Source organism: Manduca sexta, chromosome 14, assembly GCF_014839805.1.
Source record: "Manduca sexta isolate Smith_Timp_Sample1 chromosome 14, JHU_Msex_v1.0, whole genome shotgun sequence".
NCBI lineage: Eukaryota > Metazoa > Arthropoda > Insecta > Lepidoptera > Sphingidae > Manduca > Manduca sexta.
The window spans coordinates 13,911,065-14,019,117 of record NC_051128.1 but is presented as its reverse complement, the minus strand read 5'-3'; the positions used below and the strand labels follow the sequence as shown (position 1 = coordinate 14,019,117).

General features: G+C 34.5%; 2 protein-coding genes across 5 annotated transcripts; both read right to left on the bottom strand.

Moving 5' to 3' along the window:
- Positions 1 to 6,825: 6,825 nt before the first annotated feature.
- LOC119189348 (G-protein coupled receptor Mth2-like) lies at positions 6,826 to 66,029 on the bottom strand (the record flags this gene model as incomplete). 4 transcript variants are annotated; one of them, XM_037438644.1, is given in 3 exon segments in its annotated part: positions 6,826 to 7,017; positions 10,896 to 11,079; positions 65,613 to 66,029. In XM_037438644.1, coding segments are annotated over 3 exon segments (718 nt in total), but the record flags the coding sequence as incomplete, so codon positions are not given.
- Positions 66,030 to 67,767: 1,738 nt separating this feature from the next.
- Positions 67,768 to 82,615, bottom strand: LOC115439868 (hemicentin-2). The gene is made up of 14 exons (XM_037438489.1): positions 82,610 to 82,615; positions 79,902 to 80,051; positions 78,222 to 78,405; positions 77,688 to 77,882; positions 76,830 to 77,024; positions 76,494 to 76,565; positions 76,112 to 76,232; positions 75,335 to 75,481; positions 74,409 to 74,599; positions 73,646 to 73,801; positions 72,760 to 72,876; positions 72,492 to 72,525; positions 72,011 to 72,264; positions 67,768 to 69,182 (listed from the first exon to the last, which is right to left on the bottom strand). Exons 1-13 carry the CDS (start codon positions 82,613 to 82,615, stop codon positions 72,030 to 72,032), a joined length of 1,803 nt encoding a protein of 600 aa, XP_037294386.1. The 3' UTR covers positions 67,768 to 69,182; positions 72,011 to 72,029.
- Positions 82,616 to 108,053: the final 25,438 nt, after the last annotated feature.

The window sequence follows — 108,053 nt, the reverse complement described above, 5'->3', positions numbered from 1 at the left end:
AAGGGTCAGTAGACCTGAGTATTTGATATAAATTTTAGCTTAAAACCACACGCGTTCCTGAGAAAATGGGTCTTGACAGACGGACGAACAACAAAATGATCTTATAAAGGTTCCGTTTTTTCGTTTTACGGTACGGAATCCTAAAAAGACTAGCGTGGTTGAACTAGGCCTAAACCCTCTCAGTAGTAGAGTAAGCCCGCGCCCTGCAGTCGGACTGTATAAAATATAGATCTGATATTAATTATTACGTACCTAAAATTTTTGTATAATAATTACCTAATGTCTGGTCGTTACGGCTATCTACGCTTGCCGTAAGATACCACTAATTAAACTATGATATCTTTACAACGTAATTTGAACTTTATCACGGTGTACTAAAAAGACATTTTACTTATGTATTATTTTTCTCGATTATGCTTTGATCTTAATAGCTGGAAAAACCCTGATCACGTAGAATCATTTACTTTATTTCGATTATTAATTGGAATTATCGATAGGTTATAACAATTGTTTTAAAATCACTGTGAGTTAATTACTGAGAATTATGATATTGACATTTGAGCCTCAGGGTAATAAGCGTAGCATTTACTGATGGTTGGTCTCTTATATGTAAGAGTCCGCCTGGGTAGGTATCACCGCAATGTCAATTTCTGCTGCCAAACAGCAGTGTGTAGTCACTGTTGTGTTCCGGTTTGAAAAACATTGTAGCCAGTGTAACCACTGGACTATAATAAGACTTAACATCTCATGTCTCAGGATGGCAAGCGCACTGGAATACCAAACAATACTTTGTAATTCAAGGTGTTGGATGGTATTTCTACTGTTTATGGGCAGTCGTATTGATTACCATCAGGCGAACGGCAAGCTCGTCTCGTTATTCAAAGCAAGAAAAAGAAATAAATCCTCCTTTCGTTTGGAATGCAAAGGTCTAAACGACCCTGGGTCGTGGTCTGGTAGAAATAGGAACGATGCAACATTTTGAGGCTTGATATCTATCTGTTTAACTTTAAATACAAAAAATGGACATGGTTTATTTCAGGCACTGTCTCTGTTGCGTAGATTGCGGTACGACACCAATGCTAAGGTCGCGGGTTCGTCCCCGGGTTGGGCAAAGTAAAATTGTGTTTATCTACTCAGTATCATATCCGATATGGTGATAGGCTCGTTCCCTATCACGTTATAAGGTGGAATACACCAGGCAGAAATTGGGTGCACCGATTGCACCTTTGACCGAGTCTTAGAGAACAAAAGGCGTGAGTTTGTGTGTTTATTTCAGACTTATTGCTTCAGGAAATACAACATTAATGTAGATCGTAGGTATTAAAAAGACTCGCGCATTGTCCTCATTCTATTTCTTGTGTACCTACATTACACGTTACTGATGATTTAATTCTAGCCAGAGTAATGGCATGCTATGATGGGCGTTTTGACACATTATAATACTGAGTTAAAATCTAAATACAATATCGAAAAAATATAACCAGTAGATTGAAAAGTTTTATTAACCAAAAATAAAAATGTTTACTTAATAAACTGCAATGAAAACGAATATTATATTTGCACAAAAAACAAATTTATACAAAGAGAGGGAAAAAAGGTGCTACAAAAGGCCATTTCCGTCGTCCATACCTACTGCTATTTCTATTAATTAAATTTTACCGCACGTCACTATTGACAATAATGTATAACAATTAGCTTCTTCAACGTATTTATGAATTAATACGAAACTTGATGAGCGGACAAACGTCAAAACGACTATCATAGCGTACCGGATATGTAAGTGTCATTATGTAGTATTAAACACGTGAACAGGAAATGAATAGAAGAAATACATCCAGAGATGCTTCAAGGGTCACGTAGCTATTATTTAAGTTGAAAAACGATTCATGATGCGGGGATTTATTTTTATTACATGTTCTAGTCACCGTTGGGCGGTCAAGTGAAAGAAAAAATAAACTTTTATTGGCTACAGATTGGGTGTTAAACATAATTAAAAATTCTTATGAGTTAAGGAAAATAAAAATAATTAAAAAAAAAACAAAAAGGAAAATAAAAATTATATCAAATACTCAGAGTGTGCGAGCACACCTGCCAGTATATGTGTCGAAAAAAAACCATAAAAGAAAATTATATTGTAACACATGAGAAGACTGTATGTATGCCCACAATTCATTGCCTATCCAAGAAAAAAAAAATTACGCTCGCTACTCTGAACTTGCCACGTAACGAAGTTTCATGTCTACTTTCACCTTTTCCCCTGGCCTTCGATTTTATCCAGTTCCATCAGAATTTGAGTCATAGAGTGGTATTACCACATTACAGAGAGGGATTAACATAAATATCATTGATTTAGTTTATCCACGTGGCTACACCGATAACTAACTTTTTTCGTGGTTTTGAATATCGAGGTATTGTTCTAAAACGTTTGTTTTTCTATTTTAAATTTTTGAAATTAAAATGTCAAATTTTTCTTCTTTATCATGAATACTTTCAAATATTTCTCTCTGTGTTTGGTTGGGCTTTTATCAGCCAAATACATATCTTGCGCAACATTACAATGTCACTAATGCCCCAGAACCTGAAGTATTAAGAGTCTTCCTTGAAGTGCGCCGCTGGACCTAATATATCACCTTCAATCCCATTAATTTAAAACGCAGTGATTCATTAATAAAAACAATGAATGCAAGTTCGTTTGCTCATCCACAAATATGTAGGGATTTCCAATATAAAGTGATATATGCGTCATGTCAAACAACCGGTAATGGACATTTTATTAGAAATACGATCATCCACGCTCTCCCATTGTTGTACAATATTCATTCATCGTCATAATTAGCCTTTAGAAGTCTACTGGAGAACATAGGTCTCCTCCACAAATTATTCAATATTTATTCAAATGCCTATAATAAAAATATTGCCACAAAAAATTGTTTATAGTTTCATAGCAATCAATCATTTTCGACAATATGATTTGGAAGTTCAAATATTAAGTAATGGATTATTATTGTGGCAATGGAATTTTTGGTTATGCTTCGCGTCAATTTTTTTAGGCAATTAGCTAATATTTTATGCTCTGTGGATTTTACATAAGTTATTCATTCAGGAAAGATTATTATGTTGAATAAAAAATATGTAGAAACTTTAAAAATCCTTAAAAACAATTCTTTCGTTACATTTGTTTATGAGTAATACAGCATTGTTGCTGGCACGTGACAAGATATAATATTTTCGATATAAGGTTAGGGGGCCCTATCCGTCTACGGAGGCAAATCCGTCTTTTTGCAATTACGGGCGTTCTAATTGTAGGACAGCTTTGATAGTCGAAGATAAAAGTGCCGAAAATCTCCTATTTACGTAAACCACCTATGAAAGTTGTTCATAGGTGGTTTATATGTTTTGCCTTATAGACCGCATAGGGCCCCCTATTATTACCTTATATATTACTTTACTTTTTATTTTATACTAACAGTCTACTCGTAGTTTAAAACTGTCACTTTAATATAAAAGTTAACCACAAAAAATACTAGATCTGACCAAAAAGTATGTTGGTAACTTAACTGTAATATAATGATTCCTTATTTTAAAAAATATATTACGACTAAAATGAAAGGAAAAGGTTTGTTACACGACTTCTTTAATTAAAAAGATCCTTTGATTCAGCTTCTATAGGTTGTTGCCGAGGTTAGCTTAAAATAAACCTCTTTCGATTAATAACTATCAATCAACGAATAAAAAACATACTTTTATTTTGCGGTTATTTTTAAATTGCGGTATTATTGTCCATTATGGTTATTTACGGTCCATATTGATGTATTTTTAGTTCACAAGATCCTTGACTTTGGTCCAATAACAAGGAAAAAACCAGCAATTCTAATGAGAACCACCTCGAATAAAAATGTAAATTATATTTTACCTGATCATAGTGATAGTTATCCAGGGTTTTACCCATATATTACCTTGATGGTGATTTGCCGTTGAGAATGGTACCTACTATTATTTTTATTTATTATATTTTTGTAAAAGGAGTAACGAATGCTGTAAAGTAACTTATGTTTTCTTAATGTATTATATAATATTTTTTATATATTAATTTGGTGTGCACAAGCTTCCGCTTCCACTGAGAGGTTTCGGTTTTTTCTGGGAATCTTGCCAGACTCCACATACCTTTGAAATTCTTACAAAACATTTTTTATGAGGCATGTTGCTATGCTATGTTTTCCACCGTTAAAATGAGCGATACTTGCATAATTAATATACATAGACGTAAATGATCAGAACAAAAATTTCTCCTTGAAAAAAGAATTCGTCTAATTTAGATCCCAATAATGCCAACAATATTTCTACCCGTTTATTTACAATCTCAACAGACTGAGCGTGCGGTAAACAATCCATCTCAAATCCTCTAATATACTCAATTTAACGCACAGCAAACTCATCGTATATCGAGAATATTTTAGCGCCATTGGAATTTACGACTATTATTGGAGTCATAAAATATTTTACATAACGTTATAACCGTGACTAGAAGCAACACATTGCGAGTGCTAGTACGTAATTATTTTGTATGACGAGACTTGAAGTCATTACGGCCTCTAGTTTATAACAGTCGTTCATGGGAACACCAATGGCCTCCTATTTCGTAAATACCGTTAGAAATCTCTGAATTTGCGAGATTTATCGATAAGTATGTCATATAACGGACCTCTTGTCAGTGGACGTCTCAGAGTTTTATTGGCGACTAGCTTTTGCTCGCGGCTCCGCCCGCGTTATAAAGTTTTTCAGGCTAAAGTTTTCCATTATAAAAGTAGTAGTTTCCCGGGAGCCTATGTTCTTCCCAGGGTTTCAAACTGTCTCCATACCAAATTTTATCTTAATACGTTGGGTACTTTTTGAGTTTAAGACGTTCAGGCAAACGGATGCAGCGGGGGACTTTTGTTTTATAATATATTTTTTTAGAACTTTTTAAGAGGAATAATCCCGACATACATCATTGTTGCATAACTTTAACCGTTTACGCAGCGCACGCAACGGAAGCTCTCAAAACTAATAAATTGTCCCCGTATTTGTAACATGTTTCATTACTGCTCCGCTCCTATTGGTCATAGCGTGATGATATACAGCCTATAGCACCCCACAAATAAAGGGCTATCCAACACAAAACGAATTTTTCAGTTCAAACTGGTAGTTCCTAAGATTAGCCATTACTGCTCCGCTCCTATTGGTCATAGCGTGATGATATATAACTTAGAGCACTCCACGAACAAAGGGCTATCTAACGCAAAAAGAATTTTTCAGTTTGGACCGGTAGTTCCAGAGATTAGCCATTGCTGCTCCGCTCCTATTGGGTATAGCGTGATGATATATAGCCTATAGCAATCCACAAATAAAGGGCTATCCAACGCAAAAAGAATTTTTCAGTTTGGATAGTTCCTAAGATTAGTAAACAAATATAATGAGAAAGCTTCGAACTGCTAAGCTATCGGGAGTTACACGTGTCATTGTGAGTCAACCATAAAAGATAGACATATGCTGTCGTGGGATATTTGTTACATAATTTTAAGGAGAACATTTCCGTCATACATGATTTCTATGTAGCTTTAACCATTAAGGTTGCACACGCGACGGAAGCTTAAAAATGGAGTAACTTCTCCCGTTTTCCCAACATTTCCCTTCACTGCTCTGCTCCTATTAATTGTAGCGTGATGAAAAGTATACTATAACCAGCACAGGAGTATGACAAATAATTGTACCAAGTTTCGTTAAAATCCGTCGAGTAGTTTTTGTTTCTATAACGGTTATACAGACAGACAGACAGACAGACAGACAGACAGACAGACAGACAGACAAAAATTTTACTAATTGCATTTTTGGCATCAGTATCGATCCCTAATCACCCCCTGATAGTTATTTTGGAAATATATTTCATGTACAGAATTGACCTCTCTACAGATTTATTATAAGTATAGATTGTCAAAATTGACTCTTTTCGCTGTAAACCGAGCATTAAAATTGATTTGCAATTTACATTCAATATAGTAAAATATATATTTACACCTTATATTTAGTCGGTAATGTTTTGACACAAAAATATTCCACGAATTAATTTCTTAATTTAATTGATTCGCGTTAGATCGAAACTTAATTTAAATTAGTTATTCATCTATAACTAATCAATTTCATTAAGTCCAAGTCGGTTGTTGAACTGTGCTCAACAGAAAGCAAAATAAACGACGACTGTACGTGCTAAAATATCTGCCATAGTGGCTCGATCATTGATTAGACGAACTGAGTTACCAAATCAACCAGTGAGCATAATATTATGTGGACATTATTAAAGTTTAAAAAATATGATGATAATTTAGAACTGCCTATTACTGACTGCCTCGGTGGCGTAGTTTTATTGCATGCGTGGTACGGCAGTAGTCTGAGGTTCTGGGTTCGAATCCCGGGTAGTGATATTTAGGTTTTTCTGATCAATAGCCCGGAGAATGGAATTTATGATCGATATGGTGATAGGCTCGCCCCCTATCACATTATGGGACGGAAATCATCATAATAGGCGAAAAGTGGGTGCCCTGGTTGCGCCTCTGCATAGCCCTCGTGTATAAATGTGTGATGTGATGATTTAGATACACTTACGTTGGTCGCCATGACATTTACACCCCAACATCTGATATTAGGCACAACGATTAAAGAAACATTGAAAAAAGAACAGAAGATAGAAGATTCAGGTTGTCTGGAAGAAATCTAGGAATGCGATATGACCGCCAATTGTAATACAATCACGTGTAATAAAAAAATAAAAGAAGATAGAAAGGTACTTACTCAAAACAGCACACGCATTGCTAGAAATGTTATCAATTGTCAACATAATCTGCATGGTTGCCATGAAAGCGAAGGCCACGAACAGACACAGGAGGTACGCCATCAGCACCCTGCCGTGAAGATTCCGCAGCTCTGGAAGCCACGCGTAAACAGCACATGTTGCTAGGATAAACACGCAGGATATAATCATACCTGGGAACGAGGAAAATATAGCTTTATTAGAAACCAGTATAATTATATATTATATTATTATTATTATTAGAAACCAGTAAAATTAATAGAGGTATATTAAGAGGTATATAATTATTGGTCTTGTTGCCCGTTTGTCTGTCTGTCGCGACCCTTTTTCTCAGAAAAGCGTAGAGGTATCAAGTTGAAATTAATTTCAAACACTTGGGTTCGAGGTTTCTTTCAGCTTCCAAAAAATTAACGATTTCTTACGTTTATGCGAATGTTGGATATTGAAATCAAACTATTGTACAGATTTTTCCCGGTTTTTTATATTATTATATTCTCCGACATTTCGAAGATTTTGTAGATTTCATGGTCACGGGGCGGACTAAGGTGTTTGTTGGTCGTCCGAAAAAACATACATAAGTACTTAGATACCCCACAAGTTTGCACGGAACTCACGGTGAACGAGTCCAACTCGCTCTTGCCAGTTTTTAGAATTGATACCACGTGAATTGTTAAGATGTCGTTTGATAATTGCCAAATGACATCACGTTTTTATTCTATTTGAATAAGTATTGTACCAATTTTAGAAACTTTATTAAACGTGATGAACACAATGTAAAATATAACTACTGTTCGAAACTATTATTGTTAAGTACAATTTACAGAATAGCTAAGACCTAAGACTACCAGGAAAAAATTTGAAGTACTTTTTAGAGTCCCGTACCATTAAAACAACCCTTTTTAGGATATATGGGATAATACGGGAAATAATAAACGACGGAAGAGAATCACCGGAGATTAGAATAGAATATGTAGTTTGAACAGGCCGGTCAAATTGTGTAGACTGCCGAAGGGTAGCCATCTCTCATCAGTCGACATTCTAATGGACTCCTTACTATCAGGGGCAGAGGGGTCACTTTGCCTTGTACGTAAAAAAGAGAAGGAAGATATTTAGTAACCTACCCTTCGTCACTGCTCCTTTCAAGATTTCATTCAAATTGGTTGAGTGGATTAACCATAAAATGGTAGTGGACAGACATACAAAACTACTTTTGCATTTATAATATTAGTATGGATTTCGTTCTCACTAGTTGAGATTGTAACCATATAATTACTATGTCGTTAATTTTTTGCAAATCTCGGTACTGGCTGGTTGAGTAATCGTGATGCGGACCTACTGCCGTTTCAGATGGTACAATATATTCACGGTCTTCATTGGTTACTTAAAATTACATAAAGATAATAACGCTACGTTTTAATTGACTATGAAACCTGGTTCGAATTTGGTACTTTGTTTTTTTTTTATGTTTACGCGAATGTTAGACAATAAAATTAAATTAAAATATTAAAACCGCGATAAAATCCGAAAAGTAGTTTAATTTTAATTTTGTTTTTTTTTTATTGCAAAGGAAGTCCCATTTCAAAATAATACTTCCATGCAGTGACAACTCCATATAAAAGTGTAATAAAATGCATTCATTTATAATTTGATGTATTACTACATTTATTTCCAGGTGTACCGTCATCATTTCGTCGCGTTATAGTTCATCGGTACGAAATATAAAGTAAGAAAAAAGAAACAATTATAAAAAAATAATTATTCTAAAAAAGAAAGAAAACAATTATGATTTGCGAACGAAATATAAAATAATAAACCTAATAATTTCCTTTTGGAATATATAATAAAAATGCGTATAAAACACTTATAGGTCAAATAAAGTAAAGAAAATAAAATGATGACATATACAAAACGAAAGACCCAGCCACACCACTAAGAGCGCGATAACTCAATGATAAAGAGAACAGGTTGCAATTAAATTTGGCATGGAGATAGTTTGTCCAGGACGGACATGGCTACTTTTTATATCGGAAAAGTATAAAGCGGGATTATTATTCGAAAAACTTATTCACCAATCGAAGCTGCGGGTAAAAGCTAGTTTAATTTCATTTAAAAATTATTATCAGTATTTATTCACAAAATGACTACATTAACCTAATAAAAGGTTTCCAGAATTATGCCGCACTTCTTACTGTATGTATTCTAGTTGACCTCAGAACATGATTCATTGGAACGACAAATTATGGCGGGATTTCCACCATCTGTTTCAAATTGGACTGCACTTGGTGTTTGTTCATATGATTGATCTTAATAAATTCTAATTTGGTCCTCACACGTGATTCAAAAATGTGCATTTAATGGGGTTGATACGTCTTCTCGTTCCAATAAAAAGTGAAAAATATATTTTATGTAATAACTAATATTTATTATTTTAATGATGAAAGAGAAGAGGGAAATTTATGCACTTTTGAAAATATCTCTCGCCATGCGTGACGCAGCAGGCGACTGTCATTTCATATTAGTTCACTACTGCAAATCCGGGCTATTGATATATTTATTGACAAGTTCGTGAAACTACCCTCAAACCAAACAATTTAGATAACAAGCGAATGTCAAGACTATATTACTTATTTAACCTTATTTGGATACCTAATAAAATGACGGAAAATGTCGATCTGATTTTATAGTCTCTATTTGTTTTTGTGTATTATAACTCGACATTCACAATACCACCGATAAATTTACGGTGGCAGCCATAATATTATAAAGGAAGAACCCAATTTTGAGTTTAATCATGTCAATAAAATGTAGACACGTTTTATTATTGCATCTCATATTCTGATCAAACAGTCAAGAGCCAAGAATCTCATAACCAATTAAAATACAATTAGTATGATGATTTAAATGACTTTAATATTGAACAAAACATACGTAATCTAGTCACGGAAATTTTGTATTGTACACGTCTTTATAATATTAGTAATAGCATTTTTATCAGTGATTGGTGTGATAAAATTAATCGTTGTTTGGTCTCTTTTCGGTAGCATTTATTATGACAGTAGCCCAAACACAAACGCATCACGCTTTTATCCTCAAAGGTTTAGGCAGAGGTGCAACCCAGGCACTCACTTGTATGTTCTATCACATGATATGATAGGGAAACAGGCCTATCACCATATCGGGCACAAATTCCAGACTCCGGACTAAACGCTGATTCTTCTTTAACTTTTCTTTATATTACCCTTTCAATATGAGATCAACGCAATACATATATTTTTCCAAACCCAGGTTTTCCCTGTCCTAGACCAAGTATCTTAAAATATTCAGGTCAGGCAATCGATATTACAATTTGCGCCCCATGTATAGAGATACGCTGCCCCTTTAGGCGAAAATAATGTGATGATATTTGATGAGCCGTTAAGGCCTCTTATTACACTTCTGAACCCAGAAGACCGGCTACTAGTTCTCAAGATAGTGTAATTTCATTATGCGTAGATTAGTGGGTATTAACTTTTTGAAAAAAAATTATAATTGTAAAATGTAGGTAGATATATTGACTTTACCGGCGTCCGTCCCCGTACCTCAGTGTGTCCCGTGATCATGCAGACTGCGAAGTCTTCGAAACTTCGAGAGAATATTAAAATATGTAAAACCACGATTAAATCCGAAAAAAAAAATATATTTCGATGTCTAACATTCGCGTAAACTTAAGAAATCATTATTGCACTTTCGCATACTTTTTGAACCACCGGGATGCAGAAGAACATAAATTGGAAAGAAATTGTGACTCCCATGGCTTCCATTTGTTACAGTATCCCTGTCCCTCTAGGTAGTTACAGTATAAAATGAACTTCAGTTATTAGCTTCATCAATTTATCAATTGTATCAATGCAAATAAAAAATATATTACTTCAATTTAAAATGACGTCATTATGAAATAGTCTCTATTAACGATTCACTGAAATCACAAAAATCATAAAGAATTATCAAAAGTTCATTAGTCTACTTACCTACTCTACCATTAGACCCAGGATGTATAGAAAAACATACTTACATGTGAAACTCAACACATAGTGGTTTTCTTCTTGTTTCTCAGCGAAGCATATAAGGGCGTCCAGTTGAGTGGTTCTCTCTCCCGAGGAGTCTTCGTGCACGAAGGTATCTATGCAGTAGTTCTCTGGTCCTAAGATGAGCCATGGTGGTATGTTACCAGAAATCATGATGAAAAGTTTGCCATCCTGCGAAAGAAGACTTAATCAGTGGAAAGACAAAAGTTTCATATAAATGTTACTGCAACATAATAAAATAAAATAAAAAAAATTGCGCCGACTCCAAATTTGGTTAGGGTAGATGGTAGAAGAGAAGACAAAATACTGATTACTCTTTCTGTTGCTAGATGTTACTGAAAATCACACATTGACTTTACGAAGAGATATGGTTGACTTCAGCCTTATAGAGCATCGTTTTCGTGAATCATACCTGTGTAATTTTTTATCGCCGACTTGCTAACCTTAAACTCAACACGTAATATTGTCATAGGCTCGTCCCCTATCACATCATGTGACGGATTCCGGTGAAAAGTGGGAAAATGATTTGTCTCTCTGACTACCCATTTGGAATCAAGGGCGTGAGTGCGTGATAAATACTTTAATGGAAACATGCCTAGCCTTGAAGTGCTATACATATAATTTTAACGCCATGGTTCTTTCTGTGTGTGGCACCAAATGTCATGGACGCCGCTGGTCTTGCGACATACTACGCACCAAAACCATTAAATGATGACCCATACTTTACTATCATTTTGCATAAACAATTAACGTTAAGAACTTTATCAAATCGAAATGACCACTTGAGAATGTGTTTAGTGTATGATTTTCCTTTTGATCTGTATCATCAAGTACATATATTGAATTGCAAGGTTTCAGAGTCATAGTAGTTTATATTATGTAAAAGATAGTCAACAAAGGATTCATTGACTATTTTTTACTTTATCGACTATTTTTCATGATTTTAAAATGGACAAGTTGGTAATAGTAAGTCATATTTTTATTAATTCTATGCAATATTGTGCCGTAAGGTATTGTCCTAATCCAACAAATTACAATTAGTCACTATCTTTCTTACGTCAAATGAAAATACACTAAAAAGTGATGACAGATCAGTTGGGAGTGAAACGGACGAACGGTGAAGGAAAACATCGTGAGAAAACCAGCATACCTGATAAGTTCATGATCTCTCCTTACTCGTAATAGGTCAGCGTATTGAAGGTCTAACCGCTCTCAGTAGTAGAAGAGGCCCGTGCCAAGCAATGCGACAGTAGTATAATACAGGGCTGATAGTAATATTATTATGTAAAATATGCACGCCGCTACGACAACGCCCTAAGGTCCGATGTTAGAATCCTGGGTCGGGCGAAGAGATATTGTGTTTTTCTACTCACAGCCCGGAGTCTGAATTTTGTGCCCGATATGGAAATAGGTTTGCCCCCTATCAAATCATGGGACGGAGACACAGGCGAAATATGTGTGTCCTTGTTACACCTCAGCTTATCATTTTAGTAAACAATGTGTGATGTATGTTTGTTTTGTTTAAATATACTAGTGGTAGGTCTCCCATATGTGAGAGTCCGCCTAGGTAGGTAACACCGCAATGTCTATTTCTACCGCCAAGCAGCAATGTATAATCAATGTTATGTTCCGGTTTGAAGGACATTGTATCCAGTGTAACTACTGAACATAATGAGACTTAACATCTCATGTCTCAGGATGGCGAGCGCAGTAGAATACTAAACAATACTTTGTAATTCAAGGTGTTGGATGGTGTTTCTACTGTTTATGGGCGGCGTATCGCTTACCATCAGGCGAACGGCAAGCTCGTCTCGTCATTCAAAGCAATAAAAAAATATACAAATTTTCACAAGGTCAGTGTATTTATTATGACATTAAAATAACGTTTTCATGTTTATAAAAAATATTGGAGTTGTCTAAAAATAACTTCTTACAGCACGAATATGGCCATTATGCTCGAATCATTTATAAATTAAAGAATCCTATCCGTCAGACAAAATAAACTGGACATCTGTAGAACGTTCGCGGAAATTCCACAAAAAAAAAATGAAATAAAACAATCATTATGGTTATTGTGATTTTTTAGAAAAGTAGTTATGAATATTTCAGCATCAGTGTAATAGCATTTTTTGTTATTACGAGCTTCATTGTTGAATGATCTTTAGTTTATAAATAAGCCAAAATTAAAATGAGGTAACCCGTATATTTCGTTTATCTAACTGCTGGCACTCAGCGCGTTGCAGCCGCAGAAGAAATAATTGTGGAATTATCGCTTATAACAACATGCGCGCGCGCCACCTACTTTAACAGCGCACGTGTAAGCAATAAGTCGAGAAAGTGGTATCGCGATCGGATAAACGGTATGGCAACACATCAAATACAAACAAACGAAAACATTCATTATTATATTAGATAATAATCAATTTTCTTGCGCCAATGTACCTACGCGTTGAAATCTCGCCGAATGATTCAAATTCTAATTTGAAGTGATTCTCAGTACATCTTCACAGGCACTGCGCAACTTTTCCAATTAAAAATAATAATATTAATAAACTCATCGATTAATTGGAACGTAAAAGAGGGATATACTAACGAATAATATTATGTAGAAATGTTTTGGCATATGCACTGTGATTTTATACTAGTTTTGGAAACGAAAATTTTAAATTCGGTAACAATAATAGAGTTTAAAAAAATACCAATGTAATGATATAAAAATATTTTTTATAAACATCGAAATTATTATTTACGGATAATAAATGAGAACTCGTAGTTACGCAACTAAATCTCACGTACTTCTATGATCACTACGATCGGAGCCATTCATAACAATGAATTGTCGCGACGTTACTATCATTATCAAACTCGAACGAGTGAAAAATATCGAAAACTATTTTTTTTTTTATTATATACAGTACAATTAATTCACTATTTTGGTCCTACAAATTGTTTTAAGTAACCAAATGTTGGTTCCAAAACGACCATACAATCACGATGTATATTCCTAAAATAGTATTGGTATTATATTTAAATACGTATTAATTATGATTTATTTTATACTTATTGCTCTCACTTTTAATTAAGGGGTCTTCTAAGCTTATAAGTTTTAAAAAAAATGGTTCGCATAAACTACTGCATTTGAGGAATTAAATCTGGAATTCGATATCAGTATGCCTCAAAAAATTTACTTGTTCGGTTATCGTATTTTGTTACAATGAATTCGTCAGCACTTTAATTCATCTTGTTTTTAAAAAAAACTAAGTACCTTGTATATGAGATATCATCTGAGGTATCTATGTCCGATCATTGACGATTTGGAGAACTTTGTAGTCAGAATATTTGCTAGATATTATGAAATATATTTCCAAATAAAGACTGGCGAGCGCAAACCAGGTTTTGCATTTCAATGTGGTATAAGGTGTTACTACTCTCCGGTTAGTTACTGTTACTTGTACGGGAGTTTTGATGGTTATCATCACGCGAGCGACTCATCGATCCTAAGAGGGTTCCTTTCCTTCCCCCATACTTTCACCCCCAGATGTTCTTTCCCAATTTTCCTACAAGCCCTGTAAGAGATTAGCTATCGATTAAAAAATAATGTCATGTGTCCTATCCCTACACGGCCCCCTCCCTAGTGAGGTTGCTCACGCATGTAACATGACTACAATAAGATAATTGTAATGTGTATTAATCACAATAAACTAATGCTAATCAATAAGCTTATCATTATTTTATAAGCCCCTATAGTTGCTAAGCCGGGGGATTCTAGTATCTCCTTCATAGGTTTCTCAAGGTTTAGACTGCAGAGGCACTTAAGAAAGCCGACGGTCATGAAATTTTTCACGTACTTTGTCAGGAGTACAGAAGTAAATATGGTTTGTGTTATCCAAAAAAAGTTCGGTTCCCGAGGGATAAAAATTGATTTATAAAATCTTCACTAATGCCATTTCCTTTATAATATGTTGTCATGCCTCCAGAGGATTGTGCGTCCCCCACTTTGGAAAGCAAGTTTACATGAAAAACCTTATTTACCAGAATCGGTCAAGGTTATTATATGTAGTACGTCATTTGTGGTTTAGTGTCCTTCGTTTTTAAAAAACATATTGTTATTTACCTAGACGGGAATTTATATTTTATTTATATTGCCACAAGGTTACTTACTCGTCACGGGGCGAGATTGTGCCCAGCATTTCGTGCTATTTTTTTTTTCGGGGCATGCCAAAGTGACCCCACAGCACCTGATGGTAAGTGGAGTGTGGTCCAATAGAATGTCGCCTGACGAGAGATAACCCCTTGACAGTCGACACAATTATGCCGGCCTGTTGGAACTGGATATACACAGATTGATCCCGGAATGCGACCTACGTGGGCTACTATGGCGGGTTTTAACACCTTGTGTACGGTGGTCGCTATTCGAGCGGATATCAAATACTTATATCCTACCATCAGTAAAATCATGTCTACTCATACACAATACATGCATAAGCATATTTAAATTGAAGCTTTTTTGCGCCTTATTATGCAATTAGTGTGAACATTTTTAGTACCTACAAATTAAATGTCGGTAAAACTGTTCGAATCGTACTCGCGGCATAAACAACGAAATCTAGACCGAATTTATTGTATATTACCTGTAATCTAAATTCTCATTTTCGTTATGAAGTTTACAGAAAATTGTTTTATTTAGTCATCATAATTTTAGGATGAAAGTAAAAATGAAAAATAATCGCGAAACAATACTTACGTAAAACTGTTTTATTTCAACACTAGCTTTTGCTCGCGGCTCCGCTCTCGTGAATAAGTATTTCGGGGATAAAAATCTCGCTTTATATTTTTCTAGGAAAAAGTAGCCTATAAAACTTAGGAGTAATGAATAGCTTACTACAAGTGAAAATAATTCGTAATCTGTTTAGTAGTTCCTGAGCTTAGCGCGTTCAAAAAAACTAACTAACTCTTCAGCTTTATAGTATATTAGTATAGTTTAATTAATAATTTCGATCTAAATTTCGCTTATTTTCGCCACCTGAACCCTATTCACCCCGTGTAAGTACTTTATAAATTAAATGGATTTCGTGTATAATAACACATTAGGTAACTGCAAATAAAATATGTTTTGTGATAATTTGAAACTACGGTGTCCCATGGGTCGTAGTCAACTTGATGTTTGACTTTTCTATGTTGCAAATCATTTTACTGTACTTTTACTTTTAAATTAATTTAAGGTTAATTAGTGAGAGTTTTCGACAAACATTTAAGTGATTAAAATTCGCTGCATTAGTCTAATGGCTTAGGGCTTGACCTTTGAAGTTTTGAGTTCGACTAGTCATAAAAAAAAATTGGATTTTTTTAATTCAAAGACCGCTGAGGTTATGAACCGTGAGATGACGAAGCATTCCGTTTTATCACATTCAGAAAAAGAACATACATCAAAAACAGCATAGGTATCCTAAATCCTTATGTATAGAAAAATCTGTCGAGACGAATGTCCGCAGGTTTAAAATCCAAGGCACACATCTGTAACTTTTCAAAGTTACGTGTGTAATGTTTATTAGTTTTTGTACTCTTTAACGGTGACAAAGAAGATTGTGAAGAAACTAACATATCTAAGAATTCTCTAAAAGAAGATATGTGAAGTCTGCCAACCAGCGCGAGGCCTGCGTGGTGGACTAGGGCCTAATCCTTCTCAGTAGTAGAGGAGGCCTGTTCCCAGCAGTGAGATAGTATATAATAATACAAGGCTGATATTATTTTTATATATCATAGGTCATCCGGTATGCCATTGAAGAAAGGCATTATAAAAATAACTTGTTTTTTGTGGTAGGCAATAAATCCCGCAAGATATTCCATTATCGACACAAACCCCAAAATAAATGAATCTAATATAAATTTGGACATATCCAATATAAATTATAATGTTTATTGACAAACCCACGTTTAATAGTTGACATCTATTTGGAGTGCATTCCACGTATAAGTGCATTTTGCCGTGCAAAAAGGAAAATAGATCGGGATGACGAGGCAGATCGCTATGTCTTCCTCATAATCTTAAGGCTAAGTGTTTATAATGAACAGCAGGTAAAGGTTACGCCCCGTATGTAATGGCCAATACTTTGCAAAACATATTTGTTGATTGAGAAATTTTGTAGGACTTCATGGCAGCCAAATGGGATATGACCAATAACTTATTTGAATGAATATTGTGAAAATTAATTTAAAGTAATTACATGTTTTATTTATACTTATATGAACATTATGGTACGTTAAGTGGGATCCATATAGAATGTCGACTGATTGACACAATTACGCCGGTTTATTTGGATCGGACATACACATACTGATCCTGAAGCGACACATATGGTCCATTATGGCGGATTTTAACACCTAGTATACAGTGGTCGCTATCCAGGCGGATACAAAATATATCCTACCACAAGCACAAGATTATTGTAACTTGAAATAAATCTTACCATTCTAAGGTGATATAGATCAGCCGCGGGACTTATAGGGATCCTCCTAGTCTTTGGTGCTGTGCAGTTCATTTTTCCAGGAATAAAATGAAACAGTGAGGTAGCGTTAACATCTTCAAGTACTCTGTACGAAATAATATCCCACACTGGGGGCTTAAAAGCCTCTCTAACATTATCACAGCTCTTCTTCTTTATATTATAACCAAAGCCGAACGGACAGCATTTTCTTATGCAAGTAATTTTTGAACATATACAACCTCTTTCTTTCCCGTTTTCATCGATGTAGTATTCGTCTCTGCTATAGTAATAATCCTTGTAATATATATCGCCATTTTTCATAGGAATTCCTGTAGAAATGTCCACGCTGCTGTGTTCATCACAAACTTGAATTCTCTTCGAATTACTTCCATACACACCGAATACACACAACAAAACTATAAACAATCCGCAATTCATTGTTGTCTAGTTTATAATATATCGTAAGTTGTTTGGGTTAAAGACACGTGTGTCCGCTAACGCGGCCGGTCTACTACTAAACTATTAACAATTCTCGAGATGACTCCTCAATGAGGGATTTCCGTTACATACGCACAGGTTAGCGATTTATTGCGTAAGTACAATTATAATGGTAACTTCTAACTTTGTTCGAAATTTTTCAATTGAGACTTTTGTGTTATAAAGGAAATATTTGGAATATTCTGTCCTTTTCGCACGATTAATATTGTAAAACCGGTTTAAGCTTCAACGTTCCTCCATAAAGCGATGAACAGTCTTTGTTATTATTTTGTATTGATAACTTCGTTTAAAAATTAATTAAAATGTCATTAACATGTATCAATATTGCACAATAATTGACGATTTAATTTTTGATAAGTAAGTAGATTGTTTAAATCTTTCACTAAATTCACAGTCACGAATGTCACGCAAAATCACATGCATCGTATTAAACGAAGTTGCGGAAGTGCACAACATTCGATGATTTTAACTTCAAAGTCTTAAGACACGAGTGTTGAGCGCGGTATCTCAATGAAGACTGAACTGGTTAACACATTTTGACCATAATAAAACTGGTTACGTTTACATCTGATTGACGATTTCCGAACACGTCACGGAGTAAACGACCCAATAGACGTAATAACAGTGACGTTGTTGTTGACTTTTAATTATCATTTTTTTATTAATATAATAAATATAAAGCTGAGAGAGTAAATTCGTTTGAACTACTAAACCAATGTTGATTTTATTTTCACTATTATTAAGCTACATTACTAATGAGTGCTACAGGCTAGTTTTTATGCCGGAAAAACATTTCCACGCGGGCAGAGCCGAAGGCAAAACCTAGTTAAAGTATAAAAATAAAGTTGACCTTACAAACAAAATTGAAAATTAAATAGTTACAACAAACTGAGATGTTAAGGAGTATGAGGCGGTTTTGAAACGATATGCCGTGGGTTTGATCCCTGTACCATTCGTGTATGATGTCCGCGTTTGTGTCTGGTATTGCTTGACGCCGTTTTAAGGCACATAATGCGTCATTATTATCTTTAAATTATGGTGGTACTCATAGTTATTACGAAAAATAACTCATTCTGACTGCACAGCAATAGTCTTAACCATTAATAATATAGTATAATCGACGTGTCACGTATTTTATAAAGTAAAGCATCTTTGCTGAAGTTGCAGCAACTGTTAGTTCTATAGTAATGTAGTGTTTTTCGGCAAATTGACGGCGTCTGCGTATCGCCTTATAGCTGTTGTCCTTTTAACAATATACTGATATCAACGGAGAGATATATGGTATAGTCGACACATTTTATGAGAAAAGATATAAGTACTATTTTAGCGTAGTCTTTGATCCTTCACCCTTGAGCATGGGTTAATTTGTAATGCGTAAGAAAATTGAAAGGCGGAAGTGACATTTCGTAGGACCTTTCAACCGGAATTTCTTTCGTAAAAGTCATTCGTATCACGTTAATTTAGAAGCCGCAATGATGTCATTCTTGAATGAGTTTTGTGAATTCGTTTAGTTTACAAAAAGGGAGTATACTTATATTTTTTTTTAGATTAGTCAGTTATTAAAATATGATTAGTTGTTAGATAAAAAACAAAACAATTGCTACGATATTCCGAAAAATCTATACTTACCTTAGTTACGTATTAACCAACGACTCGTATTCATATATATGAAGTCGTGTATCACTGTAGTCATATTTTTTATAGATTTTTAGAAACTAGAGACAATTTGACCATCGACATAATTGATAAGGGATTATAGAATTGAAACTTGAATGGAATTTGGAACCGTGAAATATTCATACGAATTCCTATATTTTCTTCGTTGCAGTTATCAAGCTGTAAGTTGCCAGTATTCCAGTGGGGTCCTACGTAATACAGCACGGTTCCACCCAAATCAGGCGTTCAGTATTGATTCAGGCCAGTCGGGGATCCAGCTCTAAAAGATTGCGGTCACCCGAAATTACATAGACGCGGATGGGAAATGAACTCGCACATAAACGATATAGTGCATTCCTACAAATATATTTACAAAATATATAACGCTCTGACGAAAAAAAATGTATAAACACTTGGGCCAAGCCGAGAGGCGAACTCTATTAAACTAATAAACTAGTATAATATTAGTTTGTTCGTTGAGGTAAATTTCAATTTTAATTTTTGATCTGATAATATCACATTTAGACTAAACTACTAAAACGATTTAAAAACAAATTACAACTTCAAATGATATCAAGCTTGAACTTGCTGCTCATTCTACTAAACTAAAAAACTAGTACTTATAATATTAGTTTCTTTCCTTACGAATATTTCAAAAGTAAACTTTAGTTATGACGTCACAATATCATATTAAGACTACACTACTAAAGCGATTTTGAAAAAAAAACATCTTCGAAGGTATCAAGCTTGAATCAGTCGCTTAATCAACTATCGATCTTAAGACGTTATTCTCAGAGACGCCAATAATGATTATACATTTATTTCTAGTCAATTAATTCATCTAACCGCACGATCTTGCCCATGCGTCTCCACTTAGCTAGACTTATTAACATAAGACGTCTTATTGACAATTATAGATACTTGAATTTCAAGTTTGATTGGAATAGTTATGTTAATTTATTTATTAGTTATAAGGTACATCAATAGCACTACATATTATATCATTCAAAACAATGAGGTACAGCATCTGATATGTGTTATGTTTTATTATTAACTTGCCAGCCCGATTTCGGTCGGAGTTTAATAAATACAAGTATCTAGGAAATTTTACATTTCATATCGACGGTTTAAAGGCTAATTGACATAATCGTCATTTTTTTGGAAATTTTTTAACTAAGTTAACAAAACATAGAAAAACGAGCGGATTTTAAATATGTATGAAATTTAGTATCACAAAACACGCTTGTATGAATATAAAAATCTATTTTTGTTTATTTTCCTGTAGACGATACGCAAACTGACACCAGAAACCTATCTATTATTATCATTTATCTGACTTCACGAAACCACAAGTGGTTATGGACCACAATAGATAGGAGATAAATATTATCGCATTTAAAACCACAATAGTTCTACTTCAGAAATTACGACTTGACTTATTTTTTTAGTGGCAGAGACGGCCTTTGGGGGAGCCTTTAGGGCCTCGAATTAGGAAACCAACTGGGGCCTCGCGCGGTGCCTTGGAGAACCTTTTTTTAGATCTTACTGTCGATATGGTTAAGACTGGGGAACTTTTTTGGTCCGCCCCGGGCCTCGCATCGTTCCTTTTTTACTTTCTCGTAGGACCTCGCGTCGGTTAGGATCGCTACTGTTTAGTGGTTATTAATACTATGTACGATTACTGGTGGTAGGCCTGTCGAGAACGAAGGGTCGAGCGGGTAGGTGGTACCTATACCACCGTAATGTTTATTTCTACCGCTTAACTGTATTGCGCATGCTAGTGCCGAAAGTCAACATTTACTGAAAAGGAACCTGACCCAGCATATACTTAGTTAGTAATATGTATTAATGCGGTCTGTAAATCGTTCTAATCATCATTATATTTTACATTAATTTACGAAAAACGAAGCTGGCTTGAATCGGGTAATATGTATAATTCAGCAATGGTTCATGCTGTTATGTTCCGATTTGAAAGACATTGTAGCCAGCGTAATAACTGAATTATTTGACTTAATATATTGTCTCAGGATCACAAGCGCAGTGGAGTGCTACGTAGTACTTTGTAATTCGAAGTTCTGTGTTTATGGATGGTCGTCTCGTTTACCATCAGTCGAGTAGCATGCCCGTCTCGTTATTAAGTTGAAAAAGAAATGTGGCTAATGATGAAAAGATGGGGTATTGTAGGATCTTCATTAAATGATAATCGACCTATGTTAGGTCCCATGAGAAGGAGGGACCCATTGCAAACCCTGCCGATGCTGATTGACAAATCCCAATATCAATTTAGTCAACTTGAAGATCGAACCAGGAACCTCAGTCATAGCCTTCGTATACAAAATCCCAATACACAAACCACCGACGCAGACAACTATGCCATTTAAAATATACGCGTACATCATTATCATATTCTTATCTTGTTTGTAATCATTGTTTTCTTTTCATAATTCTTGTGCATAATTCGCAAAACTGTTATGATGTATTATTTCTTAAAATATGATAAACGGTATGTAGTGTTTATGTAAGAGCTAAATATAACTCGGTACGTGTTGCATAAAGGAGGCTAAAGAACGATTCTCGTTCGAGATTGCATGAAAAAATTAACACACGTGATTTAAATGGCAGTCTAAATTGTTCTTGGAGGTTTTGACGAAAAAAATTTGATATGTTATAACATTTTAACTGACGTACAAAAAATGTTTTTTTGTGTTCTTTACCCTAGAGTACTGAGTCATTTATTAACAGATTTGGAAAATTAGTTTTTTCTTTGAAAGAATATACTTCGACATTGGTCAAACAGATATTATTCCAAATTGGTTCAGTAATTTAGACTCCGAAATTGATAGCCATTGAAATGTTGAATTATTTTTTGGTTTTAAGTGATTTTTGAAATCGATTTAATTTTTTGTTAAAAAGTTTTTATTGAAACAGTGCTACCCAGCCAGTCTCGCCTATCTATGTTGAATTCAAATATATCCGGAGCGGGCCCAATCATTTTGAATTTATAATTCAAAAATGTTTACCTACGTTACTTCTTATTTATTAGCATCGATGGTTGCCAAAACGGCCATGTCTTACTATATTGATTCTATAAAAGAATAAACTTCGAAAAATACGTTGAATTGACTCCTGCTTTCTTTGAAGTCGGTTAATAAACAAATCACGATTCTTAGGAAAGGACCATTGCAGGTTTTGCGTCCTATATAAGGTGTACAGCTAGGTACAAAATATATCTGGTACCTTCTCACAATGTCATAAGTCTCTGGTGTTGATGTTACAAATACTTTTAACAACATGCATCAAAATCTGTTCACGCACATTGGTATTAAGGGCTGGTGTAAGACCTTTCCAACTATCCATATTTGTCCAACATCCATGATTGTAAACAATAAGAATCAAGAATTTAATAATATGTATATTAGTTATAGCATCGTATTAGTGTTTACTTTAATTGATGTTATAATTTTGTTTAATAAATAAATTATAAAAAATCATTTTTTTTTAATAGTTAAGCGAAAATTAGCAAAGTAATTTCTGACAGGAAATATGGCTCTGCTAAAACAACAAAAAGGTATGTGACTTAAACACAGTGATGAGTATTTGAATTAGCCACATTACAACTACAAATAAATAGTGTTATGTATTGCCTTATAGATTACGCCGTTGTATCTGACACCTTGTTTTATAGATTGTCAAGGTTTATAACTATTTTAACCGCAAACATAATATGTGAAATAATATTATACCTACTACTATCCTTTGCTCGCGGCTTCGCCCGCATGATGAACTTCTTTCAGGATAAATATTTTCCCAGAATGAAAAGTAACGTAAGAAGTTAGCGCGTTCAAACAAACAAACTTTAGCTTTATATATTAGTAAAGATTGTAAGCATTGTGCTATTACCAATCCGTGCTAAGCGCAAAAGCGTAATGTCATGGAAACCTTATTTCGAGATAATCGAAGTTTTGTAAATATAGTTTTATAGTTTTGTATGTAAAACTGAGATACAGAAACTATTTGAAGGTTTTTTTTATCAAGTTCTAAACAAGATACCGTTATTTAGGTAAGTCCATTGGATGGTTAAATTCTTTAAGCTATCGGACGACATAAAAATCAAGATTTTGTTTTTTTTTTTTAGATGCAGCTTTTGAGCTTAGCACGGTAGTGTACACATGTAGGTAGGCGACCATGGTCTCCATCAAATCAGAACTAATAACGGCTTAGCGACATCTAGGAAAAGTATTTTACAATACCTGCCGAGACGTACTCACATATACAAGAAGTTGTAATCGAAATAACAGATAACTCCATGAAGTGCGATAAAAAAGATGAAATAGAAGTACAAAAACCAAACGAGTTACAAATGTCAATTCAAACTGCAAAAAAATTAATAACGTACTTAGGAATTCCAGATCTAGATCTTTCTTATGCTTAACAGGTTAATATTATTAGTCTCGTAAAATAGCCCCTATTTTATTTTTCCTTGTATTCAACTGACTAATAATGTCGAAAGAAATAGGTTATTCATTGTTATCTTCAGTTGGTTAGTAATACAAAACAAAGGACATAGGCCGGCGCAGGCGGAGGTGCAAAATGACGGCAAAGAATTTACTATATCGACTTCATACAATTAGTAATAGACTACATTTGTTCCAATTACTTTACAAAATTTATTAATAGTGCATCAGGTGATAGTTGCTTCAACTAAATTATTAATTTTGGCAATAAAAGCAACTGACAACGTGATATTGCAAGAAACATTCGAACAGTCAAAAATATCAATGATGATTTTTTACTTTCTGCTAATATTATTACGTTTTTTTTTAAATAAAATATAATGTACAGTGACGGAAAATCTTTGATTTTATTATGTATACATATTGGAATCTTACAGTTTTTATTTCTAAATATAATCTACAAACAGGGAAAATTGCGTTTTTATTAAAATATGTAAGTAGGTACCTTTTTATAGATGGTAAATATTTCGCAGGACCACACGCGAGGCTACGCATACCAATGTGTTTTGTTTGCTGATACCGTACCTTGCATACTTCTGTTGCTAAGTAAGCACAAGAGTACGTATTATACTATCCTTATTCCGGTTTGAAGTCCATAGAAGAAGCGTGACTGGACACTGTGAGTTAACTGCAGATATCTCATTACTCATAGTAAAATAGTATTGAACCATGGGTGCCGGAAAGAGGGTGTAAGTAGGTGCAAGTGCACCCCCTGCCCGAAATAAATGACCAAAAATATGTCACTGAATAAATCTGCAACAACGGGGACTATCGACCAGAGAGGTTTTTTATGATGAAATCACGCGATTTAAAAGTGAAAAAAAAATTAATGGTAAGTATTATTTTGTATGTGCGTCAATCCAGATGCACCTCCCTAAAACTAATCTTGGCGGCGCCCATGTATTGAACTTAATTCAACGCTTGAAAGACAATCATATCTAAGACAAACGTAACGAAAATGAATTATTTAAATATTTAGAGTCGCCATATTTTTCGTCATTTGGTCTAGGTTTTGTAGGTCTAGAATAATTTTAATAGCTTTAGATTATATCTTTAGAAAATTCATATCAATTAAAACGTTAAATTTAACTTTAATTTAAAATCATGACTTTAAACCATCTACTCAAAAAATTACTGATTGTCGCTTAGATATAAATTGCTTTTGAAGTGTCGATGTAAATTTCAATTCAAAGTTCTGTGTAGCATTGCTATTGAATATGGTCAGGCGCTTAATATGCACAAGAAGCATCTCTGCATTGCAGAGATTTAAACTTTATTCCTCATACATTTGTAGAAAAATATAATTACGCACGACAATCAGATAATATGTAAATTTATTAAAAATGCAAAACACAATTAACAATTTAAAAGTTACGCAAAGGTGTGATTGCTGTGACGAAATTGTAGGCGTTGTGGATATTCAATCCTTTATGTTTCCCACATTTATTTAATTGTTTTTTATCATAGCACGAAAATTTTACTGCTTTAGACCTGATAGTAAAGTGATGCCGCCCTGATAGTGTATCGAATGATAACAGAGGGCTATCTCATGCCAATCGACACAATCATGCCGACTCACTGAGATGCTTCTTCAAGGAGGGACACGCGTAATTTATTCCAAAAAAGAGTTGGCGAACTTATGAATTCAGGTCGTGATGGTTTTAACCATCCATCAGCTGTGGCTTAACATGCCAGCACGCTGGTTCTACTGAGGATGGTGAAACATAGAATTTTGCGTATTGGTTAAGGTTTTAAACCAGAATAATTATCTAAGTATAATAAATATTGTTTACTATTGTTAAGCAAACGAGCAAACAGTCTGCTAAAGGCAAGCGGTATCCGTCGTCAATGGACTACCAATGTCAGAATCACATGCAAGCCGTTGCCTATCGGGAGCACAGTACTCACAGCAAACGCAAACCATCAAGTGAGCAACTTGAATTTGCGAAATCTTAATATTAGGTATTTTATGTTTTGATATTTGTATTCAGTGTATTTACTGATATACTTTGTAAAATTAATAAATGCACTTTTATTTATCAAATTTATAAACATATAATTAAATAGGGATATAATCGCAAATTACTTAAACGTGACTTGCAGAGTGACTTGGTAAAAGTATTAAAAAAAATTCAATAAAGACCCAAATAATATATTGCAAGCAGGTGTAGCATGTATTTTGAGTTTATATAGTGCTCCATCTAAAACCCATGATTTAAATACATTAAGGTTCAATTCTTTCATAAAAGCAACAGCCAAAAATACGAGTGTTCTTTTGTCATCACTGCCTACAACAACTGATGCAGCGTTTGAGCACCTTAAAAGAGTGTACCTACAAAATTTAGATATGGCTAGGAAATGAGGTAGTTATTGAAAATTGGGGATGGAAGTATTCCAATAACATGTACATCCCAATAACAATGAATCAATTACCTGCTCCGGATAATTTATTGCTAGTGTTATTTTGTAATTGCAAAAAGGGATGTGGAGCTGCGTGTGGATGCAGAAAAGTGGTTTATACTGCAGTGTAGCATGTTTACAGTGCAGCGGAAATAGTTGTTCCAATACTTCACCTATTATACAGATAGATGAAGTAGAAGAAAATATTTGATGTAGACAACAATGTAATATATTTAAATAAACAGATTTTGTACTAATTTTTTTTTTCTTTTCATTAGTCGTAATTAATTACCTTATTTTTTTAAATGTATACAATAGAGTACGTTGCATTTATAATTAAACTGGCCGAGAAATTCCATTGTACATAGCAGCTATCGCTTCGCTCTCCTCTCCACGTTTTTCTACCTGTTCGAGATCCCTACTGCTATTTTTATACACAGGTATCTTTGAAAAATGTTCCTATATATCTACTCAGATAAGATTTAACATACAAATAAAAAAAATACTGTTTAAAGTGAAAATATATGGTCAAACATTATTTTTTTCATAATAATTTGTTTAAACAATGAAAAAATGGAGTGCACAAAAAATTTTTGGGTAAACATTGCAATTTATAGGTTAAAAAACAATATCCCACATCGATCATATTAATTCATTCACTATAACTCTAATCCGAGGTTTTACGGTTTTGAATGCTCCAGGCACTCCACTAAAATGAAATTTCAAATGCTTATTGCCACAACGAATACTGATGGCGTAGTTGTCATGCGTACACGATACGAGTAGGACCTGAGGTTCGAATTTCGGGTTGGGCCAAAATTAAATGTGACCGGGATTTTCATCTCAAAAATGAACAAATTAAATTAATTAAAATAATATATCATATAATATATATATATATATATATATATATATATATATATATATATATATATATATATATCAATATTAACATCCTCTCAAATGATATTTTAAGTCACAATATGTGGCGAAATTTGACAGCGAATTTTTGATTTTTACCAACGCCGACTCTGCTTATAGAAGCAGCTCTTAAATAACAACTTAAGCTTTGTTTATAAAATATTTCAATACATATACAGTCTTACTTATAAAATTGTTGTAGCGTTAAGATGTGCTTAAGAATTGCTTAAGTATCTGTGAAAAAAATCACCGGTTTCCTAGTTTAAACCTTATTAAGAGGCAAGATAGCGGGTTTTGACTTACAGCTGATCGAGTAAATTTGTGTTTTAACTAAGCATAGCTTTGCGATTTTTTTATAAGTAAGACTCTAAATGTCAACATGAGAGCTTCTCAAAAGTGTTTTATTTTCAATATTGCCATTATTAGGCAAATACTATTTATACTTCACTGTATATCATCATCATATCAGTCAGTCCACCAAATAGTTGTTTTTATTCACTGACGATAACCTATTTGGACTTGGAAGATAAATGCACTGTCTATTGTAATCAAGGTATTTTGCATTTAAATAATTTTCGCTCTTTATTTAAACTGGCGCTCTTGTAAAAATAATTAACCTGTACATATTAGTGTTTTAAAGCTCAAAGTATTATATGAAGATTACATACGTATTTCAAATCAACAGAATGTGTAAGGTCAGGGGGGCTTTTCCGTCTATAGACGCGAATCCGTCTTTTTGTAATTACGGGCGTTCTATTCGAAGGATAGCTTCGATAGCGGTATAGGTAAGAGAGTCAAGTAATCCCCTTATACCTATACAGCTATCAAAGTTGTCCTTCGATGAGAAAGCCCGTGATTGCAAAAAGATGGATATACCCTCATGGACGGAATACGACACCTGACTAGGGCTGCCACCACCTAAATTGCCGATGCCGGATAAACACGGCAAAAATCTCGGACATTTGGGCGAAATTCGGGTTTTTCCCCGGATATCTGGAAAAATATATTTTGCAACAAAAATAAGAAATCGTTATTATTTTTATTCATTTATAAGTACAGCTTGTTATTAGTGTTCCGTACCTCAAAAGGAAAAAACGGAACCCTTATAAGATCATTTTGTTGTTCGTCCGTCCGTCTGTCAAGACCCTTTTTCTCAGGAACGCGTAGAGGTATTTAGCTGAAATTTACATCAAATACTACTACTAATAATAATAAAGGACATAAAGGACCGGCCTTTATGCCGTGATTTCCCGCAGGAAAGATACAACATAATAATAATACTAATAATAATCAGGTCTACTGTCCCTTGCAGGTGTGAAAAAATCGAACTTCTAAGCCAACGCAATCAAAAGAAACAGCCGTTTATGTCGCAAATTTTCGAAACTCGCAAGGGAATCAAAACCTAAAGGATACTTCCAGTCGATCTATAATCTTGAAATTTGGCATGAATCAATGTTTTATAGCACATATAGAGGAAAAATTCCGAAAACCTAATTTTTTTAGACCTTTTGTCTTTAATTTATGTTCCTCCAGCTTTCCATATTGTAATGTTATGGATTTCTTTTTCAATAAAAATACCATAACTACGACTAGATTGTCGTGATGGGTGACTTTTACTTATAAATATACGTTTGTACGGAACCCTCGGAGTTCGACTCGCACTTGGCCGGTTTAATTTTTTTTTACTAAAATTATTGGATATCCCCTAACAACAAAAGTGTCCGGGTTACGCCCGGTTGCATTTTTAAAAGCCCTGACGCTCTTCAATTAGGACAAATCCGGGTCATTCCGTACGGATAGCAGCCTTACCAGTGACCTTATTTCTGTCATCTCCCCCGGGAACGGAACCGTAATCTGCACCGGGACAAGTAACCACTACACTTATAATGCTATGAATCATATCCCTTTAATAAACACGACAGTAAGGAAAATAATAAAAACAATTACAATCATTTTAGAATGTAGGTTACGGTCACTATAGCGAGGAAGAGATACGTTCGCCAGACGCTTCGGAATCTGGCGCTTGTTTATAAATATGTCGGCACCAGCCTCATTCATAACAGAACATTCACTCTTTTTTTTTAGGATTGTAATCTGCTCTCAATATGTAACGCAATTGTTTTTTTTTGCACAATATTCGGAAACAACGAAACAAGATACTGGCTGGATTTTGTTAAGTTTAATTCGACATAATCTCAATTTTAATTACTTGGGCAGTTGAGGGTGATAAAGAAGGAATGTTGATTACTGAGAGACTTCCTCTGGCTAGTCTACACCATAATACGGGCCTCCTTGAACCAAATATACACAGACTGATCCCGGAAAGCGAAATGCGGACTTTTGGATAACGTAAATAGTACAATTGAAAACTTTATTATATGTGATATAAGCATCATATTACGCCGCTGCAAAAAATACAGCTCAATTATTGAACAATTATCTCAAATGTTCATAGTTACCTCCTGGATTATTCTTGCTATTTTTGCTATTGTTTCGGTTGCCATGCATGCGTTGATATTATTGATTGATAATAATAATATTACATAAGTTCAATGTGGTACTTGGTTCAAACATAAGGCGTCACGCAGACGTTGTTTACTTTTGAAACTGATTGTTGTTGAAATTGTTAATACAATTTTGTGATACTTGGTTCAAACATAAGGCGTCATGTAGACGTTATTTTCAAATATACAAAGAATACACACATAATTATTTAAAAAAAATCATAGGTGTATGCCCTTAAGATTTGAACCTATGAACTCGTCTCGGCAGTCCGTTCCACACCCAACTAGGCTATCGCCGCTAAATAAAAAGTTAAAACGATATTTAAAAATATTTATAACGCTACGTTACACGCTTAGCGTACATTATCCACTCCGAGGATGCTGGCGTGAATTTAAGTTTATATTGTTGAACCAGGTGATAGACAAGTAGTTAGCATGTTCATTCTGTTGCTAAGCAGCCATACCAGCGCACTTTTATACCGATTTTAAGGACTCTGTTACTAGTGTATTTGTTGCATATTTTGGGACACTGCATGTAATGACTGCTTCGGTGGCATTGTTGTATTACGACAGGACTCAAATACTGAGGTTTTGGGTTCGATCTCCAGGTTGCGCAAAGTAAAGTTTTTCCAACTCAGTATCAGTCCGGAGTCTGGAATTGTGCCCGATATAGTAAAAGTCTCGTCCCCTATGATATCATTGATTGACATACAGTGGAAAGTGGGAGCATTACTTGCGTATCTGCCTACGCCTTCGTGGATAATAATAAATAATAATAATATCAGCCCTGTATTATATACTTGCCCACTGCTGAGCACGGGCCTCCTCTACTACTCAGAGAGATTCGGCCTTAGTCCAACACGCTGGCCTAGTGCGGATTGGTAGACTTCACACACCTTCGAAATTCCTTCGGGGATATAAAGCGTAAATAGCATGTAATGGCTCAGAATAACAGACAGTCGTGCTGTGCATGTTAAATGATGAAAAAACATCAAGCGGACGTTCTGGTCGTCTCCCATAAAACAAGATGAACCGAAGTCAGCGAACTCAATTGAGACAGAATCATAAATAATATAAACCTTAATGTTATTGTAAAAGAGCTTAATTTAAAATGAATTGCCAATTAAAAGCGCACAGTTTTTCTTAGACGTTTTTTCCGTTAGTGACTCAGTATTGTTATTATGAATGATATTTCATATTTCTTTGAACTCGGTAAAAATACAATATGGAACAAATTAATATAAGACAAGACACTAATCAGTTTTGCTTTTGAAGTTTATAAAAATGAAAGACATCTGTTAACAAACAGCTCATAGCGTCATAGCCTGCGAAAGTAGACATTTCATGTTTTTTTTGGCTTTTTTTATACGTGAACGGCGTAGTGAGCCCACAGCACCTGATGGTAAGTGGAGTGGCGTCCAATAGAATGTCGACTGGCGAGAGATGATTACCCCTCGACTGTCGACACAATTATGCCGGCCTGTTGGAATGGAATCTACACAGGCTAATCCCGGAACGCGACACACTTACGTGGGTCACTATGGCGGATTTTAACACCTTGCGTACGATGGTCGTAATCTGGGCGGATATAAAATATATCCATCTACCAGCACCTAAAGTATCCTAAGATCTCAATATAATTGAGTTTCGTGATCATTGAACTATCTTAAAAATAAAGAGTCCACAAAAGAATTAAAGTAATGGACAGAGAGTATCATAAAATTTTATTTTATGAACTGCCAAATAAATAAATTGTACTTATAGTTCAGTGATTGAAACCCATAAAATTATTTATCTTCTTTATTAGATGCGTCATTTTTTTGCTATGGAGAAGTGAACCATACCTGCTATGTAATAAATGTGAAAATTTGCACTGTTTATATTAATAGAATTAGGTAAACTTAAGGTATAGATCATGTTTATTATTAGTACAAAAGTATGCTATTAATTAGCAATTGCCAATTAACATGTGTGTATGTACTGTGTTAGAAATAAGCATATAAGTGCGTTTAAAGAGGTTTATTTAAGCAAGATGTCTCGCTGGAGAAACGAAAAACAATATGTTTTCTCTTCTGCTTTTTAATTACGGATCCAATAATATTAACCCCCATATTATAAACTGAATATTTCTTTACATAAAAGATTCTAATCGAGAGTATTTTTATTAAAATTGTTGTAGTAGCATGATAACAAAATTAAGTTTGATTAATTTCGTACACGCACAGCCGCAGTGTGGCTGGATCAGTAGGGCGATATAGAAAAGATTTTCCTTCCATTCCACTTTTCTTTAAGGCTAGCAGCACTTTCCTGATTTTTTAGCGGCAATGAGCACTCGAAATTACTTTTTTATGTTATAAGAGGCAAACGAGCAAACGCTTCACCTCTTGGTACTTGGTAAGTGATCATCGCCCATGAACATCTACAATACCAGGAACCATAGAGACGCGTTGCCGACTTTTTAGGTTACTTATTAGGTAACCCACTTGTTAACCATATTTTTAAATATGTTATTCAGGAAAAAGCAACCCCACCATACTTGATGGTAAACGGAGTAGGGTACAGAATATAGGCATATAGAGAATAAGGATAAATGCTGTACAAAAATAATTAAGTGGTTTTAAAACGTAATACCCAAAAACAATACTGACGCATTTCTGAATCCATTGTCTTAACATTTATTCTACCGCTGTTCCGTCGGTGGAATACTAATAATTGATATACGCGTGAGACAAATGTTTATCAATCTTTTCGTGATCCAAATAAACGTTTTTTTTATAATTTTCGGTATAAAATAAACACTACTCAGTTATTTTATTCTTATATGATGGCCAGCTAAGTTTAATTATATCTGATTCCCAAATCTTTTATAGATACTTAATGTCCTGTTCTATTGACGTGCACCTACTATGTTTTATCTCTGCATTCAGGTTGACTGGTAGAAAATGACTCTGTCATTAAGTCCGCCTTTACATGATTTGTATGAAGTGTAATAAAATAAAAAATATTAATTACTGGATATAGTCCTTTACTGAGAGGTTACGCCTTATGTAAATAACGTTTTCCTAAACCAAGTTGTTAGTTTTATCGCGGTTTATTATATCATAATATCCTCCCAAGATTCGAAGAATTTGCAGCCTTCATAGTCGTGAGGGAATTGAGAAAACCGCGATAAAAACCCTAAAAAAATATTTTAATGTTTGACATTCGCGTAAACATAAGAAAACATAACGGAAGTTATGTTTAACTTGTCTTGGAAATATTAATTAAGAGTGTTGGTAGTAGGTCTCTCATATATGAGAGTCCGCCTAGGTAAGTACTACCGTAATGTCTATTTCTGCCGTCAAGCAGTAGTGTGTAATCACTGTTGTATTCCGATTTGAAGGACATAGTAGCCAGTGTAACTACTGGACAAAATAAAACTTAATATCTCATGTCTCAGGATGGCGAGCGCCGTGGAATACCAAATAATACTTTGTATTTCAAGTAGTTGGTGTTTCTACTGTTTATGGGCGGTCGTATCGCTTACCAACAGGCGAATGGCAAACTCATCTCGTCATTCGAAGCAATAAAAAAAAAGATGGCGCGTCCCAGAAATGCAGGATTACTTTAATAACGATTGTAACAAACACTAGAGCGGGCGCGAGGGAGCTGCACTTGCTAACTCTTTGTCGACAATCCGTTTCAATAAATAGAACTCATGTTGTCTGCTTCCGATGACCTACCGTTTGAGAGAATTGAAAAATTAACACAATAAATTACATGGCAAAATGATTGAACACAGAAGCTGAGAGTTGAGTGATCCCTTGCAGCTGAAATAACGTACAACCCGTAAATTGTGGCAGACTTTCGACACTTCATGTTTTAAAACTCTTTTTTATGATATTTCACATGATTAAAAAAGTCCCAATAAGAAGCGTAAGCCGAAGTGTTATACGTGTTATTTAATGACAGGAACAGACTATAACGCGGATGGAGGTCAATAGTGTTAATAATAGAAAATTTTAATAATAATGACGTAACAGGTGCATATAATAATGTGTATACTTACGATTCCTATCACGATATTTAGTGTGCCTTTTACTCGCGGCTTCGCCCACGTAAATGAAATGTTTCTGTAGGAGTAAATTTCATAATTTTTCCCCGTTTTGCAGATTTTTCATTGAAGTTCGGCTCTTATTGGTCATAGCGTGTTGTTATCTATACTTATAATAAATCTGTAGAGAGGTCAATTCTGTACATGAAATATATTTCCAAAATAACTATCAGGGGGTGATTAGGGATCGATACTGATGCCAAAAATGCAATTAGTAAAATTTTTGTCTGTCTGTCTGTCTGTCTATCTGTCTGTCTGTCTGTCTGTCTGTCTGTCTGTATAACCGTTATAGAAACAAAAAGTACTCGACGGCTTTTAACGAAACTTGGTACAATTATTTGTCATACTCTTGTGCTGGTTATAGTATACTTTTCATCACGCTACAATTAATAGGAGCAGAGCAGTGAAGGGAAATGTTGGGAAAACGGGAGAAGTTACTCCATTTTTTTAAGCTTCCGTCGCGTGTGCAACCTTAATGGTTAAAGCTACACAGAAATCATGTATGACGGAAATGTTCTCCTTAAAATTATGCAATAAATATCCCACGACAGCATATGTCTATCTTTTATGGTTGACTCACAATAACACTTGTAACTCCCGATAGCTTAGCAGTTCGAAGCTTTCTTATTATATTTGTCTACTATTACGTTTATAACACTCTCAGTCATCCCTAATTAAAAAGTTAACATTATTAAATATTCCATAAAAAGAATCATAGAAATCGGTATAGAAACACCAAAGTTATACATGATATGCTAATAATAAGCCATCACGCATGAATACTGAATCCCATCATCAGACCCTGACCGGACAATCGGACCACCTGCATACCACCATACATTAAAAAAACATCCCGACAAATTGAGCACCTCCTCCATTTTTGAAGTCCGAAATCCACGCGGGCGAAGCTGCGAGCGGAAGCTAGTATATAATATAGCCTATAGTCTTTCTTGATAACTGGGCTATGCAATACTAAAATAATTTATCAATTCGAATTGTAATTCCTGAGATAATTTTTTTCAACAGACAAACAAATAAAGTCTTCAACTTTATATAATAATATTGATTTAACCGCATAGGAAACCCGGTTTTGCTATACTCAGAAAGTTCTTTTAACTTGTAATACATGTATGCAGATTATGAAGTAATCGGAAATTACTTGCTGACTCATATCGTAAGAATTGATTTTCCTTAGGCGATTAAAATAATAATTTATATTTTTAGGTGCTGTTTTAAGAATAGCAATCTGTAAATTAACTGCGGACCCATGAAGGTGGTCTTATCTATATGAGAATAAGGTAAAACATTTTCAAAAACAATTGTATCAGTTTACATGATTTCTAACAAAATATCTAGACCTTCGCTCACTGCTCAGAATACAGAAAAAAATACAATCTAACACTGAGTTTAACGTGCCCACGAAAGGAAAAACAATGTAAAAAATAAATTTTGTTCGTGTATTTTATTTACAAGGAGTGCCATAGAGAAAAGATTAGATATTTGTAAATTTCTATTTGTGCATCCGATATGGTGATAGGCTCGCCACCTATTGTATAATGGTACGTCTGCCTACCTCTTTAAGGATAAAAGGCGTGTGTGTGTATGTACTTTTCATTTCTTGAGTTAATGTATAAGAACATTGTAAATTTCATTTCAAAAGCAATACACACTGATGATGAATATTCGTCAAGATTCATTAGAGAATTCCAAGTTTTTTCCTAGCGTCAATATTTGGGGTCATCGTGCCTCTTACGACCGCTATCAAATCTGCCTACAATGATAGGTGACTTCAACTTTTAAGTACTTTATTATCAAACCAGGTAAATTTTCGTGGACCGCTTACAAATTGTGGACTCTCATTTTTGGCGACGCCAACATAGAACCCCGTCAAGTCTCCCGTGGACGCCTGGGTCCACCTGGGCCACTTTGCGAATCAATGATTTAGTACAATGAGGTCACCTTGCAGTGTCCGTATGAATTAAAAACATAATCAAACAAGTTATCAAAAACTACATTGAATTTAGGAGCGGTTACGGTAGACGTACTATAATCCTGTTATTATTTTAACCACATCCGCCCACACGCTGTAGGGATATCCTGTTTGCCAATACTGGTTGTCGTATCACTGTTCGCAATTCTATATATGTTTCAATGACAAAAGGTTTCCGTTTAGATAATTATGTTTTAATTAACAATTTTTTTATTTCATTACGTTAACGCATCAATCCTTAGTGAAGTTAGGGCTACTTCACAAGTCTCAAGTAATTTTTTTTGATAGTTATCGTATTAATAGATAGTACCTAATTACATTACGATTTATTTGGAAGCATAGATTAGGGCGTGACTTTTGTATTTGGTTGGCTTATACATTTCTGACGAGCATTCTTAGAAGTTGTGAAACAGGCAATTCGTATTTTATTTGGAGAAGGATATTAATGTAACCAAATACAGTTACAAAAATACCAGCTTAATGCTGTGTGTTGGCCTCATCTATTAAGATTGACAATAGTGAATGAAGTGAAATACTTCTGGCCGGCCACAGCGGCCAATATCTGCGGAGATCAACCAGGTTTGTAGGAGATATTATAGTACATAAATAGGTGCGCAATACACCAGTGTACTCTCTGTTCCTTCACTCTCATAGTCCGGTGAGACGGCAATCCGACATGACCGCAGAGTGAACAGGCGCAGGACCAACGGCTTTACGTGCTTACTGAGGCACGGTATCACACCGCCAACTTCCCGATTCCGGGCTGCGATTGTGTAATTTTCACAACACACGATAACACTAACAGCAGTACTTGTAATATTTTGTAGTTATACATTTTACGTAATAACATTGACTTGTTGACTGGAGGCCTCACGCTATGAATCTTGTGTGGCATTCTCTTGGTATTGTATTCTTTCTGTTGTGCATAAGTGATTGGTATATATGTTCCGAGTTATTTATAAAATTAAGTAAAAAGATGTGTTATTGACATGAGTGTTTATTTCAGAGTAACTAAGCAACCAACAACATTCAAATCTTATAAAAATAGAACACATAAAAAATAATACTACAACAAAGGTTACATTCTACAACACATTTTATTCCACAACATGCGAATGAATGCAAACATTTCACTCATTAAATTTCAATTCAAAATTTGACTCTGTACCGAAATCGAATACACGACCTCAACATAATATAAAAGGTCGAATTGAATTGTTGCATAGAGCTCAGACTCTATCGCCATAGTTGATAAAGCCACGCTACGCTGTAGATATTATATTTTTCTATGCGCATGCACCACTTATCAGATGACCAGCTGTCTGTCTGTATCAGTCTAGCACAAAAACCTCCGCAACATATTTCAATAGCAACAAAACAATTTTAAGAACACTGACTGATGAAGGTCTCTTAGTTTTTGAATAAGATGTCAATGTACAAATAACTCTATATGGGAAGGTGGTTAAGAGCTAAATATAGAAATTGTTTACTTCTTTCGGTATTAAACCAGGACATAAAATAAATAACATCAAAATTGGGGACGCTCATAGCTGGAAAACCCTTAAGTAAGTGTTAAGGCACTCCTCCGAACAAACGACCTTGAACATTCTTTCCATACATTTATAGCCTACAATTATGGGCGCGAATATGTAAAAATGTATATATTTGCTTTATAAATAAATGGTCGGTCTTTTTGAAAACTTAAACTAACGTATTGTTCCTTAATAAATTGTCTACCTAATAGTTTTGGATGCTAATTAATGTGATGTGTGTACTTTAAATGGAGATGCACAGAATCAACAATTCTAATAACATTTTCACTATGGTATTAATGAAAAAATATGCACATTATAAAAAAATCCATCAAAGTGAAGATAATAATATATAGAAATATGTTTATTTTTGTTATATATATATATAACAATTTTCGCATAAAAATACTTTTAGGGCGCTGTTTTGCTAGTAACACCGGCTTAACCATCTTACTTTCAAAATGTGTGTTTTGTGTAGGAAACTATGAAATGGTAGAGTGCATTTAATAAATCGAGAAATGAATATCCAGGAAAAATGTTTTGTGTAGGAAATTATGCACACTACGTGCATTTAATAAATTAAGAAATTAATCTCCAGGGAAAAAAAATATTGCATTCATACGATCAATAATTTTGACAACGATTTAAACTGCCGCGGTCTTAGTCATAAGCAAATACATTAAACAATATCGTTAGTTATAGCCGGATATTAGAACCAAATTTGTGCTTCAAAAGTTATTACCAATTGGCAATAAGACGTTATCTTATTTGAAATGACATGTCATAGCGTCCTTAGATATTGATACAAATATAATATATCTACAGAAAATTTGCGCATTAAAACCGTGCAAACACGATTTGAAAAAAAAATGAAATAATTGTTTTGCTAATTCTAGGTATGTATATTGAGTAACCATCGCATGAGCGCAACATTTTTGTATAACAATCTTCCCAATGTCCGCTCTATATAATCTTAGAAACCTTCGCTCATAGTCATTATTTGCCCCTATAGACTTTGTAGTCGTTTTATAAGAATCTATTGTAAATATAAAATTATTAATTTTAGCCCTATTACCAAACTTTATTTAATAATAATAGATTAAAGTACATAATTGCGATTTGTGCTCGAGACAGACTCGTCATGTTTTATAAAAATATCTCAGCATAATGCAGGTTCAAAATAAAGTTCTGTCTAACATATTGATGTGAAGGTGTGAGCTTCAAACAAATTACTAATGGAAATATCGGACGCCTTATAAAAGTCTAAACTATTTTTGGAAAAAAAATATTATAAAGAAATAGCATATTTAAATTACATATATACTTATGTAATAATATTATCAGCCCTGAATTATATACTGTCCCACTATTGGGCACAGGCCTCCTCTACTACTGAGAGGGATTAGGCCTTAGTCCACCACGCTGGCCTAGTGCGGATTGGTAGACTTCATACACGCTCGAAATTCCTATAGAGAACTTCTCAGGCATGCAGGTTTCCTCACGATGTTTTCTTTCACCGTTTGAATAACATGCATTAAATAAGTAGGTATAATTTAATATCTAGTATATATTTAGGGTGATGCACCCAGTGTACGCATTGCGTGACGCTGCCCACGCATTGCATTGCAATTTTTAAAAATTCGGGCAAATAAAAATACACATTTATTAGTCAATTAATTAAAAGCGTTATTTACTTGGCAAATAAGTAACTAGTTACCACGTCCCGCAATTTAATTGTATATATACCTACACTGCAAACAGAACCGTATTTTTACGTATTAATACTTGTTCTTAATAATATTGCTTTGAACCTTCGCATTAATGAGTAAGTCACTATAATTGGCACTGTATTTTGCCACATGTTTTTGCCAATCTACTATATTATCGTATTTAGAGTTCATTCACTTTATTTCAATAATTTTTTTACATCTTACGTTTTTTGAAGCCGGAAATAAATCATAGAAAAATGTAATACAGTTCAACACTGTTAGTTTAGTGTATTTTTAAATGAGATCTGGTGCCGTTTTTTATTCCAGGTAGGTGTACGTAATGTGGGAAATCCCCAATCAAATTGGCCGATTCACTCACTATGACTGGTGGTCAGATTATGTCCCTTTACCCACTTCAAAACTTTTTTGACTTGGTTTAAAAATAAAAATTGTTTCCCACTATTTTAAATTTAAACTTCGAACTTGTGTCAAAAGCGCATGCTCTCTAGAATTATGATTAGCTTTTGAAAGAGACGATGATTTGGAAAGTAGAATAACCGGTTATACATTTCCTAGATTTGATTCGATGTTGGCAAGCAGTCGCCGAATTACACGATTTTTTTTTAAAAGATCATAATTTCCAAGCATCTCTTATTTCAAAGAAGTTTTTATAACTAACAGTATACTAGAAATCGTAACTGTAAATAAGGACTTTGGCAGAATATTTCTGAATGAGAAATATGTAGACACAAAAAATAGATTGGATGGCGATGTGTGGGTGAATACATCATTGTCATCCAAGGCAGTCAGATAAAAATATTTATTTGCTTATATTATAACAAATACTTATTAAAACACAAATAATGTACCTTTATTATATTAATATTGAACCTTATTTTCCTGTTTGCTTAATATATGAGGTCTTAAAATAAATTTGTAACAATATTAGATTTGTATGCAAATAAACATGTCAAAGACACAACCGGTAAATAAATTTAGAATTTTTACGAAGCTTTTTTATTCAAAGAATTGACGATCATCCAATTAATCCTCTTGATGTTTGAGTAAACAATTTTAATGTTTTGCACTTACCTTGAAACCATTGTTAAAAATGTTTAAGCTTGTGAACTGAATCGATTAATTAATAGAGACCAAAATCGACAGAATTTTTTAACTAATAGAGACCAAAATCAACAGAATTTTTATAAAACAGTTCGTTGCATAAATTCTAAAGTATGATTTATTGATGCAGAAACTATTTTCATTATTTCTAAGTAATGAAATAATCTTTATAATAAATCAGTTATTTATCCTTAAGTATTATAATTAAATAAACTATTTATCAAAAGATAATAAACATACCTCTTGCAGAAACCACTTTGCATCGTCTTCTACATATACATTTGGGCATGGTCTCCCGTGCAGGAGACCGAAACCAGATTCAAACAACAACACGTTCTTCTTAAAACTTTGGTAATAAGACAAGTTCAAACCATAGTTCGTGATTATATCATTTTCTAGCATTTCGGAGCATCCTTTTTTAGTTTCGTTTATAAACATGACAGATCCTGGAGCGCAACATTTCCTAATGCAGTGTTTAAGTTTACAAACACATCCAAAAGTCCGCACTTCTCCACTAACATTTTGACTAATCACATATTCTGGTGGATAAGTTATTCCCTTGTGAACTATTGAACCATCTCGAAACACTGTACCGTTAGATATATCAACACTATTCTTCAGTTCGCACTTTTCGCTAGCTTCGCTGAACGCAAATAGAACTAAGAATAAATAAAAGAACATTTTTGATCATGCGTAAATCGGAATAAAAATCAAAGCGCGCGGCACGCACTCGAGCGCTCGCTGCTACGCCGGCTTTGCGCACTGTTTGGAATTCGCTCATCAGTTTTAATTTATACGAACGGTAAGGGTTTGGTCTCATAGGGTATGGACTTAATTTGCCTAAAACTGGCAGAGTTGTATTATTTTGAAAGATTGGAGCCTTATTCTGATTGGATTTTATGTAGGCCCTTTCGTTGTTATGACATTTGTTCGAGCGATCGTGATAGAATTATCTTGTCTCGGAATCAAAACCGGTTTCACCGCTTATATTTTTTTGCTTTTTTGTAACAGTAATTTATATTGTATATGAACTGGCAGGAAGTAGACATACCTATTAATATTTGTGTCCTCTATGTTTAACAATTGGTCCGGTATCCTTCAACTTTCTAGTAGGAATTCCGTATTTACTTTTAGTTATTTTTGACGCGTAAGTGAGGCATACATGGCGTACATGGAACTCTTTAAAATAATAAATAAAATACTTTATTTAATACGTAGGCGAACAAATTTGCACCATGTAATGATACAAATAAAAAATTATATGTATAAGTATTATTATTTTAAAAAAACAATTAAAATTATTTATAAGTACGGACATTTTAATCTTTCGGCTTATTTTCTCTACCTGTCACTGTTTCATTTGGTCGTATTTCTTAATATTAATTTCGAAGAAATACAGTATAGCAATTAACATTACTGTTAGTACATAATATCTTGGAGTTAACTATAAAATAAATATTTTGACCCTGATATAACCTCATAACTATCTGCAGCGAAGGCCAACGCTGAAACATTTGATAACAAATACGAAGTAAAAAATTAGCAGAATAATTTATACACCATTTATTAACAAAATAGATCTTATATTTCTCTATCGAAAATCAGCCTTATGTTAGTAGTCGAATTCTCTGGGGGTTTAAGTTTTTGGGCCCGAGCGTTTATGCCCACTTATTAAATTCGGAAATTAGTATCCCTTGAGGCATACGTCATCCGAACTTAACCCGACTAACGAAACTATTAGACGAAAAAAATATTTTAAAGTGGAAAATGTATATTTTACTCTGAATTGAAGTCTTTTATGTTTTTTGGTAGCCATTGGGATTGTTTATTGAAAATGGCGATTAATAGTTTCTTTTTGACCGATTTACTAAACAAAGATTTAATTTTTAAATTAATATAAAGGTTGTTTTAGTTCTAGGTATTGATTTTGTGATTTTAATGATAAATTGCATTTTGTTAACTTTCGAAACTGATATATACGTTATTTCTAATCAAAATTAAGTATTTCGTAAATAGAAGTGGAATTTTAATAATACTTAATTCAAATCTCAAAGGACCAATACCAAGAAGTTGCTAACTTTATATATAAATACCTATATGTTTTCATTTCACTCGTTAATATTTAAAATACTCCCTTATTTTAATAATTAAAATATTCAGCAATACAATGAAATTTTACTTTCCTTTAACATAATTATATCTAAGATGATATAGGGAAAAGAATAAAACTAAAATAAAAAGTGACTTAATTCATAGTTTTGTATTTCTTACTTAATAAGTTATTATTTTACGATACAAAAGACGGTATTAAAAAAAAATTGTGAACCTATATTATGTTAATTTAAGAGTAGGTGGACATGTGGTCTGTCATTTAATACATTTTATAATATTGGTTTATCATTCGGATTAGTTACATATAAATGCAGTTGTGTAAGATGAGTCGGGATTACACCCACAATTCGTACGCATTTCCATGCATTGATGATAAGAGATGTATCTCTCGTTATATCGAACACAGGTCACGTTTTATTTATAACAATAAACAAACACAATTCACGTGTTTATCCCCGAAGGGGTATGCAGAAGCGCAACCAGGACACCAACTTTTCGCCAAGTGTTTTCCGTCCCATTATGTGATATGGGGCGAGCCTAACGCCATATCGGGCACAAATTCCAGACTCCAGGTACTCCAGGTAGATACTGAACAGAAAAACCGTGATATCACTTTGCCCGAATCGGGATTCGAATCCAGGACCTCAGAGCGCTGCTGTACCGCGCATGCGGTACAACTACGCCACCGAGGCAGTATTTTTTTTACAGTCATAATACGAAGCTAGCACCATGACCTTAATTTGATGTACGTAGAAAGATAGATTTAAAATATTTCATAATTTTTTGGCTAAGCAAGTAACTGGGATAAAAAGCATATGTGTTAATACGGGATATGGTATATCTATGTGCTAAATTTCATCTAATTCAGTTCAGCTTGCTGCGTTTACTTCTAACATTTTCACAAGCTCTTACATTTATAAATTTACAAGCGACACGAGTTCACACGAGTAGCAGAACATAATATATGCCAACATTGTTTTTTTTTTATGTACAAAAAATATATAATTTATACACATACACGTTCGACTTGAATCACTCCGTACAATATAAACCGCATGGAAATCTATTCGGTAGTTTTTGAGTTTATCGCGTCCAGACAGACAGACAGACGCGGCGTGGGACTTTGTTTTATAATATGTAAGGATTAGTATTTAGTATAAGTAAGATATTTATGTCCTAGATTTGAAAAAAAATAACCATCTAGATTTACTAATTAAAAAGAATAAATAAATTTTCCAGGAAAATAAAACAATTTTAGATTTTTATTAATTACGTGTCCTCATCAATTACAATTTTTTTTCATAGCTTTCACTACCATATTTATTTTTTAGTGACAGTAATAAAATAACCATATTCATTCGTACAGCGACAAAAGGGTTAAATTCGTAATTTGACATAATTATAATTTACCTTGGGGAGCTACGTATAAAGAGCATAAGTACGGAAATTTAATTCATTAATATTAAATTTCATGGAGTGACGTCATAAGCTGTGTTTTTATTATGCATGTCTAGGAATCGTAACCTATAAAAATGTCACTATACGTACTCACACCTTTTATCCCCTAAGGGGCAGAGGCAGAAGCGTATTCGCTTTTCTCCATTTTTTTCGATAATTATATAAAACTAGCTGACCCGACGGACGTTGTCCCGTCTTAGCTATGAATTTGCAGCGCGCATTCTGTCGATCGCTGACATTTATTTCAAACAATCGACAGTTATATAAAATTAATATTTTCGTTGATTTTTCTTATATTTTCCAATTTTCCGCGTAATTTTTTGAATTTTTTCTTTCATAAGAACCTTCTCCTGAAAATAGTGAAATCGGTCCAGCCGTTCCCGCGTGATTGCGTGACCAAGGGACAATAGGGATTAATTTTTATATATATAGATTATTTTAATAATTTAGATTGTCTAGATGGAGTAATTTATTTACTGTACCATCAGTTCGGAAAGCAGTTTCCACCAGAGAAGAACGGGCAAGAAACTATCGTTGCTCTTTCAAATTTGGTTCAAAGGTATAAATAGTTACCAAATTAAAAACCAAAAAAAAGTTACATTATGTTTTCTATTCTGTTTCGGGAAGCTCATTTAGTTGCAAAATTATAAAAAAACAAAAATAAAGAATGAAAGAAAGTTCCAAACGAGTGCACAACCCTCTCGGCTCTCAGCAATCACGAAATTATTTAATTATATATTTTTTTCAGTATGCAATTAAAATTATTAATACATAGTACCTTAGCTACATTGTCACACAAGCCCACACAAGCAGCCTGCAGTACCCGTTCCACTTCTCACCACGTTCCAGGAGAGTACGAGTACATATATTGTTAAGCGAGAGTAAATTCGTTCTTTTAATACATAGAGAGAAAATAAAGTGCTGTATGTAATAATGTATGTATTAGTTCACATTGCATATTACAATGCTACTTTAAAAGTTATAAGTTTATAATATCTAAACAAACTTTTCTTCAGTGATTAAATTTGTTCTAAATCGTTATTTTTCATGATTTTTTTTATATGTAATAACTTGCATAATTACAATACGAATTGATACGAATTAATTAATGATTCATTGGTAAGGAAATAACTCTTCGTTGTAAGCTTCAAGGTGCCCTATTTCCAAGCTCGACTTATCCCGAGCAATATAAGCATTATCAATATAATATCCATATGCAATACTTGTCTATTGTTCGTTAGTAGTTGAAAATAGATAAATAGTCTTACAACCAAAAATGTTATACTAGTGTATGGTCTATCATATGTGAGAGTCGACCTGGGTAGGTACTACCGCAATGTCTATTTCTGCCGTTACGCAGCAGTGTGTAGTCACTGTTGTGTTCCAGTTAGAAGAACATTGTAGCCCACTGGCTACAATGTTCTTCTAGCTACACTTAGCTACTGGACATAATAACACTTAACATCACATGTCTCAGGATGGCGAGCGCAGTGCAATACCAAACAATGATTTGTAATTCATGGTGTTGGATGGTGTTTCTACTATTTATGGGCACTCATATAGCGATGGTAAGTGTACCATCAGGCGATCGGCAAGCTCGTCTAGTCATTCAAAGCAATGAAAAAAAATGCAACACACCTCTACCATCCAAGTATAATCCGTAGCCACAAGTAGGTAGTGGTAGTTTATGTACTACAGTTATCATAACAAAATGCAATTATAGTTTAACCATTTTGCATTTTTTTTTGCCTAGGGGGGAATATGTAATTTTTCATGATTTTCCAACAATGTTTAGAATAAATCAGAATAAGCCTGTTACATTTTAATTTTATGTGACCCATTAGGGCGTGTACACCTCATTCGTTGATTTAAACGTCTCTACATAATTAATTCAAAGGCTTTTGCTGTTATTCCACGCGCCTGTCTGCCTGTCAATGTGACTTTGTAAGTAAATAAAACACACTTGTTCACACCAATACCAATAATTAAAAAAGTCCCGTGGGATGGGAATCAATAATGGTAAACAATATATTATGTAGAGCTGTCGTTTTTTCTATGAATTTATACTTGGGTGTTAGAAGAGTGTCGCATAATTTCTTTTTTAAAATAAATTGACGCAACGAAATATTATTACGATATTTTCTGTCCCAATTGTTTTTTTGTCTTAATACATTCTATACATTGATTGATAGAACGAATGTACAAACAAAAAAAACTAGACGAGGCAGACAATTTCGTAACATTAGATAAAACTATTTCGTTGCGTTCATTGCTAGCCTAGTGCGGGTTGGCAGATCTCACATACCCTCAAAAAAATTATAGGGAACTTCTCAGGTATGTACAAATGTTCTCCTTCGATTAAAACATGCGATAATTCACAAAATAAAACTTTAGTAAAGTCATAATTGCCTTTAGGTCTTGTATCTGGGGACATCTAATAAGATACTTTGACCTGATGGTAAGTGGGGTGGGGTCCAAAGGGATGTCGACTGACGAGAGATGATTACTCCTCGGCAATCGTCAAATAAGCTGGCTTGTTCGAACCGCATATATACAGGCTGATCCCGAAACGCGACACACTTACGTGGGACACTATGGTGGGTTTTAAATTTAACACCTTGTATACAGTTATCCGAGCGGATATAAAATATATCCTACCATCAGCAACGAAATAACCACAATATTTGTACAAAAGAATCGTAACTTTCGCGGTATAATTTGTATTAAATTTTTAATTATATTTAATTGTAAGAGTCAGTGGTCAGTTAAGGCGCATTATTACGTAAATAGTGAGGACATTTATGACGTCACAACACGTCTATACAATGGAGACGCAGTGTCATTGTGGTTTTTATTTAGTTCCGTATATTTTGATAGTACAATAATGTTATTTTACGTGACGAGGCTTAATATCATTTTTATTCATAATACAATTAGTCACCCTTAACATTTGTTTGATACTTATAATTAATCACGCAAATATTGGCTTCCATTTTTTTTGTATTATATTTTACTAGCTTTTGCCTGTGGCTCAACCTGCTTGAAAAAGTTTTTCGGGATAAAAAGTATATGTGGCTTCGTATTAGTAAAAGAATTTTCAAAATCGGTTCAGTAGTTCCAGAGATTAGTCTCTACAAACCTACAAACTCACAAACTTATCTTCTTTATAGTTAGTATAGGTGAGTAACGCGGTTTTTCATACGGGCACCACAATGACACCCTGCTGCATCTGATGGTAAGTAGAGTGGAGTCCAATAGAAAGCCGACAGACGAGAAATAACCTCTCGACCGTTGACATTATATGACGGGCCTGTTAGAACTGCATAACAGGCTGATCCCGGAACGCGACACACATGGGACATTATGGCGGGTTTTAACACCTTGTGTACGGTAGTTGCTACACGGGCGGATATAAAACATATCTTACCACCAGGGCCCTTATTCTGTATGATAGTGTGAACGCGTAACGCGGCCGTGTCATGTTATCTTCGAGAAATGTGCGTGGATTGGTATTCTGTAAGCCAAATTTCTATAGTCATAAACGTGATGCGTTGTGTTACGTGCTTGTTACACACTGTCAAAATAACGTGCGGGATAGAGAATAAGGCCCCAGCAACAACATTAACAATAAGTACTCGTAAATTTAGCTCTACACTTACTGGCCACACGTGGCGCTAATGTTAAGTGACACAATAAAATAGGTTTTATCACAAAGTATATGTGTGTTTATTTACTTAATGGCTATTAATTACGGACGCCCATAAACACTCCATACTTTTAAAGGAATATCAATGACCTTACTTAGTTGCTAAGGTTAGCGTAAGGATAATGTTACGTAGGTAAGTCCTTAGAGCATATAATAAAAGGACGCGCCTTCTGATAATTATTCCTTTATGCCAAAGTATAAGAGCAAATTCTCTCGCATATTTAAAAAAAAATGTTTTAGAGACAATATTAATATCCACTTTATAAAAACTATTGTAATGTGCGTGAAACAAACATCATTATCATAGTGTTTAAGATTTATCGTTTTGAATGTCGAGACGAGCTTGTTGTTTGGTATTCCACTGCGCTCGCCATCCTGGGATATGAGATGGTAAGTCTTATTATGTCCGGTAGTTACATTGGCTACAATGTTATTCAAACCGGAAAACAACAGCGACTACAATCTACACCGCTGCTCTGCGGCAGAGATAGACATTGTGGTGGTACCAACCATTTATTTATATGAGCGTTCATAAGGGCACAAAATATAGTTAAATTGAAAGTGACAGATTTTTATGTTCGTGGCGAACAGTATAATATGGGACGAGCTTTGTTAACAGTCTGAGGAGGACATATATCTCATTAGTTTTCTTTAATGTTGCATTCACACAAAGATTAATATGAAGCCTCAGTATCGCAATAAACATGCGTAAAACACTGAGATAAATCATAATCATCCTCAAAATCTTCTGTGGCTTTTAGTAATTACTATCCATTTCTGCCACCAAACAGCGCTGTGTACACTATTGTGGTTTGAAAGATATTGCTGTGTACTGTGTTTCATGAGAAATATATGTCTTAAATCTACTGAACGAAATTTTGTTCGGTTTTTACTAAAAGATAGTGCAATTCTTTAGGAAGGTTTAGGTTTATAGCATCACGATTTTATGTAAATTGACGGAAATATATCGATTACTATTGAAGAGGTCGCGTGGTTGTAAGAATCTCGTGGGTCGGGATTTACGCGGGAAAAACTTTGACACACTGATTTCCACGCGGGCGAAGCCGCGCGCACCACTAGTATTACTAAAGAAAGAAAAGAACTGAAGTAAAACTTTCCCGTCTTCACACCACTACAATTCCAGTAGCCATTATCAGTAGTGGCATGCATTTTACGACACCGAGCGGTGAAGCTCGGCGAGTCTCTGGGAACACTAATTTGTCTATCACTTTGTACTACTAGCTTTTAAATGTAATAGAAAACATCATTGTAACAGGGTTCAAGCTAGTCTCCACCAACAATCTTAGTGAAACATGGAATGGATCCGATATGACCTTCACAAACCATGATTCTAATAATTGTCATCTCAAACTTTCTTTGGTTTATTTTTGTAAAGTGATTTGCGTAAAGTTGGCCTCGTTCCAATGATAATAAAATTTAATCTGGTTATCCTACAAAATAACATATTTAATGATACGTCTTGTTAAACATGTATTAAAATACCATTAACATTATTTTTGAGTTCCGTAGCAAGAAGATACCAAAGGAACTCTTAAAATAAATACCAGTTTAATTGTGTTTTCGCTAAAAATTAAACGAGCTCTGTTTAATATTGTAATAAGATGATGAAATAAAATTTGGAAATTGTTATTCATAGTAATGTAACTAGTTTTTAAAATCAAGATAAAAAAACTGTTAGGATTCGCCGTTCGGAACGCCCACAGTGTCCAATACACACTTTACCAGATTTTCGGACATACAAATCCTTCGTACAATTTCTGTTTTTATTTTATGATTAATATGAAACGTTGTGTAGATTTTTAGCGTTTTTTTAATGCGTTTCCATATATGCCGAGTCACGGGCAAAACTTGATATTAAAACCCGATTGTATAACATCCAAAAAATACTAGAGTTACAGAACCCTTCGTATGGACAATCTACACTCACTTGGCTAATTTTTATCACATCCGATGCATTTACCACCGGTTTATATTGCATAATACGATTACGCATTCATTGTGTAATCTAGATGTAGCCTAATAAAATGCGGTTATTTTGAGCTCTGAATTTTTGTAATAAGGAAGCTATCGATTTTAGGTATAAATTATAACGATAGATACATTTTTCATAGTACTCATACGCCGTTTATTTCCGCTGGGGCAGGCAGAATCTCAACTAGTGCAACAAGTCTTCGACGTGTGTATTAGTGACTAGCTTTTGCCTGCCGCTCCGCCAGCATGTTAAAGATTTTCCGGGATAGAAAATAGCTAGCACTGAGGAGTAATGTAGCTATAATTAAAAAAAAAATAGATTTAGTAATTTGAGAGATTAGCGCGTCGAAACAAACAAACCCTTCTGCTTTATATATTAGTATAGAGTAAAAATGTGATGGGAACGAATCTATCGCCATATTAGGCACAAATGTACTCCGGGCTGGTATTGAGGAGAAAATTATTTATGGTATACTTCGATAACAAGCAAGTGGACCACCTAATGTTAGCTCTCTAGTGCTTATAAAAGTCAGAAATACCAGAAGAATTATTGATTCAGTGCCAGCTTTAAAAATCCTTTGGAGCGAAGGATAGGGATTAGAGGGAAGGATGGGGATTATATCGCGGTTTTTTGTATTATAATACTCTTTCGACGTTTCGAAGACTGTAGCCTCATGGTCACGGAGAGGACTTATTTCAATAATAATCGCGTAGACATAAGAAATCATTAAACATTTTGATATAAGTTGCAGAACCTGTCATACAACCCGATACCTACCGGCTTCCTTTTAAGATTTATTTACGTTTGTCTTAGTTTTTTGTTAAAATAGCCGCGATATGTTAACTAAGGTATTTTCTTTGCATCTGGTTACCTTTTGGAAAATTTCACCCTTCGCCACTGACGTGTATTAAGTACCAATGATAAATAAAATTTGCATAATATATGCATTAAATACATCGATCTACATAACCTATTCGTAGGTTGTTCTAAGAAATTGACATAATAAATTGGCATAGAAACTAATGAATAAACTATAACGTTATGAATAACGAGTCAAGAGTGAAATTGTTTTTATGATTGATAACCTCCAGTCTACAAGAATTGCTTTTTTAATCTTGTGACAATGTTTATGCTGCGGATTGGAGGGTCGTAGGTTCGATTGCCAGGTCGGGAAACATTTTTTGTGGGTTTTCATAACACGATTCTTCGGATTACATTCCGCAAAAGAAAATGATTACTAGTTTTGTGATATGACTACAGTTAGATGTTGTTTACCAACCCGCACAAGCCAGCATAGTTGAGTAGGCTTTACGCTATCAGCTGTACTCATCATCAGGGACTAAGTATACCTAAATATGTGTATAATACAGGTTTGGTATTTTTTAAAGTAAGTCCTCGAGGTTCGCTAATATAATTTTCTTTTAAATTAAACTATTTTCAGATTTTATCGGTTTTAATATTTTACATTTCTCTTGACGTTTCAAAGACTTTGCAGTCTTCGTGGTCACGGGGGAGAACGGGAATCCAATAGTTTAATTTTAATGTCTAACATTCGCATAAACATAAGAAATCATTATAATTTTCTTTCCCAAAACTTTTATATGAAGCTACATGATTTTGAATGACGTCATTCCTGATCTACGAACTGTCTGCTAAGATTGAGGAAACCATCAATTATGAAGCTAATTTGTTCGTCTTACTACCGTATTCAGACGTCACTTACTTTAATAATCATCATTTATTAAATGTTCCTCGTTGTTCATGTTAAAATATTAATTATAATCATATAAGTACTTACTTAAGCCTTTTGGTGTACACTCACTGTAATCTAGTATTTGATTTTAAACATAATATGTTTAATATTATTAGTCATTTCTTATAATTTCATTAATTTTAACAATAAGCCTGTCTGTTATTGAATACGGATATATAATTAAACAAAATTGTTTTTTTATAATATAGCAAATATAGCTTTTATTCTAAGAATCTTAGAGTATATAATAATGTTTAATTAATTAGCTCGGCATATCCACAACGAGTCATGTTAAATGTAAATACGCAATGAATATGTAAGGATTCGAAGAATGGCCAAAGTGTTGTCATAGCGTTAGGTCACGCGATAATTTATCTTTCTTGATGGTTCAATTTCAATTCAAGAAAATTAAGTAGATAGTTTTAACATCTACGAGAGTCTGGTTAAGTCGCTTTTATGGCAATGTTGATTGCCTTTTTTTTGCGTGCACGGCATAGTGGAGTCTCAGTGTACCTAATGTGACTGGATTGGGATCCCATAGAGTGTTGACTGACGAAAGATGATTACCCCTCGACAGTCGACACAATTATGCTGGCCTGTTGGAATAGATACACACAGGCTGATCCCGGAACATGACACACTTACGTGGGCCACTATGGCGGGTTTTAACACCTTGTGTGGCTGCGAGCAGTATGTTGAAGGTACAGTTGTTCAGTATGGTGAATAATTTTAAGGGTATGTGAAGTCTGCCAAAATCAATTACAATAATTATCATTGTTCTTAAAACTTTTTTTTATCAAATACCAAACTAGCAACATCTATGCAGACATTACTGAAACATTGCGAATTTAGTCCCGCTAAATTTAGAACGTTGGGAATATAGTATTTCAATTTAGTATTAACACGCACCGATAGATGGCGTTAAATAGTTATTGGTAATAACTTCTACGAGATCCCATTCCTTTCATAAAATATATAACACTAGCTTTTGCTCGCGGCTCCGCCCGCGTTATAAAGTTTTTCAGGCTAAAGTTTTCCGTTATAAAAATAGTAGTTTCCCGGGAGCCTATGTTCTTCCCAGGGTCTCAAACTGTCTCCATACCAAATTTCATCTTAATACGTTAGGTAGTTTTTGAGTTTAACACGTTAAGGCAGACAGATGCAGCGGGGGACTTTTGTTATATTATTTAGAACTTTTAAGTGAAACAATCCCGTCATACATCATTGTTGCATAACTTTAACCGTTTACGCAGCGCAGGCAACGGAAGCTCTCAAAACTCATAATTTTACCCGTTTTTGCAACATGTTTCATTACTGCTCCGCTCCTATTGGTTATAGCATGATGATATATAGCCTATAGCACTCCAGGAACAAAGGGCTATCCAACACAAAAAGATTTTTCAGTTCAAACCGGTAGTTCCTGAGATTAGCCATTACTGCCCCGCTCCTATTGGGTATAGCGTGATGATATATAGCCTATAGCACTCCACGAATAAAGGGCTATCCAACGCAAAAAGAATTTTTCAGTTTGGACCGGTAGTTCCTGAGATTAGCCATTACTGCCCCGCTCCTATTGGGTATAGCGTGATGATATATAGCCTATAGCACTCCACGAACAAAGGGCTATCCAACGCAAAAAGAATTTTTCAGTTTGGACCGGTAGTTCCTGAGATTAGCGCGTTCAAACAAACAAACAAACAAACAAACAAACTCTTCAGCTTTATATAATAGTATATAAATACGTTCTCATGAGCAAAAACAACAAGGAATAAATTCAAAAATCAACCACATGTGACATGGATAACTTTTTTATGTATTACTGTAATAATGTTTGTCAATACACAGCTCCTTACAAAGTTGAACTGTTTACTATTTTTGTACGCACTAATCTTAGGAAATACTCCATAAGGTCCGAAATTAATTTTACTAACAAAAAGCTACCTTATCTTTGCTTACCTTTTTATTCCAGAAGAGTCCTTTTACCTGGGAAAAGCCAGTTATCCCGGAAAACTCTTTTATCCCGGGAAAATTATTTATTCCGGAAATAATTTTTAACACGGGCGAAATAGTGAGTAGTATCTATACTATTATATAAAGCTGAAGAGTTTGATTGTTTGTTTGTTTGTTTGTTTGAACGGGCTAATCTCAGGAACTACCGGTCCAAACTGAAAAATTCTTTTTGCGTTGGATAGCCCTTTGTTCGTGGATTGCTATAGGCTATATATCATCACGCTATACCCAATAGGAGCGGAGCAGTAATGGCTGATCTCAGGAACTACCGGTCCAAACTGAAAAATTATTTTTGCGTTGGATAGCCCTTTGTTCGTGGAGTGCTATAGGCTATATATCATCACGCTATACCCAATAGGAGCGGAGCAGTAATGGCTAATCTCAGGAACTACCGATTCGAACTGAAAAAATATTTTTGCGTTGGATAGCCCTTTGTTCGTGGATTGCTATAGGCTATATATCATCACGCTATACCCAATAGGAGCGGAGTAGTAATGGCTCATCTCAGGAACTACCGATTTAAACTGAAAAATTCATTTTGTGTTAGATAGCCCTTTATTTGTGGAGCGCTATAGGCTATATATCATCACGCTATGACCAATAGGAGCGCAGCAGTAATGGCTAATCTCAGGAACTACCGGCTTGAAATGAAAAAATCTTTTTGTGTTGGATAGCCCTTTATTCCTGGAGTGCTATAGGCTATATATCATCACGCCATGACCAATAGGAGCGGAGCAGTAATGAAACATGTTGCAAAAACGGGGAAAATTTATTCGTTTTGAGAGCTTCCATTGTGTGCACTGCGTAAACGGTTAAAGTTATGCAACAATGATGTATGACGGGATTGTTCCTCTTAAAAAGTTCTAAAAATATATTATAAAACAAAGTCCCCCACTGCATCCGTCTGCCCGAACGTGTTAAACTCAAAAACTACCTAACGTATTAAGATGAAATTTGGTATGGAGACAGTTTTAGACCCTGGGAAGAACATCGGGCTCCCGGGAAACTACTACTTTTATAACGGAAAACTTTAGCCTGAAAAACTTTAAAACGCGGGCGGAGCCGCGGGCAAAACCTAGTCTAGTAATAATATGTAAATGGGAAAAGATCGTTTGCCTCAAGCTAAGCTCCACGCCCACTCGTAAACATTATCAATGCTACACTTAATGCATTTCGCTGCGTTTGACAATTAGTCCATTGAAATGTTACATTTTTTAGGCCTTACCTTGCGTTTTTTAGAGGACGCAATTTTATTTTTTAGAAGTGTAGGGGGGGTCAGTGTTAAGCTAAAACCAAGTTTGTGGGGTCGCCACCCTTGTCCCACGGCCGCCATCTTGGTTTGAAATGGTTTTTACGATGTATCTCTTAAACTATTTATCTGACAAAAAAAAATTATAAACATTTTTTGTTGCAAATTAAATTCTCTACAACTTTGGTCTAGTAACTTTTGTCGTAGAACTATAAATAAAAAAGTTATAAGCGAAATACACATTACTTTTTTAGAATGGTCATAGAGGTCAGAGGCGAGGGTGATCCCTGAACGCGACACACTTCCGTAGACTACCACAACAGGGGGAAATCGGTGAGTAAATTCCTCTTTCTTAATTTCTGATCCTATTTTAAAGCCAGTAGAGTTGATTCTTCTGCTATTATGTACGTTTATCTGCATACAACATAAGATGAGCTTTGTTAATTTGTCGGCCCATGTTATAACAACAAAATCCAACAAGCACGTATGATAGTTTACCTTACAGCTACTTTGTTTTCATTGAAATGATAGTAAATCCATAAACAGAGCTTATCCGATAAGCTAAAACAAGGAGCTTCTATACAATGTTATCAATTATCTTAATTGACATATCAATTTGTACGTCCATAAAAATACGACGAGAATACATCGCGGGCGTTTCGGAGAAGATTAACACACGTATCAAGTACATACTGATTTTATACGCAAATATTTTCGTATTGATAATGACACACTAAATAAAATATATCTGATGAATTTAGTTAAACGCTTATTAAGAAAAATAACGATCAATTGAATGCAAACATCCAAAATATAATTGAAATTAGAATAGTAAACTTTGAGACAGGTTGAACTATTAAATAGGCTGGAAGTATAAGATAACGGCTTTTAGTGTAAAAAAGAATGATTCAAGTACAAATTGTAAGCTATTTTATACCTTATTAGAAGAATCTGGTCATCGACATCTAAACATGTGCAACGTCTAAAAGATTTACCTAATATAGGTTATGACTCGACCTCAACATTATGAACAGATTTTGCAGCAATTTATACCATAATTCTGTCAACATAGCCGCAATAAATGAAGAACATTTTGTAAAGTTTACGTAAACAAAGGTTTTGTAAGTTTGGTTTACAATATTACTAAGTTTAGGGATGCCTGTCCTAAAATATATGGAATTATAAACTGTGGGAAACGATTTCTTTTGATTTTCATATTACTTTCATTTTGAATTAATTCTAGACACATCTTTTATGAATAAGCACTGAAATCTTAATACATATTTTGACAATTCATAAAAAATAGCGAAATTTTCGAATAGTTGTTGCTCGCAGCTTCGCCTGCGTGAATGCCCTGTACAAAAGTCCCTAAAATACTGCACGGCGCTTGTGACATCTAATAAAGAAATACATTATTTCCTATAGAAGCATACCGGGATAAAAAGTAGCCTATATCGTGCTATATGTCCGCGATAATTCTACGATAATTAGTAAATACAATGTAACAGAACCGTGCGAACTCAAGATCTCAAGAAGCGAATTCAAGCTTATCGATGTTATGAAAACTAGCATTTTGGGCAACATTTGGTCCGCAAATGCTTCATCTGTCATTATTATTGTAAGCGGGTCGTGTATTCAAGATTGGTTCGGGTTTTAATTGGATTACATTGATTTCTAATTGCCCCAGATTTATTCCCATTCTGACAGTAATGAACGAAAAATCCATTAGCGGCAACGTGTTTGCATAGAAACCCCACACAACAAATCGGTCAAGTTAATTGTTCTTAATTTGCTAACGTATTTTGTCTATTTGAGTTTTAATGTTACAAACATATAACAACATTAATGATATCTACCTTCTAACCGAAATCAAAGTGATACTATTTTTGTACTACACTTTGTATATGAGCAATCTAGGGTTAAGATATCTGTTTTTTAAACAATAAGAGCGAAATAAAATGTTTTATTAAGGGAGAGGAAATATAAGATCAGGCAATGAAGGTCAGTGGGGGCCTATGGGCGCATTATGACGGAATCGGGAAGGGGAAGGGTGGCAATAAGGATGGTTTGGCATCTTATTCTCGTTTATCTAGACAAAGAGGCGCCATCAAGGGAGGGAAGAGGTTAGAACCAGGAAGGCAGAATCTTAAAGATTCGATGCATGAAATCAGAAAAACATCCAAATATGAATGTGAAAACTTTGAAAGGTTTTTGTATGTTCAATATAAGTTAGCTCGTTAATCAGGTAATGGATTTGGTTGAAATATATGATAAGGATAGACCAAAAGGTAACCTTTATACTAGAAAGATAAGTATAGCAAGACTTTTATTACAGGAAAGTACAATATCAGCAAAGACTAGTAGTACATAATATACGGAGGGATTTGGATATAAGGACGTTATTTATCTCATTGCCCTGTGGGAGACGAGAATCCTGCTTTACTTGTGTTATACGAATGTTTTGGCAGTTGCCGATAACCGGATAGACGGCACGGCGGCGTAGTTAGTGTCAGAGTTCTGACTATGGAACCCTAAAGACCGATCACAATCTCCACTTGAGTCATCAAAGGGTAATTCATGTAGAGGATCAGAGATCATGCAGAAATAAAACTAGCTACTGTCTATAAAATCCGAACACGGATATGATCTAGACATACGTCATTGCTATAACATATATGCTATATTATTATGTTACGTTCATACCACAAAGTGTTATGTGTATACCACGGTACTATGGTACCATTTGAAAAACATACGGTAATTTGATTGACTCGTGTTTTATCATTATAGTGTAATTTCCTATGTTTAATTTTCTATATTTTCTATATTAAACCAGAAAATGATACGAAAAATTAATTCTTCTTGTATAAATTATAATAATTGATTGAAAAATTAAGTATTTATATTTGATATACTGTTGTGGGTAGAGGTATGGTGGAGTTATCTGGCCATCTCTCTCTCACGCATGGGGAGTTATGGTCAGTGACATTCACTGACGTCACAGTTTGCAATTAGTTACTCGTATTTGATAGCTACCCTTTCCAATAAATTTCAAAACTTTATAACTCATTTATTTTCGCGCAGATTTTGAAAATTGTTTTCCCATTGGATTTTAAGTGTTATAATTTTTTATATGTATTTAAAAAAATGTCAACTACCCTATTTAAGATAAGGATTATTATGCAAAAGAAATAATGGCAATGTCTGGTTTTGGTTTTGAAGTCTTTCTCCAAGTTCATAATGTTGCACATCAATACGACCTAAGCGCGTTATCATTTTGTCTGTCTTTTTATCCGTACCTTTCGATTAATTCCCAAAACAGTGACGCCGAGCTTTTTAGAGATTTATTAGTAGTGAGCCTAAGCCGCAAAATAAACCTATGTAATTCTGTAATATAATAAATTGTACCCAAATATAATTAAAAAATCGTGAATATTATCTAATCAATTAAGCTATGGTCTAGCGAAGCGTAAAATATATTAGTTTACCTTATAATCTATTCTGTCCTTGGTAACCAACTAGAATGAACATTGTCAGGTGCGCAAGAATGTTAAATCAATTAGATTCATATCATGTAAAATACATGTTAATGACGAACGTTGCATTACAATGTTTATATTTAAACAGGATATATAGTTATTTGTAAGGGATTTTATCTTCATAGGAAAACACTACGAAGTAATTGGAATTTAAAGATTATTAGGATCCTGATTCTATTGTTACTTACCACAATTTTCAATAAACGATCCCAATCGCTTTATTCGATCTACAAAAATGGACCAATCAGAACAAAGTTTTTGTGACATAATAACAAATGAGTCATTTTGATTGGTTTATTTTTTGAATTGGAATGAAGTTAGAAGATTGAAACGTCTGTTAGTGGACCAGCAGGGTAGTTATTATCCGCCGGTGCGTATTCTGTTCATATCTGAACGAATTTCGCTTAACATCAAACGTAAATTAAAATAATGCTAGGGTCCTTGCTCTGTCCCCAAAGTGTCTATTCTTTGTGAATTATCGCTTGCGTTAACAGTGAAGAAAAACAACGTGAGAAAACCTTCATACCTAAGTTCTGCATAATTATTTCGAAGGTTTAAAGTCTGCCAACCCGCACTTAGTCAGCATGGTGAACTAAGCCCTACACCCTCTCAATAATAGAGTAAGCCCGTGCCCAGCAGTGGGACAGTATTAATACAGGGCTGATATTATATTTTGGTCACGGCCCAAGGAAGCGAATCCATACATTTTGTGTAGTAATTGATTGTTTTCTGCTCTGTTAGATCCTCTGTAGATAGAATCCACCCTTATTATTCCCCTAGCGTGGTTTAATGGGATGACATTCTTGTTTTTGTTATTTTTCACATGGCGCCGCGCTGGCGGCCCAAAACTTTGTAAGTGTTCCTCAATATTTTTTTCTTTTAGTTATTTTACCGAATATAGGTATAAATTTATGTTTGACGACTTCTGTTCTGCATAAAATATCGTAAATGTATAAGAAAATTACTGTAAACTATAATATATTATAAAATTAAAAAAAAAACCTATGTAAAAGTAGCACTATGTGCTATAGTAATATTGCACAATGATGTACCTATGCCGGTAGAGTGTATTGGAACATTTTTATATTTAAAAACCAACATGTTTTTATGATATTATTATACAATATACATATTTAAAATCAACACATTTCTTAATTTTTCGAACACAGTGTAAATATTCGAAAAAAAATCACGTAATTCAATAACTCTGCCAACCGTCGTTTTATATTCCTGTAACTATCATGATTAACACATTTATGTAATTAAAGTCACGCGAGAATTAAAAATGCTCTATCCAGGTTCATAAGCGCGAAAACGAGACGTATTGCAACGTACGGAGTAGTCATTACGCGCACTCACGTAATCAGTTTATGATTGATGATGCTTTGAAGTACCATTGACTACCTGGTATCACTGTAATTATAGATATAAAACCATAAATATTATAAGTATATAATAAATTATTGCTTATGAGATGTGGAGTAAAAAGTATTGTTACAACTCTACGTGGAAGAGCAATATAAAAAGATATATTTGTTCACTGCTGCGTCAATAAATGGTTTTTTCTTTCTTCTTTTCTATTTGTAGAAGCTATGCATTAAATTAAACAATTTTTTGGATTTTATCGCGGTTTAATATTTTACTTTTTCTGCAGACGTTTCGAATACTTTGCAGCCTTCATGGTCACGGGAGGAACTGATTTTACAATTATACAACTATTTAATTATAATATTTTTATTTTTTAGCTGTTGGTGGTCCGATTTACGCAGAATGAGCTCACAGTGTCTTGAAGCTATGCATTGTATGCTGTAGCTGACCGTACACTCAAAAAGATTTGTTGTGCTATAATAACAGTGGGGTTCAGCTGAAAATCAGTGCTGTTTTGCAGCGTATACTGAGCTGGTATCCCTTCTACCACACATAGTGCAAGCAATCAGTTTTGTGCCTGGTATTGTTAACTGTGTGTGTGTGTTTGTTTTTTTTTTCTTTTATACTTTTTTGTTGTATTTATGTGTGTGTAGAGAAATAAATGGTTTAAATGGTTTAAATGGTTTAAAATTATTAAGTATTATATGACTATAAAGCCGTTCTAATTATATTGTTCTTATTCAGAGCCATTTTGATGTTACGTTAATGAATGTAACCACATGCTCATCTTTACCTCTGTTAACTTTTTGCCAAAAGTCATTTATAAACAACGAATGTTTTCATCAAAATTCGTAGTCTTACTTTTCTGATTTTTTCGTCAATCTTTAAGTGCGAATATGCCGTGTGCGTGGGTGTATTTTTAACAGAATGTGTGATATTTCCACTTCGACGAATTCGCATAAAGTAATAGTCAATAATATTATTGTTAGGTAGTATTAGTGTTAAAGCGCTTTTTTAAAATACTTTTTAATCATTTTTATTTTGTTCGAAACTTACAATTTTTTATTTAACATCTTCAGTTCGAGGAACTTTACAGTAAACTATAGTTTTCAAGATGACACGTGATTTCGTTTAGTTACGTAATGTCAAATTTACCCTGTATATAAAAATCTTCTGTTTACCACTTTATCTATTCATATTGGCGAAATCAGTGTCCAAGCATTATTGTCTCTTTCCAATTATATCACTACATAGTATAAAACAAAGTCGCTTTCTCTGTCCCTATGTGTTCTTAAATCTTTAAAACTACGCAACGGATTTTGTTGCGGTTTTTTTTTAATAGATAGAGTGATTCAAGGGGAAGGTTTATATGTATAATAATAACATCCATTAAATAGTCAGCATTGCACCCGTGCGAAGCCGGGGCGGGTCGCTAGTTATATATATGTCAGAGGCAATCGCATGACCGCATGAGCGTAACAACAGAAAAAAGAAATGGTAGATTTGCCTTTAGGCTAATATTGTTTTATAGCCTTTATGTGTTGTTACGAGAGATCACAGCTCGGAATTGGACCGATTTGATTAATCCCGCAACACGCACTAGGCGTGTTTGCTGCGTAAATGCGTGTTTGATTAGGGTTGTCACAGCGTTATAAATCTTTTTCGATGATAAATTTTAGACTGAAATAAATTGTGAAAAAGCTCAAACATTCATAGCCATAGCGTTGTCAAGTAAATAATAAAATAATAATAAGTCAAGTTGTCAAGTAATAATTAAATTATTGTGGCATTTATGAGAATAAAATATTTTTTCAAATCGTATAATTCGTTGCTTTTTTTATAATATACAGATTGATGGTCAACAAGGACATGAATTATTACAATAATATAAAATAATGAAGCAAAATATACTAAAACGAATAATATTATGAACTAGGTGGCACCCCTAGTTTCTAATGGTGACGATTAATTGACCAACGAGTGTACGACAGATATAAAGTGTCAAACATACCCACAAACCATTTTGCCGATTTACAATATAAATACAGTTAACAACTTTCCAGAAATCTCAATGCTATTTATTTGGCACATTGAAAAACGTATAGATCAAGGCTTATTATGGATTAGCTTTTGCTCGCGGCTCCGCCTGCGTGAAAGTTTTTCCGAGACAAACTTTTTCTGGGACAAAAGTCCTGCTATATATTTTCCCGGGGGAGAAATAAGCCTATATCCTTCCCAGGGTCTCAAACTATCTCCATACCAATAGCATATAGCCTATGTCCATTCTTGATAAATGGGCTACCAACAAAAAATATTTTTTTATTCGAATGAGTAGTTCATGAGATTACCGCGTTGAAACAAACAAATTCTTCACCTTTATATAATAGTATAGGGACATGGTCCAAATAAGATAATTATTCATAAATCCATTACTGCAAAAATAACCGTCACTAGTAATGTCGTCAGATCTATTCTTAACCCAGAAATATTTTTATTGAGGGCCATGGAGAATTTATACTACATTGCATTTAAATATTTTTTTCCAAGAAACACAAAATGCTTTAAAACTAGCGTTACTTGCAGTTCGGGACGTGTCCGCCTTTACTGGTATAATAATATCATCCCTGTATTATATACTGTCCCACTGCCGGGCACGGGCCTCCACTACTACTGAGAGGGATTAGGCCTTAGTCCACCACGCTGGCCTAGTGCGGATTGGGTAGACTTCACACTCCTTCGAAAATCCTACAGAGAACTTCTCATGTGTGCACGTTTCCTCACGATGTTTTCCTTACTGTTAAAGCAAGCGATAATTCGCAAAAAATACTCACATAATCTTATAAAAGTTAGAGGTGTGTGCCCTTTTTGGTTTTTGAACCTGCGGACATTCGTCTCGGCAGTCCGTTCCACACCCAACTAGGCTATCACTGCTTCTTTATTTATTGGTATAAACATATAAAATTCCCACAAGTTCCGGGACAAAAAGTAGGCTATACGGGTGCGGTCTGTGGTTACAGTGTTTATTTCTAACAGCCAAACATCTCCACAAAAATTCATATTTAATATTAATAAAACTCCTTCATCCGAAAATATAGAAAATCACGATCAATTTTTTGTATTATCTGACATAATATCTGGAAAGTTGTAAAATCGACATTGTTGTAAGTCAACAAATCCTATGTAAATAACGAGCACTGATTTACTGGTGGATTTATTTCACATTGATATGACGTGTTCTGACAAGAGCGTTCATAAACTTTCCTGAGAACTCTATTCGCGAGTTTTCTTCTGAGATTTTACAGCGTTTTTAAGCGGACGATGCATTCGCTTTACTTCTTGAAGAAAACATTTGATACCTTAAAACTTATTATTACGTTGAAATTAATTACTGGTATTTATTTATCATAAATAAATTATTTGTCTACATAATCATAAATCAATAAAAAAATCTCGGTAAAAAATTTGAATATAATATCAAGTTAAATAAGTGATTTAAGTAAGATTTACCTCTTGCATATAGTAGGGGCGGGTGTTAAAATATTTTCTTTTACACACAACTCCAAACACCAATTCAAAATCCTTTGAAAAAGTTACTTGTCCCGTCACATTTATTTTGTTGTGAACGAAATTTTTATTCTCAAACACAACTACGTCCTCTTCCTGTGGGAACACACACACAATCTTCCCTCTCCTCTCCATAACCATCCCTAGCGGACAGCACTTACTCACACAATTACCACTATTGCACATATTTTTCGGTCTAATAGTCATATTTTGAGCGAAGCCCGAACGCACATTACTCGCACTGCACAATTCGATGATATATAAAAATAATAGAATTTCGGCGAACATTTTTGTAACGACTAAAGTTGATCGATGGTGTACGTTTGTCGTCTGTGAGGATGTGTTGTTGAATGACCGGCTTGCCAACGCTTTGTGTCCTATACAATATAATATGGCACGTCTTATGCACTTTTGTATATAAGTGTCAAATTTGCATAGCATTGTTTATCATATTAATGAGTCTTGGGAGTTATTGCATGGCGAAAAATTCATAAAATATTAACAATCGAGCTATATTTATGGTTTTGTTCAGGTCTCCGGAGAATGTAAACATTAGTGGATAGAAGAAAGAAAAACAGGTGTGGAGTATTTTTTTTAATAACTGTAAGCAGTGAAAGAAATTTAATTAAATTCAATTCCATCGACGTATTGTATTACTTAGATCTGTATATAGTTATGTTTGCCTTCATGATATAAAGAGGTAATTAAGATGGTAAATAACATTATTAATAATTTCCATATTATTATGTTCTGCGCAAGTTTCGTTTACCAATAAAATTCTTAATTATCATGGTTGTGGTCAGAGCTTGTTGAATGGTGGTTAATATCTCAAAAACTAAAACCAAATAATACCAAGCATATACATACCTATAGATAACATATTTTATCATATGTGAACTGAACAAGATAAGTCTAGACCAATTTGAAGTCTAGAGCTGGTTCTTAGTACAAATTTCATAATGTATGAACGTTCCTAGGTCTTACTGGTTATATAGAGGGGAACAAGAGTCTTGAGTCCGCAACCCAATTTGAGCAAATCTTGTGTTAAAAATTCTACAACGATTTGCCAATATCCAGGTGGCTGCAACGATCAATTAGGACAAATCCTTTCTGTAACATTGGAGTGGGATTAGAAAATGGCAGAAAGAGTGTTAGGTGTTAATATCTTATGTGATAGAGTATAGATAATGTTTTAGTAGATCTTTACCAGTAGATTGTAGCCAGTGTAACTACTGGACATAATGGGACTTAACATCTCATGTCTCAGGATGGCGAGCGCAGTGGAATACCAAACAATACTTTGTAATTCAAGGTGTTGGATATTGTTTCTACTGTTTATGGACGGTCATATAACTTACTATCAAGCGAACGGCAAGCTCTTGTTGTCATTCAAAGCAATATAAAAAGACCTACTTCTTCCTGTCATTAATTGTTATATACTAATCCACTAATACAACCATCAGCCCCTTAAACCAATATTTCTCCGCTAAAAGGAAAGTCAAACCAGTTAGTGGTAAATTCATTAAGTTGACAACACCTGGCCCCGTACAAACAATAGGACTACGTGTAAGAATTGATGATGTAAATATACAGGAAAAATAAAATTTGCATTTATACAAGATAAAATGAAGACAATGAGTTGAATCATAAAATATTTCATGTCAGTTATTGTTGCAAATAAACGACTGATTAGAATAATACGTTCTAGCTATAGGTATTTGTACTCAACAGTACCTATATATATACGACTAGATTTAATTACCAAAAATAAAAAATACGTTATTTGCTGTCTTTACTTACTAGATATTTTACAAAAACACGAAAGTACGATGTCATAAAATATTCCCTAAAAAAGATAATTTTAAGTCAAAATTTACATTGAATAATAATGCTAGTTTTCTAACGTCCCTACTCCCTTAATCAATTCCTCCATAACTTTATGCAATTGAGTTTCTAGCTTACAAATTTAATATTACTAGACGTATTGGATTTAGCCGTGCGTTATCCATAAGTCAATGTTAATAATTTTATTTATCACTGTTGGGTACTGGATTCCTCTACTATTAAGAGGGTTAAGGGCTTAGACCACTATACTGGCATGGTAGAGGGGAGGGGGGTCACATTTTATCGTATGTTAACATTTTTTAATATGCTTTTTTATTCTAAGAAGTTACTACTTTGCAGAAAAATGGTCATTCACTGTTATTTATACCTTGTCTACTAATCTTATACAATGAATACAGATTTATTACTCATTGCTATGGTGACGTGTTTTCTAACAAATATATTCATATATTTTCCTGAATACTTTTCTCTCAGAATATGTGAGAATTTTCCTCACAGTCATCACACGGTTGACTATTTTTGAGAAGACTGTTCTATATATTTTTTGATCTTGTAAATAACAAATAAATGTAATTCAAATAAATAAATTAAAAATTAATTTTGATCTCAAGTCAATAAAATTTTCACTTCCTATCGAAATTGAGGTATATTATCAAGTTCATTTACTGCATTAAAACACTTACCTCCTGAATGTGAAATGAGTCAAGAAGCTTCTCCTTCTTTTGACACACAATTCCAAACACTAATTCGAAATGCTTAGACAGAATCACTTCTCTCGTACCATTTGCCTCATAAACTAAATTCTTATCCTCAAACACAACTATGTCTTCTTCCTTGGGGAAGACACACACTAGTTTCCCTCTTCTCTCGATAATCATATCGAGGGGACAACACTTACTGACACAAACACCACTTTTGCACATATTTTTCGGTCTAATCGTCACATTTTGAGCAAAACCTGAACGATGATTATTTGCGCTACAAAATTCGACTATAAATAAAATTAATAGAATTTTGCCGAACATTTTTGTTATGTTAATCGATATCTTAATTGCGTAAGCGTTTATTATCAATGAGAGTGTGTTGTTGAATGATCCGAATTTCTGGCTGGCTCTTGTACGAATCATAAAAATAAACGATTAGTTGAAACTAATTTGCACAGCGTTTTTATGAGTATAATATATTATTATTACAGTTAATATACGGTCAGTTGATTTTATATATTCATTGTATTGTAATTCATATATTATTTGGTTTTTAACTGCGCATACATATATGAGGTTCATTGTACAATGTACATATATGAGCATAACAGACTAAGCATATTGCAGTCAATGCGTACTTATACCAAAATGTATGAAAGAGAAATAATTCAGTATTTATAAGTATGCATAACGTGGAAAGAAGTATGTAAATGTGTACGTAGTTTATTTTTAAACAGCCAGTGGGAGTAATCCGACGGATGATTTTAAAAAATTCTTAAATTAAATAACTAAAGTCTTGGTATATTTACAGTAAAAACAAAACAAATCAATTCTAAATAAAACCATTATGATATGTTTCATGGATGCTAATGGTGATATGTTTATTAAAAGATGTATGCAAGCTAATTGAGAAATAGTCTTTGCACGCATTATGATCCTTTTGTATTTCATGTGTTTATGGGCAGAGACTTTCTCGCCCTCACACCCACAACAATTCTTGTAAGCCAGGATCAGCAGTAGCACACATTTTATGACACCGAGCGGTAAAGCTCGGCGAGTCTCAGGGAATACAAATTTGTCATTATCCCGCAATGAAATTATTCAAATAGAAAGATATGGAGGAGATAGTACTAATTTTCCACTTACCTTCATAGCAAAGCGGGAGACAAAATAGTGAACTAAGGAGACATTTAACGTCAAGTACAAGCACGTTTACAACTAGATAAGTCAGTTGTAAAGCATGCATAAATAAAAATTTAATGAAATGGTCCTATCATATAAGCTGTTTAAGATAAGGTGGTTTGGGCATTTGGAAAAGATGGATGATAGGAGACTGACAAAGAGAATATACAAAGCGAATTTTAGAATGAAAGATTCGAATGTCAGATATCTAACATTCTTAGTAAAGGCCAGGTCAAAAGTACTCTGAATCGGCGAGATTGCATGCAAAATTTTATGAAGGTGGAGGAAGCGAGAGAAGTATGTCAGAATTATCTCTGCACCACCTCAGGTTGACTAGTAGAGAATGCCTCTGGCATTAGGTCCGACTTTACATCTTTTGTATGAAGTGCAATAAATAAATTATGCAAAGTGGCTATCCATAGACTCTGTCTATTCCCATGGTATAAACGCGTGATACTGTGTCTGTATATAAGCTGTTAAATTTGATCCAATAATAGGTTTTTATGGGCAGTCAAGATCACTTATCAAAAAGTTACCCACGGGCTCGTTTTCTGTTCTATCCTATAAAACAACCATAATCTTATAGTTCTAGCCATCGATGCCCATTAGGGATTAGTTTCTCATATATATATATTTTTATTACCTACTGCTTTATACGTTTTTTGTGTTATGAGACGATAGGCTTGCCCGTGGGCTCACCCCTGTGACATTGAAGGACAGATAATGTTGGTACTTAGAAATTATTAGAACTGGTCTATCTATATGTTAGTATTTGTCTGTGTATATAATAACATTATTTCATTATTAAAGTCAAACCATTGAACGAAAGATATTTTTTGTTTTATACACACTCCTTAAGATTGACTTATAGAAAATATATATTAGGTATTAAGGTTAGCTGTATATTTCTCTATATAAACAGTGTAAATTAAGGGTTGAATAAAAAGCAAAGTAAATTATAAGTCTTAATACTGTTAAAATTCAACAATGTAAAACAGAAGAAACAGAAGCTATACACACAAGCAATTGAACAGTAACGTATCGTACAACCTTAAGGAATACAGAAATTATATAAAACTACAGTTCCTCCCTCAGAGACAATAAACTGGCCATGTAAAACATATCAATAAAGTATAGAAATTTATTGTAAATATTTAATACAATATTATAAGTATAAAATCTTGTGGCAGTAACATTATCTCTATGTATTTCATCGTCCTAGTCCCAAGTGCATATATTGGAAAAATTGTATGATAAGCAATTTTTAAATGGCTATGCATCTATTTAAAATTTCATAACACCAGTCCCAAAAGAGGACAGCTGTCATACCAACTAGCGTGAACAAGAATATGGCATAAACTACTAATAAATAAGTACCATTAGGAAAACTACCTCTTATTTAAACTCGCGATCATTTTAGAGCCAATTCCAATAATTTTTAATGCCAATACAACCATGAATTGTGAAAGACTTAGTAAGTCTTTCGTTTCGAAAATTTGGGACCAAATTTTGAGGCATTGGCTACATAAATTCTCGCAATTCTAACACTAAAAGGAGATCTAGTTGCCATATTTTTATAGTCTCTTAAACAAATCACTATATTTCCACTGCGTCAGGAAAAACATGATCTAAGTACGCTTGATAACCATAACTTTGTAACGGTTTCGGTCTATCCTTTTTCAAATTAGATCCACTCAAATATTCCACACTATTTCTATCAAATATTGATGCGATTTCTTTCACTTTCCCAGGCCTCGGTCTGCAATCATCTTCGATAACTTTTTCAGTATTTTTATGAATTTGTACTTCATCAGATTCTTCGTAACATCTTTTCTTCAAATTGTTTCTATCTATTTCATAGTCGTAACTACGATTTGAAGCTCTTTTCGAGTCTTTAACAATATTCTCCTGCTTCCCTTTTCTTCCAGAATTATTCCTATCGTATATTCTTGTGCTTTTTGCACCAGCGTTTTCGTTGTGTTTATTATTTTGTGCGTTATCTACAGTGCTTTCATTAGTTCTTATACCAAAAAACGGGTCCTTAGAGTATTGTATATCTTGATTACTTTTGCAAACGTAATTTTTACGTTCGTAAGTTTTAATTTTTCTCTCGTTACTTTTATTAGATCTCCGGATATTTGGATTTGATTTGAATGTTGTAAATTTATTTTCTATGTAATTATTGTTTATTTCATTGTTGGGTTTATGATCGTAAGCGTGCTTTCTTTGGTGTGTTAAAGGCTTAGACAGTGACAAATATTTAGGCGGTTCCCCGTGTTTATTTATCGTTATATCGTACTGGATATGCGGGTCCAGCACCGCATATACATTCTCTTTGGCTTCTCGTTCCAGCGATGACAAAGCCGCCTGGGAACAAATGTATGCAATTAGTCTCTCTGTATGTTTGTACGACGTAGACACCATTACTAATATCCGCTACTATCCAATAGATTTAAAATATCAAACCGGTCGTAGAACATCAAAATAAAATTAACCAGTGACTGGCCGTGACCTATATTAGATTTATTATTTATATAAGACGATAACGCAATGTTTTAATAGACTACAATTCTACCTTATCACTTGCATTGCTTTAGTTAGATTTACTACTTAACCCATCACAAATTTTTAACATGCCCCATGCATAATGTTATGTTTTTCTATTTGACATTATTTTTATTTTTAACATACTCCAACACCATTCTATGGTCAGCGCCGCCATTAACTACTCGGATTCCCTGAGCGGAAAATAGCTACTATAGCAAACTGCTGTTTATATTTTATTCAAATTAATGCACTCTTGTTAATTAAACGTTACTTGCAGTGAATCATTGTGCATTTTATATGGTCTGGAAGTTTTATCTACACGCTTTTGTTATCCTATCGCGTAACAAAAGCAGGCGCGGCCTACTCAACTTTCAAAATAAATTGAACAGAGACCATTAAATTAATTGTTCTGTTATGATAGTGACGTAGTACAAAGGTATGTATTTGCTATAAGCAAATTGAAATAAAACTCTTTTTCGGATTAAATCGCGGTTTTTTTTTATAAATTGGATGCAAGTACATACAAAGCTGATGCGAAACGCGATTTGGACTGAACAACGAATAACGATATAATGTGGTCGCCTACCTTCAATGTGTCATCGGATGACATAATATGAAAGAAAATAAAATATCTAAATAAATCAATTCACAGGTTTTGAATTATATTTAGTCAAATTTTTGTTTGACATTGTTTCTTTTGATCTCGAAAACAGCGATGTAGATTTTTTTACTTGGCATCATATTGGCATTATTTTTGATATGAAATATTAACAGAATGACAGTATACTATCATTTTACCGCATGTTCAAACACATTGGCCGTACAGATCATCCGTATTACCTACTAGCTTTGTTATATGAGATGGAATTGAAATAAATATTGAAAATTTGCATAAAAAAACTTTTTATTCGTCTCGTGTTATTTTGTGGACCAATAGATATTTAATAGTTAGTAAGACAGAGGAACGACATGCATTTTATGCGTTTCTATTGGTTACCTTTAGGCTCGCATATTAATCTATTAAGATGCTCAGTTTCGTTCTAAAATGAGATATAAGACTGTTAAACTAAAGTCGACATCTTAGGGTCCGTATTGAATAAACAAATACCAACATTTCAAATTATACCAACGTACATTGATTAAATAAATGATCTCCGAAAAGGGTAAGTCAGTATTCTTAACCGTCGAAAATGTATGGGAAACTATAAACGTGAAAGAGGCGAAATAGGTGTGTCAAGATCGTGGCACGTGGCGCCAAAGTCTTTGCTTATCCGTATGGGATAAGGGCGTGAGTGTGTATGTATTTATGTACAGGTACTCTAAATTATATCATGATTTGACACCTGAGTTTTATTGAAAATATGCATAAAAAGAATTGAGGCATTATTAAAGAACTATTTAGAACGAAAGAGTTCCCCTAGTGCGTTTTCCGTAATATAACGCAATCTCTAGTGAGAGTCAAATTAAATTTGCGAAAAAAATATGTATTCATTTATATAATTTATGAAATTTTCGACATATAGTACTACTATATGTCGAAATTACTACTAAGTAAGTACCTATTTACTTGTCATTATCAAAAAAATAAACCAAAATTAATCTACTTTCTTCCAAAAAATATGTTCTTCAAGCCGTAAACACGAACCCAGTTTTATCATTAGCTGACGTAATGCGCGCTAAAAGTTTAATTATAACCGCAGTTATTTAATTATAACTGTCAACCAGAGGAAACCAACGTGTTAATGCTAGCCCTGCCAAAACTATCATTAGCTCTGATATTTAAAACCCTTGATATTTCATGGTCATTCGTGTTTTTTCGGTTCCACACGTCTTCGGGAAATCTCGTAGGCCAGCTATACTCTAAGTGTGTTCCGCGGAACCCTAGGGTTCTGTGATACCTCTGTCGGGGTTCCGCAAGAATTTAGAAAAAAAATCAAAACACCTCTCTCAATAATAATTAGTAACTGTTACATAGTACTTTTATTATGCTGATTAATAAAAAATACACTTATAAAAACAATTGTTTTATTGTAGGGTTCCATCAAGTATTTTGCTTCCCAAAAGGGTTCCGTCATTTAAAAAGTTTGAGAACCACTGTCGTAGGCCATGATCATTCAGGAAGTACGAAGCCAATTTTCAATACAACTAAATGAGACGCCGTTTGATAATGTTACGGCCGTCCTTGTCGCGAAATTGAAATATATCCAATTATGAGTATGAAAAATATCTTTAAATAATTTTATGACTTCCCTTTCGACGATTGTATAAACCATTAAAATATTTAATAGTATTTAACCCGTCTTATTGTATAAATAAATCAATAAATTACTCCAGATGCGTATTTGCAAATGACTAAATTCGGGCAATGGGGCCCATTTTAATTGTATACTACGTGTAACTTTATTTTGGGTTCGATTCATCGTTTATTTTTTAATAAAATGTTAAAGGAACACCCCTTTTGTTTAAAATGTCTATTTTTACAATTATTTGTAAGTACAGTGTAGAGTAATTCAAACTCGTTTCAAACTGGTTAGTGGCCTAAAATACAATGTTACCTTAGATTTTTTTGCTACATTATTAGTTAGGTAAGACGTTTATCCTTTGTTATTATTTTAATAAATAAAGCCATGCAGTGAGTGCATTCACACCTGTGCTCACGCGCACACATCACACGGTGGTGGGGGGCTGCAGCACGACGGCGGCGCGTCGCACCTGCAGCGCGCCCGGCGAGTAGCGCGACGCGAGCCCCGCGCTCGCGCCCGGAGCCTGGCTCGGCGTGTGCGCGGGCACGTGCACGGGGCCCATGACCCCCGCCACGCTACCTCGCCCCGGCCCTGGCTGCAGGGAACCGCGCGGCTCCCGGGGTGTGTACACTGCGTCCGCCGGTAGGACTGTCTTCTCGCTACAAAAACAATGAGAAAAGTGTTATTCATTTGGAGTTCTTACATTTTTGACTTATCAAACTTCTGTTATGCAAATTTTGGCAGGCGTCTTATAGACTTTACATTTAATAAACCTATCTATCTTTTTTGCATTTCATGTTAAATTCCTAAACAAAAAAAAAGAGAAGAAATAAAGTTTTGAGACAGTTAGATAATTTTCTAAAAATATTTAAAAATAACCACTTACCTATCTAAATCATCAGTCTTGTATTCAACGCTCTCTGCAAAAGATGAAAAATAAGAATAATAATTACCAATAAAATTATAGATGCATTAAGGCATAACGCAAACGCTGTCAACTTCTTCCCAAGACATAACTACGATACTGTTAATTGATTCGGCAAATTCATAGTATAATTATTATAAAAAAGTTGGCATCTGCGCGGGCACTTATATCTATCTACTTATACTACTACTTATACTTATATCTATATCTAAGAAATAACTGGCCTCACCCCTTCGTCTCCTACATCTGATGATGAGGCAGAACACGAGCACGAGGAGCGCGGCGATGACGAGCGCGGCCGCGATCAGCGGCGCCACGTGCGCAGTCTCTGTTAGCGAAAAATTATCTGCGTGAACAAACAATAGCCAGCGGTTATACATGCTAATTAACATTATCAGACGTACAAAAGGTATATAATGCAAGGCAACAACGGGGAGAACCTGCGGATAGGCTACTAATCAGACGTACAAAAACAAGGTGGAACATGATGCAACAACGAGGGGAACTTGCGGATGAGATACTGAAATCCCGTTGCATGTCGACTGTAGGGCCCTGAAGGAAAGTTGGGAAGGTATACCTGGGGAAGGAAGTGTGGGAAGGGGTACCCTCTAAGGTGGAGGGCAGAGGGCCTGGAAATGTTCGCGAGCCCTTATAGGACATACTGTGAATTGGCAACCATGAGGTATACACTTTACTGTGTGTCTAAGGTCGCGACAAATTTCCCCCCATGCATGAGCGTGCAATGTTCTGAAGACCGAGTGCACAAGAATTGCCTCAGGGGGGCATCATGCAAGGTTAAATATGGTGCTCATAAAAACTGAATCAGGAAAAAGGGTTAATTAATAACAATATGGTTGCAGCAAAGACAAATTTAAATATCGTATGTACCTATACGTGAAATAAAACGGAATCATCTTTGGTTAAGCATGTTATATATTAATTAAGCAGGAATATTACTTATTACCTCAGTGATAAGAAACTTGGATTCGACTCAAACTCAAAATAACAACTTATTGCCACATGATTTCTACACTTATAATATAAGAAAAATCTACGCAATCAAAATGTCGGCGCCAAAATAATTTGACAGAAAAGCTATGCAAGTGTATACTGACCATGAACAGTAAGAGAGACGGCGTGAGAAGAGAACCCTCGCTCGTTCTCCACGTGCAGCACGTAGACCCTCGCGTCTGCTGTACCGGTGCTGCTGATGAGCAGCGTGTACCGGTAACAGCCATTATCAGCTGACGGCTCCACGGAGCGGTATCGACCTGGAGAACAAATATACATGATATACAGATCCAAGGTGTTAGATCGGTATCTATGTATCTACCAAGGACTAGAAGGACAAAGATTATGAACATTGGAAGAGAACAGGGATCGAATAAAGCTAAATAATCAGTCAAACGTTTACTCTGTATCTGTGTATAAATTGCTTAGTAAAAGAGACGTACCTATTCATTGCTTATGAAACTCATCATAAGGTTAGTTTTGACGAGCTGTGGTTGACAAGAATAACAGCTAGAAGTCACACAGGATATATCCAATTAGATAGGAGGACAATTTTGTCCACCGTCTAGGACACTACGTTTATAGTTGATACACTAGAGGTACACTAAACATACTAGATTTTAATAATAAGATGTTACATTTTGGATTCGCCCAAAAACATGTTTATACCTAGTGACTTGTTGGATAGTCTATGACTATTCTGGAATTGCTTGGTGCCCATTCACAGGGTTCTATTATTTGCTATACATTTTTAAAATGGGTAAAATTATCAAATCTGCTAGTCGAATTTTTTTTAGTCTAGGCATCTTCTGGTAAATAAGTCTAGGTATATTTATGAACAAGTATAACATTAGTGTGATGGCATACCTATCTGCGAAGGCACGTCAAGCCGCAGACTGCCCCAGAGCCAGGCGGCCTTGCGCGGCGGCGGGTCGGCGCACACGGTGGCGTGCAGGCGCGCCTCGCCGCCGCTCCACGCATGCGCCGTGCCCGCGCCAGTCTCCGCGCCCACCGGTGGGCCCAGCACGTTCAGCGTCACCGCTTCTGACTGGTGGCTTCTGTTCAAATTATATTTAAACTTAGTATTCGAATATTACTTTCTTCGTTAATTTTATACAATACTAGCTTTTGCTCGCGGTTCCGCCCGCGTGAATAAGTTTTTCCGGGATAAAATCTTTACATTTTCCCGGGTTAAATAGTAGGTTAAAACACTCAAGAGTAATAAACGCGCTAATGTCAGAAACTACTAAATCGATTTTGATTTTCTTACTTCGGAGTGTTATAGACTAGTTTTTATCTCGGGAAAATATAAAGCATAATTGGATGCTGATGCATTAATTTTTGGCTTATGTTCACATCTCATTCAAGCAAAGCAAGCAGCCTCCAAGAGCCACCTGTTTACTACTAGTAGCAGTATGTGTTAATAGAATAAGACTGCTTCCATTTCGCTCGGAACAAAGTGATTTAATCATCATCCAATAGATGGCGCTAAATTCTAATTATTGCTTCAGACAGATACTTAGCTGATAAATGAATGTGTTATTAAAAAGTAAAAAAGAATTCTCCATATTTATAGGTAATGTAGTTAATATCACCCTGATCGTTGATATCTCATCTTCTCTAAATGACTGTCCTGAGGTTTGTAACCCGTTAGTGGGTTGCCCTCAACATGGTTGCTTAATTTTCTAGGGTTGCGAACGCCTGAACCCTCACCCAAAACTCCGGTGTCGGTATAAACCCGGCCCTTTCCAGGCAAACAAATGTAAGAAAAAAAAATGTCCCAAGAAGCTCACCTCTCCTCAAGACCGATTTCGTTGATCGCGACACAAGTGTACCGTCCGTGTTGATTATAGGAGACATTATGCAGTTGCAGTTGTGGAGTGGACGATATCGGGTACCCTTCTTGCTGCAGGTTGTTGATACGAGCTGATGGCGAGGGACTGTAAAAAAAATAGTTTTGTACTAACTGGTTATGAACGTTTAGTGACATCTATCGTCAAGGTGGGTAGGCACAGAATATTGAATAATAGTATACTAACTGAATATGAACGATTAGTGCCATCTATCGTCAAGTATTCTAAGCACAGAATATTGAATAGTAGTAGCCTAGGTTTGGCTGTCATTTATTTTGTATGAAATTAAACAGTTCTATGTTATTGATAATAGATGGATGGTATTTCTACTCAGTATCAGCCAGGAACCTGGAATCTGTACCTGATATGACGATAGGCATGGGACGGAACACACATTGCCGAAAGTGGGTACACCAGTTGCATCTCTGCCTACGCCTTTGGGGTAAAACGCATGAGTGCATGTGTGTGATAATAGATGGCGCTATAGTAAACTCGGTCTAAGTAGCCAGGATATAATATCTCTCCAATGCTACAAACTTCAACTGCCGCCAATGTTGAGCCATTCAGTCAGCATTTTGACCATTATGACTTTAAGGTTTGACGATACATTTCTGGGCATCATGATACCGTACCTCATGATATTGGAATTTTATCTGGCTCTTAATTTAAATAAAATTACATTTAAAATATGTTCATTAGCAATTCGGTTTTACTTACTCGTGGTACCACTGGTATGAAGGCGGCGGGTTTCCTTCAGCTTTGCACTCCAGCGTCACTTGAGAGAAGAGATTGGCTTCGACGACTGTATCGGGACCAACCCACGTTACTCTTGGAGGATCTGCAACAATACATTTAACAATGAAACGAGCAAATCTCTCGCCTGTAGGAACAATACTAAGACACATTGACGCATATTCTGTACGTAGTAATTTAAGATTTTCTGCTTCTTCTTTTATATAATGGCTGCCATCATTTATTTATCGGTGATTTTACCAATAAAAAACAAAAAGAGACTAAAAAAATAAAATAATCAAAAAACTCTATTTTGTTAAAAAAAAAAACAATTAAGATTTTAGATTTTTGCAAATATAATACTTACACTTAACGTCAATTTCGATTTTGACAGAATCCGATGTCCCCACTGAATTTCTTGCTTGACACCCGTAGATGCCTGTAATTAAAACAAATATGATTGACTATTTGTCGTATCTATGCTAGATCTGGGATTTTGATAGCTGTGAATTTTCAAACTCTTTTACCTATGTACTATCAAAATTCTCTTTTGATTGGAACGCCCGTAATTCCTAATAGGCGGATAAAATCCGTATGCCCCGTAGACGGAATAAGTCCCTCTGAATATAATTGAAATGTTTTAAAAATCTAGAAAAACTCATTTCACCTAATTTATTTCTGGCCATTTGGTTCCTCTACTCACCTGAATGATTCCGAGCAACGGGAGCCAGAATTAGCTTCGGTCCATTAGTGCCGAAGACTTGTCCGTTTCGGGTCCACCACACGTAAGGGTTTGGGTTCCCATCGGCCCTGCACTCCAGTGTCAGGGCGCTGGAACCCTCCTCTAGATTGGCTAGAGAACTTGCATCAGCCCCCACTATGGACACTGCTGGGGCATCTGTGAAATAGTGATGAAAGATAAATATAAACAGGGGCGAAGGGTCCATTTAATCCGATTCATGCAGGCTTCCCTTTATATCAAATTTCTGTAGAATTTAATTATTATCAGAACGATTTGCAGGCCGCATTTATGGATATAAGTATTTATAGTATGTTATGTCTGATTCTCTTTCGGAAAATTTCACCTTTCGCCACTGATAAGTTGTAAATTTCAAAAAGTCTATAATATAATTTGCACAGACTGCTTGGCATTAACTTGAAATAGTTTGTAAATGACACAAATATCTCATCTCACTAATATAAATGCGAATGTTTGTGATAATGTTTGAATGTTTGTTAGAAGTAAACGCAGAAACGGCTGAATGATTTGAATTTAATTTGGCAGACGGATAGACCATGTGCTAGATTATCACAAAGGTTACTTTCCGGTAATTTGTTTCCATAGGAAATATCAGAATTTTTAAATAGATGGCCTAAATGTCTTGCAGGAAAAGCTTTTTACATAGTTTAGTATAACCATTTGGTAAATGATCATCGGATAGAAACCCCTACACAGCAAAATTAATGCTCATGCACTGCAAATTTTTGAGCATAAATTGGATTTTCGACAAAACCCCAATGATATCAACTACCAATTATAAACAAAAATGCTATAACTTACAAGTAACATCGAGCATGGTGTAAGAGTCGCGGTAATAAGGCGACGGGTATGAAGGGTGGTGAGCTCGGCACGCCAGTTGCCTGCCGTGAGCTGATCTCGTGGCACCAAGTTCCAGCACCGACCGCGCCGCCCACACACGGGGCCGTTCCACTTCTGACGCGTTCGTCTGACTCCATGCTGTCAGGCGTTCTTTTTCTGAAAGTGGGTAAAATTAGCTGGGTGAAGAAGCGATTAGTAGACAACTCCAGCATGTGGTGATAACAAAAAAAACTGCTACAGATATTTGAAGATTTGATGAGGTTATGTATTTTACAACATACGTTCATTTAATGATTTCGACGCTTTATTTTTAAATGTAATGCTCTATAAAAAGAGAAGCGAAGGTCTTATAAGGTATGGATACATTATTTTGCTTTGCACCTCCAAGGTTTACATTATCAAACTTAATATAACTCCGATATCAAACACCGCTACTTTAAAGTTCGTGAAGTTTCTAACATTCCGTCTTAATCTTAAACTAAATCCTTCACTTACCTAAATACCACTCTATATAAGCTGGTGGGTTCCCGTATCTGGCTTCACAGACAACGGTAGCCCGCGATCCAGCTGGTACGGTGATGTTCTGTCCTGGAATCACGTGGGAACCGTTGAAAAGGATCCTTGGGGATTGAGGAGGAACACGAACGGCCAGAGCTGCTGGAGGGCTTGATAGGGCATCCTGGAATGGAGGAGTTTAGAAATATAAATGTCAGAACTTATATAATCTCATTCTTTATAGATATGAGGTAGAAATAACTAGTTCATTCTCACTTTGCTCGAAATCTCACGCACATTTTTTTTGGAACCTCTGAAAATCGAATCCAGACCCTGAGGGTTTTCAAAACAACTAGGCTAGGAATAGACCAATACAGTGATATTATTTTTAGCTATAAATAAACGGATCTAAAACTCGCTATTTCAAAATTTTTGGATCGCATTATAGCTGGATATTCGAGATTGTATAAAAATACAGGATCACTCTTATACTTAATTGACTAATTAGTTTTTATATCGACATTTGATCTCCATTAACGATTACGTGGCTTTGATAGGACATTTAATGATTTTCGCTTAAAAGCCAATATTTACTTTTATCTCGATATTTATGTCGAAATCAGTAAATTTAAAATATGCTAGTTGCCTATAGTATAACAAAACAATTAAAATAACGTACTTTATTTTTTTACGCACATAACAACTAGCCTTTTCTCTTTTTAAGGGTCAACACAGGAGTATTATGATCACGTTTAGTTACTTATGTCAGGTACCATAGGGTGCGAGTCTGTTCACCTTTACCATCCACTTTTACTTGACTCGACTCTGTATATGCTGATACTGGGCAAAAAAACCCAATGTCACTTTACCTGACTTGGGATAGAATCCGAGGAGTCACACTTCGAACCTAATACAACAACAGACCATGACGATATGCTAGATATTGTATTAATTCTTGATTTAATCTTCTTTGCAAAGTTATTTTGTTAACTAATCAAACTCTAACGTAATTGCCCTATATGAAATTTAAGTATAAGTATGCACGCAATTTTTTAAACCTATTCCATAAATGAGTTTACGTCCCATCGGAGTCGTCAGTGTTTCACGATAAATTTTGTATGTGCCATTTTTGTTCCAGTTCGTAAGACAATACATAATAGATTTATTAAAAATGATATTGCTTTTATTCAGAATAGACGAGCCGTCGAATGTTTATAAAAATCGTTTTATAATCTATTCGTAATCGAACTCAATTTTAATATATTAAATCTAGTGATATCGGTGTGTTCATAACAGTCATACAATACCACACTTATATATAAGCTTTCTAGAAGTCAGAAACTGAGAGGCGGTATCACCACTAACAGATTCCCAAGAAATATTGGGAGATGATGAAAACGTCTATCGATATGTGATGTGAAGCATCACACTTCTATAGAGTAGTACAATATCTTATCGTAATTTTTATATTATAAATTTCTTTCCACGTTACATAGCCTTTGCAGCTTTCATGGCTACGGAAGGGACTGACGTGTTGATTGCCCGAAACGTTACAATATATCCGTCAAAGTTACAATAACTTCCTTAATTTTACAATTATACAAAATGTTAAATTGTTTTAGCTATTGACATCCTGATGTATGCAGAATGGGCTCCACAGACTCTAATATAATTACTTACTTGCACATCATAGTTGCTAGCTGTAACCTGGCACTGCCATTGTCCATCATCAAGTTGTAGCGTCGCAGCACGCACCCATAATGAACAGTCACCGCCAACTGGACTGTTCTCGTTTGCCCACTCGTACTTGCCATGGTAGATACCCACTGGCTGGAAAAAGATAAAAACTTTTTAAACCATTGTTTTTTTTTTCAAATCCATAGAATGCTTTTGAAATACAAATAAGTTTGAATATTGGCTGAAATTCTATTACGATAATACCTCGATCCATGGTTCTTTAAAAGATAATAATAGAGATGATATAGCAAAGCTTAGGGATCATAAAAATGTCAACAATAATGAAACAATAGCACTAAAATTATCCGAAGTTCTCGAAAGAAGTCTGCACAGTTTATATTTTTCATCAATTTTTATTATTGAGTTTTAGCTGAGCTAGATAGTTTATTAAATTACGATTCGTGCTAGTTGACTGATTGGAATGCCCTGGCGATTTTGTCTACGTAGTTGAAATACGAAATTATTTAATAAGGCATTCGGATATAGCATTTTATTTGCCAAAAGCTATTGCTGCCATTTTTACTTGTATTCAAATCCAGCTAAGTTTAGAGACATAAAAAGACTCCATTCAATATCACGAAGGTCGATTAAACTGTAATTTTAAATATAAGTATGTTTTGTCGTAAGTAGGTAACACCAGCGCGCCCTAGTACATACTCCCAAGTACATTTTCAATTCGTTACTACAAAGAAACAGCCCTTGATTCATGCAATTCAATACACCAAACGTAAACATGCGTATTATTAAATTCAAAACATAAACATCTCAATACAGCCGCAAAAACTGCTACCTACATCAAACTATTGGAACAAAACAAATTGGATTAACCTTAGCAACTCGGGCGACCCCTAAATCTATTACTGCTCACAAAAAACAGTACAGTCTGTCGCCGGCATTCTAATCATTGAAAGGAAAGTGCATATGAATAGATTTCCAGGCTTGGGGATGGACAAAGGACAGGAAGTTGGTAACTAGGCGCTGAGCGTATGCGGGGGCTATTTAATTGGTATAGATATGGTTCTTTGAGTTATCGTAAATCTAAATGTTGATGGACATCAAAGAAAAGTCGGGGTTGTCGTTGTCCCCCTTTAGAAGGAAAGGACGGGACTTTGATATCGTTCGCCTGTTACATGATTGGAGTCATTGTGACTTGTTTATGTGCTGCCGTGTTTTGATTTTCATTTATAGAAAGAATAATTGCTTGATATCTTGATATTGACTATTATTAAGATTTCATGTTGGTTCTTAAATGGTTTGTTGAGCATAATTATGCGTTTGTAATAATAAGAAATTTTGTAAGAATAATAAAGACTTCAATTATGTAGTAAAATAGGTTATTAAAGAAAAATATTGTAACGACAAATAACGATATTAGCCCAAATCGAACAATAAAAGTATGATTCGAAAACGAGTAAATAACAAAACTCCAAGTCCAATTCCACAATTCGTACGAACTACAAACGACCTCCAAGAACTAACTCTTTTGAACGGCAATATAATATTACACAGTAGTCAAATTATTACAGTTCCTTGACTCGCTTAGCAAAATATAAAGTAATATATTCAACATTTTGCCTAAGTAACGTAATACGGACGTGGTTCACCGATTTCTTTTATCTGTGCCAACGGTACGTAAAACATAAGGCAATTTAAGAAATTACGGTACGAACGAGCGAGCTGGAATAGTGAAATCCATCAGGATTTTACTATTGTATGCGTTCAATGAGCGATTAAGTAGGGTTGTAATAACTCTTTGTGAGATGCGGAAGCATATAAACCTTTTGCATATGGATTAAAGTTTTTTTTTCTTAAGCCTCGACATTTGATATCATTCATGTTAATGGTTGATTCGGTTTGCATTGTCCATTTATTCATGTACATTTGATACGTTTATGTTAAACGCTCCAAGGGCTTTCCATTGATCATTATTATGTACATTCGGGCTAGTATTACAATGATGGCCGTTGGCAAGGTTAATTGTTGATTTCCAGTGTAAGGATTTTGGCGGAGGATCGGAATAGAAAATTGTGTCACCAGGTGTTTAGACATTTGCTTTTACATCGTATAGGTGGTTTTACAATACTCTTACGATATTGAATTTTGTTATAATTATTTACTCAATCAAATTCTTCTCACTGACTGATAAAACATCGCTTGTATAATGTAGATAGATCTAGAGATATAACATTTTGCACATATCAAAATTCTTCATACATAAGTGTATTTACGCATTTTGATTATGATTCGTTACTTAAGATATCACTCACAGTAAATGCTATCGCTCATTATAAAAATCAAGATTCAATGAACACATAACGTGACATAAGAAGCCATTAAACTTATAATCGTTGGAGCAAGAAGGTTCGTAAGTGGCGACCACGCATCGGAAGTCGCTGTGCGGAACGGATAGTCGTAAGGGTAGACGACTCGATAAAGGTCAGCACCATTTATAGTTCGATCCACAAGACAAATGTTGGATCAATTTTAAAAGAACTAAATTTCAGTTGGTGTGTCTGTTATAGGTTGGATTAATATTATAGTGGAACCAGTTAACAGGAAAAAGATTATTATTAATAAGAAAATACTAAACTGAATACAATATGATTAATACGTTGCTAGCATTTGCCATTTATTGAATTTGAACTCCATACCTGCATCGTAGATCCAAACAAGCTCATTGGCATCGAATTTAGGCCAATCTTGGAATATGGAATGAGTTCCTTTATTATACAAAACAAACAGTAATTGCACTATATTGCAACTGAACATAAATACGCTTTGAGATTAAGTCTGGCCGCAGGATAGCAGTGTAAGAACATTAATTTAAAAATGTATTAACTCGAGAATTTTATATCAGACTTTCGAAAAATGTTGTAGAAAAACTTTCCAGGTCAGTGGTAACGTACTAATATCCAACTAAAGCGACTAATAACTAGCAATTAATATAAGACATTATGAATGAATTCTTAAAATGAAAAAACTTCAAGGAAAAGACATTTAGTTCAGGAAAGAGTTTCTGCCTAGATTCATAAATCGTGACCCTTTCGAACTTGAAATGCTCTCTGTCTTAAAAACCTGTTGACTGAACTAGAAAAACATGCGATTGAAAGAAAAGTTACGAGATAATAATATTGATTCCGCAGCTACAGTATAAATTTATATAGTTAAATGTTTAATGAACCTTTAAATTATGATACTAATAAAGACATGTTAGATTCATATAAATTATAATTTAGGTATTTTTAAAGCAACTGCCAACCATTAAACCAAAATAAGTCTTAATACTGTAGATAAATTTTGAAATTTATTTTGGATTGGTGGTAGGTTCCAGCACTCTCTCTCGAGTGCAGTGGAATACCAAACAATACTTTTTAATTCAAGGTGTCGGATGGTGTTTCTATAGTTTATAGGCGGTCGTATCGCTTACCATCAGGCGAATGGCAAGCTCGCCTCGTCATTCAAAGATTAAAAAAAAAATAGATCTTAGTTTAAATCTGTATTTGAATTACCCCCATAGTTGAAAGATAAAAGAGTTCCCCTCGATGCAAACACACAACAAATGTTGCAACACCCAGATCAATCAGACATGTGTAAACACGCTGAGCGTCCAAGTTTCTCGCCAAGCGTGACGGTTGTTTTCGGCAGTAGACAGGGACAGTTCTTTGATAAATAACTGCCGAGAACAATACGCAGTGGGTTCGACGCAATATCCGGCGATTTGGGCGTGCCGCACGCGTCTTCGCGTCCGCTCACAAGTTTATGAGCCGTTGATTTTTGATAAACAATTGCTGTTGGTTTTGCTAATGTCTGTTTTGATCTTGTTGATTTAGCAATTTGGGTCTATTGTTATATTTTATGGTATGATGGTCTACGATATCGTGGTAATAAATATTATTTATTATATTATCCCCCTTTGTGATGAGAGGGACTGTCGAAAAGTCCGTTAATTCCGTTAGAGTGAATTACTTCTGAGCGTCAGTAGACCAGTCAGTATATAATTAATTTAAGAAAATATGTCTTATTTAATCATCTTATGAAACTTGATTTGTCTTGTTTCTAAAAGTCTATAAAGTCAGCAAAATGTTAACATACATTTCAGATAGTATTGGGGTATTTGAATAAAAATCTCATTGTATAATAAAATTTATGAACAAATCCAACCAGTAAACAGATTTATTGTTACTAACAACATAAATAAAGCCGTAGAGCTATAAAATTAATAAAACCCTTATAAAAAGCCGCAGTAAATGGATAGCATGGATTCCCTAGGAGCTCACCCACATAAATTGTTTAGCTTAAAGAGGCGTAGTTAGTGTCACCGGTAAGTGAACTCAGCCGTGGCCGCACATATTCGTGACTTCCATGCTGTTGTATTACATTCGGAATATTAACGTTATATCGCATGAGCATTGTCAAAAATGGTAATTGCCTCATAACTTCTTGAAGTTGGTCGCAAATATTCTGTTATGGTTATTATTAGTGCCTTTAGTTCTATTGTATCTCCTTTATTTAATCTAGCATTGAATAGATTGCTTCGCGTTAGTCAACAATTCTCATCTCATTAACTTTTAGTTGTACAAGATATTGGAGTTCCAGCGTTTACTCGCTTAACTCCAGGTCTTTTATAAAAGTTCAAAGTAATAAAGTTTATTAATAAGTATAATTTATTTTACTTAAACAGTTTCCTTATTAGTTTCAATAGCAATTATACCAACTGTACCAGTTGAGTAGTAGAGTAGTTAGTTGATATATTTCTGATCCAGTTTAGTTTAATATTAGTTATAATCTCTTTACATTTTGGTGGTTATTGTACCAATATAGAATATTTGTTTCTAATATTATTTATTTCTATGCATGTTAACACCATTTCAAGGACCGTTTAGTTCAAGTATCAGAAGTGAATTAAAACAAGCCCTTATAGTCCTTATAGCCCTTAGTTATATGCTATGTTCTATGTTGACGGGCTCCTTTTCCCGCACTTAGCCCGTAGTAGGTCGGGCCATTGTGCGTGCTCGTTATATGCTATCAGATAAGTATTCAATGTAGAGGATGGGTATTTATAGATGCCAACAAGATGCCAAAATATTCCAACGAAATAAAACTCCATAATGCAAGATTAGTATAGTTTTCCCCGCCCTCACTATCTCAATAAACAATACATAAACTAACAGCAATAACAATAAATATTTGTCTTTATCTACCGTTGTCCGAACTGCTGCCGTGTCCGATGAAATCTTTCTATTTTATGAGACAGCCGTAGTAGTAATCTCCGAAGCTATCCGAATCTTCGTGACAACTACTGGTTCTTTGCCAACTACCCTATTTGACTAATGTACACCCAGTTTTCTATACCCCTGTTCGGATACGAAGTTTATTCTAAATTATGTTGAAACTAAGATATCAGTTTTCACTTTGGGAATATGTTAGAGCCGAATGCTAATCAAAGAAATAAAATATGTTACATTTACGTAATATTTTGTCGTATATTAAATAGTTTCATACAAAACTGACCCTACTGATCTAAGATAAGAACAAGAACTTCTTAAGAGTTTAAATCCGTTTTACCGTTTTTAAAGTTTAAAGTTAACAGCGTCCGTAGCCAAGAAGTCTTCCTACAATTATTAACGTTAATAGAAAACAGTCTATCGTTAAGATATGTCATTCTCATACATAATGTTAGCGTTAACGAGGGTAGAAATTGGCTATTGCCCATATTATAACCTCACTATTCCACCCTACGCACTAATTAGTAATTATAGCTAACACCAGTATTGGAAACTTGGCTTATATCGAGTTTGCGGTTTGGCGAAGTTATATTTTGGACGGACGACCGCATTATTGCAAATATGACGACGTTTTCCGGACTTTGAATATAATTAACAGTTACGATCGTTAAGCATGCATTAACTGTCAGTACTGCCAAACGCTTTGAGGACGATTTGACCTACAATCATTTGTTGATGCGTTGATCGCCTCGTTACAAATTGTCAAGACTAATTTGGAGTTACAATGGTTGTCATTTAAACTGATATGGATACTATAAATAGGGTTACCTATTTATAGTATCCATATCAGTTAATAACAACTCGGCTCAGCAATTCACCGGATTTTAAGCAGGTGTCCATCCAATTAAAAAGCAGGGTTCTACCGTTAATAATATTGATCTAATAATTATACGTAATTACCGGGACTAGATCTCCTACCTACCCTAATGTGTCGTCTTGAGCACAAAGAAATAGTAAATATCTAATATGTTGTTATATTTTCTGCTACTTCTTTTTTCTTTTTTAATTGAACACTTTGTAGATGCTCATTTCATAATACAATTTAACATGCTGTGTATACATACTCAAAGATACAACCTAGACTCCTTATACCCTTATTGTATGAACCTGTATGACATATTATTTTGGTTGTATCCTGTTTTCTGTACCTTTTATATGAATAAATAAATAAAAAGAAGTTGATGTCAGATAAACAGCCGGTTGTATAAACTAAGCCAAATACTTTTTGCAGCCCGCTTGGAAATATTGCGTCAACCCTACATTGGAGTGGTAAAAAGGAGATGGAAGAAAAGAAGACTGCATTTAACATTAGGTATGGTATACTAATTGCCTTGCGCGGTAATATTTCCTGCTCGAGTACTCAAAATTCGCCTCATAAAATCACTTTATAGGGTGGTTAGTGTATGAGTGAAGTTAGAAGAACCAACAGGTATACCCAAAACATCGGTATAACAACATCACAACATCTCCCCACTTGTTGATTGATGAACACACGACTACAGCTAATTTCACAATACAATATAATTAATATGGATGAACAATCTTAAAGCATTCGACCGTGTAAGCTTTCATTAACGCTCACTAAAATTATAATGAGGGCATGACACATAATGCATTGGAGCAAAACGATGGGTTCGCAATGATTTGTCCTTAACAATTACGGATTTCCGAATCCCCCATTTTTGGGTATTCTGTTTTTGAATCACAACAGGACGCACAGTTTAATTATACTTCGTTTCTTTATTTGAATAGTTTTATTTTTATATGCCAGTAACATAAACAGTCTGTTTATCAGAAAATACTGGCCAATGTTGCTTGTTTTATGGTAGATGAGTCAAATATTTTTAAACTTAGAATCTGTCAAACTAAGAATGTGCCGGTTACCAGATTAAAAATATATTTTATTCTCAATAAAGTAATTTTTAAAGCTTTATACAAAATGAATTTTACACATAACAATGACTATTGTCAGTTCGCGCACGCAGATAAAAATATTTTTACCGTATTGTGTTCGCAATCGTTTGAACATTGGGATTCAAATCTAAGTTTTAACAATAAAATCTTCTAATCGTTTCAACGCCAAACTTTGAGGTCTTCGTCACGATTCTTTTAATTGTTAAAGTCATGATCCAACTGTCACCTCCGAGCATTATCTGTTACTATCTGACACACGAATATTTAAAACCGACTAGTATCTAATAGACAATAACATAAAAGAAAAGTGCCAGATCTTGTTCGGCAAACTGATACTTCGGAAACAGAATGGAAGTACATAGGCACCACGAGTCAGATTTCCCGAAGGCGATATGCGAACAATATAGGCCTGACAGTATCATAAAAAACAGTCAGCACTCGTGCAAACACAGCACTATCAGCATGAAAAAGCAATCCATAACGAATTGCACTACATGAAAATCATTTTTTATGGAGCTTTAGGCCTGCACCGAGTCAATACTAGTTGCGTTTGCAAACATTTACGTAATCGGAATATGGTTGCGAAAATATGCGGCAAAAAGTTTTTATAGCGTTCGAAGTTGGAATAGTTTGTGTGAGAGTTCTATTGGGTTGAAGTTCGGAGAGACAGTATTGCCAATACTAACTTTCTGTGATCCTCGGTACTTCTTACAGTACGTTTGTGAAGAAATAAATATTGAGCAGCATTAATGGGGTCTTCAAGAGATAGAACACAGAAATCCTTATGAATTTTTACATACATTCAGTATAAATCTGAACTATGCAGATCTATTTTAACGTTTTTATTTTTGCGAGGACGAACGCACTGTATAATGACTTTTCTAGGCCATCAGGCTCAAACCAGTGAGTTAATATCAATTAAGAACGTGAAATCTAAATATTATGTTGAATCCTCGGATTGCGACTCGACGGCATGATTCACTAAAGCAAGATAAATATACCGCCATAATAACTAAAATCTCTTTTTATTCTTTTATTTTAGAGGCTTTAGTGACATTTCCACCATCAATACCATATAAAAAACAATACTACTAAAACAAATCTCCTACACGATAAAAATCCAAATGTATTGAAACTAAAACATTATACGTCGACTTCACGTAGAATAAAGCTAAGGTCAAACGTACATGTTGTGTCTAGAGTCTAGACTGACATTTTTATGACTAGTGACAACTCAGTGACAATATAGCTTGGAGGCAAGTCACATCCATCTATACAAATCAAAGAGTAAGATTATAATATAGAGGAGACATTGGAAAGATCATCCAAAAATTTTGCGCTCATGCAATGGTTACTCAATCTACTATAAAATAGCAAAACACCAATGTAGAATACTTCAGGGCTGCAGTATTAGTCAAGCTGGTACTGCAGCAAGGGCTTGAATGACGGTTCCCATTGTTAGTACAATGGTTATAATTGTGTTATATTTAATTACATTTTTTTTTATCTTCTTTTATCATACATGTTATACTGATGTCCCAATAATAAAACCTTTCTTTCTTTCTTTTCTTCATGTTTTTTCCATATCGTTATTTGCACGTTTATAATGCTCATACTAGCATACTTTCTGTAAATATGTTATTTTTATATTAAAATCTAAGGACGCTGTGACGTCTTGTCACACTGACATTTCAAATAACACAACGACTTATTACCAATTAGTAATAACTTTTGAAGCACCAATTTGGCATTGATTTCCAGTATATAAATAACTATACATAGAGTGTCTTTGATATAAATAAATGAAATGTATATTAGTGATTTTGTAAAACACGTTTTCTAAACTACTATAGTAATAACGACATAAAAATATAAACATGAATTTTAAGGTTGATCTGTTTGTTATGGCTAAACTGAATCTAAAAGGGTTGAATCGGTTTTGACGAAAATTTTATTTATTGATTCAAAAATTTTTTTAAGGAGCTTTAACCGGGCAAGGCCTCGAACTATTTTACCTAATTATATGTTAGTTTTGTTCCCCATAGCGTAGATACAACCACTTATATATCGTTAATTGAGCCCATAACTTGCATGAAGATTCTAAAAGAGGAGTTAGTAACGTCACAAAGTTATCAAAGCTTACACAGCTTCTGACTTAATCCACATCTTACTGTTGGAGATGAGTTTACTTTCAAACATATGAGTCAAGTTAAATTAGTCTTACAGTCATGCGTACATATTTGAATGCTAATATTATTTTCATTGTATTTTAAATCCTTTTGAACTTTTTGCCACTTGCCCGTGCCGGATTTATACATTCGTTAGTATATATAGTTCACTTAGTTTATGCTGAAACCATGTCCCGTAGAAGGAAAAAAACGTCCCCAGAACAGACACAAAATGTCCCGAATATTTTTTTTAGAAAGTTGGCCATATTAATCCCCCTCTAACTGTGAAATACGCCGCCTCTAAGGCCTTTATGGCTTCTTGATTAGTCTACTACTGCAGTTCCCATCTAATGACATTTGTTTTTAGAAAGAGAGCGAAAATCAAATTGAAAATTTTATTTCCATTACCAAATGTATTAATATGTTCATGTGACAGCCCAGCACTGCAGCAATTACTTACTGAATTGTTCCTATGTAAGCAATAGTTTAACGAGTCATCATCTAGGCCAAAATACCACAAATTCCCAAGATGACAGCCCAACATGGTGCCCCTACAAGCGTACATTAACAATAGTGGGATCGGCTTTATACCGATACCTCATGAATACAACGGCCCATTGAATGACGAATATCGCCGGATCCAAGGCCGCACTGCGAATGTGAAACCCCTAATGTGATCGAGATTATTTTTTGTCGTATCAAATCTCATGGTATACGATCCTTTTACAATAATTCAAGTCTTATTTGTAAAGCAAATTGAGTTGCTTTCTGCTTACCCATAAAAAGTGTAGTCATTCGAAGTACATGAATGAATTACTTGTAGCCGAATTTCGGCCATTGCGGCCAATTTCAGCCAGGTACGAAGGAAATATTATAGTGCTTAAGTGTGTTCGCAATATACAGGTGCATTGTCTGTTCATTATCATAGGTGAGACGGCGATTTGACATGATCGGAGAGAGATTAGGCGCAGGATCAACGGCTTTACATACTTTCCGAGGCGGGGTTTCACACCGCCAATTTTCTGTTGCCGCTGAATTATATTTAAGATGGAAAAACCAATCTATAATCTATGTTGTGTTCTATAATCCTATGTACAAATTATAGATTCTCTACATGTGGCGTTTTTTTTTTTTTTTTTTTTTATTCATATTATATTATAACACCATAACAGTTGATACTAATGCGTTGTTATACAGATTTAATCTTATCATTTGATTTCAATACATCTATGAGCCATTTCAACACAATTCTGACAGTTACAATAAATATATCAAAGTTCTGGGATATAGTGATTAAGCAATCGTATGGCCCTTGGCAAGGGCGCAAACCTTAGAACATTTGTTCGCGGTGTTTTATCTCTACACGTGGCGTTCATCATCTATTAATTTCATAATTGCCAGTACTGACTCAAGTTCCTTTTAAACCGAAATTCAGACTCCGGGTTGATACTGAGCAGAAAAACCCAATATCACTTACCCGACGAGTACTATACCCAATACAACCTTTAAGTACGTAATACAACTTGCCACCAGTCACTTAGTCAGGCCCTTTATCCGTAACATTATTAAATGAGATAATAATGTGACAATTATCAAAGACTCGACCTCCTTCGTTATTTAAAAATATATTTTATAGCCACTGTTAAAAGCTGGCTGGAAAATAAAAAAGTAAAGGTTTTTCGAGGCAAATGGGAGTGAATGGTTGAAAAGTGACCGATAACTACGATTGTGTTTCAGATTTGAGAGCGCTGCCGAATCTGGCAGCTGTGGCCTGCACAACTATGCAAAGCCGTTCGGCATTGTATATTATATTGTTCCAATATATATAAAAAACCATAACAGTATAGTGTATATTTATATAACATAGCATGTTTATTCTGTAAATTAATGCGCGGGTCATGAGGACTTTTGAACTGATTTCGATGTTTACCAAAATGTTCAGTGAAACTTAAGTAGATATAATTAAAACATATAAATGTTATATACTAAAATACCCAAAACAATATATTCACGTACTATTAAAAACTACCTTTAATTTCTTTAAAAGCAGCCCGATAAAGAATATATTTATTATGGTAGAATATAATCTAAAGAAATCTAATAAAGGAATTCGACTACCAGTTTTATGAAATTTTCATTTAACAAAGAATAATTTCAAAGCCGATACACAAACTTATATCGATGGCCTTTGATGTCAGCGCACAATGAAAAGGTTAAAGCCATATTAGAATTTAATCTCGATCTTGAAATGCGCAGCGGGACTCCTCCCCTACGTTTAAGAGGGATGTACATGGAACCTATTTGCTCCATTCATAATCCATAAGCTGTCATGGTATTCGTTATTAATATCAATGTCACGAAAATAGATCATTTTTGATATGAAAGGATGAATGGATGAAAGCATCAGCATATGAATCAAAGGATATTTATAGCTAGCTTCTGCTCACGGTTTCACCTGTATGTATGCACTTTTTACTAAAAGCTTTTCAGCTGACATCTGACCACTTGCAGGAAAAGCTTTTAGTAGTGATGGATGCTGTAGATTCCTATTAGAGATAGAATTTTCAGAATCGGATCAGCAGTGACACAGATTATTCCCGACATCTAAACTCATCATACTTTAGCTCTTCGTGATGTACAGATAAGAAGCTATAAGTGCACATAGTATGATTGAGAATGAAGACATATTTTTGACAATTAGTGGACACCCCGTATAATGTCGAGATGCGTTAAAATATTTCAACGAACTTCAATGATCCGTAATAAACCATAGACTTATGCATAAAACAGATGTTTTTATCTAATTTAACTTTCAAAATAGATAACCTTTACTTACGAAACGTGCCTACTCAAACGTCCAAACTTTTGCCGGTAACCTATGCTTGAAATTTAAATGTATTCTACCAAGAAAGCCAACTTTGGGTCTGCAAGGCACAAAATAACTTTGGTCCCAGTGTTTTTCAGTAACAGGAAAACAATCAGGCCTTTACAGATCTTTAGTTGTGGGACAAATTTGAACCATGCCTCATCAGGATAAGACCTATTCAACAAAAACCTTAATTTGGCACCCCGACTGTCGAAGTTGTTCATGTTTTTTTTATTTGTCTAAACTCTCAATTCGTTCGGCGCGGGATAAATATTTTTTATATCGACCGAATTTTTTAGTGTTTTCATTCGTCCATATATTGGACCGCTTGAAACAATTGGGAGCGAATTGGGTTTGGAGAACAGTTTGATTTATTAGAGATATTCGATCCAAACATATGCATATATATAACTGTATAAACCACAATCAACAGAAACGTAGGCTAAAATAGTATTTTTCCTATGTATTACATTCTCTGAATATCTTTGTTTATTGTCGCATTTAATATATAAGATTAGAGTGTTACATCAATTTCCTTGTTTTTATAGAATTCAATTCTAAGTGATTTTAGCTTCAGTCTATCAATTCACCTAACTTCTTCTAAAAAAAACTTATCTAAAATTGCACAATCAGTTTATAAATCTATAGATTTAAATTCAAAGCCCAAAAAGCAAATGGCGTCGAACAAAACATCAAAAACATAAATAGAATAAATATATGCGTCAAAAAAGCATTTCAACCAAATCCCACTTCGTTACGTTTTTATATTCAAAATACATCAAAACGCGGACGATGCAAAAAGACAAAGATCCCTTTTGGAGTGAAATGACTCGCGAAACCCATCGCTGTATCTGCCCGCATGTTTCCGACCCATTCATTTGAATATGGTTAATCCGAGTAATGACAGACATACGAACAAGCCTACATAATTCATTTCGGACGAAACAGAACGTTCCCATTCAACGAGACATTCATTAAAAGATCGATTATGAAACGACTATCGTGTTAACATCGCTAATGTGCCCGAGAGCCGCGTAACAGACAAACCTTTATTCCATAGCGGTCGGGGGAGAAATGAAAAGCAATATACAGCTTAAAATAAAGGCGACGACATACGAGGGGACAATTTCGATTGAATAGATGTCACGGCAGACGTTATTGCAGTTTTGTCCCTTTGACTTGAGTCGGTATTAAATATATTAAACCTTTGGTGCATTGTTTAGTTTTTTATCATTCGTGTGAGGCACGTAGTGGTGCGGAGTTCTTGTTTTTTGTTTATTCAATTTCACTTTTGTGACACTGAGATAACTTCAGCTATCTTACTGGCAGCGAAACGGAAAGTTGTTGGATCACGTTAACAAGCAGGAAAGTTCTAGAACCAGATGTAAGCGAAGACATTGACACAATGACAAGCATTCTTAAAGTGAAGATAAAAATATTATGAATCGACATGATATGAGAAAGTTACAATAATAATTTAACCAGTGGTCGTCTAGTGGTCGAAATTTCATCGAATTCAGTATATATTTATCACATAATTATAGGTTTATTTTCTGCATTCCTCTACATGAACTATAATTAAATACCTCACATTCCGAGCGCGCAATGTGTTTAAAAAGGGTTTTAATTATTAACCTTCACGTTAATATATAAATATCATATAAACTAGTTAATTTGGTCAAATTATTTTTATTAAACGTAAGTATCATTAATTTTATCTTTAAACCTAACAAAGAACGCCATATAAAATAGGAACACTGGCCCCCATTCTATCGTTTCAATATCGTAGTTTGTACCCTATAGTAACCGTCGCATTGATGTATCAGGACATAGCAACGCGTCTCCGAGACGACCGACGAATATTAAAATGTACAGTCACGAACATCGCATTACCGTTTCTGTATGACACTAGCACTATTATGATGCTCCGTGTCAAACCTGTGTGGTCCGACCCTAATTTGGACAAATTGGCCTAATACTGTGGCTTACTATGCGGCGTAATCTATGCCAGCTATTTGATAATTAGGCATGCGATGTTTAAAAAAAAAATCGTTTATCAGTAAATGCTTTATGAAAATGTATGGTACCGGTTGATTACACTTCACGCTCCGCTGAGGTTATTTAAATTAAATCGTTTTAATTATGTTGAAATGCGGGAATTAAAACACACGGTTTTAATTAATTATGGACAAAACACATATTCAATCATTAACCCGGTAAAGATTAAAAGGAAATCCACGTTAATAGATTCCACATTAAAATTATTACCGTACACATTTCGAAGCCGAAAAGCATTTTCTTTGTTTTCTGAGCCTTTATTTATAAAAGTCCGAGGTAGGGTAGGTAAAAAAAAAAATTACGGCCACCACGAGAAAAGGCTACACAATTATTAGAATTCATTAATGTAGTCACTTCTATTGAATTGCTTCCTACACCATCATTACCAACAACCCAACTACATCGGCTTGAGCCGCAAAATCAGGTTGACATCGACGTGATATATTTGGCCCGTAAATAATTAGAGTTTGCGCCACGTTAAGCCATCGATGACACGTGTCCTCAACTAATTTCAACTCCGTAAATATATCAATAAGTTTTGACAAGAAGTTTAATAGGAAAACTTTACGCGGAAACTACGCTTTGGCACTGTGTTAAATGAAATAATGCTGAAGTTACACGACAATCTGTTGAGTGTTCAATTGTAAGAACGAGTATTGTCTTATGAGATGTTTATGCAAACTTTCACTTAAGTTCGACTTTATAAGAGTTGATTATTGTTTACTGCGGCTGTTTTGATAAAGGTGAGACAATAAATGTTTTAAAATATAACGAAGTAAAAAAGTCGTAGTTTAAGACTCTAGTGAAATTTCTATTGGCTTCAACTATTTACTAGCATATCTATACCATATATGAGGAGTTACTTTGTTTGTTAGAACGCTCTAATCTCAGGAAAATCGACTTTGTTTTTTTTTCTGGCTACGTTGTAACCCGGAATAAACTATTTCATGCAGACCGAACCGTGGGCAATAGGTAGTAAAACTATAAATGTCTACAGAAAAACCTTCCTCCATGTATCAAAGTGTTTAGACCATATTCCACGCTGGCCCATTGAGATTTGATAGATCGTCACAGCCTCATTTGCTAGCCGACGTAAACCATATTTAAGTATGTAAATACATTACGCCGCGCCGTGGTCCCGAAGACTATGGTTGAATACAGCGTCTAATGTTTTAATTAAACTAACAACAAATTGTCTGATTCATTTTTTTGGTGTATTTATGTGTATGTAGAGAAATAAATGGTTAAAGTTTATAGCTTACTGTTTTTTTTTATGAGCTGACAGATTGAATTTTCAGTAGATATGTTTATGTATACATAACCAACTTTGCGGGTAAATCCAAACCGGTGAAAAAAGCCTATTTTTGAAAAAACAATTAACCCCTTCTACAAAACAGCGATGTGATGTTCCAAATACGTGTCCAACATTTACGTACCAACAATTTCACAGAAAAATATCAGCAAAAACATAAAACCAAGCAGAACTACGCTAAAAAATATCCGTCGAGGTCAGTTAGGCCGTTTAAGCGCGTGAAAAGGCAGCGGAGCTCTTAAAAGCTTGTGAATCACGCAGACCAATCAATGGACTACGCAAAAAAGGAAAAACGTATTCACTCACATCCCGGCCTTTATGACAGGCGAGAGCATAAAATAATTTAATAGCATCCTTTGGTTTGCAGGTTAGTTGATAAGCCTTTGATCAACGTCACTTTGTGTTCGTTTCAATTGATGAATAGACCGTTCTGGTTAAGATTCCGTACGTTAGTCTATTTGGATATAGTCTGTTTACTCTATATAGTTTTTTAATATTGTTTCTAGTGTAATACGCATTATGAGACTATAGAATAGTTCCAATTATGATCGAAGGAAATCGAACAGCCAACGTAAAGAGTTGACTAGAAGACCCGTAATACAATCGTTCTCCTTATAAAACAATGACCTATTCCAAAATTATTAATTTGTGGATATCGTCAAAAAACTCATTTCTGTGTGCGACCTTTTTTAAGTTACTATAAAATAGAAATTGTCAAAGATAAGTTAAAAATTAAAGCTATAGCATGAAAAAAGGAAAAATAAAAAAGGTCGCAAACAGAAATCAGCTTTTGGTCGACTAAATAACAAATTAACAATTTTGGAATAGTTATTTATTTTATTAGAGAGCGCAATATTGATTTTTTTTTCGGAGACAGTCATGTAATAGAACAAATAAAGTCATTCAATGTTTTATAAACGTTAACAACTAATATATTTTTAACTTTTGAAAAACGGACTAAGCTTCGCTTCGTCGAATACGTCATCATAGTAGTCAGCATTAAAGTGTTCCCCCGAGCTAATAAATAGCCTTGAGCATTCCTTCCATACATTTACGGCACACAATTACGGGCGGTAATGTGAAAAGATTTATAAATAATTGCTTTAAAAAATAAATTTTAGGTCTTTGCGAAAATTGTAAACTATGAAACATAAGATGACATATTATAGAAATATGACGTATTTTTTTTATACGTATTATTAATTTCGAATAGATAGCTTCAATACAGTTTTGTTCGCTTCAATACAGTTAGCGCGCCGTTTTGCTCGAACCATCTCTTTAAAGGTCAAACGTACAGGCATGACAAACTTAAGATATAAGAGCGCAATTGGAAAAAATTAACACAACAGATACACACGTCACGCCTTTATCTTCAAAGGGGTAGTAGAGATGCAACCAGGACACTCTTTTTTGGCCATGTGTATTCAGTCCCATGATGTGATATGGAGCGACCTTGTCGTTATGTTGGACACAAAATTCCAGCTTTCAGGTCGGCCCAGAGGCTGGAATTTGTCAATGCAATTCGTACCACGTTCGCAATACAAGTACGCCACCGAGGCTGTCAAAAAAGTGAAAAAATACTTGATCAAAATAGGTCATCCTTATAAATATGCATCAAGAGTACCTTAGTGTTGAGAAAATGCATCTTCAAAATCCTAGAGCTATCTTAAAAGAGGGTCAAACAGCGCCGTTGCGTGATACCTCCGCTACATGCAAAACATGAATTATATATGGCAGAGTGTTCCAGTACAACACCGAAGAACTCCAAGAAAAAATTAAATATACATGTAACAAACATAGGATTTCTTGTGCCCCGTAGATTCCTATAGCAAAAACGAGACCTTTGGCTTCATTAGAGATGCAGGGACTCTGCTATTGAGATCTTAAAGTTGTCATACGTGTAGTAAATGTGGCAAAAATATATGAAGGACCTTGATTTTTGTTGTATTTTTAAATCTGCGGTAAAATTAATTCATACTTTAATAAGTTAAATTACAAAAACAATTATGTTCGGTTCACTACTTAATTTTAAAAATATTAATTAATATATTATTTTTAACGTTACTGTCTAATTATAAACTTTACTAAATGTCTAGATTGACCATTGTTTTAAACTATGCTATGTGTAATAATAACCCTTAATTTAAACTCTAATGACAAGGAAATGAAACTTTAATTGTACGAAACTTCCAATCCAGTTTACTTTTAATTATGGATGGTGAAATGATAGTTGAAGAGTTAACTTTGCACCATGCCTGTTCCGTTTATTACGAATAATGGGAATATTAGTTTGAAAATTTTTCACGAGCATTGTTAGCCATATAAAAAGTTGTATTTTGCGCATTAGCTTTGCAAATCCACTTATTGTATACAAAGAGTGATGATTTATGATATGATTGGCTATTTATGTATTAAGGGGTTAATTTGGTTATTTAGAACATAATCGCTCGCTGACAGAGCAATTTTAGACTGCTAATGCCTCCCAATGTATTTAGAATCTATGCTATTTTCGTCTACTCGGAAGGAGACACGGCTTTAAGGCCTCTTCTTTTATCATCTAAAACCTAACATGACAGACCTAGCAAATAAAAATAAAATGTGAAGGATTTTATGAACCGCTAAAATAGTCATATCTATCTAGACATTCATAATTCCATTATTTTCCTTTTGACAAAATAACAAATCAAGAAATTACTGTTTATGAGTGATCGCCAAGACGTCCAAATTCGACCGTCGAATTTAATAAATTTGTATGTACATTTACATTTTAGTTTTCTATACTTCTCAGCCATGTATTATAAATTATGAACGTTATAATTTATAATACATGGCTGCACGTAGAGAAGCCCCGTGGCCGGCTCAGACCTCCTCTACTACTGAGAGGGATTAAGCTTTTAGTCCAACTTTAATTATGCCAAATATCACACCCCTCCGCACATTATACTTAAAAAGGAGTACGAAGTTTTTTCACACATACACACACACACACACACAACATCACGCATTTATCCCCAAAAGGCCTATGCTGAGGTGCAACCAAGACACCCATTTTTTTACCAAGTGTGTTCCGTCCCATGATGTGATAGGGGGCGAGCCTATCGCCATATTGGGCACAAATTCCAGACTCCGGGCTGATACTGAGCAGTAAAACCCAAATATCATTTTTCCCGACCCAGGATTCGAACCCAGGACTTTAGAGCGCTGTCGTACCGCGCATGCAGTACAACTACGCCACCGAGGCAGTCATTTTTTCATTACGTATTAAAATAAAGATAAATAAGGTTTACATTCAAGGGTATCTACAGACGAATAAGTAGTTGTATTACTTGAATACGTGTCTGTTCAAAGTGACTGCGCGATCTAATTGGCAAAGGAACTCCACACTAGACTCTTTGAGGGATTTAGTAACGAGGCAAAAACAGTTTTGTTCAGTTCAACGAAAAAATCAAAACGTGACGAACGTTTGACAAAGAGCATTCTCATGCCCCATATACTGCATAAAGCTAAAGGAATTGTGTTCGGCCGAGCATTCATAAAAGTATTGTGCATTTTCAAAAGGTAAAATATTTATGAAATGCACGTATACACGTGTTTACGGGTGACTACTCAGTATACTAGTAGATATGTAAAGTGATCTTTGACAAAGTTATAATTCACGGCAAAGTGACTGCCTTGACACTTTTTTGACCTTTGAATGACGAGACTTGCTTACCGTTCGCCTGATGGTAAGCGATACGACCGCCCATCAACAGTAGAAACACCATCCAACACCTTGAATTACAAAGTATTATTTGGTATTCTACTGCGCTCGCCATCCTAAGACATGAGATGTTAAGTATATGTCCAGTAGTTACACTGGCTACAATGTTCTTCAAGCCGGAACACAACAGTGACTGACACACTGCTGCTTGGCGGCAGAAATAGACATTCTGGTGGTACCTACCGATGCGCTCTCACATATGAGAGACCTACTCAGTCTACTACCAATGACATTTTAGTAAAATGATTAGATAAAAACCATCTAGTGGTACCTACCGATGCGGACTCTCACATATGAGAGACCTACTCAGTCTACCACCAGTCTCAATGACATTTTAGTAAAAAGTTATAAAATCATTGGCCTCGACTATATTGCGATCGCGATACGACTACGGCTCTGAGGTCTTGGGTTCGAATCCTGTATCGGCACATAATGAGAGTTTTCTGTTCAGCATCAATTCGAAGTCTAAAATTTGGGCCCCTATGGCGATAGGCTCGCCACCTATCACATCATGGGAAAAGTGGATGCAATAGATGCTTCTGCCTACCCTTTCAGGGATAAAAGTGTGTGTGTGTGATTTTTCCTTTATATCTATTATACAGAAATGTCTATTAAATGAGAATTAGACTCCCAAGACATAAGACTGATTTTGTCAGTGTCCGAAAGAACTAGAACTATTTTGGAAACGTCAAAAGAAGCCATATAAAGTAATTGTGTGAAGTCAAGCATGGGCATTGTGTTTATAAAGAGGAAACCTTTTGCAAAATCTTTTTATTTATCGATGTTTGTGTTGTTAAATTGAGTGTAGTGTGCAAGTATTTATGGTTGTAGAACTGACAAGAACGGAAAAGTGTTGAACAATAATCATGCACATTTTACCATAATTATCAACTAGTTATTGCTCGCTTGTATGTTTGATAATAAAACTTTTCACAATGACATGAATACTTCCAAAAGTCTTATATTTATATATTTAATTAAGTTCAAACCTACAAATACCATTCTTTCATTCCGTGAAATCAGTTCAATTTGTTCATTTTATCGAATGCCAGTGCGTGACATTTTTACTCGATAATAATATTGCGCGGCACCACGGTGGAGGTACATCTTTAATTAATTTATATTATTAGTTTACAATAAACTTGTAAATGTTGCAAAATGGACAATTGCCTCATAATTGTTAAATTACCCTTTATCTCTGGCAACACTTCAACTGTCAAATTACTCCTTGGGCCTAATGGACTTGTTTCCAGAGCCTTAATAAATAAATAAAAAAAAAACAAATGACTCCGTCGAATTAAAAACTAAAATATAATCATTACATTAATGAGCATATCCCGTTTGATCGTCCGACGAGGATCCAACAAATTCGTTGTAGAAAAGGTCTACGACTACCATGAGTCAACGTTAATTCAATTTAAACCCAGAATCAAAGAGACCATTGAACGTTCTATAAACGTACTAACACGCAGAATTATATCGCTAATTACACGCTTTCGATAGCTCCGTGGTCTATTAACGTATGGCCAATTAAAAGTTATCACAACTATTGACTCGTGATAACTGAAAATTGTTGTTATTTCTAGAAAATTCTCTCGACATTTTTGTTAAGGTGGAGTTAAGAAAGTCGTTACAGTGCGACACAATAAAGAGTGGAACGCAACTTTTTATAAACAAAATTAATCCTTATGAATTGGACATTTTAAATTCGAAAATTGAAAAAATATCTAGTTTTTTTTTTATCGAGTAATAATTCTAAATATTTACTAAAACCTCATTTATGACACGAGATACGAAATAATAAAATTTGAATATTATTTCATATTAAGTAGATTTGAAATTCGACAAGCAAACAAGCAAGCAATGACTCGCGACGTGTGACTTACATTTTCGTGTCGTTCAAACGAGCTAGTTACAAGTTCATCGTAACCTCCTTTCTAGTGCATGTTGTACACCATAATTCCATTTTGATCGATTCTTTACGATATTGTTATGACAGATTAATCCTCATGAATAATATATACTTACGCCCGAAATTAATAATGTATCTACTATCCAAGACTAAAACCTATCTTAGATTGCCGACTATCTTTCGATTGGTCTCCTATCGGCATGCCAATATCTTAACTCGCCTATCCTTGCTTGCCTTCAACGATAGATCGCTGGCAATCCTTTCCAGATGCGTTCCCTCCTGACCATTCCATTTTATGCAGAATATTCCATTCGTAAAAAATACTTTTGTATTTTCCATACAAACTATTCGTTTCAATATTTACCTAATTGCGAAAAATAAGACTTGGAGTAATAAAAAAATATTTTATATATTTTAGCCCTCAAAAGAAATAATTAATAATTAGTACATGTCATATTTAAGATACAAACTTTTTAATTAGTTTCAAAATGGAACGTGAGTAATTTGGTTGCTGACATATTTTGACACTGAAGTTTAATAACATTGTTCATAATATATTAATAAATCTTTAAAGGATTTAGTTTTTAGTATGAAGTACGCAGTAAACTCGGTGCCATATAATAATAATTGGACTCTGTACACATTATCAAGTGTTAAGGAACAAATTACAATTCCGTTATACATAATTGTTGCATAACTTTAACCGTTTATGCAGCGCACGCAACGGAAGCTCTCAAAAGTAATCAGTTTTAGCCGTTTTTGGTCATAGTGTGGTCATAGTGTGATGATATACATATACCCTATAATAGCCATCCTCAATAAATGGGCTATCCAACACTACAAGAATTTATCAATTCGAACCAGAAGTTCCTGAGACCAGCGCGTTCAAACGAACATACTCTTCAGCTTTATATAATAGTATAGATAATGTATGGAAATTTTGCCTGTTTGTATGTTTTAACTTTCAACTAATAAAACTATGTTAATTTGTAATTATTATTTTGAATTACAAATGTAGATAAGCAATAAAATAAATAGCAGTGATTGTAATGGTATTTAATTTTACTAAGTAAAGAAGTTATTTGTTAATGCTGTTCTTTCTCCAACATCTTGATTTTCTATATTGTTCTCATAATTAATAATATCAGCAGTTGATAATTCCACTTGGGTTGGAATTTCCTCTAGCCTGTGATTCCGACAAATATTGTGCAAAACTGCAGTTGCAATTATTATTGTTTGAACTTTAGGTAAAGATAAACGCAATGTCAATGCAATCACAGGGAAGCGACGTTTCCATGTACCAAATGTCCTGAAAAGATAATATAAATATTTCCTATTCCACAGCAAAAGTTGATGGAATGGAGAAACACCATAGTTCCTGAAAAAACGATGCAATTGCCCCTTGTTAGTGCCTATCTAATAGTTCGGTAGGTACGGTATTTTTTGTAAATAATGTCAAAAATTATTTACCTTGTACGTAACACGAATATACGAGATCAGTTTAACTAACAATGATTGGCAAGCAGATTTCGAAAGCCTAATCCAAACGTGAAATCAAACTCATCCAGGGTCTGCATGTAGTTAACTCTTTTCATTACCCGTGATGAAGCGCGACTTTCACTTTCGCTATCAGTATCGCTAGTCCCTCCAAATCACTGTCGTCACTGTCACTACAGAATATGGATATTTCCATTGCCTTTTCGTTTCCCTTAAAATCAGTGTAAGCGATATTCAAAACATATTGAGTAAACTGAGGAATTGGTCCGATTGGAAAATGCGATTGTTTACAACATTCAAATCAAATGTCAAAACGGGTAGATAGAGTATTGGCAAGCGTAAACTGTTATTTTCATACAGAGGGTAATCTATGACCTGTAATCCGTCCTCTCAAAGATCGATTATTGTTAGAGATAGCTTACTGAATCTATGGATTGGTTATTGGCATGCTTTACCCATAAAAACGAATGAATTATCAATCTTAGATGGCATACATTGGATTAGGATTGGTTATTAATTTCGGGCGTTAGTTAGCCGAATAATAATCGGATTGCTAGTGCGATGACGCCACGAGCAGCCTCAGCACATCGTTCAGCATACAGTAATCTGTGGATGCATTTTAGTCTAGTAATATTTCGCGGTATAGAATTAAGTATGCTGTTCTTAACATCTTGGAAAATTTATCTGTACTGGGATTATAGGTTATTATCAAATTTACTGTTTATATTGTTTAATTAGTGTTTGAATTAAATACTTTCGTATATACGTAATTTGAAAGTTGGCAAGATAACTTTTATACCGGATCCTTGTAAATGATTAATGAAATCACACATTCAGACACACATACAATTAATTTACGAGGTCCTTAATATTTAGTATGTACCATTAGGGTATGTGACTAACAGTATTAAAACAGAATTGTAAATACAATAAGAAATTAACAGTTAAAATAAAATATTAGACTCCAACATTACATTGTGCGGTTGCAACGCTTGCAAAACAATAAAAACAAAACACATGAAAATTTGCGCGGGAAAATAGAGCACGAAATGCGCTAACATTATAGATATAACAAAGTTTTAATACCATACAACTTACTGTAATTTTCAAATGTAAGTGATGAATCTTTTACCGTAGAGTTCTACTGCGGATAGCGTATGACCATTCCATTAGTGCAAGTCACGTTTTGCACTAATAGTACAATACATTATATTTCTACTTTAGAATGTGTTAGGGTATCGGTTTTTATAAATTCAGTAGAATTTGAGTTATCCAAAAAATATTTATTTACTTCCAAAAAATTAATTTATATGAAGGTTGCCTCTGTTACTGAATGTGAGCGTTTACAAGATGACCTCAATAGACTAATTAATTATTACAATCATAACAGAATTTCTATCAGCATTGGAAAATGCCAATGTATTAGCTTTACACGAAAAGGAACCCTATAATATTTCCCTACCATTTTAACGGAACTTTAATTGAGAGAACTGAAGTAGTGCGTGACCTGGGTGTATATTTTGATAGGAAAATGACAATGTCTACGCATATTGATACGATTATTAGCAAAGCTTACCGTAACCTTGGTTTCCTGATAAGAACTTGCCGTCCTTTTTCTGACCCAGTTAGCTTTAAAATAGTATATTATGCGTACGTACGCAGTGTATTAGAATATGCAAGTCCAGTTTGGTGCCCTAATTATAACACATATATCAATCGCATTGAAAGCATACAAAAGAAATTTGTACGGCATCTCAATTTTGTATGTAAAAGCCTCTACAGCAGCTAGCTATGAGAACATTTGTCAAACTTATGGTCTTTTTACATTAAAAGAACGTCGCCAAGTACTCGATATGGGTTTTTATATGATGTTATTCGCAGTCGTCTCGACTGTGCTGAAATTGTTGAACTTATATCTCTAGCAACACCTAAACGCCGCACCCGGCACACACCTTTACTTCGGGTTCCACCTCATAACACAAATTATGGTAAAACTCCGTGTTTGCGAGACTACCAAATACTTACAACGAACACTTTTCTTGCATTGACCCTTTTGTAGGGTCCAAACACAGTTTTCTGTGCCATGTAAAACGTCACTTTCAGCCTTCGGATCCCTAATTCTTTAATAATAATATGTTAGTAAATGCTTATGTTTGATTGCTTCTGTGGTGTAGCCGTTAGTGTACGCGGTATGTATGCCGTACTAAAATCTTGGAATATTAATTGCGAATCGAACAAAATGATATTATCTTTATTTATTTATTTCTTTTCCACCGTGTTTTTGTTCTCTTCGGTATGATTATGATTATAACAAAAATACTCATTTATTAATTACACCGACATGTATGGCAACTTATAAGGAATTTTACTGGTATGTATGTATGTATTTATAATATTTATTGATATATGTACACATATTATATATATGATATATATGGTATGCTTAATCCGTATATACGCGTGTTACTATGACATCGTTTATTTATCGTTATATTAATTTGCCCCGCCTTTTCTTTCTTTTTTAACTCTCCACAAAAACCGTCTGAAATGTAACTTAAGTTGTAAAATGAGTAATTTTTTTGGCTTTCAAATTATTGTTAAACTGTTATATATATGAAATTGTTAAACAGCTGTTATTACTCTATAATAAAAAAAAAAAAAAAAAAAAAAAATCCACTTACCAAACGAAAATTAACAACAAAACTGTGACAACCCTTTGATATTCTGTAATCCAATCGAGACAACCCATTCATCCTGTAGACAAATGTGTCTGCGGAGGCTTTATCACAAATTAATTCAGTATTTCAGCGCCAACAACAAAAGCCCCTGCTGATACAAGCTCACTCCACATAATCCAACATAAAGGCATCAACACAGGTTGAATAAAATCAACAGAGTAAAACAATGAACCCGTTGATACAGTCCGGATGCCAGTTACAATGGACGCGCGAAATACGTAAAAACTAGAAACAGCCGAGTTTTTAACACCGTCACACACGGGCACGGACGTGTGAGGCCCAAAATGTCAGCCGCGTGCTAGTGGAAATGCTTTCTGGCGTGGTGTGTGTGAGAGGAGATGGCGGTATCGTTGGATTAACGAGCACGTGGCTTAATAGATGGTAAGTGATGGTGACACCGCAGTGTATGGACATGTAGACTGTCAAAGGAATTGTATTAGCGCTGCCGGCTGAGAGCAATGTGTATTTATTACGAAAGGATTTGTTGTCTAACGCAATTTATTTGCTATGCGATAGACAAAATGGCACTTCACGTCAATATTCTGTGTGAAGTTTGAAACACCAATTATTTGAAGATGCCGACGCATTCACGCTGTCAATAAAATTGTATACAGCAGTCGTACTTATTTTTTTCATACAGGTCACAAGATATCTTAATTATGATGCCGGCGACAATATACATTCATTGACCTGCTTAAGTTCTTAAAACGTAATTAAAATTGTACATTTTATTTCTTTTAATAAAAATTAATTATAAATATGAATGAAATGGAATTCAATGGAATTCCAGTAAATAATGAAGTTATTTCATTTTTATAGGGTTAGCAAACAGCTCAGGTAATCTCGGGAAAAGTTTATTAGGTTTTATTGAAATTTTCTTAAAAATGGTCACATGGGCCACTTTAAGAGCCCAGTGGACCGCAGATTGACTATAGCTGATCTATAGAGAACCTATGGTTTCAATACTCCAAATAAGGGAGAAATGTGGAAGTTTGTGAATTATTGAATTATTAGGACAAAATTTTATTTATAATAGTTTATAAATTAATTTATTGTTTCATGATATTATTTCATACTATTACGTCAAATAACCATGAAATGTAACTATTACTTGTTTTTTAGTAGAAATTAAATAATCTCTTTTGATTTAATACATTAATTTCAACGCTAAACATAAAAAGCTAAATTATTTTTAACGCCCGACATAAAATGAATACGTAAGATTAAGTACATTTATATATGTTGTTTCACAAATGGACTCAATAATTTAAATTTTATCATATATTTTCCATCTCTAATTATACGCATACTATAATATAGTTCCCAACACGCCAAAGCCATATACTCCCAAACCGCTGTCAGTCCCCGCTGTGGCCACACACCCGTAGAACAAAGCAGTGCATTTCGCGGCGTGACCACAAGCCGTGACTGACTGTGACTGTGCTGTACCCGCGCCACGCCATTGCCCCTTGGCACAATATAGTACAGTCAAAATATGAACACACCCTGTATACGACTTTTTACGTTATGGTAGAGTATATAGTGCAGTCAAAATATAAACACATTCCGTATGTATGTCATTGCCCCTTTGGTACAATATAGTATAGTCAAAACATATAAACACACCCTATATACGAGTTTTTGCGTTATAGTAGAGTATATAGTACAGTCAAAATATATAAACACACCCTGTATACAACTTTTTGTGTAATGGTAAACTATATATTGCAGTCAAAATACTTGATAATAAACCTTTTTGAATTTTTTTGTGTTATGGACGAGTCAATAAAATAAAGCGGAGTGCAGTGAAAATATGTAATAATAAACGCATGTGATTTTTATGTAAAGTGCTGTTGTATTATTTAGACACCCTGTATGCGAAAGTGATGGATGTTTTAATGTGTTTGTGGAACACTATTTCAATTGCTTTTGGTTCTTCAGTATAATACGAGGTAATTGTATTTTACACCTAACTGCATATGCAAAACCTCATAGGTAATGAAAACCTCTTAATATTGGAACATTGCGACGAAACTTGATTCCATGCGACGAGTAACAGGCCAGCATCATTCTGGCAACTAGCAATGGTCGATGTTATATTTGACCTATGCTAAACTCAGTATCAGTTCTGGTGTAAAAAAAAAACAAATTAATAAATTTTTGGTACACTGGCTAATAAAAATTCTATATCCATCGTACCCATTAAATATTCATATAATATTATGTTAATGATAATAACTAAAATAACTCAAGGCATAGTACAAAACACGTAGATACTTATATACTTAAAACTAATTATACTTGTCAAACTTTTGAAACTGAACACATCAAGTTCATAAACAATGAAGTTATTAACAGTCTTACCTCTCCCGTCTACTAAAACGAACTTCTAATTAAAATGTTGAATATTTTTACTTCAATACTAAGCAAGCCTTTTAAGCGCAGCTTATTCATTAGACTAGATTCTCATTCCGTCCAATACAAGGAACAAAAAATACTTTTTACCTGCATTTAAAAATGTAAGCACTAAGGCATTATGCGGCAGCGCTACATTAACATTAATTAAATATGGATCTCATGACGAT

What these genes read in the sequence shown, in the direction of transcription:
- LOC115439868 (XM_037438489.1), bottom strand. An exon ending in TTATATAGAGTGGTATTTAG is followed by an intron (nt 77,883 to 78,221) that starts GTAAGTGAAGGA and finishes ACCCACTTTCAG; the next exon opens with AAAAAGAACGCCTGACAGCA. An exon ending in AATCGAAATTGACGTTAAGT is followed by an intron (nt 76,233 to 76,493) that starts GTAAGTATTATA and finishes GTATTGTTGCAG; the next exon opens with ATCCTCCAAGAGTAACGTGG.